Source organism: Schistocerca serialis, chromosome 3, assembly GCF_023864345.2.
Source record: "Schistocerca serialis cubense isolate TAMUIC-IGC-003099 chromosome 3, iqSchSeri2.2, whole genome shotgun sequence".
Classification (NCBI taxonomy): Eukaryota; Metazoa; Arthropoda; class Insecta; order Orthoptera; family Acrididae; genus Schistocerca; species Schistocerca serialis.
The window spans coordinates 44,059,725-44,203,903 of record NC_064640.1 but is presented as its reverse complement, the minus strand read 5'-3'; positions in this window follow the sequence as shown (position 1 = coordinate 44,203,903).

The window sequence follows — 144,179 nt, the reverse complement described above, 5'->3', positions numbered from 1 at the left end:
CCATATGAACCTTTTAGCACGCGCCAACCATATTTTCGTGCCCAGCAACTCGCTTCCGTACAAATGGGAAGTACTGTTGCTTTTCATTTTATACAATGCAAGTTCCTAGGTATCAACCAGCTTGTACGTAGCTGTAAACTAACGTATTTTAAAAAATCTTGATATTTAATTACATTAACATGTCAACACAAAAGCACCATAATCACATAACATTTTCCTTCAATTAATACAAAGAATTTAAATAGTAAAGAGAAAACATTTTAGACAACTTTTCACTTCATTACAATAGGTCAAAGACATTACATGGTGAAAAATACATACTTGACATTGAACAGAATGAATCAGTACAAAATATTTATAGTATTAATTACGGTGTTACAGGTTGACTAATAAGTAATAAAACTGTTAATATGTTATATAAAATAAAGTATTTCATTTGTGAACTTCACACCTGTTCTAATGCTGATATTTGGCTTTTTGGGTATCCTGAACATAGTTTAGAGAGTGCATTATGTTCGTTCTCATTTAAATGCTCTACTTTGAAAGTATTCAGATTTCCCTTTATTGCGACATTTGTCACGATGCAAATGAGAAAAAACCGGAGGCTTGTGTACTCTAGTTCCAGTACACCCGAAAAATTGGCTGTTATAGTGTTAAAGGTTATTCAGATAGCCCAATGTGGACGCAAGGGGTAAAGCTGTCTGGAACTACTCACGTTGCAACAGGCAACAAGTGTTTTTTTGATTTTTCTAGTGCTGACGCAAATGATCTTGCCGTGTTCTATACATAAACGCTTTGACATTAGGTTGCAAAAAATTCGTTCTTGAAGTATCGATGTTACATGCTCTTCTTCATCTTTAGACAGGTCCAAGTCTCTAATAAAATCACTTCCTTCAGTTTGGATAAACATCTGTGCCTAAATAGTTAGTTTATTTTCAGGCACAAAATCAGTATCCTCTGATGATGAACAATGAGATAATTTCTCCTTTCCGCAGTCTTTTTCTACGTCTGACTACTGAGTGAACTCTCCTGGAGAGAGTGGTTCAGGAAGACAGTCTCCTTGTGGTACTGGTCGATTGGCTGATGGGATTTTGGGGTGTTTTACAGTCTGTTTCTTTTTTTCTCTATATTTCATGCAGGACCGTGAGGGCGTGTAAGGGGGGGGGGGGGGGGGGCACATGCGCAAATAGCAATCGCGTATGTGGTTTGAAGGTTATTTCAAATTTTCAAATCATTAGCACTGCAAAAGGCACTGAACGAACTTTTTTGTTTAACCATCCTCGTAGGTTCACAGTACATGTATTACAGGCTGTATGGGATGCCCACTACTTATACAGATCTCCTAATTGTATCCCTAAATAGTGATGATATGCTCTCTTTATGAATGGAGTAATTCAAAGTTTCTGGAGAGCTAATGTCACCTCACCACACACATCACAAGAAGTATGAAGAGAGTTTTGATGTGGCAGCCTTGTTTCTATGTAACCTGAAATAAAAGCAAAAACGTGACTTCTACACTATGTTACGACTTCTGGCACCACTTTTAGCAGCAGACACAGTAGCTGCGCGAAAGGCTGAGACGGCGTGGAGTTTTACAATTATTTATTGAACTTACTTTACAATTTCTCCAGCTTCGTCGCTGCCCAGCCCCGTGGATCCCTCTGCCTGGCTGCTGCTGTGTAGATTCTCTGACAATGCGCGCAACGCGCGCCGCTGATCGCACTCGGGAGCCTCAGGCCACCAGTGCTCCACTGAAGCCAGGATGCTCTGTGATTGTGATGAACTCGTCGCCGCTCCGTGCCCCAATATGGGCACGCCCACGGAGCCGCATTGCCGTGAGGTCAGCTGCCGATGCCTGCTGCACCGGCGGCTGGGAAGCCGTCAGTCGCGATGTCCACGAGGTCCCGTCATGAACGGAACACGCGCCGTGGGGCCGGGTTGCCGTGAAGTCCGGGCGTCAGTCCCCGACAGCGCCTGTGACCAAGATCGCGCTGTGGCCGGTCCTGCTGGAAGTTCTCGCTGTAGTTAGTCAGCCATTATGCCGACCGAACTCGGGCCGACCTCCAGAGCTGAAGTTGACATCTGGCGGCGAAAGGATGACTCCTGCGAGCTGGTACAGACTTTCAGAATCGTCACCTACGCTGATTGAAAATTCAGACACGGACCACGTCCGTCCTCAGATCCGAACTGCTACCTAATGGCTTCTGTCTGTTGCTGCTTGCGCTCCACTATTTATATCCGGCAGGAGGACGTTTTTTACCCTCGGTGGTAGCTTTTTGTTATTACTCCCGCAGTATATTGCAGCGTAACTTCGCGTGCTGGCCTCACTTCCCCTTACTCAGCACTCTCCAGGTTTCGCTTGGCGCTCAGTCTGTGTGCATCTTTGCGTCAGTCTGTTGGTAGACTGCTGCTGTCAACAAGGCTATCTGTGCCTGCCTACTTCGCAACGCCTCGGTCGCCGGCGTGCCTCTGTTTTGCCATTCTCCACTGCATGAAGCACTGCTTACTACATGTGGCCGCAACAACTAAGTAAAAGAAACTAAATTCAATTCAATACCTGACACAAGCTATACAGAGCAAAATTCACAGAACATTAGCAAGAATGACAAATTTCACAAAACATTAGCAAGCACAATAGGTAATTCCTGCATTCAGTTTTGCTAATTTTATCTCTAGATTCTAAGTTTTCCTACCAGCTACAGGAACTGCTGCTAACCTATCACTGCTGTGTTCTGATGTGCCAACACAGTCTCCAGGCGTCAAATATTGTAAAAATTATCCCTATAACGTAAATGGGCCATATCTGAGAACCAATAGATGCTGGAAGGTTTAACCTCAGTAGTGCCAAGGCATTTGCCATAATGCCCATCACCGATGAAGGGGCAGGGGTACTTCATGCCTGCCCTAAGAAAAAATGTAAAGGAAACAAAATTCGTTAATTGTTTTGAATTATATTAACAACATACGTTTCAAAGACGCACTGATTTGTAAGTATGGTCCAGAAACCGAAAATACCTTTTAGCGTACTCTTAGCAATATCGACACACTTCAATTACGTGTACTGTCGATGAAAACTTTAACAATGTAAATTTTGTTCATTATGATTGATTTTTACCGTTAACATACTTCTTAAAGAGATTGTGATGTGTATGCAAGGTACTTAACCTGCAAATATTGACTACGACATCCCCTACTGACACTCAAATTTATGTGTTAAATGTAACTGAAAAATTTGAAATAGATATGGGATCTGGTAGAAGAATTTGTTAAATAAAACAATTCATAATTTCAGACTGTAAACTAACTAACTAGATTAAAATATCTTTAGAAATCAAAATACGACGACAGGTTTATATAAAGCCCCCCCCCCCCATCCCCCTTGATATGCATACTAGGGCGAAATGTCATTTTCGTTTTATGTATGATGAAATGAATAAAATACATTTATTTTCAAGTCGCAAATATTTTCACTGCTGACCAGTGTAGAGATCAGGCACGTTTTAATCTCTAGGATGTTGATGGTTGCCATTTGCGCAACAGCGTAGACTGTAGAGGAAGAACGCAGCCGCTATATTTGAAACAGCTTAAGAAAATCAGAGGTTTTGATTCTGGAAAGACGCTTTAACTATTCTCAGGTGCGAGGTTGTGGTACATAGTTCCACTTCTTGGTCTCAAGCAGCATAATGCTTCCTTCCATTGAACATATGGGACTTACAATTACAGATATATCCCTCAATTCACTGAAAAGATGATACCGCTATGTACTGATACTAAAATAATTACTTAATATGGCGGTTACGTCTTATATATCTTACGTTACAGTCGGTTTTCTAATATTTGGCATTCATATATTAAAAGGTTGTACCTGATACGTCCAGAGGAACCGAAAATGTACGCTGCCATTATTATTTGTTATTGATTGTGAATTTTATACTCCATAATTATTACACTAAAAGCATCGAGTGATAATCACTGATTGTAGCACGAATTTCTCTGTTATTTTATTGGCGAGATACGTCGGGCGAAATACGTTCCCCTCGTTCAAATGTAATCATAACTGAGCCGCCACTTTTCAGTAAATTTTAACCTCATATGGTTTAAGACAATAATAACTTAATTTTCACCTAGCTGCTGGAGCGATATCTTTGTTTCTGCGATGCTGTAGAGTACTTGTATATCAAATTAACACGAGTAAGATGGAACGACACATAGGACCTACTTATTGCGTAAATCGTATAGCATTTGGCGTAGCTTATTGCGTAAATCGTACAGCATTTGGCGTAGCGTTGAGATAAAACTTACCCTACTAAAATTCAATCCCCTATTCATTTCTAATCTGTGCTTACTACTGAAAAGAAATAATACAAAAGTCGGCGCATATTACATCTCTCCCCAACTTGTCCTCGTACGAAAGATGCTCATGAGCCTTTTACCCCATTCAGACATGGCCTATGCCACTATTCCTCTCCACTAGTTTGCAGCTAACGCTCAAAGCATCCGCGTATCAGAGAGTCAAAGCATACTACTTTGCATATATTACGGCACCGTAGATTACTCGTGCAGTACCAGCTATTAGTATATCATCATGCTCGATGTGCTGGCTCTGGCTGGATCTGTCATGAACTCTATCATAGAACTACCGAAACGGGCAAACGACCAGTACTTTGATTTTTTACAATGACAACTAGAATGACGGTCTTCAGCTTTTGCGGCCAGTTTATATTCATGTTTATTCTCACAGTTCCTTTAACTGTAGTTATCGCGCAATGACGTCAGTATTAGGCAGTATCCTGGTCCTTATTATTAGCGCTTCCGCTAGATGACTCTGCCATCGGCCCTACTGTCTCATGCTCCGTGATATACATGCAACATAAGATACAACAGCGACAAACATACATTTGAATATACAATCACAAAATTTACATACGTTGTCACAGGAAAATGTCTTTGATAAGCGGGTCGACATTTTGGTGGGTGGAAATGTGCAATAGATCGAAGTGGTATCCCACACGAAAATATCGCCTGTTCAGCACCAACACAGAACTGTCACCAGCAAAGCCTGTTGGAGAACTGAACTGTTGTATCAATACTGATTGCCATTTTTATTAGTTAACTCTGCCACATTAACTTACTGCCGAAACACTTACATTCATACGTAACATTTTTGAGTGGACCAGCAAACACTTTATACCTCTTCTACTACTATTTGCTAATTATAACGTCTGAGAAGTTCAGTTGCGTCTTTTAGCTTTGTTGTCTAATGGTCGTACCCGGAGCTTGATTTCATCTGAAATGCTGGAATAAGTAGCTTAAGTTTAACCGTTTTGGGGTGGCTGCCATTGTTTCGCCCCTCCCCTTCCGTCCCCCCCCCCCCCCTCAGTTGCAAACATGGAAAGGGAGTCGCAGAAAGCCTGTTACACGCTTCTCGCGGGTAGCGAGCAGTTTTCTACGTGCTAATAATTTACTGAGAGGTAGCGCCCTGCGGAAATTTATATGCACCGGCAGACTACAGTACAATACGCACATTCCTCCTGGTCAACAGCATTCTACATACGACAGCGACAGTGTTAAGTCATTGTATTAGCGCAAAATCATGAAGGAAGTCTGCTTGATAATCTGTAGTTTCGGTTTAAAGGAATGTACAGCTTTTCGTTCCTGATATTGTACATTCTTAGCATTGTCGCACCCTTCGTGTATTGCCTACGTAAGTTTTCGTTATTTGTTCCTCTATTTTTGTGTTGTTCTTTTTCTTTAGTTTTCGGGTCTGTTTTAGGAGTACAGGCCACGTCTGCATGCAGTGTGTTCCAAGGCTGTGTGACCACATTACTGTGATCGTATGGAATTAAAATACACTGAAATATATTCCTGACTCAAAATCTGTGTCCTTTTTAGAAGGAGAAGAAAAAACACTACATTAGGTACCATATTGTTAATTACTAGAACGGAAATCTCTTCTGCACAGGTCTCTATATAACGGCCGCAACCTGCATCCATTTGAATCTGGTTACTGTACTCGAACCTTGGTCTCCGTCTAATACTTTTATCCGCCGCTCTCCCCTCCGTTATCAATTAGATAATACCTTGACGGCCCAAAATGTCTCGTACAAACCGATCACACCTTACAGTCACTTTGTTCTATAAATTTCTTGTCAACCAGTTCGATTCAGTACCTCCTCACCAGCTAGTCTATCTGTCCATTTAATCTTTAGTACACTTCTTTAGAACCGTATTTAAAAAGCATCCAGTCGCTTCCTTTCTGAACTGCTTACCGTCCACGTTTCAGTTCCTTACATGTTTAGATAGCAGACAAATGAAACAAACAAACTAAGGCTGAACAGACCTTGAAGGCCCAACGCTATCGACCGACATCCGTGTCATCCTCTGCCCATAGGCATAATTGGATGCAGACACGAAGGGACATGTGGAGAGCACATCGCTCTCTCAGCCGTTGCTAGTTTTCATGACCGGAGTTGCTACTTCTCAATCAAGTAACTCCTCAATTGGCTTCACAAGGGCTGAGTACAATCCGTTTAACAACAGGGCTCGGCAGTTATCCATTCATCTTCTAGTGTGTTTGTTTTCTCTGCTTGAATAAATCATTGTCTACCCCTCCCTTTTTAAATCTCAAAAACCTTATGGTTCCCTAAACTTATCCAGGTTCAGTCACCTTAATTTCCTAACTTTCTTCTATATCTTCATTCTACATCTGAAGTTCATGTTCAGCGTCCACACCTGACCTTGGAAATATTTAGCAAATTAAAATCCTGTTTCTAAATTTCTGTCTTATGATTGAGTAAACTGTCTCAAACATTATGTCTCCAAGTCTCTTCCACGTATATAAAATTCATTAATCATTCCTAAAACAAGTATTTGCCTGTGTAAATTACTTTTTGTGCAGAAGTCTACCAGGTGGCTTCCCCTTAGATTCCTTTCCCTCAGACAACGTTCTGCTACTGTATTGCCTTCTCTTTCTTCTCTGTATCCAATTCCATTTCAAGCAGCCACTGCTAGCTGGTGCCACAGTCATAAAAAAAGTGGCACCTATGGGAAATTAAAAAAATGCAAGATGGTATTGGTGGGAAAATCTAAGAACGCAAGCTGGTACGAGTAGCCTCACTGTGCTAATAAGGAACACAAAACCTCCAATGTGATGAAACCATTCGACATGTGCTAGTGATCGTTATGGTGTCATATTCAAAAATATCATAACATTGTGAATTATTTATCAAAATATGTATAGAACTTGACATACAGCATTCCCACTTCAAAATTTCTTCAAGACACACACACACACACACACAAACTCTCTCTCTCTCTCTCTCTCTCTCTCTCTCTCACACACACACACACACACACACACACACACACTGGCGTACTGCCCTGTCTGTTAATTTGACCTCACAATAATAATAACTATTCTTGAACAATTATTTGATATGTGTAACTTTTTAATTGTTCATTTCTATTATTTATGAAAAATATGTAAGTTCCTAAAATATCAACGAATCAGTATCTCTGTTAAAATAACAGGCTAAGTATGCATGTCAAAAAATACACGAACAACACACATAACGTATATCAAGGTTCACAATGATATTTTCACATCAAAAATATATATGGAAATACATAAAGAGTGTCCATTTCAATCTTAGGCTTACTTGACACTATGCTACTGGTGGTAAATAGATCAAACTTTCGTCACCTGACCGTTTTAATAATTCTTCACCTCATCTACATGATTTACACATGTACGCTATTACTCTGCTATTCACAATAAAGTGTCTGGCAGCACCATGCTAGGGGGGAAGAAAATAAGGCACCATATTCTATATTAGAAAAATATAACTGACAACACTTATTGGCTAATATACGTTTTAATTATTCTTTTTATCTTACACCTACCCAGGGTTATACGCCACTGGTGTTCCGTACACTGACATCACATTTTCTGACACTGCATAAAATCATAATAATAGCATTATTTTACCAGCCATTAAAACAAAACAGCCAAACATGTTATAGCAGCCATCTGCGACTGCGACTTCATGTAGACAAGATCAGTGAGCCACACATGATGTCCCGATGATATCGCAGTAACGGGATCACTGTTTGTGATGTCCTGGACTGGATAGTGTTGTGGGGCACATGACATCACGAATCTGACTAACCATTTTGCTGGTTGGATCAAGTCTTGAATTGCTGGCACTTACAAGTCTAAAGTTGTTGACCAGTCACTTTTGCGTGTTGAAACAAGTTGCAGCTTCGATGAAACAATGTCAGCCTCCACAGTTGGCGATGTAAGGGAAAAACTGTTATAATTCTAACATCCTGATGTATGGGATACTTTGTTACAACTGCTTATAACAATGGTGATGCATGGGATAATTTGTTAAAATTTCTGATACGTGTGGTGAAACATTTTGCATTTTGCTATAAACTGACGATGAATAGTTCAGTTGTTTACTGTTTGATTCAAACATAGCGATTTACAGGGCAGTGAGTCACTATTTCTTTTGGGTTAGTTGTTTTCCAGTGCAGTAGAGGTGGGCTCCAATCACCTCATATGCTGCACCCTGATCTTTGGACCCTGATCCAAGTGTTGTACAGGGTGTGCATAAGTGCTGTGTCATACATTGAACGGATTCCAGTACAGGGAAGGAAGGCTGTGATCGTCAGATTCTGGTAGGTTCTAACACTTACCAGAATCGATTGTTGTAGTGAAGTTTCTCTTTTTCTTGATCCAAAAGCTCTGTTTACTCATATTGTGAATTACGTTTCTTCTACTATTAAATCACAAAAGTCAGCTTGATTCGATTTTGAGCATTATTTATTAATATAAATCAGTTCACCATTGTACAAACACTTCAGAATGCACAATTTTGCTAAGATTGTATGTCACAAATTAACTCTATAAACATGAATCTGTCTAGGTCCCAAAAGAGGTGGCGAGAGGTGGATGTGAAGACCTAGGGAAGAATTGTACCGGAACATGAGAACAATATCTGGGGAAATAAGGCTCAAAAGGGCAAGGTTTGCTGGAAATGTAGTTGGGATGATTATGGACAGAATGACGAAGAGAGTGTGGGAAACAACAGGGAGGACAAGGGGAAGACAGCAACCAAGTGGGTTGTTGAACTTCGGAAGGACTGGTTGGAATTGGGGATCAAGGTCGAAGGAAAGGAAAATTAGAGGAACAAATATACACCGACAAATATGCCAGAGATCAATGGCAGAGAAGAATACAGGAAAATATTAGAGTGTCACCAGAGGAGCCGACAGAAGAAACAGAAACTGAAGATCTCGGAAGAAGATCAGGAGAAAAGAAGGGAAAGAATAAAGAGGTTCTGGGAGAAGAAGAGGAAAATTCAGTCCATGAAGGGGTTACCCGTGGTCCTACAGAGGCCGTAACGCAAGAAGAAGAAGAATCTGTCTTTCCATCATAATTCACCATGATTCACACAAAAGTCTCTCACATACTGCCGAGCCTACGACACGTAATTTTTGGCATCAATGCTTATATTGCATTCATTACATGAAGGCACTGTTCCCTTACACAGCCTCACCAATATTAATTTCTTTTACACAAGTTGTATTATGATATGAAATTTGAATTGAATGTGAAAACAATAACACTCAGAAATGAAATATATTGGTTTTTTAATAATAATTTGCTATTAATTATTCATGTTTAATTAGTAACTGCTCTAGACACCAAATAATTACCATGAATGAGTGACATACTGATATCTAGTCACATATAAAATGTCAAAACTATGTGTGTGATGTAGTAATTATACATTAGCTGCACACATATACAATTTAGAAGCATTAAACATTAACATTTATTGCGCTATGTCTAAGAAAGTTTACTGAGACAAAATAATAAGTAATCTGATAAAAGTAATGTTAAATATTCTACAAGTTACATTAACACAGCAAGCAATGTCCAATTAAAAACAGATGCACAACACATAATTACTCTAAGTTACGTCACAGCTTGACACAGAGTACCTGAATGCACATAAATGTATCAGTAAAAGTGTCACATACAATTTGCAAAGAATATGTATATTTATAGTGAAGCACTTCCCTTAATCAAAAGTAGCAAACGATGCCAAATAAACTGTACAATGGCAGTCTACTATAGTGTATTTTTATTTATAAGTTTAATTACTCCCTCTACATTTCAGTAACCCATTAAAAGTGCAAAGTTGACAAAACACATAATCATGAAAATAAATCTGATAATGCAAATACAAATATTTACATAAATAAGACTGCTTTCATTTATATCAACTCATTTATATTCATCCCTAAAGTTAACAAATGACTGAAAATAGTGTAATGCTTAGACACAATAAAACTGAGATATGTATGTTGAACCAGTATCATCAGCATAATATTGCAAAAACCTCAAAGGTAAGTAGATAAGTTGTTTTTTAATTATATAAATGAAAATAATACATACATTGCATTTGTAATAAATGCAAGTATGTCAAAAAGGTAGGATTAAACAAAAACCATTTGTAACTGTGGTATTTTATGACTGTTAAATAAAATTTTACTTGGAAGAATATGTATGTCAATATATGCATCTCGCTATTGGAAAAGAATATCATGGCATTTTATATGTTTTAACAATTGAATGAATGTTACCATTTTAAAAAATTAACTAACAATTCACTTTCCACTCATAAAAGAATATACATATTCGTATACCTTGAATTGATCCACCCACATATGGATAGGGAAATAAATCGTTTATAATACATTATGAACGACTGGTTATCAATGGTATGCACTGTAATGTAGCACACATCATTAGTTATTATGCCTTTAACAACCTGCCTACATGTAGAACGACTCTCCACACATAATTACACAATTTCTTGAAGCAGGGAGCTGTGCCATATTGACGCTGGGAAATGCAAAAAATGTAAAAACCTCGCAAGCATATCTCTAACAGTTCTGCTTTTAATACTTTCCGTGTGGGTTGAGCCATGATTCACATGCCATTACATGATTTCTTGAAGCAATGTGCTGTGGCATTGACATCACTGGATACTACAGAAGGCACTCTGGTGAGCATGGTGGCTTAAGAAGTCTGGGACAGAAGTAGTGTCTTAACACCTCTTCTGTCTGTAGACAAGTGTAGTAACAGTGACATCAGCTTCTTGTGGCATACAAAATTATGGCAGAATTGTGAATAATACGTAATCGGACTAAACGCATGTCAACGCACATTGCTGTCTGTCCATATGGAAGTTGGCAAAAAACGCTCACGAGGTGCACTGTCAGTATCTTCTGCAGCAATGCTCGCTGAACTACAGTATCTGAAAGCGATGGTGTAGCAGTCAAATAGGCAACAAGCTCAATGGAGCTTACTACTAATTCACAGCAACTACATGTTAATATCAATTAGCCTAGGCTCACAATATTTACCAAAATTCAACCTGCTTTAGACAATAGTATTTTCCAGACTTTACTTACATGATTCCAACAGAATTTGGTTAAACGGTATATCTTATTTAAAAACTGTCAATTGTAATATTGATTAAACTTATTTACTTGTTTGTTCCTTCTGGAGTGTTTCACATGGACTTTCATTAATACACAGTCACAATCTTCGTAAGTAATTGGTTCCACAATTCTGACATGTGCACATTTCCTTTCTTCTGTTTATTTCGTTATCGACGCTAATGCTTTGAGTCGTTGTTCTTATATTAGCTTATTCCTCGGTGGAAAATTAATACACTCATCATAGTTGTGTTCCAGCTGAATCATGATATAAAATACTGATAACTATTCCAAAGTCGTCTAATTTTACAATCCACGTCTTGTGTCTTTTTCCACAGTGACCACATAACAAATGTTCCAAGTCATGCATTAGTCATTCTGATGGATGTGATGATGGTCTGCAGAAGAACAAAATGTACTGTATTTACTGTATTCTTGCATAAAACCTTTCCAGAAATTTGAGCGAAACAGAGATCCATTGTCTGACAAAGTGTGGCCTGGTGTTATGGTATTTACTAAGTATTCATCTTTAAATTTTTATCATAATTTTGACATTAGATTTTTGTAAGATACAGAGGTCTACAAATATGGAAACTTTGTCCAGAATGACCATAACTTGACTTATGATTCCCTTAGATCTCTGCAATGGGCTGTTAATATCAGCTGCAAAATTTTTTGCAGGGCTCTTTTATATGGTGCTCTACGTAAAACTTTTATGTTGAACTGCAGAAACTTCATCAGTTCGCCGATTGTCCTCAGAGGACGCCTTCCGCAGTCGAAGGCGAAACGTCAGGGGAGAGTCTTTTGTATGGACCACGGCATCTCAGCCCGAAAGTGTTAAGTGATGACAACACCTGCCGTGAAAGCCTTCACTCTGTGGCGCAGAAAATTCAGTTCTTTGACAGATGTCACAAGACTTTAACAATACTCTTACTTTCCCGGTAATGCTGTTGAAAACTGCACTTGCTTGCCTCTTCTAAATTTCTTTTATGTGGTCCGAAATGAGTGTAACTGACGTGGAAGTTGTCACGTCCTTCTGCCTGTGGACAGCAACATTAATAGCTTCATTTTCCTTTGATAGTCTTGAAAGAGTTGTTGTTGTTGTCTTCAGTCCTGAGACTGGTTTGATGCAGCTCTCCAGGCCACTCTATCCTTTCCAAGATTCTTCATCTCCCCGTACTTACTGCAACCTACATCCTTCTGAATCTGCTTAGTGTATTCATCTCTTGGTCTCCCTCTACGATTTTTACCCTCCACGCTGCCCGCCAATGCTAAATTTGTGATCCCTTGATGTCTCAGAACATGTCTTACCATCCGATCCCTTCTTCTAGTCAAGTTGTGCCACAAACTCCTCTTCTCCCCAATTCTAATCAATACCTCCGCATTAGTTATGTGATCTACCCATATAATCTTCAGCATTCTTCTGTAGCACCACATTTCAAAAGCTTCTATTCTCTTCTTGTCCAAACTATTTATCGTCCATGTTTCACTTCCATGCATGGCTACACTCCATACAAATACTTTCAGAAACATTCCTGACATTTAAATCTATACTCGATGTTAACAAATTTCTCTTCTTCAGAAACGCTTTTCTTGCCATTGCCAGCCTACATTTTTAATCCTCTCTACTTCGACCATCGTCAGTTATTTTGCTCCCTAAATAGCAAAACTCCTTTACTACTTTAAGTGTCTCATTTCCTAATCTAATTCCCTCATCATCACCCGACTTAATTCGACTACATTGCATTATCCTCGTATTGCTTTTGTTGATGTTCATCTTATATCCTCCTTTCAAGACACAGTCCATTCCGTCCAACAGCTCTTCCAAGTCCTTTGCTGTCTCTGACAGAATTACAATGTCATTAGCGAACCTCAACGTCTTTATTTCTTCTCCGTGGACTTTAATATCTACTCCGAATTTTTCTTTTGTTTCCTTTACTGCTTGCTCAATATACAGATTGAATAACATTGGGGAGACGCTAAAACCCTGTCTCACTCCCTTCCCAACCACTGCTTCCCTTTCGTGTCCCTCGACTCTTATAACTGCCATCTGGTTTCTGTACCAATTGTAAGTAGCCTTTCGCTCCCTGTATTTTACCCCTGACAACATTGTCAAAACCTTTCTCTAAGTCTACAAATGCTAGAAATGTAGGTTTGCCTTTCCTTAATCTATTTTCTAAGATAAGTCGTAGAGTCATTAGTACCTCACGTGTTCCAACATTTCTGCGGAATCCAAACTGATCTTCGCCGAGGTCGGCTTCTACCAGTTTTTCGATTCGTCTGTAAAGAATTAGCGTTAGTATTTTGCAGCTGTGACTTATAAAACTGATAGTTCGGTAATTTTCACATCTGTCAACACGTGCTTTCTTTGGGATTGGAATTATTATATTCTTCTTGAAGTCTGAGGGTATTTCGCCTATCTCATACATCTTGCTCAACACATGGTAGAGTTTAGTCAGGACTGGATCTCCCAAGGCCATCAATAGTTCTAATGAAATGTTGTCTACTCCCGGGGCCTTGTTTCGACTCAGATCTTTCAGTGCTCTGTCAAACTCTTCACGCAGTATCGTATCTCCCATTTCATCTTCATCTACATCCTCTTCCATTTCCATAATATTGTCCTCAAGTACATCACCCTTGTACAGACCCTCTATATACTCCTTCCACCTTTCTGCTTTCCCTTCTTTGCTTAGAACTGGGTTTCCATCTGAGCTCTTGATATTCATACAAGTGGCTCTCTTTTCTCCAAAGGTCTCTTTAATTTTCCTGTAGGCAGTATCTGTGTTACCCCTAGTGAGATAAGCCTCTACACCCTTACATTTGTCCTCTAGCCATCGCAGCTTAGCAATTTTGCACTTCCTGTCGATCTCATTTTTGAGACGTTTACTGCGCTTTCATATTTTCTCCTTTCATCAATTAAAATCAATATTTCTTCTGTTACCCAAGGATTTCTACTAGCCCTCGTCTTTTTACCTACTTGATCCTCTGCTGCCTTCACTATTTCATTCCTCAAAGCTACCCATTCTTCTTCTACTGTATTTCTTTCCCCCATTCCTGTCAATTATTCCCTTATGCTCTCCTGAAACTCTGTAAAACCGCTGTTTCTTTCAGTTTATCCAGATCCCATCTCCTTAAATTCCCACCTGTTTGCAGTTTCTTCAGTTTTCATCTACAGTTCATAACCAATAGATTGTGGTCAGAGTCCACATCTGCCCCTGGAAATGTCTTACAATTTAAAATCTAGTTCCTAAATCTCTGTCTTACAATTATATAATCTATCTGAAACCTTCTAGTATCTCCAGGGTTCTTCCATGTATACAACCTTCCTTCATGATTCTTGAACCAAGTGTTAGCTATGCTCAGTGCAAAATTCTACCATACGGCTTCCTCTTTCATTTCTTAGCGCCAATCCATATTCACCTACTACGTTTCCTTCTCTTCCTTTTCCTACTGTCTAATTCCAGTCACCGATGACTATTAAATGTTCGTCTCCCTTCACTACCTGAATAATTTCTTTTAACTCATCATACATTTCATCAATATCTCCATCATCTGCAGAGCTAGTTGGCATATAAACTTGTACTACTGTAGTAGGCATGGGCTTCGTGTCTGTCTTGGCCACAATAATGCGTTCACTATGCTGTTGGTAGTAACTTACCCGCACTCCTATTGTTTTATTCATTATTAAACCTACTCCTGCATTACCCCTATTTGATTTTGTATTTATAACCCTGTATTCACCTGACCAAAAGTCTTGTTCCTCCTGCCACCGAACTTCACTAATTCCTACTATATCTTACTTCAACCTATCGATTTCCCTTTTTAAATTTTCTAATCTACCTGCCCGATTAAGGGATCTGACATTCCACGCTCCGATCCGTAGAACGCCAGTTTTCTTTCTCCTGATAACGACGTCCTCTTGAGTAGTCCCCGCCCGGAGATCCGAATGGGGGACTATTTTACCTCCGGAATATTTTACTCAAGAGGATGCCATCATCATTTAACCATACAGTAAAGCTGCATGCCCTCGGGAAAAATTATAGCTGTAGTTTCCCCTTGCTTTCAGCCGTTCACAGTACCAGCACAGCAAGGCCGTTTTGGTTAGTGTTGCAAGGCCAGATCAGTCAATGATCGAGACTGTTCCCCTTGCAACTACTGAAAAGGCTGCTGCCACTCTTCAGGAACCACACGTTTGTCTGGCCTCTCAACAAATACTCCTCCATTGTGGTTGCACCTACGGTACGGCCATCTGTATCGCTGAGACACACAAGCCTCCCCACCAACCGGAAGGTCCATGTTTCATGGGGGTAGGTGAAGAGTAGGTGAAGAGTATACGATACAATATTTTGACATCTTCTACATCTAGATGTACATCTACAAAGACACTCCGCGAGCCACCGTACGGTGCGTGGCGGAGGGTACCCTGCACCACTGCTTGTCATTTCCTTTCCTGTTCCACTCACAAATAGAGCGAGGGAAAAACGACTATCTATACGACTTTGTATGAGGCCTAATTTCTCGTATCCTATCACCATGGCCTTTATGCGCAGTGTATGTTGGCAGCAGTAGAATCTTTCGGTAGTGAGCTATAAATTTTCTCAATAGCGTTTCTCGAAAAGAACGTCTCGTTTTCTCTAGGGTTTCCCATCTGAGTTCCCGAAGCATCTCAGTAACACGTGTTGTTCGAACCTACCAATAACAAATCTGGCAGTCCGGCTGTGACTTCCTTGAATGGCTTCCTTCAATACCACCTGGTACGGATCCCAAAGACTTGAGTAAAACGCAAGAATAGGTCGGACTAGAGGCCCATATGCGGTCTCCTTTACAGGTGAACCACTCTTACATAAAATTCTCCCAATAAACGTAAGTCGACCATTCGCCTTCGCTTCTACAGTTGTCCCATGCTCGTCCCTCCTCATATCGCTTTGCAATATTACGCCCAGATATTTAAACGACTTGACTGTGTCGAGCAGGACCCTAGTAATACTGTATCCGAACATTACGGGTTTCTTCTTCCTACCCATCCGCATTAACTTACTTTTTTACGCATTTACAGCTAGCTGCCATTCTTCAAGCCAACTAAAAATTTTTTTCTAAGTCGTCTTGTACCTTCGTACAGCCACTCAACTTCGACAATTTACAGTACACCACAGCATCATTAGCAGTCAACCGCAGATTGCTGCCCACCCTGTCCGCCGAATCATTAATGTATATAGAGAAGAGCAGTGGTCTTCTCTTCCTTGAGGAACTCCTGATGACACCCTTGTCTCCGATGAACACTCGCCACGAGAACAGCATAGTGGGTTCTATTATTTAAGATGTCTTCGAACCCCTCACATATCCATGAACTTCTTCCACCTGCTTATACCTTCGTTAACAACCTGGAATTAAGCACCGTCTCTGATGCTTTCCGGAAATCTAGGAATATGGAATCTGTATGTTGCCTTTAATCCACAGCTCTCAGTATAGCGTGTGATAAAAGGGAAAGCTGAATTTTGAACGACCGACACTTTTTCGTGGACATAAGCTTGTCAGTCTCAAGAAATCTTATTACATTCGAAATGAGAATATGTTCAAGGATTCTTGTGGATATTGGTATATAATGAATTTACAAATAATATTCGTGAAGTGCTAATGGCCACCGTGTTAGCATGTTGTGATTTAGTTACCAATTTCTAGTTACCAATTTATTAATAAAAGTGGCTTATGATCTCTAACAACAATAGAATGTCTGCTTAGCAATAAGAAACGGAACTTTTCAAAATCCCATAAAACAAAATGTATTTCTGTTTCTGTGACAGTGTATTTTTAATCCCAGTTAGTAAGAACACTGCTTGCAAATGTGTGAGAATGATACTTGATTACTCTGTTAACTTCAGTTAGTTGGTACAGTTCGGAATCAAGAGTATACTCGCTGCAGGATGTACTAAGTTAGAAATTTCCATATTTTCTAATTGATTCAAACACATCTTGATGTTCATTATGTCATTTCCACAATAATAATGTTTTAAAAGCTCCACGAGTACAGGCAATGAGGCACAGTATCCTGAAATGAATCGGCGACAGAAATTGTAAAATTCAAGATAAGGTTTGAGATTGGTAGGTTGGCTGGCTGATTTGGGGGAGGGAACCAAACAGCGAAGTCATTGGTCCCATCGGATTAGGGTAGGACGGGGAAGGAATTCGGCAGCGCCCTTTCAAAGGATCCCTCCTGGCATTTGCCTGAAGGGATTTAGGGAGATCATGGAAAACCTAAATCAGGATGGTCAGACGCTGGTTTGAACCGTCGTTCTCCCGAATGTGCCATCTTGTCGGCCTTTAGTGTGGAGAAATTTCACATTGATTCCGTTTTAATCGGATCAGATTCAATTCCACAGGGAGAAATTGTATACCTATAGAATTTTTTCTATGATATAGCGAATTCTGCTTTGTCCAAACTGATTATTATACCATATCTCGTAAAAGTTTGTAGTACTTGGCATGGAATTTCAAAGAGTTCTTCCCATGAAGTGGCGCTAAGTGGAATACTATCTATGTAAAGTGTTACATGTTTCAACAATTCTTCTTCCAGAAGTGTTCTCATTAAGTTAATATTTAAGAATGTTCAAGCCCTTTTTAGTAGAGAGATCCTTAAATATTAACAATGCATTTCTTAGCTGTGTCTGCCCTATAAACAAATAGCATGTTCTCATAAAGGTTGCTGATGACAGTGAATAACCATAAAACATCCTTGAAACTGATAGCATCTTCCGTTACGTAACAAGTTGATGTACTTTCTGTTATCGTCATCTAACAGTGGTTGCTGTTAACTGCTCGTTTGAACAAGATTCTTCATGTACCAAGTGTTTTCTCCTTTGAATTTTTGTAGGAGACATTCCATAGTTTCTTGTTGGTTACTTTGTGGCAAAATGGTGCGGTTCACTGAATGAGTGTCGATAACTGTTTGGACTATGCCGTCCTTCTGGTTGTGGTACGTATCAAGCTAGGATATCACCATTCAGTTTTATGATTGTTCAATATGCTCTTAATTTCCTTACTGACGGCTTCTCCCTTGGCGAAAGGTACCAGATAAGGTTCACAGTGTAATGGTTCATGATCATTGACCTTTAATTTGCAGGTGCATCCTTCGAACAAACTGAGTGTTTAGGAAAATAAATCGGCGTAGTACCGCAATAAGTCTCTCTTCCTGTTTAGCTTCAGGCAGGCCCACTAACGTTTGAATCTTATTTTGAATGCTAGTCAGAGGATATTTATCATCATTATTCTTTAACAGTTCTCTATTCTCCTCTGAGATATTTAAAACTAGAGTTCCCTCTCCTTCTCCAAAATACATTAGCCTCATATAGATACATACAACGACTGTATCATCCTCACTGACAATTCCCTTAAATCCAATTCTCTTGCCTCTATTATTATGCACCACACATAGACAGCTCTCTTCAAAAGCTATAGTACATTTAAACTGAGTCAACCAGTCAATACTGAGAACGGAACCGACGTTAAGAGATTCAACAATCAGCAATCTCTACTTGTACTGAACTTCATAAATTCTGAGCTTTAAGAGTGCCTGATTTGTGGTAGGTTTCCTTCGATTCCCTACAACACTGTCAAGACAGATAACATTAAGAGGAACTCTTGGGAATGCTGCCAGATTACTCAGTTACCAAAATAAATTTTCTAAGACAGCAGTCATCTTATTCATTGAATCCACTAAGGTGTTCGTACTTATCCCTCATATCGGAATTTCTAAGGAAGGCATTAAAATTTCTTTATCGATATCTTCTTTCTCTCGATATAAATGTTCCTTCATATTTGATGCAATTCATAGTAATTTCTTGCCCATTCATAGTAACGTTACTTCTGAATGGGGCCATTTCGGAAACTTTATTTACTGTACTGGACGTGAATGGTGGGAAGTGGCTACAGGGCAATGTTCTACGTTACTATGTTATAAATAGCGTATGTGAGTACTTTCTTGCTTCATTCAAAAAGCTGGCTATTTAAAAGTTTAATATACACCTCACAATTGGGGGATCGAATAGTTTATACGAACTCTTATTATATTATTTTTTGTACAGACTCACTGTGGATGCTCCGATAAGTGGTGCGAAACCGGTCGCAGATTTAATCAAAATCATTCATAAAGCCAGTGCGGAACTTTCTTTGAAAAAATGTCGAAGTTTGGCTGTTGTTGCCCGCCCTACAAAACAACTTTATTTAGTTTTTCAGTGCACAGTCTCATGGATTACGATACTTGCTTCTAGTACGTTCTGGCAATTAATTCTGCGCTGTGCGTATGGATTAAGTTGTCCGTTTGGTTTATGATTCGATTTAAATCCGTTCGAAATGCATTATTCGCCCCTTCTTTACATTCCGTTGTCTCGTCAGTCGAATTTACTAGGTTGCCAGTAATTCTGATATTCCCTTCACGCCAGGTCAGTGTAGCGATTTTGACGATTGTTGCTATTTCTTTCTTGTTGTTCTCCTTCTGCTGCTAGGATTTCAGTTCGATCAATCATTCATTATACCTGATCCATTTCAAGTGCAGCGTCAGTGCCAACTTTTCAAGTGCTTCCTCTGTACCCGGAATCTCGAGGTAGGTATTGTCAATCCAATATTTCTGCATATACTCACGCAAAGTGCCATGATGTCTTACGTAGTTTGCTGGTGTAGGAATATTTTATTTTATGTCCCATTGTTTTCTCGTGATCAAACATTATTTAAGAATAATTTTCGTATTTTTTGTATGTGGAATAATTTTCAGATACATTGATGCTCCAGATATGTGCACATTTGATGTAGCTGAAACTATTCTATTCTGTAAAACGGTTCGGAAATGCATGTTTAAACAGTTTGATAAAGCTGTGGCGTGGATACTTGTTGAGCTCAAATTCTTGAAAATTTCGTGTCATCATACCAAAGTCTACAATCACCTGAGGCACGTTGACAATATTACTATATATATTACACGTAACGCTACGTCAAACTCTTCCCTTTTAAACTTTTTATATATTTCGTTCGATCCATTTTCACAATGTAAAACTTTACAGCGAATTTAGTCTACTTCTGTTTCCAGCTCACTGTAATGTGGCTGAAAATCGCTGATTAACTAACAATCGTCTCCTTGTTGCTGTTGCAGTTGCACTATGTTGCTCATTAATTTTATCATCAGTCTCATTAATCAACGTTGTCGTTGGTTCCCATAGCTCGGCAGTCTATGTCCCAGCGTGCTGAATTTCGGTTTTGAGTCCATGTTTGACCTGAAATTCATTTCCGAGATCGTTATGCTTTTGATTAAATGTATTAGCAGGCTCCGCTTGAAAACTACCGATTGCATTCCATTACGTACTATTAAGTATCGTGAACTGCCCTGCTAAATACTTGACCATTGTCTGTAACTTCTTGATGAATGTCTCTAACTTCTAGATTCGTTACCTGAAAAATGTGGTAATATGTAGACCCATTTGCTGAGAAGGGGTTTTAATTTCTAACAGTATTCGGAACTTTAAATCGTTGCTAACAACTGTTTTTATCATATCCTGACTGGTAATGTCGAGTTCTGCAATCCAAATGGCAGATGCCACTATTCTCTCTTTCACAACTCGGGGAATTAGCAAACTCAAAGAACTTGAGAATTGCAAGGCCTTCCATAACCTGCCTCTTCTCATTTTTTTTTCTGTAACTATATGCAATCAATAATTCGACAAATCATGTTCAGATAGTGCGAATTTTTTTCTGATTTAGTCAGAGAGTAACATCTGGTATTGTAAGCTTAATCCCCTTCTTCTTCTCTATTTAACAATATGGTGTTACGTAGAAGTTGTATTTCGCTTTGAAACGCATTTTGATGGATCTGTAAGAGCGAAGCACAAATAGCGGGCCAGTAGACTATAGACGCATAGACGCACCGTAGGGAGGCCGTTCAGCTGAAAGGCGAGCCGACAAAGGACAGAGGTAGGCGCCCAGCAAATGTACTCAGGGAAGTCGACACTGTGCAGCCTGGACCAGCTTTTGCCAGCTAACTAACAGAGTGGCCCCCCATTGAAACGGCACCATAACAAATCATCCCAGCAGAGAAGTGACCTTCTGTGCGGTTTGGCCCTTCTACGAAAACATGGTCTGTCTTCTGAGCTATTGAGCGTTTGGCGAATTCGTGGAAGCAGGGAGTAGTGGAATACTTATCTACAGATTTCTACCTTTACCCCAGTCTGAAAACAAGTATTATATTCCAACAAACTAGGCGCTTCCGTCTGGAACCGCGCGACCGCTACGGTCGCAGGTTCGAATCCTGCCTCGGGCATGGATGTGTGTGATGTCCTTAGGTTAGTTAGGTTTAAGTAGTTCTAAGTTCTAGGCGACTGATGACCTCAGATGTTAAGTCCCATAGTGCTCAGAGCCATTTGAACAACAAACTATCTGTGTGTCGTTCTCATCACACAGAGCAGAGACTAACATCTGGCACCATGAAAGTGGGATGATAGAAAGACGCATCCTCAAAACTCATGATAAACAAAGTACCATTCTGCAGTTCTTCTTCATGCGAAACGACTGGGCACTGGCCGACCAAAGAACACGCTTTCGTGATGGAGGTTCAAGGCCTAGAATTCTTAGAACAGAATGGGCTAACAGACACCAAACTGGAAATTGTGTTTTGCGCAGTCCATGGTGTAAGTAAATCTGCAAACTAACAAAAATATTATTCGCAGAAGCTAGCAAAAATTCTGCCGTCTGTGGACACAGCTTTTCTTTTATCACGAAAACACACGTAGGGCCAACACTGGGAGCACGATGTTCATTCCACTTCACTCTTTGATACAGCATACACGACTTGAGATGCAGGCAGTGCACTGTTCACTTCACTTCACTGCCTATGCAGGACAGTCTGGAACTTAGAGATGGAGAGAGTCGAAGGCGATATCTGCAATCAGACTGGTAACATTATGAATTCTGGTGACCTCCACTTACAAGTCTGCAGTCAAATCATTATTATCACAATTATAGTAAGATCTTACAACAGATTTTACGGTTTAAGTCGAAATAAAGACTCAAGTAAACTCAGGCAGTTTCACCATGGCTGAGTTCAGAGACATAGTACACGTGTACTTCCTCCCCTTTCTCTCGATCATTCACTTACTGTATTCACACAGCTCTGTTATATATAATGAATCAGTAAGCAAGTGGTTTATTATTGTCATACATATCCATAACAGAATCGTTCCCAGACTCTCAGTGTTGTCTATCATGCAATCGATGTCATGTGTCAGTTAAACGTTCGGGAAGAGGGTAATTAAATGTTGCGATTTTTTCTATTAATCTGTATAGAAACAATTACTTGTAATAAAGGTGATTTTTAATCGTTTGCATAACCTCATTAGGTATTAGGATATGGCATGCTCAAATGAGGCATATTTCATAAATTTTCTGACCCTGGCCTGGGTAGTGTTTATTACTTGGATATTCTGTGATGCAGACACAAAATTTAGCAAGGTTGGGATTTATTAATAGGATATTAAGTGATGTAGTGAAGAACCGTTGATTTACAAGTAGATTGTGATTACATTTCTGTACAAGCACAAACATAGAATAAGTTCCTGGCACCAATACTTAACACATACTTTCTCTTCCAGTTTTCAGAGAGGGTTTACGGATTCTGCTCCACTTCACATTGATTTACCTGCTTTGATACCGGCATCGGTAATTTTGGAGAGGTTCTTTTCATATGTGTGACAATGAAAAATGCTGAAGTATGGGTGATGTGTCGACAGAAGTGCCGACACAGTGTGATTTGAGGGGACCGCAATGCACGCTATAAACACACGAAGGATGGCGTGAGGTCTGAAACAGGATACGTAATGAATGCTATAAAGAAAAGTACGTAGCTTTTGGAATACTTAACTTTAATCCATCCTTGTTGTATAAATCGTTCTTGATGAGACATGCTTTATACGATAAGTATCAATTGCTATGTAAGGCTAATGGCGCCTTGCTAGGTCGTAGCCATGGACTTAGCTGAAGGCTATTCTAACTATCTGCTCGGCAAAGGAGCGAGGCTTCGTCAGTGTAGTCGCTAGCAAAGTCGTCCGTACAACTGGGGCGAGTGCTAGTCCGTCTCTCGAGACCTGCCGTGTGGTGGCGCTCGGTCTGCGATCATTAACAGTGGCGACACGCGGGTCCGACATGTACTAATGGACCGCGGCCGATTTAAAGCTACCACCTAGCAAGTGTGGTGTCTGGCGGTGACACCACAGAGGGCTTTTTTTCCAAATGAGAACTAGAAGCCAGACAGATTACACAGAATACTAGTGGAAAATAATCATTCAGAAATCAAGGGAGCAGATGAGGGTAGAGGAGAAATTGTGACAGAGGATAGATGACGTTTCCAACTGAGCATTTAAACGTGATGAACTACATCAGATACCAAATAGAGTCTGGCCACTCCATTGCTAAGTAGATCACACAAGGGCTGTAAAGAAGAAATCAAACGAAGAAACATCTAGAAAATCTGGAGCAGTGAACAACAGAGGAAGCTAAAGAGGTGATAGAGGATATGAAAGAAACACACAAGGATCTAATGGGATGAAGTGTCTAGACGAAATAACGAGACAATTACAACAAATCCCTAGGTTACAGACAGACGTCAGCGAGGTACAAGAGAGCTAAGAAAAAAAGGACTGAAACGTCCCCTTTGAACAATTATACACGACTGTGCTTAACCTGACACACAATATTTTTAGCGCAACGCTACGCGCTGTTCACAGCCAGCTGCCGCTGCCCAACACTACAATGGCGAGTATTACAACAATGCAAAGCAGACACAGACTGCCCACAGCACAGCCAGTGATTTTCATACAGAGGTGGCGTTACCAATGAAAAAACCTAAACAGCCTACTTACATAGTCATTGGCGTTACCAATGAAAAAACCTAAACAGCCTACTTACATAGCCCCCATGCTCCCCACAAAAATTTTTACAAATAGGATTGGGCAGTGGCCAATACAGAATTGAAAAAAATTTTTCATAATTACAATAACAAAGATATCAAATGCACACACTTATTGATACAACGTTGGTCAAAAGCTCAAATTTTCTCACAGTCCATAAAGACAGTCCTAATCACACATAACAGTAGAATAGCAGTGTTTTTCTCAAAGTCTGAGCAGTAAAAGAAAACGCACACGGAAGTAGTGGACTTCCATGCAGTCCTGAAGAAGCAGTGTTGTCCCTCCAACGGAAAGACAGTGCCGACTCTCGGCATGCACACAGGCAATGGTCCACAGCAGAGCAAACCCACAGCAGAGTCATTCGAAGTTCTGACGAACATTGGTAGGTAGGTCATCACAGAGCAGACCCACTGTAGTCCTGGTAGAGATTACGGTATTGGTGGGCCACCAGAGGTGCAGACCCACTGCAGTCCTTGTAGAAATAATGGCATGGTGGGTCATCATAGATGCAGACCCACTGTAGTCCTTGTAGAGACAACGGTACCGGTGGGTCACCAAAGATGCAGACCCACTGCAGTCCCTGGAGAGATAGCCAGCAGCCACCTGCTGCGACTGTGCAGGCGCACAATCACCGTTGAAGAGTCTTGCGGATAATATAGCAAGTCCACAAACCACCACTTGTGCACTCACAAAGTTCCTGAAATTGTTCCTAGAACCAGCAATGCTGTCATCCAGTCCCTTGCCGAACCATTAACACACGTGCAAACACCAACAGTCCCCACCTCTCACACATCGTCCATACACCATGACCAACAGAAACGTGTGCAGTGAAATGTAACTTAATTTGAAGAACTGGTAACAATTACAATTTGGTAACATAAAAATACAATAACAAAGGTGCAGAATACATTATTAAAAACATAACAATACAGATAACATCTGTAGTACAGGCTTTACAAAAGAATCGAACTAACATATACATCAGTGGAATTATGACATGAGTACATACATAAAAGATCACAATAATTTTTGAAACATCAACTTCACACATGAGCATTAAACAGAATAAATAATGTGTAAGCATATCTATAAGGTAAATAACATATTATTAATGCCAATTATATTCGAGGATAACAGTATTCCTCATCATAGTGAATGTAGCTTAATATTAAAAGAGAAAAAAATTCTATGAAACTGTACACAGAGACAGGAAGAAAACAAATACTTAAGGGTACACAAACACATAGTAGGATAACACCAATAGGAAAGGACAGGGTTCGTTTTCAGTGTAACATTTGGTACTGCAGTCCAACCCAAAACTTCATATATCTTTCCTCTTATTTCATCCTTTGTTTCCACCAAAAAAAATTCTAACTAAGCATGCTTTCTGTATTTATATGTTCACACATTTCTTACCTCAACATTTATTTCCAAGAAAATCCTACCTAAACCTGTTTTCTCAATGCATTTCTTCCAATTCATCGCAACTCATTCTCTTAGAGGCTACCCCCTCTTAAGCTAACTTAAATCTACTGAGCTCAGATGCTAAACTAAGGGACGAGGCAATGCAGCAGCACCAAACAATTAACACAAGCAGCACTGACAAAAAATACAGATTGGCAAAGCTAGCAGCAGCAAATGTAATAACTTATATCAAAACATGACATAGCTCAAGCAGAAAAAATAGTACACTAAAGATAACCATGCAGATAAGGGAAATGTATAATCACATCTTAATGTCTAAGTAATTAAAGTGGTGCACCACAAGAAGTTATTCTACCAAAAAGTTACCAATTACTTGAAAAGAAAATTATGAATGCAGTTACTAGTTCCTTCTTATTGTTCTTTCCTTTCCAAGTGCTCCTTTTTTAAAGAATGTGGATCATAAAATAATTATTTAATAGATCTGTTGACAGAAAGTGTTCACATTAGCAAATGCATTTTATTTTATAAAAGCAAAGCTGCAACACAGCTGGAAAACAGATGTCAAATGAAATAAGCAACTATGAAAAGCAAAGCATAAAAATATCATTCAGTAGTCATGTGACATTTCATAAGTTAGTAGCTCTCAACTCTCGTAGAAAGACGCTTGTCGTAATCAGGTGTGCAAATGTACGAATATTTCCCATCAATTCATAAGCATTTCAGTAATTAGCACAAAGTGCGAGTAATCATATGTTTTCAAGTAACGAGGGTGTCGCATTAGCGATGAAAGGCACACCCTAATGGCTTGTTCTCCAGGTGTTTGACACGTCCCACGTCCCCTTTTTTTTTTCTACCTGTGCCGCTGAAAAGGGCTCGCAATAATGGCTTTTTCTCCAGGCGTCTGACACAGCTGGGTGCCCGCGACGCATTACGTGCAGGTGGTCACTTAACTTTCGTACGGAAATATTTACGACAGGAGATTCTGCTACTGTGGTAGTCTCATATAAAAATATTTCACAGGTCAAGAATTAGCGTTGCAAATCTGTAGAAACAAAACCCTATAAATATAACAGTGTCCAAAAAAATTTTCAGTGGCATTGTGATACATTCATGCATATACACACACATTTCATAACTCTTAAAGTACGATTCTTGGTTTCCAACAACCTTTTCATAAATCAGAGTCCCTAACCCCTACTCCTTATTCCTTACCTTATTACACATATACATATTCATATTCATCAACACGTCTTCAATATTTCATCATAATAGCTACATAGCATAATCAGATTCCTCATATAGCATCAGCTTATTTATCATAAACATACCTCAACAGCATAGTACACATCGTCGTCGTAATAATAACATCATAACACTTCAGTCAAATCTTAAAATCGTCGTAACTTCCTCCAATAATTTCAAAACGAAAAAAAAATTCTCTGCTCATTTCAATAGTGTCATCTACCTCAAACGTACTTTAAAATCATGCTCCCTTACCAAATATATCATTCAAATCTCTCATAGTATCACAATGGTTCCGAAAAAATATGAACAGTTTACAAAGTACAGACAAAATACAGTTTCATAAGTGTGAAGTTATCCAACTGTGCAATTACGTAAACATCTGTCACTGATATAGTAAAATAAATGTTTGTCTCTCTCAGTTACATGATCAGATAGCTGTGTAATTCTGTGTTAGAGAAATATGGTACCGAAGTGTAAAGTTGTATAAGCAAATACCATATTACCTAGGGTTCCTTGTGGTTGCCACACACATGGTACACAAAGTAAGCGTGTACCCCCCTGAGGATAAATGATTACACCCTCAGGTGTTACAAATTACAGCAATGGAATGAAATGTATCACGGAAAACTTTCTTTGTAATTAAAAAATCTTTAAAAATAAGTGTTTTAAGTATAAGATTAATCACTCAAATGCGTGTCCTGTAGCGCTAAATGTGCATATTGTTGTAAGATAATCTCTGTGAAAGTGTCGTAGTTATTTTCCTCCAAAAGCTAAGTTCTGCAGAAGCCAATGTACTTACCTCATGATAAACAAAAGTGAAATGCTTTGCGTATAGATATCGTAGTTATTATGCTTATTGGCGTGATGAAGAAAGTACTGTACAGTAACGTATTGTTGTGCTACGGAAAACCCTGTCTCATTGTAGCTATACTACAAAAGTTACTACTAAAACCTGTTTTACTTTCCAGAAGAATTCAGAAAAACTGTGCAGATATAAAACAGATACACCGCAAAAGCAACATTGTAAATTGTCACTCATTAGTAGCGTCGTGATAAAATCGTGTAGCTGTCACATAAACTAACCACTGTGCCATCTGGTATCTCACTGAAAGTACTCTAAATTCAGAATGTATTTTCAAATAAACCAAAATGTTGCATTAAAATCTCATTAGCAGTACTGGTAAATGTTCTAAGTATGTGAGCCTTGATAGTCGTTACGTAATCGTGCAACTAACAAGCAAGAATGTACAAATACAACACTGTGTCGTCTGTTCACTATAACAATGCATTCGTAATTTCTGTTTAAAAATGTTCCCTAGGTTCTAGACTGGATATTTAACTTCAAACATTGTTGCATGTTAACAGTTTCTTAAGTCTGACAAAGCATACTAGAAATGTGAAGTGAAAAATTTTATGGCAATGACAAAGTTAAAAAGCAGATTATCTTTCAATAAACGGTTTTACATGTGAAATGTGGTGTAAACCTTTACTCATCCTAGTACGCAGAGTTTCAACTTCAAAGCAATTATCATGTTGTATACGTCGGTAAGGAATGCTAAAATTTGCTCAAGGTTAGCGTCTATGTTATTTTTCCCTGAGCCAGCAGGCGCAGGTGGCTGCCTGCGGTGCGAGTCATTGTCTGTCTCTTTGTTGGCGCGCGTCGTTATTGGGATTAGGAGACCTAACTTCTACAAATTCGCCTTGCCGAGAGGGCCCTGCTCTGTTTGAATCCTGCCAGTTCTGATGCAATTGACGTCTGTCGTTATGATCATATCGTCTGTCGTCATTTCGGTAGAATCCGTAGTTTCTTCCTTGTCGGTCACGTGGTGGAGAATTTCTCCCTGAATCGTAACTCCGCGCTGGACCGTTGCGTCTGGAGTTATTCTGTCTCCCTTGATAATAATCGTTTTTGTTCCCATATTGTCTGTTTCTATGGTAATCTCTGTCATATTCATTACTACGGAAATGCGATCTTTCTCTGTAACTATTATTACTCTGCCAGTGGTTGTCATATGGGTGGTGTCTGTTTTGGTCACGATTTGCGTTGTAAGAATAGCCTTGTCGTGTCCACTTATTATTTCTTTCATCGCGGAATTGCGACGGATATGACCTGTAATTGCTGTGTTCCTGGTTTCGCGTTCCGCGATTGTCAGTGTCAATTTCTAATTCTTGTAAGAGTCCCTGAAATGCTTCAATGTCGTCTTTGCAACGTCCTGCCAAAATAATATGTCGTAAATGTTCAGGCAGTTTGATTAAGCAAATGCGGATGAGTTCTGAGGGGCTGTATGGGTTTGACAGGTACTGATTCTTGTGCAACATGTCTTCAAAATATTTCACAAGACTGGAGAATTCAGATTGTTCGAAATGTTTCATCATTATGATGCTATGTTTTACACGGTCTTGTGTGGCTTGAGACCAATATGCTGAGAGGAAGGCATGGTAAAATTCTCCTTCACTGTGGCAATCGTGGATTACCGATCGCATTCTTACAGCTGGTTCATTCTCTAAGTAGCCACACATAAATTCTAATCTGTGCTCCAATGACCAGTTGGGAGGAAAACAATGAGAGAATTGATGGAGCCACGCTTGTGGATGAATGTCGTTGGCAGAATTCTTAAACGTTTTGAATTTACGTGTAGTAATGAACAGCTTATAGTCAAAATCATCGTGTCGGCGAGTAGCATCTCGGTCATAGTTACGTCGTGTCGGCGGTTCCATCTCAAAATTCGGTGTACCTTGCCAATTTCTTTCATAATTACCGAAATGCCCTGTGTTATTATTTTGTGGCTTTTGCGTATTTCTAAGTTCCTCTTCCCGTGTTGGAGCGCGAGTGTCTTCTGAAATACGTAATTCTTGTACTACTTGTGCCAACTGATCTTGCACTTCCCGGATTTCTCTTTTGTACTGTGCATTGATTTGATTTTGATTTTGTTTGAATTTTCTAATTTGTTCATACTCTTCAGTGTCCATGAAAGCTACAGGTGTTGTGTCATTCAGATCATCATCTACCTTTGTAGATAAGTTAGTGAACTGATCTGAAAGTTCGGCTACTTTATCCGATAGTGAAATCATTTCCTCTCTATGTTTTTCTGAACCAAGTTTCAGAGTGTCCATTTGTGTTGCAATCGAATCTACTGTGTCCTTTAAGTTTTCCTGAGTTTTTGCAAGTTGCGTAACCGAATCGGTAGATGCAACTGAGTCAATTTTAGCCCACAAGGTCTCATGATTTTCATGAACAATGGTTTGCAGTTCTTTTATGGCTGCTTCGTGATTCTGTAATGCATTTTCATGACGCGAAAAAATAGGTTGGAAATGCTCACAAATTTGTGTTTTTACGTCATTACAGACTTTTTGACATTTCGATTCAATGTGATGTAACTCAACAGTTAAATCCTCACGTGTTCGTTCAAGAGTTTGCTCCAATGAGTCTAACTTTTTAAGATTTTGTTCCATTGTGTCTAACTTTTCAAGCTTTTGCTGTATTTGTCTCTGATTTTGTTCCATTTGTTGCATTAATTGCAATAATAATGTATTAGTGTCTGGAATCTGTTTCTCTACGCTTTTCGGCAGTGCATTTGCACCGACAACATTCACATTTTGACAAGCAGAAAATGTGTCTTGACTTATTTGAGAAAACGGTGATGACCCAAAACCTGAATCTACAGTATTTGCGAAATTGTGTCCTGTCATTTCGGATTCCTGAGGCGAGCTGTTGCCGACCGATCGATCGATAATGCTTCCCTCTTCACTAATTGTTTCACTGTCCGTGCCATTGTTTGCCGCCCGCTCCATTTCCCTATGCACGATTACCAAATTAGTACTTTGAACATCAGTTAATTCATTACTCTGCGGCGCTAACACACTGCCTTCGTCTTCACTGTCATTTCTCAGTTTACTTTGGAGCCTAGTATTACGTTTTTCACACGCCATTATTGTCACAGTATTTCACACGACAACACAGAAAAACACAATTTGAAGAGCAAAATAAAATAACGTAGCAATGGAAATAGTGTCTAGTTAATTGCAGCTGCGAAATACTTGGTGCAAATCTACATGCATGCCACAACTGTTTTACTCTACAACAATGAAAAACTACAACTACAAAGGAGATTCTCTCTACAATTACGCGCTAGCAATAAACAAAAGCTACACTAAATACACAAACTACAAGAAAAAATCAGAAGATTCCAGTGAGGTATCCTAGGCTAAGGGTCGACATATGAAACGTCCCCTTTGAACAATTCTACACGAGACTGTGCTTAACCTGACACACAATATTTTTAGCGCAACGCTACGCGCTGTTCACAGCCAGCTGCCGCTGCCCAACACTACAATGGCGAGTATTACAACAATGCAAAGCAGACACAGACTGCCCACAGCACAGCCACTGATTTTCATACAGAGGTGGCGTTACCAATGAAAAAACCTAAACAGCCTACTTACATAGTCATTGGCGTTACCAATGAAAAAACCTAAACAGCCTACTTACAGGACCAAAGGATAGAGCGCCAGCTGGGGTGGCCGAGCGGTTCTAGGCGCTACAGTCTGGAACCGCGCGACCGCTACGGTCGCAGGTTCGAATCCTGCCTCGGGCATGGATGTGTGTGATGTCCTTAGGTTAGTTAGGTTTAAGTAGTTCTAAGTTCTAGGGGACTGATGACCTTAGATGTTAAGTCCCATAGTGCTCAGAGCCATTTGAACCATTTGAAAGGATAGAGCAAGTAGAAAAACACGTTAATAGACTCTAAGATAGGCTCATTATCCAGCCAGACATCTTAGAAACACACCTACGTGAAACTACAAAGCTGCTAGCAATTGAAATCCGCAAAATTGTGGAATTCGAGGTTTGAATAGTACTTGGGAGTTCAGATGGAAAATGTCTTGCTTTGAATGCATAATCCGCAGAAGTACAAGAATTTTTTGCATTTAAGGAACACAAGAGGCACTAAATGGGCGCCAAGAGAAGGTTAATTAAATGTTTCTGCAAGAGTGTGGTGCAGTTAGGGTGAGAGTAGTGCAAATGTGTAGCTGGCAGGAAGCAGTGAATGTTGAAGTAATTTCATTCCTCTTAGTTGAAGTCATGTGCAGAAGGCAAGCAGTAGTAGTTCACGAGAGAGCCTGGGTCCAGAAAATAAGATCAATTCACGTAGCTTACGTGGAACTTATAATTCATCGTATGAAGCAATAAGAAGTGAACGAGAGGAACAAGAATATGATTATAAACACTTCCTTCCAGTTCGGATAACTGCCTATCTTGAAGCTCTGAAATTACTGATATCATTTCATTCATGTGCACTGTATTCCCTACTGCAGCTGATACTGTCAATAGGCGTTCTATGATTTCATTCAAGTCATCATAGTACGTATACTCAAGAGGCAGAGTGCTCAGTCTTTTATATTGAGAGTCAGTGCCTTCACTTGCAGTGTATATACTTTCTAAGGCAGGTTTCATAATATTATTACGTATTTATTACTTTTAGAATCTTTTATTCATCATTTTGGGTTGTTGTCTTCACTATGGGCATTAGTCTTTCGAAATATTTCAGGATATGCCTGCTTTCCATTCTACAGACACTTATCAGCACTTGAAGTTTTGAAGAATGTCAGTTTCAATAAACCCAGTCTTTTCTCATATTTAGTAGTCTCAAACTCTATTGCACCCTTAGCTAATTATATAGGGTTGATACTCAGCAGATATGGCTCATTCTTGGTGGCACCATTTATGGTTTAATTCTCTATCGTTGTGTACTGAGAGCGACTGTCCTTGTTGGAAATGTCCCAAGTTTAGCAATCGTAATTTCCATCGAATAGTTTTTCATGCTTTGATAACTTCATGCTTTGATGTCGACATGATGTCGAGATAACGTCTTTGTTATATATATTCAGAGAATACTGATGGTGATGGGAGTCATGTGTTTTAGCTATCACTTTGATATATCCATAAATATCTGTTAGTTTTGTTTTAACTTCTTCGTATTTCTCGATGATATACAGTTCAAATTGCATTCAACATCTAGCAGCACATCACCATTTCTATCCACCACCTCGATAGGCCTTCCCAGTTGCATTAACTTTGCACTGATTGGCTCGATTTCTCTGTCAAAATTTACATGCTTGTGCGTCATGTCTACGAAGAAGAGTATTACACATGTGTAAATTGGGGTATAGACTGTCGTGTACTGATATAGTTGCACGGTATTATACTACCTTTTAAGCAGACACTAACGAAAGCTTCGTCTGTATCGCCCTTCAATCAATTTCCTCTTTTTATCAATTACCAGAAACCTATATTGCCTGTGATTCCAGCAACCAGTGCATATGCTAACATTTTCATTGAACGCCATGTTGCACATGCATGCTTTCCTGCATGTGCATGCGAAATATGGTTTAAATTCGTGTTATCCTGTTTGAATCCGATAATAAGATTCACGTTGTCCTTCGCAAACTACTTTGAATCTTGGAATACATCTGTCTCAAGTACATGACATCTTTCATGTGATGACAAAAACAAAAATATTTGCATATGTGAACTTGGTCTTACACTACTACATGATCAAAAATGAACGTGCTTTATGGATTTCCTTTTTCGGGCCATGGAATATCATTGCTTTCACTAAATTTCTGCTAGGTTACTTAATCAATACCATGAAGTATCTCATGTAATAGCCCGTAACTGGATTAAAAAGAAACTTCCTGGTAGATTAAAACTGTGAGCCGGACCGAGACTCGAACTCGGGACCTTTGCCTTTCGCAGGCAAGTGCTCTACCAACTGTGCTACCCAAGCACGACTCACGCCCCGTCCTCACAGCTTTACTCCTGCGAGTACCTCGTCTCCTATCTTCCAAACTTTACAGAAGCTCTTCTGCGAACCTTGCAGAACTAGCACTCCTGAAAGAAAGGATATTGCGGAGACATAGCCACAGCCTGGGGTATGTTTCCAGAATGAGGTTTTCACTCTGCAGCGGAGTGTGCGCTGATACGAAACTTCCTGGCAGATTAAAACTGTGTGCCGGGCCGATACTCGAACTCGGGACCTTTGCCTTTCGCGGGCAAGTGCTCTACCATCCCCCAGGCTGTGGCTAAGCCATGTCTCGGCAATATCCTTTCTTTCAGGAGTGCTAGTTCTGCAAGGTTCGCAGGAGAGCTTCTGTAAAGTTTGGAAGGTAGGAGTCGAGGTACTGGCAGGTTCGAGTCTCGGTCCGGCACACAGATTTAATCTGCCAGGAAGTTTCATATCAGCGCACACTCCGCTGCAGAGTGAAAATCTCATTCTGGAAACATGCCCCCGGCTGTGGCTAAGCCATGTCTCCGCAATATCCTTTCTTTCAGGAGTGCTAGTTCTGCAAGTTTCGCAGGAGAGCTTCTGTAAAGTTTGTAAGGTAGGAGACGAGGTACTGGCAGGAGTAAAGCTGTGAGGACGGGGCGTGAGTCGTGCTTGGGTAGCACAGTTGGTAGAGCACTTGCCCGCGAAAGGCAAAGGTCCCGAGTTCGAGTATCGGCCCGGAACTCAGTTTTAGTCTGCCAGGAAGTTTCATATCAGCGCACACTCCGCTGCAGAGTGAGGATCTCATTCTGGATTAAAAAGCGTTTTTGAAAATATATATACATGCTCGAAGGGAATCCCCTCAGGGTTTGTTGACAGTGACAGAACAGGATTAACTTTCTCACAACCTGCAGGCCTGAAAATCGAAGTACGTATATTATCAGGCAGTAGTGAACCATTCCGCATCTCCTCCCAGTTTCCAGCATCACTGTATAGCCAGTCACTTACTGGAACGGTCTTGTGGTTGAGCAGCATCATCCACTTAGTAATGCTGATGACTATATATTTGCATTAACACGCAGGGGTTTTTATGGCTACACTTCTTTTGCTTTATAAACTCTCCCATACAGCAAAGTATGTAAAGGTACTTAAATTGAGATTGCAGTTATATGCCCATATTTAATTAATAGATTTCGTTTCTTCTTGCATCAATGTGGAACATGGGATGTAAAGTTGACCAGTGGTCCTTTCTCATGCACGAAGAGTTTTGAGCATAATCTCCAGTAGTTTGTCCAACAGTTTCATGTGTAATCGATAGACGTATGTCTGCCAACTTTGCTGACAGTCAAGAGGATGTTGAAATGCAGGAGTGGAATATATTAAATTCTTAAAATTGTGGTTCTGTAGATGAGTGCAGTCTCTCTCGTTAAATAGTTTAACTTTTAGTGGGATGTCTCCGACCGTGATACTGTGAACATGTAGTATCACTGAGGGGGACAACGTGTTTGCATGGAAAATGCTGCAATCTGCATTGAATCACAACATAGACGATTCCACGCATCTAGGGAGAATACTACTTCAGTGTCACTATACTGCGTATTTTCGAATACCGCCACCGGATGAAACCCACTATCCAACATCATACCACGCTGACACATTTAAAAGCGCTCTAGTTTAAGGTGTAACACATATGACACAACACATGTCTGCATGCACTGGCCTCATCTCATAGAGCTGCTTGCAATGCTACACTTGCAGAAAACCGTAATTCCTGTGTGTGCAAAGGGCAGAATTATCACGCACACAGCGCATCATCTCCATATGTTCGCAAAATTTCAAGCCAGTAGCGTGTCAGAGTAGCGCGGCATGACGCTACAGCTGCAGAAAAACCACAGCAAGCGTGTACACTAAGGCCAAGGGAATGTTACAATCGTGATACAGCACAGGTAACAGCGCATTATATCACTGACATAGGCATCACCAGCATAATGCTCGTGTGATGTCGGCAACGTGTCAGGGAGGCGATTGTTTCATGTAATTGGAATAATTTCTTGCAGCAATAAAGAAATTGATCAAAGGGCCTTCTCATTGCAGAGTACAGAACTCGAATGATTCTTGTTGGATGAGAGCAAAAGAAAGGATAGGAGGGAGCTCAGTTTCCATTTCAAGACCTCCCCTTCCCCACCACTCCTTCCGTATGGTTCGGTTCCATCCCCTCCTCTCCCCCACGTGACTTTGCCATGTGTCGCCAGTGACCTTCAATATGATATGCACAGATGTAATGTGACACTGGCCAAAATGAGCTGACAGATGGTGAGTGAGGGATTTGAGCCAGAAACCAGAGTGAACCCCTGCTCACAATGCACCATGACTGCTCGCTGATTGACACATCTTCTCTTTTCTTGTTCCTTCTACTATCCCATGTTGCAGGGTCACGTTGAGCTCACACCATGTGACCTTCTGATAACTTGCTCCTGCAAATAATTCATATGCACCAAGTAGGTAATTAGTTATGTTACTTAATCGAGGTCGTCCATGTTATGAGTCCCAGGGCCTTTGCAGCACGCTTATCACAGCATTAGAGGCATTTTTGGTATATCTTTCAGTACTTACCATAACAGTCTTATAACTTTATTTACAAACATTGGTACAAATTCTGGAGGTCGAAAGGTTCTTCTTTAATCTAACTACAAAATGAAGCACATTTATTACTAATTTGTTTATGATTTTATATAAATTTCAATAAATGTAAAATTTCTTTGTACATTCTTGTTACTAAAATTAACGACAATTTATCCTTATATGGCACAGTTTGAAACACTCTAGCATATCCCCTACTTTGCAAACTACTCACCTTATTGAAGAAGATATTTTGCCAAATGACAGCCCTTGCCCTTATTATTTCTCGTTTCGGCATACTTCTTAGTTTATACCTTGATGTGCTTTATTATTGATTTAGTGAGGAAAAATTGATAAAATGTCCAGAACACTGCCACACACCCAATTTCTGTTTCGAGCTCAGGCAATAACGGTTGCACGTCTAATGCGGTCCATTCTAATTCCGCATCTGACTGTTTTGCAACATTGGTACATCTTCTCTTACATGGTGGCTGTAAAGACGGCACTTCATACGAAGTACTGATTTGATTATTAGGAAGTATACCATATTATGGACACTCCTGGAAATGGAAAAAAGAACACATTGACACCGGTGTGTCAGACCCACCATACTTGCTCCGGACCCTGCGAGAGGGCTGTACAAGCAATGATCACACGCACGGCACAGCGGACACACCAGGAACCGCGGTGTTGGCCGTCGAATGGCGCTAGCTGCGCAGCATTTGTGCACCGCCGCCGTCAGTGTCAGCCAGTTTGCCGTGGCATACGGAGCTCCATCGCAGTCTTTAACACTGGTAGCATGCCGCGACAGCGTGGACGTGAACCGTATGTGCAGTTGACGGACTTTGAGCGAGGGCGTATAGTGGGCATGCGGGAGGCCGGGTGGACGTACCGCCGAATTGCTCAACACGTGGGGCGTGAGGTCTCCACAGTACATCGATGTTGTCGCCAGTGGTCGGCGGAAGGTGCACGTGCCCGTCGACCTGGGACCGGACCGCAGCGACGCACGGATGCACGCCAAGACCGTAGGATCCTACGCAGTGCCGTAGGGGACCGCACCGCCACTTCCCAGCAAATTAGGGACACTGTTGCTCCTGGGGTATCGGCGAGGACCATTCGCAACCGTCTCCATGAAGCTGGGCTACGGTCCCGCACACCGATAGGCCGTCTTCCGCTCACGCCCCAACATCGTGCAGCCCGCCTCCTGTGGTGTCGCGACAGGCGTGAATGGAGGGACGAATGGAGACGTGTCGTCTTCAGCGATGAGAGTCGCTTCTGCCTTGGTGCCAATGATGGTCGTATGCGTGTTTGGCGCCGTGCAGGTGAGCGCCACAATCAGGACTGCATACGACCGAGGCACACAGGGCCAACACCAGGCATCATGGTGTGGGGAGCGATCTCCTACACTGGCCGTACACCACTGGTGATCGTCGAGGGGACACTGAATAGTGCACGGTACATCCAAACCGTCATCGAACCCATCGTTCTACCATTCCTAGACCGGCAAGGGAACTTGCTGTTCCAACAGGACAATGCACGTCCGCATGTATCCCGTGCCACCCAACGTGCTCTAGAAGGTGTACGTCAACTACCCTGGCCAGCAAGATCTCCGGATCTGTCCCCCATTGAGCATGTTTGGGACTGGATGAAACGTCGTCTCACGCGGTCTGCACGTCCAGCACGAACGCTGGTCCAACTGAGGCGCCAGGTGGAAATGGCATGGCAAGCCGTTCCACAGGACTACATCCAGCATCTCTACGATCGTCTCCATGGGAGAATAGCAGCCTGCATTGCTGCGAAAGGTGGATATACACTGTACTAGTGCCGACATTGTGCACGCTCTGTTGCCTGTGTCTATGCGCCTGTGGTTCTGTCAGTGTGATCATGTGATGTATCTGACCCCAGGAATGTGTCAATAAAGTTTCCCCTTCCTGGGACAATAAATTCACGGTGTTCTTATTTCAATTTCCAGGAGTGAATTTTTTGGAGTAGAAATTCGTCTGAAAATGCGATTAAAAGGTAACTTACATGGTTGACTTATCAAACAAAATAATACAGGTAGATGGAACAGTAATACTGATATAATAATATTTTCGTATTCGAGTCTGATTCAGAAACATAATCTCTTTGCTTGCTTTCAAAGGCGACCACTTGGGAAACATAGTCTTCAAATAGTACGTTCAATAGTTTCTCGATCTCACAACTGGTCAAAAAGTTTCACATATTTATCGGAAAACGCACTGTTACCGCGACGAGAAACCACAGAAAACTAAGGCGCCACGCGTCAGTGCGTGTTTTTAAGCAAGTGAGGATTGTCCATCAGAATGCCAAAACAGTTACAGAAAATCCTCACGATGCCAGCATCATACACAGGTCAGTCCGCCCGAAAAGAAGCCATTGTTTCTCACCAGTGGTGCTTATTACTATGTCGTCGATACAGGAGTCTGTCCAATGGTCAAATGGTTGTGTTTGTACGATTGTCCCACGTGAACCACTTCCTGAACGTGAAACTTAAAACTTCGGGTTTCATTTTGCTATGTTCAACTGCCACAGCAGACAGGTCTACAAGGGACTGAATGGAAGCCTTTGACCCACTCAGTGATTTTACGTAAGACCAGAATTCCTTGGGTTCTCGGCAAGATCTTTTGCGCAGGTGTGACAGTGATTGTTGTTGTATGCTTCAGGCATAGATCTTTTCATAGATGCCCAAATTTCTACAAATCTTCGCTTGTCGTCATTTGTGCGTTCACTTTTAAACCGAGAGTTCAACAACCTCAGGTTCCTCAATATCCGCTGATATTCAATATTAGACCTTGGTGGGTTTTCGCATCCTTTATCCACTTACTAGGCAGACAAATCACCAGACCACGATTTATAGTCTACTTGAACTTTGCTCATAATTCCACTATATCCATCTTATTCGAACTATGTGAATCCAGTTCCTATCTAAGTGAGATACAAATTACTGCTTATCTGCTCTCTCTGGCAGAAACACTCTCCTAGTCTTCTTCACTGATTTATTAACTTTTGTAATCATAATTGCTATAATAACAACACGAGCACTAATTCTTGTTTCCATACTGACATTGTAGATTAACTGTGGCCTATATGTAGCTACAGGGTCTAAGATATTTCCACTGAATGTGGACATTTGAGCTAGCTATTCAAGACAGATTTCAGAAAATGCATTCAAAAGTATTTTGCGTGTCTGTCTACCTGTACCCCCCGCAATGAATTCATTGACATACCAGTCTATATTTGATAGGTTACAGTGGCCTCCATCTAGTATTGCATGATCTGGATATTTACATGCTATTCAGCCTAGACCTTCTTTGAAAGTCTAGGGTGCCTTGGAAGCAGAGCCCATTGTCAAATCAAATTGTAGGAAGAATCTCGTTTGTTTCTATTAATAAAAAATCGTTTAAATTTCTGTCTTCCGGAGTAGTAGGAAGTAGAATATTAAATTTAGAAAACTACATTATTACTTGTTTTATAAAATATTAATATTTTACAGATATTAACTATCTGTTGCTTCTTCAATCTAAATAAAATTCACTGGTAAAAGGTTAAAGTTAAAAGAAGATATTTCATAATTTATATTAATTTATTTCCTCTTCTTTATTATGTGGTAATTTTATTTGTATTATTATTAAATTTGATGTGTATAAATTCCATACTAAATATACTGTAAAATAGAATTAATATCAAACAAATGAATCTTTTGCAATATTCCATATTTATATATAGGAACAGAATAAAATTGTGTATAATTATTCTTAATTTCGTTTTTGTAATTTTATGCAATCATATATAGGTTTCAATTCTTTACTATTTTTTAAATTTTCACTAATATAATTATAAATCGTTGCTTCTAACTTCGTAATTCAATTATTTTAGCTGAATCAGAAAAAAAGTGTTTCTTTTAATCTTTTATCAAGACAGTTAGCAATATTTACAATATGATTAGCTAAGCTTTTATTTATTGCAGGAATTGTGATCTGACAAACAAATTCACTATAGATTTTTATTCTGTAACTATGAATTACCAATTTTAAACAATCTTTTCCAACAGTCTCATCATTATCTACAATAATTATACAAGCTTTTTGTATTCCATTTTGTTTGCAGAAGTTAAAATGTTTAACGAATGATAAGTCATTTCTACTATGTTAGGAACCTCAGAAAGATCTTATGGTATAACTAAATCAAGCATATTATAATATTCAGTAGCTAACTGTGCTAATATATCTGGCATTTCTTCTAATAATGTTAGTAGTGTTACATCTGCAAATTCAATTTTATGTGAAATTGCTAGTGGATTTTATATTTCTCGTATATTAATTCACTATTTTGCATATTAATTGTTTAATTATTTCCAACTTTGCATATAAATTGTTCAACTACATTTATTATATTAGCATTTCTGTTTTAAATTTGTGGCAATTTGGAATTAATATAACAGTTTGCTAATGATAATTTAGAAAATTTGCCTTTTAAGCTACTGTTAAATGATCTACAAGCATTTTTATAACAATTTTCCTTAAATCTGTAGAATTTGTTACTTTAACAGTCATAATATTATCGCAAAAAGATTGTGTTGTTTATTTCAATTTCATTAATCTTTTTTATTCATCTTTTGAAAAGTATATGTAATCAATATTTGCAATTAAATTGTCGCTATGTAAATTTTCAGTAACTATAAATCACTTTTTATATTTGCAGCTCTTATTTACACAGTAAAAATTGTAATTTGAATTTTATTATTGTGTAGTTTTTAGATATATCTATAATTTTCGAAATATAATAGAGATTTTTGATAGGAATAATCAATAAATTTAATAATTTCTAAATAAATATAGGCATCTTTAATTTATTTCAAAGGTTTTGGTTCTTATTAGAATTTAGAATATAAACCAATTTCATTAATAAAATCTGTATTTGTGTGTAAGAGTACAACTTCTTATACTTTAATTCTTTGTAGTCATCTCTATATTTAGTTAGGAGGGTGAATCAGTCATGGAGAATTATTTCGATTTATAGAATTGTGTAATGGAGCTAAGGTTTCTGTAATTCTGTTAGAATTATAAGATAGCTGAAATTTATTGACTTAATAAATTACATATTTTACTTATTTTTTGGAATTTTATTTGTTATTTTTGGAAATGTTTATTAATTTCATTAATATTCGCCAACAGCTACAGTTTTTAAAGTAACTGAAAAGTAGCATAGCAACCATCCTTTCTTATCCATTTGGAAAAAAAAATTATGGATATTGAAATGAATAAGAGAATCTTTTTTCCATAATATCATGAGATTCTACAGCTTTAGAAGGAAAATTATCGGAACAAGATCCTGAGGTCATTTAGCAGGTATATAAGAAGTCAATTTTCTAAATTTCTATTAGCAAAAAATTTCGTTAAACTAAATTGCTGCATATTTAGATAAAGAACTAATAAAATAAAGGGAATTGAACAAATAACATGCAAAGATAACGAAATAGTATACAAAGAGTATAAAAATTTAGTAGTGAATCCATATAAACTTGAGTTAAGTACTGATCATATCTAGCAACACTCTTTCCTTTCTGCATGACTTTTCTACTGATCTAGCCTTAACGTCGGTCCGACAACTATGGTGCACCCTATTAAGCTGAAAACATAGTTGAGGATCTTCTGCTGCATGTATTAAGTCGAATTGACTGCTTTGGAATCTTCTGAAATCTGATTTCTGGGGTTTACTGCTTTTGCCTATTAACGATCACCCTCTCCCAGCTGCCACTGTCTCTTTCTCAATTGAGCCCATGTAATTCAAAATATATCACTTTTTATTCTGTCTGGAGGGCGCAAATCTTTCTTCTCCATTCCACGATTTTCTTGTCTCGCCTGTATAATCTACAGCTCCATTGAATAGCCTCATCTGACATTTGTGTTTTCTTCGCTGTAGTCGCCACAGTGAAACTCCAACCCACATTCCTGACATGTTTCTCCCACACCAGCTAACCTACAGCATTATTCACATTTGTCACACATGATGGTACTCTTACAGTAAACTAAATAGCACTACCACATACTTAAACTGTAATAAAGTAATAACCAGCAAAAGCTTATCTTTAGTTGTACAGCTAACTTCTCAGGTACACATAGAATAACATGCTCGAAGTTCTTTGAACGTAGGTAGTAATTGTGGGATACAAATGGCGCATTGAACTGATCTGGACAATTCTGAGAATTTCTTACCTGAGAACAGGTCGATATATGCCTCATCACAGAGGCTCATTTAAGGGAAAGCGGAAAAAATGTTTGTTGTCAAAGTTAGCGTAGCAAATTATAGCTGTTACGCAAATTATCGTCCAACTAGAGGCAGTAAAACCGCTACTTACACAAAGTCACTATGTCTTGCAACTACCTGCCCTGGAGACAACAGAAGCGACTGGAGTAGGAATCATCTCAGGGCCGTTATAAACTAATACAGGCTCCAAGAAAATTCTCGATCCCGTTAACATTGCGATTCACTTAGCATTGCATGATCAGTGGAGATTTTAATGCAGAAACATCATTTTGAATTTCAGGTAAGAAAAACAAATGACCGCTGGCTTCGGAGAGTCGTGGAAATAAACGACGCCATCACCATCGACCCACATCATTCCACGTCTTATCCCACTAAATGGAGGAAGCCCAGAAGTCTTTAATATAGGCACTGCAAACTCACTATCATGTGATGTCATGTTGAGTATGTAGGACCATGTACCGATAATATTCGAATTGGAGGCCGATGCCGTGCCAACAAGACGCACGGTGCTTGATGCTTGACCGTACGATGGGAAACTAATCAACAAAGATCGAAGACGTTCCCAACCCTCATAAAGCCGGAGAAGATGCAGTTTTCAACATGTAATGCAAGGACACTCTCGGCCGCCCTTGACACCGCTCCAGCACAAGTAGATGAAGAAAACAGAAGGCATAGACAGCCTGTCCAACCCTCACATGCTAAACGCCATTAAAAAATGTTAACTGATCCGGACACCAAGCGATTACTGAACAGCATGACGAGGGAAATTAAAGCTGCAGTGGATGAAGACAGAATTCAATCAGGGACAGACAGTCTTATCAACCTGTCGCTTAAAAGTGGAATGGTTTGGAAACAGAAGCGTCCGTTCATAAAAGGCCAAGCAAAATCCTACCGCTTCTAGTTCACAACAATGTGGCCTGTAAACCTGATGCGAAAGCGAAAGTCCAAGCTGACATTTCCTTGTAATTTTACGCCGATTACAGACCTATTGCGTCCACAGCATGTCGAACGCGTATATAAACGACTTCCAATATTCCTAGATGAACGAGATGATATAGAACCAATAACACAGCAAAAAATCTAGAAACAGTAAAACTCCCTCGACGTCAAATAAGTAAGAGTCATGCACTTACTAATCTCCTACTAAGACACCTACCAACTATAGCAGCTGACCATTTAGTAATAACGTCCACTCGAGTATCCAACTCAGGAGAATACCTGATAGGCTGGAAACATGCTGAGATCGTCGAAGATCCGAAGGTGGAAAGTATGACCGATCTCCAAAAACATTCGAAGCTGGCAAAAATGACCGATCTCCAATAAGCTATTGACAACTAAGCTGTTTTAGATGCTATCACTGATATGTATCTATAGGGACAACAGCACAGAAAGGCTCCTCCCAGAATACCATTTCGGTTCCCGACATGGCCACACTATTGTTTTTTCCACATATCGAAGGTATTTGCTTGCTGTTACATATCCGTCTTCAGTATACATTTGTACATTGTTTATTTATTGTGCCATAACCATATTTTATGTATTTCTGTGAAGTAATATTATCAACTGACGTCTCAGTTTTGCAATGTTTACATATTTTGAGTTTTATACAGCTTGACACTTCCATTTAAGTAGGAAAATACTTATTAGAAAAGTGTAAAACATATGTACTAGTGAAGATAATGATGATGACTTACTGCCATTAATAGCAACTAAAGATATTTCAGATGTTCCGCCTCTAATTACCTTTTCTATGAATTCATTACATTGGTAGAATGTACTAGTCTGGGAAAATATAACATACCATTAGTGAATCTGACTGCAGAATTTATTCCTGTAGGCAGGATAGAAAATCGTATGTGTATATTGCCACAGATTTCATTCTTTATACTTCATTCATCCACCTCTGCATCGAAAAGATACATATATGTTCTGTATCAGTATGTGTTTACTAAACTATTTAATACAAAATCATTATGTAATCCTGTACTAGATAATGACTCTGGGTATTCTGGGATTAATTGTAACAAAAGTAAATTTGCCATGTGTATCATAACACAACTTTGTCACTTCATCTTTTGTATATTCCACGTATCGTTTGTGTATCTTGGGGAGTTGTTCACAAATCTAGCACAGTGTGAAGCTGGCCTTAGCAGTTGCTTCATCAAGAACAAGCTTACACACAATGGAAAGCAAGTATTTGTGATGACTGATAAAACGATTAATCTTTTATTTAGGTCTAAGAATGTTGCTGGAATTTTTGAAAATAAGAAGTGTCTAAATGCTATCCAGATACATGTAGATGGTGAACGTAAGGTATATCTTGCTGATTTTAAAGGGATTCCCGATCCAGCGATCCCTCACAATTCACAACCTCATACAATATTTACCAATTAATCTCTCTAAATTCTTTATTGCTTAGCCCTCATAGATCTGAATTTCTTCTGGAGGAAAGGAAATGTTTCTTTATGTGGTAACGCTCTTAGTTGATTTTCTAATCATTTTATATGCAATATTAACACAACAATAAGTACCAATTTTCAAAACATACTTGTACATCTGGATTAATTTTATTGACTGAAACAACTAATTACGAAATATTTTCTACTGTAATATATAATAAAATGAGTAATCAATAATTAAAATGCCAAATAACAATAACCATTTATGCAGGGGAATACGGGGAACCACCACATCCATGTATTCTGGTGGTCACAAGCTGCTATGCACCGCTACAGTGACTTGCCAATATTGTCATAGTAAGACCCAACAGTTAGAAGCACTAGCACGTGATGAAAAGGTTGAATATTCACAAATGTGTACTACAGGTTGCCACTGGGAAAAACTACTCTTGTTGCAGGTAACACAGAATAAATTTTAATACACATAATTGTAGCCAGTGGGTCTAAAAGGGTTAAATCACAAAACGAAGAAGCAAAATTATTTGAAAAAAGGGGTTGCTAGTGAATTTTTGCCTTAAATTACAAAATATTATGAATATACGATAAAGGAAGATGCAAGGTATTTCTATGGAGATGTAACATATAATAAAGAAAGAATAATGAAATTCATGTATATCACTTAAAAGATCTAAACAAAATTAAAGATAATTACATACAAAAATCGGAAGAGTATTTTAATAAATCTACATAAATATTAACAACAAGAAATAATATAATGGAAGAAAGGGATCAACATATTGTTTATCAAACAACTAATGAAGATTTAACCCTTTGACTGCTGAAGGCACGCCACCCGCTTGGCGCACTGAGGCACCGCGGCCTGCTGCGTAATCCGTCTACCTGGGCTACGTGCCTGTTTCACGGAGCCGCCGCCGGGCCAGAGAGGCCCGCGTTGCTCAACCCGCCCTTTGCTGAACATTTCTCGGCTGAATACGATTTGCGCGCTGCAGCGTGAACTTTTGACGATTTTGAGCTGTAATATCTCGGGCAGTAGTTTTTGTAAAGAAGTAAAATTTGGCCACCTTGTACAACTTTATGCGTTCTCTTAAGAATAATAATGAAAATAATTTTACGAGCCATATTCAGCCAGAAAATTGCAGGTAAATCGGCCAAAAAAATAGGCGCCCGAAACAATTTCGAAGTTTGCCTTCTTGCATCTCCTGAACTAATGCTGTCAAACGTGAAACTTGACATGTAGTAACCTAACAACGCAAGGTTCTTAAATATAAAGTTTCATTTCCATAGCACTTTTCAATACTGAATGAATTAAGCACAAAAACTGAAGAATTTGTAAAAACGGCAAAAATGCGATATTTTCGTTCCGAGTTTGCTAAAAAACTATGCTCCATAAAACATACCAAGCTGTAGAACTGGAATGAAAGTTGGGCGCGAAAATCAGGCCTGAAAACAATGTAAATTTCGGGTTAGCATGTCTAGTAGTGTGAGCGCATGACGAAATTTAGAGTGCAATAGATTGACTTCACAACGATAAGGAATAAAAATTTTTATCCCCCTACTATTTTCCAATAATCTACATACAAATTAATCGAAAACATGTTGATTTTTATGAAAAATTGAAAGCAGGGTGTATTCGATACTTCTTTTTCAAATACCATTTTCTATTAATGCTTCAAAGCCAGTCTCATTCGAACAACAAATTTTAAGCTCCCACGCTCCTAGAACCATGAGTTTAATTTTCAATATTGGATAACAACAGAGGCAAATTAGCAAGAAAAATCGCACTGAGAAAAGAGTTTTAACTTTGGCATGTTGTTTCTCGTTGATCAAAGACGTCTAAATCAGTTATGGAAAACATGCTTATTACAAGTAGACCCAGTGTGATCTACATTTGTACTACTAAGGATAAAAGAATATAACTGTCCATGTTACGTGTTAATAATTTAAATGTATCGTACGCAGATTAATGTATGGGTTTTGTTATACTGGCGCAATGTACTCGGCGTAATTACATTTGCCACAGTACAGATATTGCGCCATCTCAATCATCAAGTCCGTTCATTTGCCAGTAAACTGCTACAAATGAAGAAGTCAGGTTTCGTTTGAATAAGTTTACACCTGTTCCTTCTATTTCCCACCCTTCTTTTCGATTCGGGCTTTGGACCAGCAGTGGCGAACTCAAAAATAGATTTACTTTTCTTTTTTTTACATTTTTGCCTTTTTTTTAGTAATTCATTCAGAAGCGTCAATAAATTTTCTCAGATTTAGTTCCAAATGATTAGTAATGCTTCTTTGTATAAGTCTCAAAACAGGGTGCAATACGTAATGGAACTTTGCAAGTTTTGCATTGGTAACTAGTTTCCCGGCGCACTTTCTGTTTCGTGCAAACCACGCACCTGCGGATTATCGAACTTTCCTGCGAATGTTCACTCACGATAACAGCAGGAAAATGTCTTCCTGTGAATCGCAGAGGATTCTCGTCATCGTAGCGCCTTCCCCTACCAGGTTTTCTCTGTTTTGTAGGATATTTTTCTAAAATCTCCCTTACGAGAGAGAGGTGAAACTCCGGGAGTGCCGTTTTTCGCCCTGTTACCGAATGGTGGAGAGCATGAGCATTTAGAATGCACAAATCCAGAATGTGAAAAAAAATATTTCTTATACCATTTTACAGTCTTACGCACTGACCCCACTGAGCTCAGTAACATAGACAATGGTCAATTGCACCCATACTCGAACTGCCGTTTGTTTATTTTTTCGCCAGTATTTCTGTCAGTCATCTCTGTTTCAATCATTTCTTAACTTGCGCCATTAGAAGGCAAACAGCGAAAAAACAATACATTTCCTCACATCCAGTGCCTTTCCACTTTGACAGTCGAGAATTCACAGATTCTCTAGTATTTTCTCTGGTGTAAACGTAAAAATGATTTATTTCGTTTGCAATAAATTGCAACAGTTCTTGAAACATAATTCTCACAAAAAATGGAAGAATGATTGGGTCAGTATGTAACTGACATTTGTGTCCTGAACTCGAGTAATCAAAGTATTGGTTTAAAGGCTGGAGATCGGTTTCTTTCCAGTCAAATGTGCCGCTTAAGCGCGCTTTTTTTCTGAATCGTTTCACTGTCACTTCCTGATTCCTCGGATTCAGTGGAACTGCTGACTGTAATACTTGCTCTCCCCTCTGATGTAAAGGGCTGAGGACTACAGCTTCGAGATTCTGTTGAAGACTCATCACTGTTAGCAACATTAGATGATTCACACTGACTGTCGCTCTTAGTGACCATATCCAGGATTTCTTTATATGTGCAACCACGGCGACGTGACATTTCTCACGTAGAAAACAAGAAAACTGACGAAAATACAGGAATCTAAGTCGAATTCGGCAAAGAGCGAACACAGCAACAATGATATACGCACTCTCCAACAGTCAGACCACTGAACAGTAACTACAAGAGCAGGGCGGAAAGACAGCTCTGCGTGTATACACGTCCGTAGTGCTCAGGTAGCTGTGACAGCGCGTCTAAACTCGTCCCTAGCAATGAGAAGGCCGCTGGCGCGGGACGCGTTAACACATCCTTAGCGCTGTAGGGAAGACACGTAAGGTGCGCCAGGGGAACGGCGAGGCATGATGAGTTAACACGCCCGCAGCAGTCAAAGGGTTAAGACTAGCATTTGTTTCTCTAAAATTATTTGACAAAATTTGTGAATATAATTATTGTATCAGTAGTTCAAAAATTGACAACAGACATCCCAATTTTGAAGGAATGTTAAGACTTAGTTGTAATCCTAATTTGATAAATTTGTACCCAAGTACGAAAGAAAAGTTCCACATTGCTGTAGTAATTATTTTTATGTTTTGAGTGATTGCACGTTAGAATTACTGCTTAGTGATATATCAAATCTCTGATGCAGTCTAAGATTGCTTTAGCTTTCGTTTCACTAGACACAGAATTTTTAGCATTACATTCTTTTAATAACATTTCTACACACTGAACCAGAACAATAATCTTTTAATCATTTATCAACACATTTTATATTGAACATATGTTGAATTTCCTTTTCTCGAAATTGACGGTTTTCATCGAGTAAACGCATAGAACAAACGCTGCCTTAAGGCTAATGCATTATTTTGTGGGCTATATTACTTTTTGTGTGAATGATGCTGATAAATTTTGACATTCCAAAATGGCATCCCATAAAAGTTTATCTTTAAATTCTATTATAAAATCTTCAGACAATAATTGATCAGCTGACATATCTTCCCAATCTCATTTATCTTGAAATTCTTTCGCAAAATCAACAGATAAAATTTGCATTACTGATATAGTATTCCAATTTATTCTTTCTTGAAATTTTCTCAAAAAATTTTCTGAGAATTGTTACGCACTTGACATATTTTGCCAGTCTAATTTGTCCCAAAATTCTCTAATAGAATCTTGAGACAGTTTCTGTGTAGATGATATATTTTTCCAGTTTATTTTATTCTGAAATTCTGTTATAAATTATTCAGATAATTTTTTGTTTGGTATATATGTCCCATTTAATTTATCATGAAATTCACTTATCAGATTTTTAGTTAAGTTGCTTTGTGATATTGTACTCCAATTTATTCAGCCCTGAAATTTTCTCTTAAAATCTTCAAATATATTTTTAGTTATTAATGTAGTTTCAAAATTTGTTCTATCCTCAACTTCTCTCATAAAATCTTGACACAATGTGTAATGTCTTGGTATAAACTTTCATTCAGCTTTGTTCGACTTATTATTCTTTTTAATAGGATTGAGGAGTTTATTTCCATACTTTTCAGTTGTTGAATACAATTTATAATATTCCACGAAATAAAAATTTTCAAAATCGTAATTAATCAATGAAATAAGTTGTTCCCTTTTTGGTTCAGAGTATACTTGAATTCCTAGTTGCATTGCTTTAGATTTCAGTTCCGTTACAGTACAGCTGATAATTTCATTGTTGTTTTCTCAGTTCATAGTGTTGTTGATGAGATAAGTAAGGCGTTAATTCCTGATTTTGGAATATCTTCTATATCCAAGTAGTCTCACTCTAGCTATTAGGGCTTGTATGCTCTCCATTTATTAGATTTATATTTTAACAGGAAAATAAAAAAGAACAACTAAGGACGTTTTATGCTTAATTTATGAAGAGTTTCAGATGGGTAAAGATTTAGCCCAGAGCATTCAAAGGGATGCACTGAAAATATAGACATTATTAAAAGGAATTTCATTAACTCCTTAAAAATATGATGTAAAATGTACTGAAATAAAACACAACAGTTCATTATCTTTATAATACAAGTACATTCAAAATTCTTTTTGTATTACATTGGATTAACTTATAAATGGCATGATTTCCAAGCACATTTAATTTCTTCTTGCTGCTCAGAAGCACCTATGATTACCATTTTTGAATTTATTATCTATAATAACTGTTAACTAAATTTAGGTAGAAGTTTCAAGGACATTTTGGGTTCCATTGTTTGAGAAAAATATCGTGTTGATAAATAATGATACTTCATGTTTATTCAATATGGTATTTCCACCAATATGGTGCCATCAGGTGAAAATTGTTCCCATAACAATAGAAATGCAGTTCAGTCATTAATATAGACGATCTTGAACACACAGAAACAAAATATAATGATACTCCTGCTTCAGAACACACATAGAGTCAAAATAAATTTTCCTGTTAAATTTTATTTCTTTGTAAATGGAATCAACTCCAAACACACATAACGCTACTTACACTTCAATGAATATAGTTTTAATATATTCAGAAGAATAACCATCAACTAAATGTAGGCATGTAGTTTCAAGATATTTGGTTTCTATTCTTTGAAGAAAAAAAGTTTAACTCACAAATAATATTATGTGTTTTACTCATTACAGCTTAAACAATTACACAGGCCCTACTACCATAGGACCTGAAAAACTAATAAACTGAAGTCTAGTCTGAAACACAATTATCTAATTGCATTCGAATACGAATAATCTAAATGAAGCAAAAACATTAGAAGCAAACAATTTTTTTAAAAAAACATTGATTCTCTTAGGTGTGAAAAATTTCAAGACACTTCTAATAAGTTTAAAAACTAAAGTAGCTGATGAAATTAAAGCTTATTGTATAGCCCTTGATTGTATATTATTAGATTATCTGAAGTGTACTGCAGTCATTGAAAAAAAAATCTCAGAAATCTACTGAACATGCTGTACAATTTGAAAACAGAATAAAAATATGAGATGAACAAATTAAACAACTACAATGACAATTAAAAGATGACAATAATGAATGCTTACAACTGAAAATTACGATAACTGATGTTGTAGAGATAAGTAAAAGACAGGTTATTTACATTGCCACATCTAAGTATATGCTGAGAAAAACTAGTTTAAAGTTGGTGGTAAATTGTCTAAAAATAATTTTTTTAGGAAGATTAACAATTTATAGCAGTCGAAGGCCTAAAGAACATAAACATTTTGTGTCAGAATCTATGACTGCACAGAATATAAATTAATAAAATATATGCTTAAATCTCATATTTTAGTGTATACAGAGTAGGTAAAAGTAAATCACTTCAATAATCTGTCCAGCTTTCATGAGAAACTATCCACACAAACAAGCAACATTGTTGATGAAATACGCAAGAGGCGAAAAAGTAATTATGAAGAAATTTTGACTGAGCTTAATATAAAATTGGATCAAACTTTAATCAAAGAAGAAACCCAAAACCTATTCTGTTAGATAATTTGCATAGAGAGGAAATAATTCCAATTATTATTAAAATAGACAAAAAATATCCAGAAAAGCTTAATCTTGTTAGAAAGGCACTAGAAGATCCTCTTCAGTCTGAAGGATGGAAAATTTTTTAAAGATCTCTTGATTCCTTCAGCTGCCATTCTCTTTATTTCATGTATGATTGTCCAATTTCGGCCTTAGGAAATTTTCAAGTATTTAATGAATCATTTTTTAGTTGTAGATTATGTAATGTATTTTGTAGATCCTGTTTTGTAGATCATGTTATGCTCACAAAATAAATCCAAGATGTTCACGCTATTTTAGGAGCATATTGGTTACGAGCAGTTCTTGTAGAATTGCACGTGAAATAAAGAGAATGGCAAATGAAGGAATCAAGAGGTCTTCCAAAAAATTCATCACACCAGCACACCCTATCGCAATGAAAATTATAGGATACAAGTTTAATGTAGAGATAATGATATGGAATGTAGGAAGGAATATTGTAACAGTAGTTAATGTGCAATTAAACTTTAAGTAGCAGTAGTGTGTTCTTTAAAGTATTCATGAACAATACATATTCGCTCTTCATGTAGATTATATAAACAATTCACATTCTCAATGGTTAATTAATTTATGAATGTAGATATAGCTTCATCATAAGGATAAAATGCAGATAAGAATACCTGAGAGTGTTAATTATCTTATTTATAATGTAGGCATTTATACATACCACAATGTATGAAAATTGAATCAAGTATGTAAGTCCTTTTGAGTTATTTATAATTATATCACTGAATTTATTTGTTAACATTTGTATTATTCCTACTTCCTTATGATAATTTTTATTCCAGCTACTCTTTCACCATGAATTACCGCTAATCTAATGATTAATTCATCAAATATATTCAACCAGCTTTTCAGTATACTTTCTTATTCAATCATCCATTTATAGTCAACTGGTTTTTCAGTATACTTTCTTATTAACCTTACACCTCTTTCCGCATCCACATAATCTGAACACTCTGAAATTGATTGAAGTAGTCTTAATTGTGGGAACTAGATCCTCACAATATCTTTTGTCAAACATTTGTATTTTTCACCTTTACCTGATTTTCTTTTATTCAGATTGATATCAAAATATAATGTTCCTGAATTGCATGATATATCTCCAAAGTTGATAAATCAACACTAATAAACTTTGTACCCATACATCCACAGTAATTTGCCTTTTAGTTAACAGATTCAGCAGTCCATCTGTTCTTTCATATTATTTTTCACCAGTAGTTAATTTATCACTATTGAATTGTATTGACAAAGTACCAATAAATTTAAATATATCAATAGTTTTAATCTAAGAACTTTATCATTCCTATCCTTAATTCATTTTAACAGCATATCACTTAATCTTCTTTTTTAACATCACTCTCTCTATTCTCTTCAGTCTGTATTTTTTTACTTTTTTCTCTCCTCTTAGTATTTATTCAATGCATCCTCTTGCGTAAACAAACAGTGGACTTTCATAATGTTTAATTTCTAAGACATCTCAAAGATCTTCTGAAAGAGAAGGGGTATGATGGTGAACATATGGAATCTTTTTTTTTCAGCTTTTCTATTTTATTCAACAGCTTTCAGAACATTGTCACCTCAGCCTTCAACTGATTATTTTATCTGCTAGATTGCCTCAATAACAGGATAATATTTTTTATAATTTAAATATTGTCTTCTTGGCTGTTGTTCCCAAAGTTCCAATCCTTTTTTTCATTTCTTCAATTTTTTTCTAATTAATTTATTTTTTAACAACATCTGAGCTATATCCATTCTGTGTACTAAGCTTTTTAGGATGGTCATTTTTCATGAATATTACCAAAGCCAAAAAGAAACATTAATGAAATATATTTTATATTTTACATTTATGACTGTGATAATGTTGTAAATTTTTTTATTTTTCCTTTATTTGGTTTCATAGTCATATTTATCATGAAAAATCCAAACTAATCCCCACTCCAGCATTTACTACAATATTCTTTAAAACCATCAAACCTTAAAGCACCACCAACCAAAATATGGTAAATATGCCTTAAATGCGAACATTTTTAGGTTAGGCTTTACTGTGACTGTTACTGACATTGAATGAAACAAGTTCACTGTTACCAGTCACCATTGTAATTAAAGTCTGTAACATTTCACATAATTGTCATCAACAAGTATGAAGTTTAAGCCATTTTAACATTTCACCTTATTGTATAAACGAGTATGAATGTTTAGCTGTTTTAACTTGTCAGAATTGGATTTATATACCAGATGAAGTACACACACATATATTTGACACCTCAAAACAAACACCGCCAAATGCTTAAAGCAATTATTCTGTAATAATGTTGTTAAGATGTATATCCTTTGTACTTTGCGATTATGTCTTCTCATCTGCTATACGAACCTTGCACCCAGCTGATTCCAGACGCCATATTTGTTTACAAATGTGGCAGTATACATGTGATGTGTTATGACAGAAAAAGGAACCTGTGACCACTGAAGGTACTCTAGTTTACTTATTTAATGTTTACCATTAGATATCAGTTTAATTTTTTGTCAAAAGTAATCCTAAACCATATTCTGAAATAGTGTCTTGTTTCTCCACTAGGCAGTGCCACAAGTTCCTCCAAAAATCGTAACACAACACACACACAAATGTAATACTTACTAATGTAAATCCACACAATGATGGAGGTTTAAACCTTCAAAACGCATCATGGAAATAAATAAAATGGTGACTGGTAACAGTGAACTTGTTGTTTCATTTAATGGTAAATATGATTTACATTTGTATTTCATTGTCTAAATATATTTAAAAATTTGGAATATCCCACACAAATTGTTTTGGTATTTTTGAATATATTTGAACCAAACAAAAACAATCTATTCCTTTGATAAATCTCATGTAAGACATTGTCTGACCAAATCTTGATTATTGAGAATGAAATCATTGAATACTACATTTAAATTTTTTTGACATTGATCCACTGGTATGATCCCATAATTATTTCCAGTAAAATGTTAATTAACTTTGCATTATTTTTCTCTTCCACTTTTTACACTTTTTATAAACTGGTGATGTTCTGGTTAATATGAACCTTTAGAGCAAACATACAGATCAATCTCTTTACTCCAATTCAGCCATCCTGGACGTGGAATATAGTTGTCAATCGTTAATGTTTTTTTTCCCCTCATCTGCTTAAAGCTATCACTCTACATTGAAGAGAATTATGTAAAAGTTTGTCATTTTTATTTTTTTATTTCTGGCTCGAATTCTTATTTTTGGTTCCCAATCACTTTCCTTTTAAATAATAATACTTTCATTAATACTAAATGATTTGCCTATTGGAACTGAGTGATGCCTCATCTGTTCTCAAAACAAGAATTAACTGGACCTATAGGACACAGCTATACTATTGTTGAACTAGTCCATTTTTATTCAACATTTTTAATTCCAAGTATTACATCAAATATCAATAAGTTGTGTTGTGATGGAGAGACTAAATTAGATTCGTATTGGCAAGTGTACTGATGTTAAACTGTGTACGGATATAAATGACAGTATTGCAAGTGGGCTTGGATTTAGTAGATTAACTATTCTTTCTAATGAAAAGAGTATTGTTAACAATATTCCGAAAGTTTTATCTAGCTGATGGAATTTTAGGAAAGCATACTGATTACTTTCATTGAAAAGCTACTGTCATACCTTCATTCATACCTAATGCTGAATCTGGTGAACAACTAATTCATGAATCACGTCATCCTGTATTTATTAGAGTTGATGATAAAATTCAGGACTTCGAAATAACTTAAGTTGCTGATAATGGTAACTGGATTGACTTCATTGGTACTAGTGTCACAGTTGTTTTAGAGATGGGTTAATACAATTCATACTTATTAAATGAACAAGATAGAAAGCTATTAGTTTTATTCTTTCCCTCTGAATGAAAAACAAATAAAAGTAATCTAAATGTTCCTAACAAGGAGATAGGTTCACCCTAATCATGCTCAGTGCTACATGAGCTTTATTATTGTCAAAGCTGATGGATCAGATTACCAATTATATAACGGAAAATCCACTAAAAATTAATGGACGATTATATTACAAAGCTGTTTTATTTTACACTGAAGAGGCAAAGAAACTGATACACCTGCCTAATACTGTGTAGGGCACCACGAAAGCAAGCATAAGTGCCGCAATACGACGTGGCATGGACTCGAACAATATCCGAACTAGTGTTGGAGGGAATTCACATCATGAATCCTGCAGGGCTGTCCATAAATCCGTAAGAGTATGAGGGTGTGGAGATCTCTCCTGAACAGCACACTGCAAGGCATCCTAGATATGCTCAATAATGTTCATGTCTGGGGAGATAGGTGGCCAGCGAAAATGTTTAAAATAAGAAGAGTTCCTGGAGACACTCTGTAGCAGTTCTGGATGTGTGGGGTGTCGCATTGTCCTGCTGGAATTGCCCAAGTACGTCGGAATTCACAATGGACATGAATGGACGCAGGTTTGAAAATTTGTGGTAAGGTCTTACGGGACCAAACTGCTGAGGCCATCGGGCCATAAGCTTACACACTACTTAATCTAACTTAAAGTAACTTACGCTAAGGACAACACACACGCCCATGCCTGATGGAGGACTCGAACTTCCAACGAGGGAAGCCAGGAGGACCGTGACATGGCGATCAGGACCTCGCAGTTACCCCGCGCAGCCATGGATGCAGGTTATCAGACAGGATACTGTCTGGCTTAGCCACAGCCTGGGGGATGTTTTCCGAATGAGATTGTCACTCTGCAGCGAAGTGTGCGCTGATCTGAAACTTCCTGGCAGATTAAAACTGTGTGTCCGATCGAGACTCGAACTCGGGACCCTTGCCTTTCGCGGGCAAGTGCTCTACCATCTGAGCAACCGAAGCACGACTCACGCCTGGTCTCACAGCTTTACTTCTGCCAGTATCTCGTCTCCTACATTCCAAACTTTACAGAAGCTCTCCTGCGAACCTAGCAGAACTAGCACTCCTGAAAGAAAGGATATTGCGGAGACATGGCTTAGCCACAGCCTGGGGGATGTTTCCAGAATGAGATTTTCACTCTGCAGCGGAGTGTGCGCTGATATGACACGTCCTGGCAGATTAAAACTGTGTGTCCGATCGAGACTCGAACTCGGGACCTTTGCCTTTCTCGGGCAAGTGCAACATCCCCCAGGCTGTGGCTAAGCCATGTCTCCGCAATGTCCTTTCTTTCAGGAGTGCTAGTTCTGCTAGGTTCGCAGGAGAGCTTCTGTAAAGTTTGGAATGTAGGGGACGAGATACTGGCAGAAGTAAAGCTGTGAGACCGGGCGTGAGTCGTGCTTCGGTAGCTCAGATGGTAGAGCACTTGCCCGCGAAAGGCAAAGGTCCCGCGTTCGAGTCTCGATCGGACACACAGTTTTAATCTGCCAGGAAGTTTCATATCAGCGCACACTCCGCTGCAGAGTGAAAATCTCATTTTGGAAACATCCCCCAGGCTGTGGCTAAGCCATGTCTCCGCAATATGCTTTCTTTCAGGAGTGCTAGTTCTGCTAGATTCGCAGGAGAGCTTCTGTAAAGTTTGGAATGTAGGAGACGAGATACTGGCAGAAGTAAAGCTGTGAGACCGGGCGTGCGTCGTGCTTCGGTAGCTCAGATGGTAGAGCACTTGCCCGCGAAAGGCAAAGGTCCCGAGTTCGTGTCTCGATCGGACACACAGTTTTAATCTGCCAGGAAGTTTCATATCAGCGCACACTCCGCTGCAGAGTGAAAATCTCATTGAGGATAGTAACGTACTTGTCACCTGTCAGTGTCGTCTGTAGACGTAACAAGGGTCCCATATCACTTCAACTGCACACGCCGCAAACGATTACAGAGCCTCCACTTGGTTGAACAGTCCCCTGCTGACGTGTATGGTCTATACATTTATGAGATTATCTCTATATCTGTACACGTCCATGCACTCGATACAATTTGAAATGAGACTCGTCCAACCAGGCAACAGATTTCCAGTCATCAATAGTCCGGTGTCAGTGTTAGCGGGCTCAGGTGAGGCGTAAAGATTTGTGTCATGCAGTCATCATGGGTGCACGAGTGGACCTTCGGTTCCGAAAGCCCATATCGATGATGTTTCGTTGAAAGTTTCGCATGCTGACACTTGTTGATGGCCCAGCATTGAAATCTGCGGTAATTTGCGGAAGGGTTGTCCTTCAGCCACGTTGAAGGATTCTCTTCAATATTCATAGGTCCCGTTCTTGCATGATCTTTTTGAGGCCACAGCGATGTCGGAGATTTGATGTTTTACCGGATTCCTGATTTTCAGAGTACACTCGTGAAATCGTCGTACGGGAAAATCCCCACTTCATATCTACCTCGGAAATACTGTGTCCCATCGCTCGTGCGCCGACTGTAACACCGCTTTCAAACTTACTTAAATGTTGATAACCTTCCATTGTAGCAGCAGTAGCCGATCTAGCAACTGCGGCAGACCTTTGTTGTCTTTAATAGGCACTTCAGACCGCAGGCCCGTATTATGCCTGTTTACATATCCATGTATTTGAATACACATGCCTATACCAGTTTCCTTGGCGCTTCAGTGGATAACCATTAAGTAAAGAAAAAATGTTTTACTTAGAACTGAACACTCTTTTACTTCATCATCAGTTTTGTTGCATTCTATTTCATCTGTTGCTTTCAAAATGAGCACGGAATGTCGTATACTTAACAATGGAGATGAAAAGAGGAAGAAAAATGAGGTACATCATCCATCTGTTTTCAAAGATTGTGAAGAGGTCATGTGGTAAGGCAGCCTTTATGTAGTTTTTACTGGTCTTCAAGTGCTGGAGATTTTGTTCTTAGGAGAGATGATAGACATGATGCTGCAATTGAAATAAAGGATACTCATCCAAATGACGGTAGAACTGTTGTAGAACCTATGGAAATTCATATACCTATAGGTAAATGCCAACCTAGTTATGAGCTTGAACAATATGTTTCGAAAAGGCAAAATTCGGATATCTTATATGGACTACAAACTGTGGAAGTTGCTAAATTGTGTGGAAAGAAGAATATTGAGTTGTTGTTGTGGTCTTCATTCCAAAGACTGGTTTGATGCAGCTTTCCACGCTACTTCGTCCTGTGCAAGCCCCTTATCTCCAAATAACTGCTGCAACCTAGATCCTTCTGAATCTGCTTAGTGCATTCATCTCTTGGTCTCCCCCTACGACTTTTACCCTCCACGCTTCCCTCTGATACTAAATTGGTGAACCCTTGATGCTTCAGAACGTGCCCTACCAATTGATCCCTCCTTCTAGTCAAGTTGTGCCACAAATTCCTCATCTCCTCAATTATGTTCTGTCCCTCCTCATTAGTTACGTGATCTACCCATCTAATCTTCAGCATTCTTCTGTAGCACCACATTTCAAAGGCTTCTATGCTCTTCTTGCCTACACGGTTTATCGTCCATGTTTTACACCCTTACATGGCTAACTCGATACAAATACTTTCAGAAAATAATTCTTGTGATACTTAAATATATTCTCGATGGTAACAGATTTCTGTTTTCCAGAAACGGTTTCCTTCCCATCGGCAATCTACGTTTTATATTCTCTCTGCTTCGACCATCCTTAGTTATTTTGCAGCCCAAGTAGCAAAACTCATCTACTACTTTAAGTGTATCATTTCCTAATCTAATTACCCCAGCATTTTCTGATTTAATTCAGCTACATCCCACTAGCTTAGTTTTACTTTTTTTGATGTTTATCTAACAGCCTCTTTCCAAGATATTGTCCATTCCATTCAATGGCTCTTCCAAGTTCTTTGCTGTCTCCAAGAGAATTACACTGTCCTCGGCAAACCTTAAGGTTTTTATTTCATCTCCCTGGATTTTAATTCCTACCTCAAACTTTTCTCTGGTTTCCTTTACTATTTGCTCAGTGTACAGATTGAAAAACACTGGGGATAGGCTACAACCCTGTCCCACTTGCTACGAAACCATTACTTTCCTTTCATGCCCCTTGACTCTCGCAACTGTCTTCTGGTAAATGTTGAGTTAGATATTATGAATTTGTATAACTCAGCAGAATTTGGCATCTCTTGCCACGTATTTGTTACATTTCATGCAAATCGAAAAAATAATCAATTGTTTGATTCATCGTTATTTGGTCATGTTGAGCTATGCACACCTTATCTGAAGAATGGAAGAACATTTTTCTGCAAGAAAGGTGGTCCTAGGATCTGCCTAATAATTATGTGAAGGTTCAAGACTCATTTCTAGCTTTTAAACGATTTACACAACTGAAAAACATACGTCGATGTGAATCCATTAAACTTCATAACGAATTACCCAAATTACGCCATAAATATGATTTGTTGAAAAAATATTTTTACAGGTCACAAGATGATGAAACTGAGTGCAGCTTTTACTCGTAAAATTCCTGCAGACACCCTAGCATGTCTTATCAAGTATAAAGGAAAATTTAACATGTGATGCATAACACAAAACATTAACAGATAATTTTTGAGCATATGAAAATATGACTCCTTATGCTCCATTCTAATATTTTATTCATACTTTTTAAGTTGTCACAGAGCTTATGCCAGCAGAGATCTTTCCTTTACAGGCATCGTTAGTCAGCTGAATGAAACTGGAGCTGTATTTCTGCAAAGTGGAAGAGAAAATAAGATTCAGCCCAAAGGTTAATATTAGGCGTTCCAAAATAACGTCGAGCACTTGTGCTGCTTGAGATCTCTGTGTGGTTGGCTCAGCATTTAAGATGATTTTGTTTCCAATCATGAAGTATTTCCTGGAGACATTTCACAGTTCGAATCTTGCTCAAACACAGGGCATTTTTAAAAAATCCTGGGTTATGTAGCCCAGGGTTTTTTCACATGAGATGGGAGTTTTGCTGATGAAACTAAGTTCTGAGTAGTAAATTTTCAGCTAAGATTTACATCTACATCTACATGGATACTTTGCAAATCACATTTAGGTGCCTGGCAGAGGATTCATTGAACCACCTTCACAAGTCTCTATTATTCCAATTTCGTATAGCGCGCGGAAAGAACGAACACCTATATCTTTCCGTACGAGGTCTGATTTCCCTTATTTTATCTTGGTGATCATTTCTCCCTATGTAGGTGGGTGTCAACAAAATATTTTCGCATTCGGAGGAGAAAGTTGGTGATTGGAATTTCGTGAGAAGATTCCGTCGCAACGAAAAACGCCTTTCTTTTAATGATTTTCAGCCCAAATCCTGTATCATTTCTGTGACACTCTCTCCCATATTTCACGATAGTACAAAACGCGCTGCCTGTCTTTGAACTTTTTCGATGTACTCTGTCAGTCGTATCTGGTAAGGATCCCACACCGCGCAGCAGTATTCTAAAAGAGGACGGACAAGCGTAGTGTAGGCAGTCTCCTTAGTAGGTGTTACATTTTCTAAGTGTCCTGCCAATAAAACGCAGTCTTTGGTTAGACTTCCCCACAACATTTTCTGTGTGTTCCTTCCAATTTCAGTTGTTCGTAATTGTAATACCCAGGTATTTAGTTGAATTTACGGCTTTTAGATTAGACTGGTTTATCGTGTAACAGAAGTTTAACGAGTTCCTTTTAGCACTCATGAGGGTGACCTCACAATTTTCGTTATTTAGGGACAACTGCCATTTTTCGCACCATTCAGATATTTTTTTCTAAATATTTTTGCAGTTTTGTTTGATCTTCTGGTGACTTTATTAGTCGATAAACGACAGGGTCATCTGCAAACAACTTAAAACGCCTGCTCAACTTGTCTCCCAAATCGTTTATATAGATAATGAATAGCAAAGGGTCTATAACAGTACCTTGGGGATCGCCAGAAATCATTTCTGTTTTTCTCGATGACTTTCCGTCAATTACTACTAACTGACTTCTCTGACAGGAAATCACAAGTTGAGTCACATAACTGATATGATATTCCATAAGTACGCAATTTCACTACGAGCCGCTTGTGTGGTACGGTGTCAAAAGCCTTCCGAAAATCCAGAAATACGGAATCGATATGAAATCCGTTGTCTATAGCACTCAACACTTCGTGTGAATAAAGAGCTAGTTGTGTTTCACAGGAACGATGTTTTCTAAACCCATGTTGACTGTGTGTCAATAGACCGTTGTCTTCGAGCTAATTAAAATGTTCGAACGCAATAAATGTTCTAAAATCCTACTGCATATCGACGTTAACGATATGGGCCTGTAATTTAGTGGATTACTCCTACTAAACGAAGAAATAAAATTAAATGTGGTTACTAACGTCAGTGTGTTTGCAGATTGTCAAATTCTTGACAACATGGAAATCTTAGTAAATAAATGAATAACAAAATATATATTAAACCTAAAATTGATCAGTTCTCTGCTCATTTACTTATATATTTTTCTTAGGGTTGAAGTGAATGAGGGGAATGATTCGAAAGAAAGTAGTGTAGTTTTGTTGGTTCTGGGTTATATTTTCCAAAAAAAAATCATAAATTGCGAAATTCTACAACTACATCTACATGGATACTCTGCAAATCACATTTGCCTGGCAGAGAGTTCATCGAACCACCTTCACAATAATCCCTATTACTCAAATCTCGTACAGCGCACGGAAAAAAGGAACATCTACATCTTTCTGTGCGAGCTGTGATTTCCCTTACTTTATTATGATGATCGTTTCTTCCTATGTAGGTCGGCATCAGCAAAATATTTTCGTATTCAGAGGAGAAAATCAGTGATAGAAATTTCGTGAGAAGATTCTGCAGCAACAAAAAATTCCTTTGTGTTAATGATGTCCACCCCAAATGCTGTATCATTTCAGTAACACTCTCTCCCGTATTTCACGATAATACGAAACATACTGCCTTCTATGAACTTTCTCAATGTATTCTGTCAAACCTATCTGGTAAGGATCCCACAGTGCACAGCAGTTTTCTAAAAAAGGACGGACAAGCGTAGTGTTGGCAGCCTCCTTAGTAGATCTGTTACATTTTCTAAGTGTCCTGCCAATAAAACACAGTCTTTGGTTAGCCTTCCCCACAACATTTTCTACGTCTTCCTTCCAATTTAAGTGGTTCGTAATTGTAATTCCTAGCCATTTAGTTAAATTTATGGGCTTTAAATTTGACTGATTTATCGTTTAAGCGAGGTTTAATGGATTTCTTTTAGCACTCATGTGGATTACCTCACACTTTTCGTTATTTAGTGGTAATTGCCGATTTTTGTACCGTACAAATATCTTTTCTAAATTTCGTTAGAATTTGTTTTGATCTTCTGATGACTTTATTAGTCGGTAAACGACAGCATCATCTGCAGAAAACGTAAGACGGTTGCTCAGATTGTCTAGCAAATCGTTTATACAGAAAAGGAACAGCAAAGGGCCTATAACAGTACCCTTGGAAACGCCAAAAATCACATTTGTTTTACTTCATGGTTTTCCGTCAGTGACTACGAGCTGTGACATCTCTGCCAGGAAACGTCAAATCCAATCACAGAACTGAGAATATATTCCACAAGCACGCAATTTCACTACAAGCTGCTTGTGTGATATGGTATGAAAGCCTTCTGGAAATATGGAAATAAGGAATCAATTTGAAATCCCTTGTCAATAGCACTCAACCCTTCATGTGAGTAAAGAACTAGTTGTGTTCACAAAAACGACGTTTTCTAAATCCGTGTCAATAGACCATTCTCTTCAAGGTAATGTTCGAACACAATACATGTTCCAATATCCATATAGGATAAATTAATTATATGAGCTTGTAATTTAGTGGATTAGTCCTACTGCCTTTCATGAATATTTGTCTAACCTGTGCAACTTTCCGCTCTTTGGATACCGATCTTCCGTCAAGCGATTGTTAAGTATGGTGCTATTGATCAGGATACTGTGAAAGGAACGTAACTGGTGTACAGTCTGGACCGGAAGACATACTTTTGTTAAGTGATTTAACTTGCTTCACTACTCCGAGGATATCTCCATCTTCGTTACTCATGTTGGCAGCTATTATTGATTGGAATTATGGAGTATTTACATTGTCTTCTTTGGTGAAGGAATGAGGGACGGCTGTGTTTAGTAACTCTGTTTTGGCAGCACTGTCGTCTATAATATTTCCATTGCTCTCTCGCAGAGAAGGCATTGACTGTGTATTGCCGCTAGCATACTTCACTTGCGACAAGAATCTCTTTGGATTTTCTACCAGTTTCGAGACAAAGTTTCGTTGTGGAAACTTTTATAAGCACCTCTCATTGAAGTCCGCGCTTAATTTCGAGCTCCTGTAAAATATCATCTGTCTTGGAGATTTGCCTCCGTTTAAATTTGACATGTTTTTTCGTTGTTTCTGCAACAGTGTTTTGACCCGTTTTGTGTACCAAGGGGGATCAGCTGCGTTGTTTGTCAATTTATTTGGTATAAATCTCTCAATTGCTGCCGATACTATTTCTTTGAATTCAAGCCACATCTGCTATACACTTATATTGTTAATTTGGAAGGAGTGGAAATTATCTCCCAGGAAAGTATCAAGTGAATTGCATCTGCTTTTGTGAATAGGTATATTTTTCGTTTACGTTTGGAGTCGTTGGGGGTTACAATTTCCTACGGATTTAGACATGTATTTTCGCGAGAATATTGAGGGTAATTTAAAGTCACCACCAACTATTGTTATTGTATGAGTCAGGTTCGTGTTTGAAATTGAACTCAAGATTACGTTGAAACTTTCAACAACTGTATCATCCGAATCGGGAGGTAGGTAAAAGGATCCAATTATTATGTTATTTCAGTTGCTATGAACGACCTCTGCCCTCACTAATTCACAGGAACTATCTACTTAAATTTCACAACAAGCTAAACTACTTCTAACAGCAAGAAACACGCCACCGCCAACGGTGTTTAGCCTATCCTTCCGAAACACTGTTGGATTTTTCTGTGGAAATCAGAGGGTTTTGTGATTAATTGAGATTTTTGCTTCATTTTCTGTTCAATAAAGTCAATTCCCTTTTTCTCTTATAACGTCTCTCGGGAATATTAGAAAAAAATAAAATGAAAATTTTAAAAATTGATGAAAAGTTCTTAAAGGTCATTCTCCCAAAAAATCGGAAAAAAATCATGAAATTTCGAGGGAATCAGAGGAATTTTATGATTTTCCAACGATTTGGGCAATATGAGCATGAACCTACCAAATGTATCTACTTACGACCACCAAGGCAGAACTACATAGCGACGCGAGCACAACACTACACTAAAGTGTTCCAGAACACATTGCAGGCATCCACATGATACAGCTACACACTTTGCACTTCATGACACTCAGAGGGAAACAGTGACGACCCTGACCACTGTGACCTTGCAGTGAGTGATTATTGCGTCCATATATGGAAATTTTTCGAATACATTTCTAACGGTGAGATTAAGTGGATAAAGTGATGATTCAAAAAGTTTTGTCCACAAATGAATGTTTTGAGAATAGAGTAATTATTCCTCTCTCTGGACAAAAATAATCCTTATTTATTCATTGTTTGTAATTGTAGCTAATAAATAACATAGACTACTAAGGTATTTTCTTCTTTACTTCTCGATCAACCCTCTTTCTCGTATAGCGAGTCTGTTTGTCCTGTGACTCAGCATGGTTTCTGCTAGATAATTTTTTAATTCTTAGTATAGATGCGTGGTTCAGTGGGTCGTTACGTAAGTCTGGGTTGTTCGATTGTACTTTGGAAAACAGGACACCTTGTTTTTTAGCAGGGCTTTTGTTTGATGTCATCTAAAGTAGACGTTAAGCTTAAGTCCGGTTTGTTCCAATTCATTTCGTACAACAAGAAAAACCTTGCTCGTTTGTGGGACTTCAGTTTTCTGTTGTCGAAAGTAGAAGTTAAGTTAAAAGCTTTTGCAAACTTGCAGCGCTGATAAGCAAGTCCTCTGGTATTTCTTAAGGTAAAAGATACCGTAATTTAATAGAAAAACGTGAATCTGAGAATTGTAAATGAGAACCTATTCAAAGTAATGTTCTTAAATTGAAATCAAAATGTAGGTAATATTATATATAGAGAGGTGGTAGTCTTAGAACTGCAATGTTCTGCAATTTCGAAATCGTTTCATTGTTTTTCTGAGAAATGCAAATTTAAATTAAAAAAAATTATCCCATATTATTCAGCATTTGATTTACAAACTTTACGTGTCAATTTTTTTATAGTCTCTTCAGTGTAGAGCTACAGAAAAAATACAAAATAAGTAGAATGAGCGGCCATGGATCATGTTGAGACCATTGTTGATCACCTGCTGTTTGTATTTCACATCAGCCCTTTGTAAACTAAGTACACTGTGATCTTACGTATTTATTACTCAATTATTTTCTTCCACTTTTCAGACAAAGGTCTCCATAATAATAAAATTGAAGTCAATGTGTAATAGAAAGAGGGTCAAGTCTGTATAAGTTTAATCTTTTGTAAAAATTTTATTTATGTTTCATAAGTGAATAATATTTTTTAAAATGCGTATAATTTAGTATTGTAATATTTTTATATGTCTCCATAAATAACAGATATTCAGCTTCAAAATTAATCTTAGTTTACTGAGATCCGATATAAAGTTCTTGATGTACACGACAGATAAATTGTCCCGTTCGGAAAATAGCAAGAAATTTACATTCTAAAAATGGAAAGATATGGGTTGCGAGCCCCAGTAGACAACTTATTGCTTATTTCAGTCCTGGCATTCATTTGTTATTCTGCAAAATTCTAGCAGCACCATGGGTCAGCTTTAAACTACATGTTTCATGTAACTAGTTGTGTAAGTAACAGGGAGAGACTATCATACTATCTCCAGTGTAACTATATCTGGCACATCTCTACGTATTCAAATTTACCTTCAGGTGGAACACATGTGTACTTGTATTATAGCGTAACAAATTATACTTAAAGTGTTTTGTAGAAAAGTGGCCTTACCAGTTACGCTACAAGCGAGGTCCAATTCATCTGACACTACAGGTTCCAATACTTCTTCCTCTTCCTTTCCCTCCCCCCTGCCAACACAGATAGCACTGCTAATGGTAAAGGATGTGAATCCATTTCTTATAGTTACGCAATTCCCTGATTTTTGTATTTCTACAAAATGAATGAACACAGTAAGGACTCTGAAGATGATAAGACTCATCATCAAAAGAGTACAAATGAGAAGCTTCAACAACGACATGTTTAGATGATAGAAAACTTAATTTAATTTTTATGTTTTTAATTGTATTTTGGAAGTGAAATCGACATATAACTACAATAAGTTTTTCGCCAAAAAGTAGAGTATAATTTTTTAATGGACACTATATTCGCCATTAACTGTAGAAATTATTTATTCCACAATTGCAATTTCGACCAATGCGCCTTTTTCGAGTGGCACTGCATTTTTACGTGTAAACAGTGTGTTAGAACATTTATCTACATCTACATTTATATTCCGCAACCCACCCAACGGTGTGTGGCGGAGGGCACTTTACGTGCCACTGTCTTTACCTCCCTTTCCTGTTCCACTCGCGTATGGTTCGCGGGAAGAACGACTGCCGGAAAGCCTCCGTGCGCGCTCGAATCTCTCTAATTTTACATTCGTGATCTCCTCTGGAGGTATAAGTAGGGGGAAGCAATATATTCGATACCTCATCCAGAAACGCACCCTCTCGAAACCTGGACAGCAAGCTACACCGTGATGCAGAGCACCTCTCTTACAGAGTCTGCCACTTGAGTTTGCTAAACATCTCCGTAACGCTATCACGGTTACCAAATAACCCTGTGATGAAACGCGCCGCCCTTCATTGGATCTTCTCTATCTTCTCTGTCAACCCGACGTGATACGGCTCCCACACTGACGAGCAATACTCAAGTATAGGCCGAACGAGTGATTTGTAAGCCACCTCCTTTGCTGATGGACTACATTTTCTAAGGACTCTCCCAATGAATCTCAACCTGGCACCCGTCTTACCAACAATTAATTTTATATGATCATTCCACTTCAAATCGTTCCGTACGCATACTCAAAGATATTTTACAGAAGTAACTGCTACCAGTGTTTGTTCCGCTATCATATAATAATACAATAAAGGATCCTTCTTTCTATGTACTCGCAATACATTACATATGTCTATGTTAAGGGTCAGTTGCCACTCCGTGCACCATGTGCCTATCCGCTGCAGATCTTCCTGCATTTCGCTGCAATTTTCTAATGCTGCAACTTCTCTGTATACTACAGCATCATCCGCGAAAAGCTGCATGGAACTTCCGACACTATCTAGTAGGTCATTTATATATATTGTGAAAAGCAATGGTCCCATAACACTCCCCTGTGGCACGCCAGAGGTTACTTTAACGTCTGTAGACGTCTCTGCATTGAGAACAACAGGCTGTGTTCTGTTTGCTAAAAATTCTTCAATCCAGTCTCACAGCTGATATGATATTCCGTAGGCTCTTACTTTGTTTATCAGGCGACAGTGCGGAACTGTATCGAACGCCTTCCGGAAGTCAAGGAAAATGGCATCTACCTGGGAGCCTGTGTCTAATATTTTCTGGGTCTCATGAACAAATAAAGCGAGTTGGGTCTCACACGATTACTGTTTCCAGAATCCATGTTGATTCCTACAGAGTAGATTCTGGGTTTTCAGAAATGACATGATATGCGAGCAAAAAACATGTTCTAAAATTCTACAACAGATCGATGTCAGATATATAGGCCTCTAGTTTTGCGCATCTGCTCGACGACCCTTCTTGAAAACTGGGACTACCTGTGCTCTTTTCCAATCATTTGGAACCTTCCGTTCCCCTAGAGACTTGCGGCACACGGCTGTTAGAAGGGGAGCAAGTTCTTTCGCGTAGTCTATGTAGAATCGAGTTGGTATCCCGTCAAGTCCAGTGGACTTTCCTCTGTTGAGTGATTTCAGTTGCTTTTCTATTCCTTGGACACTTATTTCGATGTCTAACCTAACCTAACCTAACCTAACCTAACCATTTTTTCGTTTGTGCGAGGATTTAGAGAAGGAACTGCAGTGCGGTCTTCCTCTGTGAAACAGCTTTGGAAAAAGGTGTTTAATATTTCAGCTTTACGCCTGTAATCCTCTGTTTCAATGCCATCATCATTCCAGAGCGTCTGGATATGCTGTTTCGATCCACTTACTGATTTAACGTAAGACCAGAACTTGCTAGAATTTTCTGTCTAGTCGGTACATAGAATTTTACTTTCGAATTCACTGAACGCTTCACGCATAGCCCTCCTTACGCTAACTTTGACATCGTTTAGCTTCTGTTTGTCTGAGAGGTTCTGGCTGCGTTTAAACTTGCAGTGAAGCTCTCTTTGCTTTCGCAGTGGTTTCCTAACTTTGTTGTTGAAGCGATTTACGTGAAGGATGTTAACATTGGTAACAGCCCACGAAATTTACAACGCTCCACGATGTACAGAGCTTCGCATTCGTTTGGTGTTACCGTATTTCTATGGCGAAAAGTCGTATTTTAAAAGAAGACATATACATGTCGGCAGATTGTAATGTCTAACATGTGCTGAAGCAAAATCTTGTCCAATACCACTTGGAAGTAGCACAAAAGCCAAAATTGTAACTGCGAAATATGTAACATCTACTGTCAATGAAGAATATGATATCTTATAAAAAATTCTACCTGACGTTGAACCTCGACATTTGAAGATAATTAGAGTATAACTGACGACTGCTCATTCTTTTTGGCTGACTAAGATCGTAATGTGACGGTCTTAAGATATTTATCGTCAAATGAAGTTGATTTTCACAATTAACAACGATACGCTCATTGGCAACTGTGGAACATATTTTTTTTATATCTAAAAATGCCAAATCTTATAATAGATAAGAAATTCAGAGGTGGTATTTGAAAAAAGTTGTTCTGAAATCTAATCTAAATGTAATGAGGAGTAAGCTTATTTTGTAAATGTCAGTTAACTGCAGTAGTAAATTTTTTGGGTTTTAATTTTATCTGTGAATGGTATATTCTTTTATTCACGAATAACAAATAACTGTTTTTATTGATTTAAATTCATAATTTTTCGTTTAAATATTTTTATTTGCCATTCAGGAATAACAAATAATAATTTGTGCATTTGTTAGTCGTCTCTTCAATAAATGACACTTAACTCTGTATGAGCCTGTCCTCAACGTTCATTTCATGAGTATGGCGCCGAATATTTACTTGCATAAGACTTCGTTAACCATTGCACAAAAAGACGTGTACGACTCCATAAATACCATTGTCAATAGTTTCTCTTCGTAAAATTAAAGGCGGGCGCTTTGGTTGAGCGGTGCTTCAGTCCGGAACCGCGCAGCTGATACGGTCGCAGGTTCGAATCCTGCCTCGGGTACGGAAGTGTGTGATGTCCTTAGGTTAGTTAGTTTTAAGTAGTTCTTAGTCTAGGGGACTGATGAACTCAGATGTTAAGTCCCATAGTGCTTAGAGCCATTTGAAAATAAAAATATGAATGATAAATCTCATATCATCATTTCATATCTGAAAGTCTTCCTTATGGCAATCTTCTGATATTCTGTGCGGAAGTTACTCGGTTTAGTTTAAAATCTCTTGATTCATGTAGCACTCACCTTGTCACCAAGTTCATCCCACAGCTCATGACACAAGAGCAGAAACACCTTCACCTCGCAATCGGAGATGAGCTTTTGGATCGTGCAAATCGGAAGTAGATGGACCTTAAGAGAATCATAACTGGTGATGAAACGTGAGTCTACGGTTACGATGTTTACACCAAGGTTCAGTCTTTACAATGGATCGGAAAAGGCTCTTCAAGACCAAAAAAGCTTGACTACGCGACATTAAATTCTTAATTTATGTGGCCACATTGTCCGTAGTTGTTTTATAATTATTGAGGGTATTTTTGGTCTGTTGTTGCAAAAAAAAAAAAAAAAAGGAAAAAACCACAAACACCCAACCAGCTACCTCATGAAGAAACAGATGAAACCATAAAATTATCACCGTTAATAACACTAGAAAATTATTTTGAATTCAATCAAGAATACTACATACAAGAAGAAGGATAACCCATGGATTCACCTATCTCAGGAACATTAGCCTACATTTTCATGAATTACATAGAAAAATCAATATTTGAAGACATTATAACAAAGAAAAGCTACAATGTCATCTACTGGTTCAGACACATGGATGACATAATTTGCATGGTAGATGAACCTAAAAACAGAATACAGCAACTACACAAAGACTTAAATACTGTGCATAAAAACATAAAGTTCACAGTAGAAGAAGAACAAGATAACACACTCAACTTTTTAGACATAATCATAAGAAAAGACAATACTAAGCAAACATTTGACATATACAGAAAACCCACAACAAGCGACATTATCTTAAATGAAAGTTCAAACCAACCACAGAACCACAAATAAGCAGCTATCAGATACGTGTTAAACAGGTTGAACAGGATCCTCCTAAACAATTCTAATTACCAGAAAGAGTTAGCCATTATAAAACAAATAGCATTAAAAATGGACACAAAGAAACAGCGGTAGACAAACTAAACAAAAAGATAAAGAGACAAATAGTGAAAAAATTCTAACCAAATCACACAACTCATACAACTTGCACTACGCCAAAAATGGCATACATTGACCTACCACAATAAATTCACTCATAAAATAGGAAACATATTCAAAAAATAAGGCATAAACGTTGGTTACCAAACAAACAATTCCATACAAAAGCACAGCCCAAAACTAAAATCAAAGCCAGACAGATACTAACAATGTGGTACCTATCAGCTCAGTTGCTCAGATTGTGAGAAAATGTACATTGGAATGACTGGCAGGATATTTGACACAAGATATGAAGAAAACATCAGAGCATTCAAATATAATACAAATCATTCAACATTTGCGGATCATCTACAAGAAGAACACCATAGACCAAGAAATATTGAAAACGGTATGAAAATCATAAAAATCAGTAAAGACAAACACCTCCTCCCTTTCCAAGAAAATTTCCACATACAAAAAGCACTAACACAAAATAATCATTTGTTCAATGACCAGATAAATATTGGAAACCAGACTCTCTATAGAATAATCGATGAAATTACATGAAAAAGAGAAGGGCCATTTCCATCATTCACCCCCTCCCACTCTTCCACAAACCCCTCCGCCCCTCTCCGCTCAAAGCATCATTTCGCTTCTGGCTCCTCACCTTCTCCTCTAACTCACACTCCACCACACTGCTATATACTTATGTCCACTCATCATAGTTTCCCCCTCCCCTAAAAAAAGTAATAATAATAATAAAATCTCTACATCGTTATTGCTTCTCTACTCTAACACAGTGCATAAATATACAGAAAAATAATTACATAGGATTAGACGCATTCAACAATCTAATTTTAAAAAATGTTGTAGGACAAAGACAAAGTAGCGGGAAGTCAAGTTGGCAACATTACAAAACACAAACAACAACACTCGAAGTAGAAAAAGAAACAGAATACAGTGTTGTGCATGAAAGTGTGGTGTGAGAAATGCATAGTGCTGCAGAACATCTAAAATTTAGACGAAAATTATCAGTGTCAAAAACAGAAAACATCGATGTGCTAGCAGATCGCATTTCCCGTTGTAAACGAGAAATCAGCCGAAAAATCACCGTAAATACAAATCACCCTATTCTTAACGAACCGTTTTTGATCTAAAAAGCAAATCAAAAAGTAAATAACTTAATTACAGACCACTGATGATGCTTAACCTCAATGAAGCAAACACGTCTTGTGAAAAAATCACGTATTTTTGTAGTTACAACGACAGACGAAAAATACCCTCAAGAACAAAAAAAAAAAAGCTCATCAGATCATTTCAAATGTCAAAGCCATGCTGATACATTTCTTTTATTTTGAAGGATTAGTTCATCATGAATTCGTGTCACAGGGACAAAAAGTTCATTCATGATACTATCAAAACATTTTGTGACTCCTGCAAGAAAATGTGAGAAGGAAACGGCGTAAAATGTGGCGAGACAATTCATGGCGCTTGGATCACGATAACGTACCCGCTCATTCCTGTCGGTGCGTGACTGTTGCTCAAAAAACGAAATCACTGTGCTGCGTCACGCTCCGTACTCTCCAGACGTGACCCCTCCAGACTATATTTATCTCCAGAGTTGAAAACCCCATTGAATGGACGAATATTTGCAATGGTAGACGAGACAAAAGAAAATTCGCAGGCGGCGCCCCACGCGATCTAGTAAGAGACGTACAATGACTGCTTCAGGAAGTGGAAACGGCATTGGTAGCGGTGTATTAATTGTGGAGGAGAGTATTTCGAAGGAGATCATGAAAAATAAGTAAATGGTAAGTGCAGAAAAATTTTGTGGACGAAGTTCCGAAAGTTTTTTGAAAAGACCTCGTACTAAAATTTGGTACTGATATCACCTCTGATGGTCGCAGCAGATAAACAACTAATCATATTAATGTTGATGTGCAAAGATTTTCAAGAAGCCAATCTCTTGTGAATTATCAAACTAAGAATAAGTCAAATACCGTCACTGCAAGATCTTTTCAATAAATATGGAGAATTTACCACTCTATAAAACAATATTGGTCGCATGCAATCAGTAGGCAACACAAGGGGCGTGAACGTTCTTACGGGTTACGGAATTAAGCAGCATTGTCTCAGAAGCAAGTTCCAACACCATTTTTATCAGTTTATTTACTGGGCGTGGAATGCTTTTGGACTCATCCTTTCACTGTGACATTTTGTTTCCTCATAAAAAATATGTACGATTACTCCATTATATATTTTCCATTTACAAGCAGGTTAACTGGGAAAATAATACTTTACATGCATTTTACTTCAAGACAGTAATGAAACTTTTATGAAGACTAACAATTAAAACGAAAAAAAAACATAAACATATCTTTTTATTAGAGCTTTATAAATATAGATTACGAACCAGAAACTGGGGACAAAGTGTTCCATTGGAGGGAGCTTGATTCCAATGAGTCTGAAATGGCATCATCCACTACACGCCATTACATTTCATCTCGCCTATTTAATCAGTACGTCGCTGACAAGAGCTAGTCCAGATCGCACAGTACAACAAATTCATTCATTGATGATATGATGCAGCCCTTTCACTGCCATGCAAGATGTGGACGAGGCACAGAGCCGAGAGCTCTTCTTCAACACCATGTTGCAATATTTTATTTCTCTGCGAATTATGTGGGTTCCATGACGGAGAAGTTTTGGCCTATGCAGTTTTACAGAACACGAGAGAATAAAATTCAAACAAAAAGCCGTCGGAGCAGGGGACATTTACTGTAGTAGACGAATTATGAACCACAAACATTTCGTAAAATCGTTATCTGCTTCCTTTTGCTATAGCATTTGTTTCAGGTGGCTTCAGTCGTGGGATATCACTGTTGCCTGAAGAAGCGCCCACCGAGAGAGACGCTGTCCCGATCTACGACCTCCAGAAGATTGTTCTGTGGCGCCGCGGTTGGTTTGCCCATAACACGTTTTGCCCTCCCCTTCTACACATTTTCGCAGCGCTGCGAGACGGTCCTTGCATGCGGGATGGAAATCGATGGAAGAACATTTCCCAACTGTTCCTGAAAACACTCCAGCAAAATTTTCTAGTAGCTGAGTAAACCAGCAATTGCGAGAATCATCCATACTTTAACTCGTACGTGTTTCACAGGTTACTGAAATAATAACGGTTTCGTTTCCATTCACCAAGTGAAATATGTTAAATTACATTTACACGTTTAGTTTTCGTTGTAAAAATTTAGAAATAAGTACCTCTGACGCTGCAGTACAATTTATTTCACATCGTAAACGGACCTACATAAACTGCAATTGTACATCAGTATTCATAATGAAAATTCTTTTTTGTTTCTGTATACCTCAATAATAAGTTCATTTTAAAATGAGGCTAAAACTCTCAATAAAGAGCTCGATAACTGTATTTAATATTATTATTGTTAGCGAATGTCCCTATTGGATAACGATAAGGAGGTTTTTTTCAGCCTTTTTCAGAGTTTTTCGTATTTTCCTAATATTTCTTCATTTTCTCCAGAACACCTTCTTTCTTTCTTCGGTCCATTTTGGTCAGTATGGTTTTGGTCCCATCTCTGAAGTAAACTTCTACTTATAAATTTTGCTTCTGAATGTATGCCTGCCTGATGTGCTTGTTTCATAAACTTTTGCTTTTGCCAAATTCTTGTTAACTTCAGTTATGAATGGTATTGATAAGTGATGTCACGTGCTCCAATAGACGTTTAGTTAGTCTGTTTTCAGGTGTCCACAGAACTTCATTCGTCTTTTTCTGATGTAAATTTCGATGTTTAATACTTCGTATGTTGTCTCAATTATCTGCAGTCTGCATCCATCTTTTGTGTATCGTGGTCCCAGGATTTTTCTTATAATCTTTCTCTCTACTTTCTTAATTTTTTGGAAATCTAGTTTTGGATTCAGTGAGTGCTTCACTTGCATATGTGACGGTCGGTTTGGTTACTGTGTTTTAGCGTCTGATTTTAGAGTCTTTTGACAAGCATTTTTTGTTACACAAATCTGAAACAAGTCCGGGCGCTTTATTAATTTTCTGCAATCTGTTTTTGTGCTATTTTTTCAACACCTATTGGTTCAATTATTTCACCTAGATACTTAAATTGTTTGACTCTGTTGATTTGACCACAGTTTGTTCTAAGTTTAGGAATATCTAACTGGGAACACGTGAATTCAATGTTCTCAGATGAGCTATTCAGGCCAACCTTCTCCGCACATTCTTTGAGAGTCTCGATTTGTTTTACTGCTTTTTCTTCACTGTTGGTTAGAGTCGCTGAGTCATCTGCAAACGCTAAATACGAAACGTTAGATTTTCGTTTACCTCTTCCTAGTTCGATTGGCTTCCAAAAGTTTTGTTTTCTTAGTTCCATTTTCCATTCCTTCACTATTTTGTCTAGAACTATGTTCAACAATAGTGGCGAGATCACATTTCCTTGTCTTACTCCTGTTTTAACTAAGAATGTTTCCTAAATTACATCTATGAATTTAAGTTTTGATTTGGTTTCTGACTGTGTTTGTTCGATCAGTTTTCCAGTTTTTGTCTCCAGTCCGCGTTCTTCATAGAATAGTATGCTTTTTTAAAATTAACAAATGTGAGTATTATTGATTTCGACCTGATTTCGTTAATTTTTAAAATAGTTCTGAGGTTAAAGATCTATTCCGGGCACAATTGATTAGGTCGAAACCCTGCTTGATAATCTGAAATTGTATGTTCTAGTAGTTCTTGTGCCCTCTTTAGAAGAGATGCGGATAAAATTTTGTAAGTGACTGGCAAAAGGGAACTGCCTCTGTAGTTGTTTGCAACTGATTTCTGTCATTCTTTTTGCAATGGATGAATTAGTGCACATTTCCAATCCTCTGGAATATTTTATGTCTGCCTAATTTCTTGGATGATTTGAATGATCTCTTTTAAGGAATTTGGACCAAGCTTCTTCAGTAGTTCAGCTACAGTTCCATCTTCCCCCGATGAGTTATTATTTTTGAGCGTTTTAATGTGGCTACAAATGTCTTCTCGAGTTGATGGAAGTGAAATTTCATTTGTGTATTATGGTAGTAATCTGAGGAATCTCTTACTTCGTTATGAGCAGTTTGGAACTTTTGAGAAATATTTGGCTATTCCGGACAATTTTCTCCGTTAGCTAATACCAGTTTTCCATGTTGTTTCCTAAAACAGAGATTTAGTGGAGTGTGTCACTTGATACGATTTGCAAACGTTTTGTAAAAGTGGTGTGTTTTGTGGTTCCTAAGGTCTTCTTCAGTTGACTTTAGTTCCTCATTAAGATACTTTCTCTTAGTCTGTCTAAGTATTTTGCCTGTTCCTTTTATGACTTCGAGAAATTTCTCTTGTTACGTTTATGATTCGTCACAACTGTGGTTTAAGAAGGGTCGCTGTCTCTCTTCCATTGCATTATCATAATTTGAATTTCTCCATGGATATTTGGATTTTTTATTTAATGGGATCATTTCTCTGGCTTTCTGTATAATTTACGCTTTGAAATCTCTCCAGTTACTTGTAGGCTTTTTTCCCCATACTTCAGTAATTTTCGATTCTTGGATTTTCTTCAAATAAAATTTGTGAATTAGTAGCGTTTTCCTTCAGCATTTCCTTTTTGGTGTGCATCTAATTCGGACTCTGGTAAGATACTGGTCAGAATCTATATTTGCCCCTGTGCGTGTATTTCTTTTTTGAAATCATACGAGATTGCAACATGGTCTAGTTGAAATTCACCTAGCTGAAGGATCGGAGATCGCTATATCTTTTGTTTTTTATGGTTCTTTCGAAGTGATGTCGACATGATTTTAGACTGTTTTGTTGGGGCAGTTCGATGAGCTGGACGCCATTCTTGTTCCTGAATTTGTGAGCAGGTTAATTGCCGGCGGTTTTCTTATGTTTCCTTTCTCTGCCAATTTGTGCCATGAATTCACCGAGAAGAATTTTTACGTCTTCTTTCGGGGTTTTGGACATTTAAATTTCAAGTTTTTCCCAAAATTTTTCTGTCTTCTCAGGTTCTTTTTGGTTGTCAATGTTAGTAGGTGCGTGATCATTAATAACTATCTTTCGTTTGTGTGCTTAAATCTAATGGTTATTAGTCTGTCGCTGATTTGATTTATATCAGTAACAGAGTCAAGGATGTCCTTATTCACAATAAAGGCCATGCCAAATAATGTAGCTTCTTTGTATATTCTCTTGTCTGTTTCGCTTTTAAAGATACGGTAGTAGTGGTAGTCTGTTGTTTCCGAATCGGTGAATCTAGTCTCTTGAAGTGCAAGGACTTGAATTTTCTGTCTGTTGACTTCTGTAGTACGATTCTATAATTTTTCAGTCTGAAAAGTGTTCGGATGTTATTAATGGCAATATATGAGTGAGATTTCCCTGGAAATTTAGCAGAGAACTCTGACTTTCTCCGTCGTACCAGCCCAATTTCCCCAGAATCCGATGGCTTGGTTGTCGCCACAGGGCGAGTGGATTGATCACCTGGGTAATGTTAATATTAGGTGTACGAATCATTCTGCTTGTAATTAGTTTCCAGCTAATGATGGTTTGATAGAACCATGGACTGTTAGTTCCTGGAGCCCGGGGTCCAGCCGCACCTCACATGGTGGACAGACGCTGGCCAGCGTAGCGGTGGTTAACACACAGACATGCCTGGGTTTTTAAATATGCTTTATCTTCTTTATAAAGCTTACCTCTTCCACCAGTTCAACCCTTTCGATGATTTGCATTTCTTCTTTCACTGCCGTTGAGGTCTTCGCCGTTATCCTGGCAAGGAATCCTTACAGTTACTGTCACCCGGGTCAGGTGCACGAAGGTTTTTCAATGAGGTGTTACTCCTCCCCTTCCTCCTTTTTCAACCTGGCTTCGGAAAGCTTTGGCCAAGTTAACTGCATTTAATAATAATATCGTTGTAATTAATTTGGTTGTTGTGGTCGTCAATACGAAGACTAATCCGTCCCCTACTGTACAATTTTCAGCCCCTAAACTACCTTCCACTACAAACTGACGAATCCTTGATGCCGCAGGGTCTGCCCTATCAAGTGATCCCTTCTCTTTGCAAAGTTGAGCCACAAATTTCTTTTCTCCTCTATCCGATTCATTACCTCGTCATTAGTTATTCAGCCTATTCATACCTGTAGCGTCACATTTCAAACCTTCGCATATTATTTAAAATTCTCTGGGCCATATTTCTTTTCCGTAACGTTTACGCCCTAGACAAATACTTTTAGAAAACAGCTCCAACATATAATTCTATATAGAGTGATAACAAATTTCTCTTTAACAGAAAAGCATTTCTTACTGTTGCCAGTACGGATTTTGCACCCCATCTACCTCCACCACGTTCTGTTACTTATCATCCTGAACAACAAATCCCATCTATTAGTTGTAGCGCAACGTTTCCTAATTCTATTGCCATCAACACTGCGTGATTTTATTCAAATATACTGCATCGACCTTGTTTTATTCCTGTAGATGTTTTCCTGACATTAGATGTCTCTGAAATAATGACAATGTCTTTGACAAAACTCGAAGTTTTAACTTCTTATCTTTGAACTATAACTCCTGTAGTAAATTTCTCTTTAATTTCCTTCACTGGTACTTCAACGTATACACTGAATCCTTCCGGACAGGCCTTGGAAGGCCCAACGGTAACGATCGGCTGCGGTGTCATCCTCAACCCTCAGGCGTCACTGGATGCGAATATGGAGGGGCATGTGGTTAGCACACCGCTCTCCCGGACGTATGTCAGTTTACGAGAACTGAGCCACTACGTCTATATCAAGTAGCTCCTCAGTTGACCTCACAAGGGCTGAGTGCACCCCGCTTGCCAAGAGCGCTTGGCAGACCGCAGAGTCACCCATCCACGTGCTAGCCCAGCTCGACAGCCCTTAACTTCGGTGATCTGACGGGAACCGGTGTCAGCACTGCGGCAAGGCCGTTGGCTATACATTGAATAATGTCTAGTATATGCTACAACCCTGTCCCACTCCATTCTCAAGCACTGCTCCCCTATCATTCCCTTAGACTCCACAAAATGCAGTCAAGTTGTAGACAACCTTTCGGTCCCGGTAGCATATCCATGCTACCTTTAAAATTTCAAAGAGTACTTCGGAGCCATTATTGTCACGGCTTTTCGTAATTCTAAAACTGCTGTTATGGCTCATTTGCCTTTCTTCAAACTGTCACCTAAGATAAGTCGTAGAGACACTATGCCCCCACGTTCATTTACGTCTCTGGAACTCAGCATGGTCTTCCGCAAAGTCATCTTTTACCAGTTTCTCTATTCATCCGCAAACAAAACGTTTCACTATTTTGTAACAATTACTTATTAAGATGGTGGCTCGGTAATATTCACAGCTGTATTCTTTAGAATTAGAAGTAAGACCCTCTTCTTGAGGTGTGAGGATATTTCGCCTCTCTCAAACAACATGCACGCCATGTGAAATAGTTGTTTCATGGCTGGCTTCCACATGGATCTCAGTAATACTGAGGGAATATCTGCATTTCGACTTAAGTCATACAGAGCTCTGTCGAATTCTTCTCGCTGTATAATATGCCTCTTCTCATCTTCAACTGCTTTTTCTTCCCTTTTTGCAATATCGTCTTCAAGTTCTCTTGTCTTGGCATGAAATAATAAAAATGGTGGTGTACTGCGTTATGGTATGTTAAGTGTGCAGTGTTGGAACACGTGAAGTAAACTTACGATATAAAGTAACTGAGACAGGAATATAAACTTAATAGTGATATTACAGTACTATGGAAAACATCTTATGAGAATTTCATTACAGTTCAGTAAATGTAGAATCAGAATTGATCATAATAGCGAAGGAAGGAACCATGTGGGTTATATAGTAGCATTCTGTCACCACCGAAGTCACTGTATAGCTTCAGCATAGTGGACAAGAATTTGAGGGAGGGAACGCAAATCATCCATGGCCCTATAAAAGCAACCATTGGCCTGAAGTGATTCAGGGAAGTTACTAAAAACCAAACACTGGGTGGGCGCTTTTCCCGAATGCAACTCCAGTGTCCTGTAGATGAACTATTAAGGAGGACGAGATTGGTGTTTAACGTCCTGTCGAAAGCGAGGTCACCAGAGACGGAGCACAAACTCGGATTAGGGAAGCATAGGGGACAAAATCGGTCGTTCCTTTTCAAAGGAACCATCCCAATATTTGCCAGAAGCGATTTAGGGAAATCACGGAAAACCTAGATCAGGATGGCCCAAACTATTAAAACACTGAATTTAAAAAAAGTGTGCTGGCTATGACGGCTTCGTAATTACAAATGTGTACATACTATGTATATAAGTAGTAGATGTAGATACTTATGTAACTTAGTTTTGAGGTGAGCCATCTCACACACAAACTCAACTGCCTAGTAAGAGGAGAAAGGAAAAGATGCAAACTGTTATCAGTAACATCAAAAATTTCGAAAGAAGAATCATATAAAACGATTATTTACTTCTGTAATAAAACTTGCCAATCGATTAACATTGTAATGTTCAGAATGGCTCTCCAGTTGACAAGGCTATTTATTCAGTCTTGTGTGAAATAACTGAAAGTAAATGCTCAGTGGCGGTTGGATATCCTCGGAGACTTAAAAAAATTCTGTGTTCGCAGATTCAGTTCAGGTCATAGGTTTTTCTTGAAAACGTCGGAATAAAATCGAAACAAGTGTTTCACATTAATGCGTAATTTAATTATCAATATCCTTTTTAATACACTGGTTACATAGAGAAGTATAATGACTACACAGTAGTTAAATCACAAGTTTGTCGTACGTAACAGGGGTCTGTGGGCTCATGACGTCAACAAGGGTATTGAGGGATGTTTAATGTATGCGTACTACAGGACAGTTGTAATTAAACTTTTGATACTTGAGAGAACCCTCACGAAAAACGAGTGACGGAGTGGCTCAATGTGACGACCACCTGCATCCAAGACAGCTTGGACCCCACTAGATATTCCATATTACAAATGTTCGCAACACTTTTCGAAGAATGAATCATGGAACGTTCAGCTGTCATGACACAGCTCAGACACTGCTTGAAGATCGCACATTGAATCCAGCATTATTGGCACTGGCTCAAGTAGGAAGTTTTAATTCTAACCGGCCTATAAAATCGTTGATATCGTTGCAAACTGTAGCTCTACGTTCACAGGTGGCGTCGTTTCAGTCACTTGGTATTAGCCTAGGACAGCACCCCCAAATTTCGTCTTCCCTTTCTCAATGTGTGGATTCGATAGCATCACCCACTGGCCCACCTTGTACTGAGGCAAAGTTCCCGGACACTTTACTGCCTCCTCATGCCTTACACTTTTTACACCCTCTTCTACACTTCTCTCACAGGTCTCTCAAACTTACGAACTGATTCCCATTCCTACTTCCTTTCTGCTTAATCACATTGAATAGCGATGGTATTATTTTATTATACACCACCTCCAATGAAGGCAACCCTATGATGGTATATACTTTCGAATTATATGCGCTTACCATAAAAGGTAGATATGTGTCCCAGACTTACGGCAGGTGTTAATGCAATGACTATGCCTGCTCTCTATCATCCACTGAACCTGCTCTGACCTACCGTTTGAGTGAGGATAAAGAGACTAGCTCTTAATTTTTCCACTATCAACAACTGACACAACTGCTTTATCAGGTTTGACGTGAAGTTCGTCCCTTGATATGTATCATTGTCTCTAGCACCGCAAACTTCACCACCCATCTACTCACTAAAGTTTACGTGACTGTAACTGCCAGATGGTCCAGCATCATCATCATCTCAATATAACGTGAAACATGGTCTGTTATTGTCAACACAAAACGATTTCCTGCTGAAGTCTGTTTAAATGGGGCTAACACATCCAGTCCAATAAAACCAAATAGTTGCCAGAAGCAATCGCACCTGTCTTCATTCTTCATTTGCACCTTGGGCAAATTGCACATATTTACTGACGTACTGATCTACATCACCTTACCTTTATTTCGACCTGCACCCCTCTGCCATGATCCAATTTTTTTCTCTGCACCCTCCATGGCCAGACATAGCATATTCCCTTAGTTGCTTCCTTGATTATTGAATATCAGTTGAGAAAACAATTATGTTATCAAAATACACTAAACGTTGACGAAGCTTCAATCCTTTCAGCACTCTATTTAACATATGCAGTAATGTTGCTGGTACATTCTTTGAACCAAATCGTACTCTTCTATACAGATAATGTGCCCCAAGTTAATGAGAACATAGTCTTTGATCTATCCTCTGGAGCCATCTTAAACTCATGTTACCCACTCCTCAAGTCCATCATCGAGAAATACTTGCACTCTTCAAAATTATTCATGGTTTCCGTGACATTGGGAATATGATAAGCATCTGTTGTTTTACTGTTAAATGGAAGTAGTCACAGCAATATCGATACTTCTTTTAACCCTCCATTGACTTTTATGGTGCAGCTTCCCTCCATGGGATCCTTGCTACACATATCAGAAAAAGTTTTGAATAACTCCGGTTCTCAGAACTCCTGAGGTAGACGTTGACTGTGGACATTGTATCACAGACACAGTCCATTAGACTGTTCACAGATGTTACTAAACTCGCCCAAAGATGTAAACAACCATGCATGAGCAGAGCCTGTTAGACGGAGGGGGTCAGACAGCCGATCAGTTCCAGTCATTCCACCAGGAAGGAGGTACATGGCTCGTGTTGTCTGTAGTTCAACCGTGCCTAGACTGTCAATACCGCGGTTCAATCGCGTCCGCATTGTTACTTTGTGCCACGAAGGGCTCTCAACAAGAGAAGTGTCCTGACGCCTCGGAGTGAACCAAAGCGATGTTGTTCGGACGTAGAGGGAGATACAGAGAAACAGGAACTGTCGATGACGTGCCCCACTTAGGCCGCCCAAGGGCAACTACTGAGTGGATGACCTCTACCTACGGATTAAGGCTCGGAGGAACCCTGACAGCAACGCCACTATGTTGAATAATGCTTTTCGTATAGCCACCAGACGTCGTGTTACGACGCAAACTGTGCGCAATGGGCTGCATGATGCGCAACTTCACTCCCGCTGTCCACGGCAAGGTCCATCTTTGCAACCACGACACGATGCAGCACGGTACTGATGGACCAAACAACATGCCGAATGTTCTTTTCACCGATGAGTGTCGCATATGCCTTCATCCAGACAATCATCGGATACGTGTTTGGAGGACACCCGGTCAAGCTGAACGCATTAGACGCACTGTCCAACGAGTGAAGCAAGGTGGAGGTTTCCTGCTGTTATGGGGTGGCATTATGTGGGTCCGACGTTCGCCGCTGGTGGTCATGGAAGGCGCCGTAACGGCTGTACAATGTGTGAATGCCATCGTCCGACCGATAGTGCAACCATATCGGCAGCATATTTTCGAGGCATTCGTCTTTATGGACGACAATTCGCGTCCCCATCGTGCACATCTTGTGTATGACTTCCTTCAGGATAACGACATCGCTCGACAAGAGTGGCCAGCATGTTCTCCAGACATGAACCCTATCTAACATGCCTAGGATAGATTGAAAAGGGCTGTTTATGGACGACGTGATTTACTAACCTCTCTGAGGGATCTACGCTGAATCGCCGTGGAGGAGTGGTACAATCTGGACCAACAGTGCCTTGATGAACTTGTGGATAGTATGCCACGACGAATACAGGCATGCATCAGTGCAAGAGGACGTGATACTGGGTATTAGAGGTACCGGTGTGTACAGCAATCTGGACCACCACCTCCGAAGGTCTTGCTGTGTGATGGTACAACATGCAATGTGTGTTTATCATGAGTAATATAAAGGGCGGAAATGATGTTTGTGTTGGTCTCCATCCCAATTTTCTGTACAGGTACCAGAACTCTCAAAATCTAGGTGATGCAAAACTTTTTTTGATGTGTGTATTATGCCATCAGTTAACTGTTCGGTGATAAACTGTTCTAAAATTGGCTGCGGAGACAATGGTATTCTGTACAGCCTCTTGTACACAGTCATGTACCGCAAGTCTCTAGAGGAACGGAAGGTTCCAAATGATTGGAGAAGAGCACAGGTACTTCCAGTTTTCAAGAAGGGTAGTCGAGCAGATGCGCAAAACTATAGGCCTATATCTCTGACATCGATCTGTTGTAGAATTTTAGACGTGTTTTCTGCTTGCGTATCAAGTCATTTCTGGAAACCCAGAATCTACTCTGTAGGAATCAACATGGATTCTGCATACAGCGATCGTGTGAGACCCAACTCGCTTTATTTGTTCATGAGACCCAGAAAATATTAGACACAGGCTCCCAGGTAGATGCCATTTTCCTTGACTTCCGGAAGGCGTTCGATACAGTTCCGCATGTCGCCTGTTAGACAAAGTAAGAGCCTACGGAATATCAGACCAGCTGTGTGACTGGATTGAAGAGTTTTTAGCAAACAGAACACAGCATGTTGTACACAACTGAGAGACGTCTACAGACGTTAAAGTAACCTCTGGCGTGCCACAGGGGAGTGCTATGGGACCATTGCTTTTCACAATATATATAAATGACCTAGAAGTTTGTGTTGGAAGTTACATGCGGCTTTTCACGGATGATGCTGTAGTACACAGAGAAGTTGCAGCATTAGAAAATTGCAGCGAAATGCAGGAAGATCTGCAGCGGATAAGCAGTTGGTGCAGGGAGTGGCAACTGACCCTTAACATAGACTAATGTAATGTATTGCGAATACATAGAAAGAAGGATCCTTTATTGTATGATTATATGACAGCGGAACAAACACTGGTAGCAGTTACTTCTGTAAAATATCTTGGAGTATGCGTACGGAACGATTTGAAGTGGAATGATCATATAAAATTAATTGTTGGTAAGGCGGGTGCGAGGTTGAGATTCACTGGGAGAGTGTGTAGTTTGCATCGCGGTGTAGTTTGCTGTCCAGGTTTCGAGAGAGTGCGTTTCTGGATGAGGTATCGAATATATTGCTTCCCCCTACTTATACCTCCCGAGGAAATCACGAATGTAAAATTAGAGAGATTCGAGCGCGCACGGAGGCTTTCCAGCAGTCGTTCTTCCCGCGAACCATGCGCGACTGGAACAGGAAAGGGAGGTAATGATACTGGCACGTAAAGTGCCCTCCGCCACACACCGTTAGGTGACTTGCGGAGTATACATGTAGATGTAGATGTAGATGAACACTTTCATTGCGTTCCCCCTAGGAATCCTGTGTTCTCTCATGGGAATTGCTGGTATGGACCTTGTGACCTTGTGGTAAGAACAAGTCTTGAAGATCTAACAACCGTTCTTCCCACTATCCCCTGTCTATCCCCCTCAAATGCTTAACCTTCTCACGCAATGAAATGTTAGCAACATGCTGTGCCTGTTGAGAGCTCACACCTCCTGTGCAGCAATATTTCTCTTGTGAAATTTCTAACGTTCCCACTAACATTCCCTTCATCAGCTTAACCTCCTCAGCACCAAAATGATCTAAACTGACAGGAATTGCCTAGCCCCTGTGTTTTTCCTGTAAATGTACAGTATGTTGTCTTACTGAACAACGCACTGAATCTAATACATCATTAACCTCCGGTGTTTCTACTATACACAACTCACCAACTGGTACGGTGGGCACCACAACTCACTCACAGCAACAACCGAATGACTCTCAACACACAGTCATGTCAATTAAGTCTTAATATCATTGCTCGCATTTTAACTGGATTGCTTTGTACAACAGATGCTCCTTTCAACACTTCAATATTGTCGACAGCTTCCCCTAGCCGAGATATCTTCCCACAAAGCTCCAACACGTCGCCATAGTCAATTATGGCATGATGCTGATGCAGGAAGTCTAACCCTAGGATCACGTTGTAGTCCTCGCTCGCATGAGACACCACTTCTCGTCCAGATGAGACACCACTTCTACACTCAGTCTAAACTTGGTTTCCTCCAATTGAAAATGCAATATTACCGATTCCAGTGGCTGTGTATCTTTATCCACCACCCTACGCAATTTATGACGTGGTTGGTCTCATTGCCTCCTACACCTAAATCTCTTGAGGCCACCGACACATGTGACCCTGTGCCTAGCAAAATCTCATACTTTTTACCATGTATTACAACCACTATGGTACATTAACTTTTATAGCAATTTTTCTTACTGGGAATGCCTTACAGCGGTTCTTGGGTTCCCTTTTGAGTTAAACGGGTGCTTATGATCAACCTGACCACCCCTATAGTTCTGCAGCTTGCAACACTCCCACTGCACATTCTCTGTATGCCCACTATTGAAGCGTCTTGTATTTGATGAAACACATTTCGTTGATGCTTACCCTTGTTGCAACACCAGTTTCTTCAAAATCTGTTCCTAGCTCAACTACTGCAAGGATTCCTTAGTCCACCACTGTGCATGCTGCTAGACATGGATGATGTCAAACCCCTCAGGAAAGCATCGAGTGCCCTTTTCTCAGCTTCTTGTAACAACATCATATTTGCCTCATCACTCTGCATCAACTGATACGGCCTCTTAGCAATTGCATTTTACTGCTCCCCGATAAACACTATAGTATTCTGCTTCTGACATCTTTGCACTAATCCTTGCATGAGCTGTTCAAAAGCTTCTGCCTTGTCTGTTGCCTCTATTCGTCATTATCGAGTGCCTTCATTCGTCATTCGGAGGACATCACTTCACCCAAAAGGATCATTCTTGCTATCTGTTTGTCTCACCAACCCCCTACCTCACCCAGTGACAAGCTATGCTCCTCAATTGTTGACACATCCTCAGATGGCCTACTGGAAAAGGGAGGAACAAGGTACGCAACAGCTGGATCTACCCTAGTCTCTGTTATTTCAACAACCCCAACTTCTCATTTTACTCTGGTGGCTTGTTATTTGCAAATGTTTTCTCTGCTCTCAGCCACACTATATCATTAACTAATGACTGCATAGTTTTCTGGCCCATGACACCTTGTGTCTCTGATTGTTCCATTGGAATACCATTACTCATATTAACGAATCCCGCAAATTCAATGCAACAATGAAAAGAACAGAACACTCCTTAGTTAGTAACACTAACACACTTAGTTCTTACGTTTAATCATGACACTCCTGTACTCCCTACATTGCCTCGTCATATGACCAAAACGATGACATGGAAAACAAAAAACTGCCACATATTCGGTACAAGGGACAGGTTACCCAAGTAAATTAGACTGTGCATCTCACAAGGGCTCTACCCACTGACCTTTACAATTACTGTGAAGCTGGGAGGTATCCACGGGTTCCTCTGGCCTCACAAAAGAAACTTTGCAATTGTGATGACCTTCAGCTCTTGAACCCATGACAGTTTCCAAAACAAAGACAATAGTTGGATTCATCCCACAACAAAGATGCCATAGTCTGCGATTTGGAAGTTGTGCTGTGGGAATGGTCAGCCCTCCACTGGGCGGCGGCGGTGGCGTCAGTTCATCTGAAACCACTCCATAGGGTGAGCAGTGGAGTGATGGGCTGGTGCGGCCCACTGTAAGACTGGTGGTCGAGAGATATACTTTATTATACTTCAATTAAACATCTCCCTGATGTCAAAGTGAGGCAGACATGCTCCTTTCCAGGGCGGTGGGTCGGCTATGACCAGTGATTGGCTGGATTCTGCCATGACAATGAGGTACATACGCCTGTACCTCGTGATGCTGATATCAGGATGGTAGCAAACCAGTGGCTCGTCAATCGACCTAGGCCGTATGTCAGTGGCACTCTCCTTCTTGTGCTGCAATGGTGTTCGTGTGTAGATCACCTGTGACCAGGTGACTCAGACCTGACTCACATGCACAGTGGTGTCGAGGTAAGGCAGTCATGGATGGGACATAGGGTACTTCCCCCCTGGTAGATGTCTGGCAGCGGCAGTCGTGGACGGAAGGTGATCTCGAGCATCGCACCAAGTCCCACAGGGTAGACCTAGTGCAAGAGGTGACTACTCTGATCCACTGTGGATCAGTTGGCAGTCCTTGAAACCTGGTAGTACTGAGCGAGGTGCCGCAATAGTTAGCACGCTGTACTCTAATTCAGGAGGATGGTAGGTCAAAATCCGCATCCTGCCATTCAGACTTAGGTTTCCTGTAATTTCACTAAACAGCTCCAGGCAAATGCCGGAAAGATTCCTCCGAAAGGTCATGGCCTATTTCCTTCCCCTTACGTGACGCTATATAGGCTAATGGTCTGTCTCTAATGACCTCGATGTTTATGGGATGTTAAACCCAATCTTCCTTTCCTTTTTCTCATACCTAGTAACCACTTCAAAGCACCATGATCACTCACTACCTCAAATTTTCTCCCATAAGGATAACACCAGAAATATGCAGCTCCATACGTAAAGCAAAACATCTCCCTCTCTGTAGTAGAATAATTTATCTCGGCTCTATTTAGTTGTCTCCATTGACATCTCTGCTCAAAATGCACCCGAGAGCATACTTTGACACAGCCCACGATAATATAAATTTCTTCTCAAAATCCGCAAACATCAACAGTGAACTCAGTGTCAATATTTTATTTAACCTGTCAAATTCTTTATGATACTCCAAAGAAAACGCAAACTTCATACCCTGTCTCGGAATTGTGTAAACGAACGTGCTATCTCCATGAACCCTCTCAAAAATTTCCTATTATAGTTCACGGGGCCAGGTAAGATTATAATGCTTTGCTTGTCCCTGGTAGTGGAAAATCTTGTACTGTCTGTATCAATCATGGATCGGGCACCACACAGTCCTTAATAATTACATGTTCCAAGTATTCACTTCTTCCAATGCAAAACTACATTTTTCGGTACTCAACGTTAAATGTGCAGCCTGTAACCTCCTGAACACTTCACTCAGTGACAGCCTATGTGAAAATACAGTTATGTCGCCTAAATACACTAAACATTGAGGAGGCTTTAATACCTTCAGCACTCTGTCTAACAAACACTGAAATGTTTCAGTGCATTATTCAAAGAAAACAGAATTCTTTTACTTCCATAATTTCTAACAGTGCCACTGAAACTCCTCAGCGCCAAAAGTGCCCACATTGACAGGTGTTACCTTACGTCAATGTCCCCAATGTAATGAAAACGCAGTCTTTGGTCTGTCTTCTGGAAACACCTCCAAGTGATCATACTCATTTCTCAAATCCGTCATCGAGAAATACCAGCATTGGCTAAGATTATCAGTTATTTCGTGATGTTTAGAATGTGTTAAGCTTCTCATGCCATCTCAACGTTCAAATGGCATCAGTCGCAGTGGAATCGATACATCCTTCAATTGCCAACAGATGTTTTTTAAGTACAGCTACAATCGCTGCCCTCTACGGGACACTAACTCTCCTCTGTTCGGCTGCTGGTTATGTGTACAGATTTCTGTACACTAGACCTCCATTCCTGTACACTAGACCTCCATTCCTGTGGGAATCATGTGTTGAATCACATACATAACAGGCAATGGCCTTCTTACGTAATAAAATTTCAGTGGCATCTTGTGCTGCTTTTATTTATTTATTTACACATCAAGTTCCGTAGGACCAAATTGAAGAGCAAATCTGCAAGGTCATGGAACGTGTCAGTACATGAAATTGCAACATAAAAGTAATAAACAGATGAAAAAAGCATGTTTATGAACCCGAAAAAAGTCAAGTCACAAGTTTATGTAAACGCAATCAACAATACAACAAGAACCACCTTAATTTTTCAAGGAAATCCTCGACAGAATAGAAGGAGTGACCTATGAGGAAACTCTTCAGTTTCGATTTGAAAGCGCGTGGGTTACTTCTAAGGTTTTTGAATTCTTGTGGTAGCTTATTTAAAATGGATCCAGCAGTATACTACACACCTTTCTGCACATCTTATGTGCAGCAATCAGCCTCTTCCATAGTTTCTAACATTGCCACTGAAACTCCTCAGCGCCAAAAGTGTCCACATTGACAGATGTTACCTTACGTCAATGCTTTTCCTGCACACGTACACTTCGTCTCACTAAACGGCATTCAACATCCAATAAATCACTACCTACAGTGGTTCCACTATACATAAAATACCAACTGGCAAGGCAGGTTCCACATTCACTCACAGAAACTTCCCAGTGTCACTCAACACACAGTTATGCGAATTAAGCCCTATTGTCATTGCCAGCAGTTAAACTGAAGTGCCTACTATGACAGATGCTCCTTGCAACAGATCAACATTGACAGCAATTACCCCCAGCCATAATGTCTTCCCATTAACTTCCACCACATGTCATCGAAGGCCAATTATGACATGATGCTAATGCAGAATGTCTAATACTAGGATCATGTTATAGGGTTACATGAGATACCAATTCTGCACACTGACTAAACTCTGTAACCCCCCCTCCCCCACTTAAAATTCGCCGTTATTGACTCCAGTGGCCATATATCGTTATCTCCCACCCCATAACGTAGTAGTACCCACTGCCTCCTACCCAGTAAATCTCTCAAGGTTGACGACACGTGCCTGTATGTCCAATGGAAATTTATACTTTTAACGGCTATTACATCCACTATGACACATACCGGCTCTGGATTCGTATTTGCTGCATTTGGTTGTATTGGGAACTCCTTATGGCGGATCTTGGCTTCCCTTGTGAGTTCGGCGAGTGCTTATTACCACCCAGACCACCTCTATTGTTTTCCACATAACACTGCTGATGGTTCATAACAGTCCTGTTCTTCCAAGGATGGTGGCACTGTCTCTGCACATACCACATACAACCATAATTGAAGCATTTTACATTCGCTGTAAACACTCTTTGTCTATCTCATACCACTAGTGAAACATCAGTTTCTTCAAATTTTGTTTGCTAGTTTCACTACTGAATAGAGATCCCTATGTGTAACACTGAAAATACTCATTCCTGGTGCTAGAACCCCACAGGAGAGCATCGAGTGCTCTTTGTGCAGGTTTCTGTAACAACACTTTGTTCACCTCACCGTTCTATATTAAATTGTATGTACACGCATTAATTTCCCAAGCGTGATTCAAACATCCTTTATGACCTGGTGTCTCTCACAAAACATAAATAACAGTTTCACTCACCCCACAATGCAGATAGATTGTGGCTTGGACGTCGCATTGTGGGGGTCACGTCCTCTGCTGTCCACTGGCAGTGACGTCAGCGGTCCTGACACCATTCTATACCGTGGCACTCACTGGTACTACTCAGAAGGGACGGGAACTCTGTGAGCTGACCCAGCTGGCCGATGGTGGGGCTGAGTGGTGGGCCAGCGGGGCTTAGTGATTCACTTGTGGTAGGTAAAAACGGTTTCATACTTTACAGTTACGCGTTTCTCTGTCATCAATGAGAGGCAAGCACGCCCCATATTGTGTGGCAGGTTGACAATGGGTGGACGGATGACCTCCGTGGGACGGTGCCCGCGCGGCCAGGACAGCAAGCCACTGGTCCATCAGTAGGCCAAGACCTGACATCAGTAACACGCTTCCTCTTCTTGTTCCATCTGACTTCTGCTATTGAACGCCGACACCCAGACGACTCAGGCATGACTGGCACCTTCCGCAGCGATAAGTGAAGACTGGAGGTGGTAGGGGGAGATGGCAGGTCTATGGCACTGTGGCGCCAAGTCCCACAGGGTGAACTTAGTGCGAGAGGCGGCTGCCAAAACCCGGTTTTGAATTCATGGCAGCAGCTAGCGATGCTAGTTTAGCGTAGACCTGGGTCATAGTACTCGTGGACTCTTGTCAAAATTCACCGTTATTTACAAGGCTCCATTTGTTGCAGTAATGCCCGGCACCTGCTCATGTAGTTCATAAAATGATTCTTGCTCTAATATGGTTACACCGTCCTACCCATTCTGGCTCTTACCGCTGCACAGTGCAAATTTCACAGATCATGGCTACCCAACTTTGCGATTCTTTTGCATATGTGTTGGTACGAGCTGCACTTGGCTTACCGGCCAATGTTAGCTAACGCAGTACCTCACAGTGGATTCTTACAAAGATTTACAAGTTTCACCCAAGACTAGATAGCGACGCTACACTGCTATGATAAACTTTTCGTAAAATTAAGAGGCTAAAACGTTATAGATACTCAAGTACCAAATAATTTTATAACCCTCTCTATATGATTACAGGTTTTAAATATGCTCGTGTGCAAAACTCAAGGACGAAAGCAGCATGTTGTATCGCTGCCAAGTTACATAGCTGGATGAAATTTGTACAGTGCAATGAAAGAATTGACGGAGTATAATTCAGAAGGTAACTGAAAGAAATACGGAATGAGATGAACAGAAACCACAGTTTTATTCAAAGATAACACTAACAGTGAAGTCGCTGTGTTTTATGATGAATCCCTCGACATAAAAAAGTCGAGACATGATAGGGTGTGTGATAAACAGAGACAGCAAAGTGTGGTCTGTAACGTGCTCCCATGCTGGCCTCAAGGCTGACGAGAAGTTCTCGTTGTCTGACGTTGCACTGCTCCACCAGCGCTGCTGACTACTGCCGGGTGATTGTTGTTGCACGTGGAGTGCTGCGATAAGTCTACCCACAGCATCCCACAGTACTCGATATGATTTAAGTCAAGGGAACCAGCAGGACAATCGATTCACCTAATATCCTCTCGTTTCAAGAGCTCCTACACATGGGTTCTTCGAAACAATCGTATATTGTCACCGACACGATATAAATAAAAGGTACTTGGAAAGTCGGTGTAGTCAGGTTCACTTTCTCTGACGTTTCGGCAGTTCATTGTTTACGTGGTGTGTTTGACTTTTGTGAATGGTTATTCCTCATTATATCGACTTTTATGTTAATTTAAGTGTTTTTGCTAGCGGCTCCGATCTCTTCGTTGTCAACGTGTCGTCCAAATTAATCCCACGGAAAGGTACTCTTAGCGTTGCATTTGACAAGTCCTCCCGTAATGTGCAGCCAAGTTCCCTCGAAATTCATGATCGGTTTGTGCAAACGTTTAGTATTACTTCAGGTCAGGTTCACACCGCTTATCTTGACACGAAACTTCATGTCCTCTTTGCAAAATTCAGGAACCCCCTCCAAGTAGAGAGATTGTTACATCAACACGGCAACCACGTTTCTTTCCGCCATTGAGATGGGTCAGTTAGTGTTTGGCTCCTTGCCAATGGTGATGTTTAATACACCAATGTGTGGGTTTTCTACTTACCGCCGGAAGTATATGATCAATATCTTAAGGGTGTTGGTCACATTTCGTGATTTTTAGGGCATTCACTGGGAACGCTAGTCAACACCGCTTTCAGTGCTGTAGTGATATACCTTTGAGGCACAAAACAGTCACTGCATTTCAGGTGGAAATTGATTAAATAAAATCAAATACACAATAAAGAAATAAAAATGACAATTTATTAATTTTTTGGTACATTTGCATACAAGTTATGGGGTGGCTTTATGTGAAGCCACTGTGGTAAATCTTAGCGACATACACAATACATGAAAAAGACACACAACATACTCTGAATAAACCCAAAATAACTAATTATGGTAAGGAATGAAAAAATTCCTGTCAAATGACAAGCATACGCCTACATCACATGTTTTACAGTTCCATCTGGATCTGTGAGGGTTCCATTTCGTTCTACAATACCTACAACTTTTCGGAGGCCCATGCTGCAGCATGAAGACACATCGTCATCACTGCTAAAACTATTATCATAATCACTTTCACTCTCAGAAATTATTATGGCTCCCGGGATTTTGAGTGGTGGTACCTCGATATTACTTTCTTCGGCAGTGACGTCCAGAACAGGATCAGGATTGGCATTATGGTCACATTCGTCACTTGTTAATTCGGGTTCAGATGTAACTTGGCCCAAAATTCTAATATTTCTTTCTCAGACAGCGTTGTCCCAGACATTATGTTCTGGGGAGACAAAATATAGGTTAGGTTTTGGACCCATATGGTCAAGTACAGTGGTCCCACATGAAGCCACCATACTATTGTGCATACTGTGTTAACTATATACAGGGTGATTCAAAAAGAATACCACAACTTTAAAAATGTGTATTTAATGAAAGAAACATAATATAACCTTCTGTTATACATCATTACAAAGAGTATTTAAAAAGGTTTTTTTTTTCACTCAAAAACAAGTTCAGAGATGTTCAATATGGCCCCCTCCAGACACACGAGCAATATCAACCCGATACTCCAACTCGTTCCACACTCTCTGTAGCATATCAGGCGTAACGGTTTTGATAGCTGCTGTTATTTCTCGTTTCAAATCATCAATGGTGGCTGGGAGAGGTGGCCGAAACACCATATCCTTAACATACCCCCATAAGAAAAAATCGCAGGGGGTAAGATCAGGGCTTCTTGGAGGCCAGTGATGAAGTGCTCTGTCACGGGCTGCCTGGCGGCCGATCCATCGCCTCGGGTAGTTGACGTTCAGGTAGTTACGGACAGATAAGTGCCAACGTGGTGGCGCTCCATCCTGCTGAAATATGAATTGTTGTGCTTCTTGTTCGAGCTGAGGGAACAGCCAATTCTCTAACATCTCCAGATACTGTAGTCCAGTTACAGTAGCACCTTCGAAGGAAAAGGGACCAAAAACTTTATTGGCTGAAATGGCACAAACACCCATTCTCTGTAAACTGTTTATACCAACGTTTAATACACCACCTATCAGGAGGTTTAACACCATACTTCGTTCGAAATGCACGCTGAACAACTGTCGTTGATTCACTTCTGCCGTACTCAATAACACAAAAGCTTTCTGTTGAGCGGTCGCCATCTTAGCATCAACTGACGCTGACGCCTAGTCAACAGCGCCTCAAGCGAACAAATGTACAACTAAATGAAACTTTATAGCTCCCTTAATTCGCCGACAGATAGTGCTTAGCTCTGCCTTTTGTCGTTGCAGAGTTTTAAATTCCTAAAGTTGTGGTATTCTTTTTGAATCACCCTGTATTTTGCTTCGTGTATTAACATATTACATATTACATGTACAACTTTTTCGAACATAAATATCTAGGAACATACCGTACATATGCACAAGCACTGTTTGCTTGAGTAAACTGAACAGCAACCACCATAACTGAATTGCAGACTATTATTAGAAACTTTCTTAAGACAACAAAACAGACTACTTCTATTTACAAAACTTCACGCAGGTGACAGAATGGCATAGGACTGGGAGCAGGTGGATTCAGTTGAAGTACTATGTCAGTCTGCTGAGAAAAAATGAAACTCTGATTTACGTTTCGCTGTTTTCCGTCGGTTTGTTTATGATTCAGGTGGAGATATTTTGTTCTTGAAGGAAGAGCTTTTTTAATGTAGCACCTGGAGATTCAACAATAACAGTTCTATTTTGTCATGAGGGTATTCCTGTCACTAAGACTGAAGTTTTCGGTTCTGGTAGCGGAATTAGTTGTCGGTTTTTTGACCTACCCCTGGCTGTTCTTTATGTACAGTCTGGGACAGGTAAAACGATGACCTGCTCGAAATTTTACGGAGAGGAGCTTCCTTACCCTTTGCTTATGAACCCTCGGAACCTTTTACTGAGTGATGACTTTAACTGCGTGTTGCGTCCCACTGACCAGTCTCCTCATTTTAGTTGTAGACGTGATCTCCATGAATTCATCCGTACGATGCATTTGAGAGATATTTGAACATAAATTTCCGACGTTAGTGAAATTCACATTTTTCACTCCGACGTCTAGTAGCAGACTTGACAGTTTTTAGTAGCCCAATGTTTTGTGTCATCAGATTCTCGCATTCGACATATTTCCTGCGCTTTTCAGTGATCACTGTGCTGTTGCAGCGACTGTCAACTTTGCATGACAACCCATGAAATGGTATCGTGCTCAGTGGACGCTCAGCGTTTCCTATCTTGCTGATGAACCCGTTGATGCTGTGATTTGTGCTGACTGAGAATTTTGCCTCCTTTCGGTAGAGCGTTACCCATCCTTAGTGGGATGGTATCTGAGTATGCAAAACCACAAATCCGAAGAACGCTGTTATGTTATTGCGCTGCAAGGGCGAGAGACTTTCGGAAACCGTATGAGTTTTATTATATCGTTCTTCGTGAATTATATGCTAGAGCAGGTGGTGTTCCTCTGAGGATCACTAAAGTTCGGCAGATCAACGCTAATTTGCTGCTGATTAAGGAGCAACATATGGAAGGGTTGAGGGAGAAATCCAAGCCACGTCCTCTCGTTAACAAGGGACTGACGTCATCGTATCACCTGCTTCACCATCACACTCTTCGACTCTTCGTCGTCATTCTCTTATTACCTCCCTCTCCGCACATGATGGTCGTCAGTTGACCACTGAAGGTGAGGTGACAAGCCTTACATCAGTACTATGCACGCTGTATGTAGCGGATAACACCAGGGGCGCCCTTCCAATGCTAAATTTGGGACTCTCCGTGAGATGATTAAGTCTGATTAAAATTTCGATTTGTTGGCGGATTTTCAGGTGAATGAAGTCTTTGATTTTATTACTAATTCTCCCTCCCATAAATCCCCCATTCCGGACGACCTTCCTACACTAAGTTATTTACAGTTTTGGCATCTCTTCGGTTCTACTTTTACTTCCGTTTTAAAGGAGATTTTGGGGGCAGAGCTGTGTCTGAGAGCTTCAAGATGGGAAAAATTACTCGCATTCCGAAGCATCGTCGCCATTTAACAGTGGCTTAATTTCGCTCTCTAGTGCTACTCAGTTTTGAGCACAAAACTGTTGTATGGTATGTGATCAGCAGATGGTCCTTATTGCTTGGTCGTGTGATTGGTAAACATCAATGTTGCCTCCCTGGCGCACGGTTTTGACTCTGGAGGCAGAATGTGGGGATGTTGTTTCGGTAGCGGCTGTTACAACTATTCATTGTGCTGTCGTCTTCTTAGATTTGTTTAAGGCAATTGATCGCGCTAGTGACGCGTATCTCGATCGTTCGTTTTAAATTATTGGCTTTACCGCTTTTACATGTGTCATTCTTTCTAACTTCTACAAGAACACTGCAGCAACTCCGCCGGTTTTTGTCTTGTAGGGGAGTGCCTCAGGGCAGTCCACTCTCTATGTCTTTGTGTGTCCAGTCTCTTGAACCGTTGTTGCGGGAAGTTGCCGATCGGTCGTTAGGTTTAAAACTCTCAGGAAGAAACCCAACACTTAGGGCGAATGCCGATGACGTCGAAATGAGTAAATGCTCTTGCTAAAAGTAATAACTGATGTTTTGTTTCGTACTTCAGTGTGCGCACTTACATGAAGACCGATCCAAATTCCTCAACCTACACAGTTTCGAGGACGCTGCCCTTTCTTGAGCACGTTTTGTGGATCGGCATACGTCTTTTGGGGACGGGGGTGGGGATGGCATTGCATATTGAAGATGGTGGCTTTGAACTTGAAATTTCTTACTGATAAAATTCCGGGTGCCTAACTGGAACATGAACAACGCTCGCTTACTATTTTGCAGAAGGTACGAATACTGGTTACCTATGCTTTGTGTAAGACATGTTACATTGCCTAGGTGTTTCCTCTTCCAAAGCTGGTAGCGAAGAAATTACGGTAACTGTCTTGCCGATTTATATAGAAAGGCAACATATCTAAACTGTGTTTACGAAATTCTGACGTGGCACACAAGGAGGCTTGTCTCTCTCAGGTATCACACACAAGGCGTCTGCATTGCATGTCCGACGCATGATACTGATTGTTGCCCTTGCACTGCATACTATCACGCTACGATTCCTCACTCTTGTACAACCAGTGAGTTTTGCTTCTGCTGTTGACGTAGGTCGCATTTGTTTGCAATTGCGCCATGTTCGAGAATTTTATAATGCGCTGAGCTATCTCGGGGACAACACGTTGATGCGACAAGTGGTCACGACACAATTACTGCTTGCTCAAGGGGACCGGGTTGCCTATGGCAACCCACTCTCCCATATTTACCGGGATCTCCCACATTAAAGGGATTTTTTACCCACCCCTCTCTCTTATTGATCGCCTGTTTCTGTTGTATATTTAGTCAGTGATTGCTTTTATAAATTTTCGTCCCGCAAAGTACTGTCGATAATTCAAGTTCCTTGACCCACAGACTTCGAAAAGTTTTCGGATGGAAGTCGATAGTATTCTCGGTTAGTGTTCGTGTTTCTGCGCAAAGAAGGGAAAGCGCGGAGCAGACGATGAATGACAAGCGTCTACGGGCGTCTTGATGGGGGAATGTTTACCTCTTTCTTTGCCCTTATTGGCAACCCACGGATGCTCTCGCCTCGTACCGATCAGCAGCTGTGATAGAAATAACACAATAAAGTAACAAGGACTCGCGAAAGAGGAATGTAGAAACTTTCGTGTTCAAACACACTCGTTTCATTATTTTTCGCTCACACAACATGTAGGGAAGCAGCCTACTCACGCTGTAGTAAATTCACATCAGTTTCCATTGTGTGCCAGCCAGTCTGCTGTAACTAGCTCTGACGTCATAAATGTTGCGCAATACTTTAAAAATCAAGCAAATGACCTAAAACTTTTCTATCATGTCAGGAATAATACTAAATTAATGTGTGTTGAATATCAGTTCGATAACTTAAGTCATTTTCGAAATTTGGACGTTTTTCTGAAAAAATCATTGGCGCAACAGAAAAGAGCTAGAGACTTCAAAATTTATATTTAGATTCATCCTTCATAATGATTTAATAAAAACAGTACTTTGGATTTCACAAATTAAGATTTTAGTGGAAATTCATGATTTTGTGGTTTTCGTCTCAAAACTGAAGGAAGCAAGATAGATTAAGTAGGCTAATAAATAAGGCTAGGATGTTTAGATTTAAATAGGTTGGAGGTCCGCTATGACTATGAAGATGTGTAAAGTTTCTTTTGAATACCTATAAAATTATAGCGATAGCGGATCTCAAAAGGGCCAGTTCAGAGCTCATCTACTGCGTACAGTGTAATTTAATTAATTCTCTCGCCCAAAATATTTAACTTAGCCACGTCAAAATTTTATTATCAATACTTACCTGCGTGCTGAATGCACGTTTAAATTAAGAGCTTCATCGGCCATCAGCAAAAGAAGCTATAAATTATTATGTAACTTGAAGTGGTGCGTTACTAGCCCAGCGGCTAGGCGAGAGAACCGATTTGATCAGGCGTTCCCTTAGCCGTCCGCACCGCGGGTTTATATATAAGGACGCTGCGCAAGGAAGGAAGGCCCCAGTTCTCTCCAGACGCTGAATGACACGCCATCTGTGTCGGGAGCCGCGTCGCATCAGTGTCACTGCTACAAACAGCCTCGGGTGCCCTATTAAGTTACTAGAGATACGCGGAACCATGAAAACATTTTATGTGAAGTGTTAATTCTGGAATGATTTTCATTATCTAGCTTCAGTTTGCGTATTGTCGTATTTTCACGTGCTGTCGCGGGACAGACATTCTACCAAATATTTAGCGTGGCGTTTGATGAAATATTTTCATCAAATTATGGTGAGCATTCTTTTCAACATTTAATTCGGACATTTATAGTTGCATCAGCGCATTAGACTCTGAACTGCTCTGTTAGTTAGGTTGTAGGGATACTTGTGTTTTTTATCAGTGAATTTCAGAATATACTCAACTATTTTGGAAAACCGTTTTTGATTAGAAATCCCGGACAATCTCCTAATTCCTCAGAGCTATAAGCTGCAGCTATAATGGTATCTCAAATGAAGTGGGCACTAGGATCTCTAATTACTGGTTCCATGTTTTATTAAATCACTTTCTGGGTGCCAAAAAGTAAATAGAGAGCCAGTGTTGAAAACGGCGAAAGACAGCATTAACAACATTCTAAAAGCCAGAAACTGATTCTACATGCAAGCATTTATACAGCAATCAGATTTTAGTTTATTTTTCTACAAACTCATCCGCCGCCCCACATATGGTGCATCGGCCGGGAAATGTTACAACATTCAAACAAGGATACAACAGTAGATCTTTTTACAAAACGTATCCGCCGCCCCACATATGGTGCATCGGCCGGGAAATGTTACAACATTCAAACAAGGATACAACAGTAGATCTTTTTACAAAACGTATCCGCCGCCCCACAAACACAACATTCGACAACGCTACGAAAGAGCGAGTACTAGTGTAGTCTTCTTTGTCTTTCCGTAATCGTACCTTCTGCTCAGCGTTAATGTGTGTTTTTGTATGGTTTTAAAGCGACTTCGTTTCCATCACGTGTTCTCGCAGTGAAATGAAAACCTAAAAATCCCATGAAGTAAGGAGACCAAATACTCGTGTGTTTATTCGAAGAAGTGCGAGGAAAGATAACCTCGGTTAAAGCTCATGGCCTCCAACGTTATCCGAGCTTACTTTGTGCCATGTAAGCGTCACTTTAGCATCGCTTATGGGGGTAATGCTGACAGCACCAACATTCTTGTACAGAATTTCGTAAGCGGAACGAAAGAGAAACGAAGGCAGACTCAGATTTACTCAGGTATTTTGGTAATTTCAGCGAGGACATGAAAAACGTGGCAGGTCAGCTACCAATAGTTTTTAATACTGTCAAACATAATAACAGCTACAGGAGTATGCATAGTGGAAATTAATTAGCGAAGGATATTTTTCATGACTGTAATTTGGCTAATATGATGTCATAAGGAAGAACTAAGGCAGAAACAATTGTGAAAAAGGTTTTCGTTGCAAGAAGTGTTACTAATTTCACTTCTGGTTGTAAGATACTTCGATTCTGAAAACGGAGTGAGAAATAGACTTCTGGTCTTAATTGAGCAGGCTGGTGGGGCAGCTAATGCTGTTCACAGCCTAATCGAGTCTTCACTGAAAATAATTTGGATGTAAAGACCCTCACTGCATACTGTGCAAGTAATGCAGATGTAAATTACGTGAAGCGTAATTCTGTGTTTAACTATTGTGCATTAGATGTAGATATTGTAATTCTTGTCTTGAAAATATATGGGTATCTATCTTTATCTGAAAAAATAAGAGAAGAGTTGCTGTCATTCTACGATTTTGTTGATACTGAGTGGCTGGAGATTGTTCGTCATGTCTCTATCCGTTCGCTTTCTTAAACATCTGCTGTGAACAAACTAATTTAGAGCTGGTTACCCATTAAAAGTTACTTTGATGATGTACATGTCTGTCCGGAAGTATCAACAAAAATGTTTAGTGAGGAAGATCCATAAAAGGAATGTGTTACTGAGGTACACCAATATTTTTTAGTAATATAGATACTTTACTTGTCTTGCCTGGGAAAACCCTTCAAGCTTCAAAAGTTTGCCACATGGAATGCTATGGAGTGATGAAAAATCTATGTAATAAGATTCCACAGGGAACTGAACAAAATACTTTTTCTCTTTGGTACTATCACTGAAAAATTATTGATCCACCCATGGAATAGTGTATCAGAAATGATTTTTTGCCTATTACTACTGTTTAAATAATTATATAACTATAAATACTGATATGTATCAGAGATGATTTTATTAACTACTGCCGTTGTTTAAATAATTATATAACCACAAATATTGAAATAGCAAACGCAAATCCAGTTCACTGTCTTTTATCATTCAAGTTGATCTCTGAACTTGCTTTCAGGCAGTTAGAATTCATAATCAAAGAATTTGCTCTTGATTTTGTGAATGAGGATACTCTATACGAAGAAATTTCTAGTGCAAAATGTGCGCTGAGTATGGCGAAAAACGCACAACAGAAAATTGAGTTATAATTTTTAAAGATTTAAAACCCGATGAAATTGATGTTACAAATCTTAGTAAAATCAGAAGATTTGTATTAAGTATCCCAGGAACAAATACTCAAACAGAATGAGATTCTTCTCTTACGAACAGTATACGGACTGATTTGACAAACAGCTGCAGCTTGGAACTGATTAAACCAACGCTTTTGATTGAAATAAATTTTGATTATAATTGCAGAAAGATTTTTTTAAATTTGCGAAGGCAGATAAAAAGTTGCAGAGTCCTGCAGCTTCTGTAAATAAGTACTTGGAAGGTACACATGATGTATGTGTAAGTTTGTTACGTTTTATTGTGAGTATATTTTCGCATTGCGTGCCATAAACAATAGTTTACTTTAGATTAGATTCATTTTTCTTTCCATAGCTCAAAAATGAGGGGTGTAATACTTGTGGCCTTACAAACAGCATATTCAGCTGCAAGAAGCTTTTCACAGAGCAGCTGAGAAAGCAGCACTGGGAAGATGACGTAATGTGTGAGGTACCGGTGACAGATGGTTTATTCGGTACGTGTGTTGTGAGAAAGACCGCCTAAATTGTGGTTCTTCGCGAATTTGTGCTGTGTTCGGACGCAGTGCGCCAACATGATAAACTTCTATTATTAATACTGCAAAAACAAAACAGTGAATTAACTTGCGTTTTATATAAAAGCATCTCTCGATAGCAGGCTACCATCCCATTATTTCGAAAGTGTTAATTACTAATAGAATAATAAACAATAGCTAAACGAAAATGCAGACCAAGCACTTGGGATATCTTCGTATTGTGCCTTGGATTGCTGGGGAGGTGGTTCGGCTGTAAGATCAGAGCTGGACCGGCAGTGTCGGATGACAGACATGGGGTCTACCGCCCTCGTTATCAGTTAAGCCACTTCTGATTTTCGAATGTAACAGCTCGATCGGTAGTTTCAGAGGACAGACATGTTGTCTGATCAGGTCGGTATTGGTTAAGAATTTAATTAGGAATCACTAGTTTATTTGACATATAATTGAGAACTAGGATAATAGTAATCACACAAACACGCAAGTCATTATTTCGTTTATTTTCTGTGAAAGTGTGAAGAATGGAAATTATTTGTGATTTATGAAATGGACTATAATTGTGCATTTCCTTTGTATCTTTTAATAAAAAGTGAGTGGCATCCCATATAAGCAAACCACTTCAAAATTTAATTATTTTTACAGTACCAGTTCCTCGATAATAGTTTATTGGTGCCTCAAGATTACGAACTCACGACGTACGTCCTGTTTTCCGTGCAGGGGACAACAACTATAGAAAACTGAAGGTTGGTGAACAGTATTCAGAACTCACGCATTCCACTCAGGGCTATGGAAGCAACTAGGCACCTCGCGTGTACTGCAATCTTAGTACAAATGAGATACGTGACATGTCACTTGTGGGAGCACAGAGGAGATACGAAGGGAGGAAATTTTCGAGGGAAGGGATTTATCATACACACGTAAATCCGTCTTGCTATCTCTATCTGTCTCATTCTCTCTTTCACTTGCCATACTGGATCCTCGTAGGGATGGAACACGTCAGAAAACGTAACAAACGTATATCGAACGCATGAGTATAGTACATATTTCAGTGATCTTTATTTAGGAAGATGTCAAGATACGTAAGAAGGTTAAAATAAATTGGAACTTCTGATGTTCACAGACTGAATACAACGCCAGAAGGAAGCATAAACATGCGCCGTTAATATATTGATTATATTGATCATACACAAAAGTACCTCGCTGCTTGACGATTGCCTCCAAATATTGTAAAAAAATTTAATGGAAATTTTTACTTAAATTTGTCTAACACTTTCTAATAAATGATTTAGTATCGAGTAGAAGATGTTGGCCACCAAACAATCTTTCAAACTCTTTCTAAACTGTGCTTTGTCTGAAGCTAAGCTCTTAATGGCTACTGGCAACGTACTGAAAATATTTGTTCCCGAGTCATTGACCTCTTTTCGCACCAAGTTGAGTCATTTCAAGTCTTTCTGTATATTGTTTTTACTGCTAGTTTTGATGTTGTGTACATACCTGTTGGCTGTAAAAAGAAATACATTACTCAAAAAAAAACTTTATTAAGGAATAAATACACTCCTGGAAATTGAAATAAGAACACCATGAATTCATTGTCCCAGGAAGGGGAAACTTTATTGACACATTCCTGGGGTCAGATACATCACATGATCACACTGACAGAACCACAGGCACATAGACACAGGCAACAGAGCATGCACAATGTCGGCACTAGTACAGTGTATATCCACCTTTCGCAGCAATGCAGGCTGCTATTCTCCCATGGAGACGATCGTAGAGATGCTGGATGTAGTCCTGTGGAACGGCTTGCCATGCCATTTCCACCTGGCGCCTCAGTTGGACCAGCGTTCGTGCTGGACGTGCAGACCGCGTGAGACGACGTTTCATCCAGTCCCAAACATGCTCAATGGGGGACAGATCCGGAGATCTTGCTGGCCAGGGTAGTTGACTTACACCTAATAGAGCACGTTGGGTGGCACGGGATACATGCGGACGTGCATTGTCCTGTTGGAACAGCAAGTTCCCTTGCCGGTCTAGGAATGGTAGAACGATGGGTTCGATGACGGTTTGGATGTACCGTGCACTATTCAGTGTCCCCTCGACGATCACCAGTGGTGTACGGCCAGTGTAGGAGATCGCTCCCCACACCATGATGCCGGGTGTTGGCCCTGTGTGCCTCGGTCGTATGCAGTCCTGATTGTGGCGCTCACCTGCACGGCGCCAAACACGCATACGACCATCATTGGCACCAAGGCAGAAGCGACTCTCATCGCTGAAGACGACACGTCTCCATTCGTCCCTCCATTCACGCCTGTCGCGACACCACTGGAGGCGGGCTGCACGATGTTGGGGCGTGAGCGGAAGACGGCCTAACGGTGTGCGGGACCGTAGCCCAGCTTCATGGAGACGGTTGCGAATGGTCCTCGCCGATACCCCAGGAGCAACAGTGTCCCTAATTTGCTGGGAAGTGGCGGTGCGGTCCCCTACGGCACTGCGTAGGATCCTACATTCTTGGCGTGCATCCGTGCGTCGCTGCGGTCCGGTCCCAGGTCGACGGGCACGTGCACCTTCCGCCGACCACTGGCGACAACATCGATGTACTGTGGAGACCTCACGCCCTACGTGTTGAGCAATTCGGCGGTACGTCCACCCGGCCTCCCGCATGCCCACTATACGCCCTCGCTCAAAGTCCGTCAACTGCACATTCGGTTCACGTCCACGCTGTCGCGGCATACTACCAGTGTTACAGACTGCGATGGAGCTCCGTATGCCAAGGCAAACTTGCTGACACTGACGGCGGCGGTGCACAAATGCTGCACAGCTAGCGCCATTCGACGGCCAACACCGCGGTTCCTGGTGTGTCCGCTGTGCCGTGCGTGTGATCATTGCTTGTACAGCCCTCTCGCAGTGTCCGGAGCAAGTATGGGGGTCTGACACACCGGTGTCAATGTGTTCTTTTTTCCATTTCCAGGAGTGTATACTGAAAAGTAGTAATTTGAATATCGTTTTCTTTGAATAGCTTTAAGGTTGCTGTTCTTGAATTTACACCACAAATGTCTTACTAACACTTCTCCACTCTTAAAAACATTCTCTCAGTTTGTAGACGATATCGCATGACACAATGGATTAGAAGTAAGCAAAGTATGCTAATTTTTTTTATTTCTATATCCCTATTCACCCATTCCTCTTAAATGCAAATAGTTGTTCAAATGGTTCAAATGGCTCTGAGCACTATGGGACTTAACTGCTGAGGTCATCAGTCCCCTAGAACTTAGAACTACTTAAACCTAACTAACCTAGGGACATCACACACATCCATGCCCGAGGCAGGATTCGAACCTGCGACCGTAGCGGTCGCGCGGTTCCGGACTGTAGCGCCTAGAATCGCTTGGCCACCCCGGCCGGCGCAAATAGCTGTGCAGTTGAAATTTATTGCTAATAAATCACCATTAAACGTCCCTTAAAACCATGCCCAGATGTTGGTCATCTCCCTTAAATCCGTGATCCAAAGATGGTCGCCCCGTTGGTCTGGCCCAATCCCGTAAAACTGTTATCACCGTATGTTCGTTGGAAGGTTTTATGGACCAACATGAGTCTCCAGATTCACACGATGAAATAGGCATTCTATTCCTACACCGTCGTTAATAACGTATTACCTACTAGAGAACGTCTACACCAGTTTGGACTTAGTGACACGGCTACATGTTGTCGATGAGGTTCCTTGCACACGAATCTGTATAGATTTACTTGCTGTGGTCATCTCTCGAACTGGTTCTAAATGCGGAATCAACTTGCTTTCGTCAACAGGACCACTGTCGCTGCTCACAGCACCGACATTATCCTGCGGCAAGATTTCTCCTTCTTTCCAAAGTCGAAGTATAATTCCAAATGTTCAAATGTGTGTGAAATCTTATGGGACTTAACTGCTAAGTTCATCAGTCCCTAAGTTTACACACTACTTAACCTCAACTATCCTAAGGACAAACACATACACCCATGCCCGAGGGAGGACTCGAACCTCCGCTGGGACCAGCCGCACAGTCCATGACTGCAGCGCCCTAGACCGCTCGGCTAATCCTGCGCGGCGTATAATTCCATGATATGGTTAATTGCTCATTTTGTACAGTTTTTGTTGCTGGTGTGTATATGGGTACGTCTTTTTGATGTTTCAGCAGCACATGCTTACTGCATATTATAACGCTTCGCAGTGCCCATGTAGGCACAATTTTTCTAACACGCTAAATCTCATCTTTACCAGACAGGTTGTTGGTTAAAGTGGTCAGCGGGTGTGGCCATGTGACAGAGATCTCGAGGGGCAGATGACCTTTATTATTTCTCGCTTCTATCTCTGCAAACTGTTTCGCCGGTTGTGTTCTATGTCATATATATGAGGAAAAACACGTTTAGAGAGGTGCTTTTTCTTTTAGCTGATTTTTTCTGCAGCTGCTGTTTACGCAAAGAAAGAACTTTGCGATCAGGCTCATTTTTGTGTTTTTATACACATATTTTTTCAACATTGGTGGCACCGTTTCGTATATACTGCATTTGAGGGCTATTGTGGTGAAGAGACGCGTGTGCTCGCATGGAATTTTGTTTGATTTCAGAAGTTATTCAAAGAAAAGTAGAGAAGTGGTCAGCATGACTGACTGCTACGCGGTAAAAAAAAAAACAGCGGTCGAGACGTTACATTACCTCACCGTTGGTCCGTGTTCGATTCTTAGACGTGCCTCATCTCATATTCGACACTTTTTTCGGTGCATCTGGTAATATTCCGCTCTGTACTGGCAAGAGGAAAGAGTGGCAAAGCGTGTGCCTGGAAACCGATCGAATTTCGGTTGGACCAGGAGTTTTTCAGTCTTCGTTTTATCAAAGCGTTATGTGTCAATGATTTGAGGAGTCTCTAGAAACGACACGTGGTAAAAGCTTTCACGTTAAACTGTAGGTCCGCTTTCCGTAATTGGATAACTGGTGCATGTTAGGACCGTGCAAGTCGCTTAAGTGGAAAGACTTGCACCAAGCCACTGAGCCACAAGAAATGGTTATTATATATATGAAGATAGTAACTCTTCTCGAAAGAACAGATACCATTGACGACCGTGCAGCTTCTCTAGAATAAATGATAATTAATTGAAACCCTCAGCTGCCGACAGCTGTTGTTGATTTACCTCGATGGGAACAGCTGAAAATGTGTGCTCCGACCGGGGTACCAGCCGATTTGCCACTATAGTCTCCCTGCACTCATGCCAAGTGTCGTCCTGCTTCGTGTATGCGACTGGGAGGCCTCTGGAAACGTAGGCCCGCACTTTTATTCGTTTCGACTTGTGGGTAACATGTTATGTTACTTTCGCTATGCCACCCTTAAGTTTTGCACATCAGTGTACGAGTGTGGTAGACTTCCCGCGACCTGTGAATTCCACAGTCAATTAATCGTTTTATTGCGACGAGTAAAAGGGATAATCACAGAAATGAACATTGCGTAGTCTCGACCGTCCATGAATCTCAATACAGCAGCGCAGCTAAATGAAAACACGTACATTTGAATGTATTGAGTACTGAGTGAAGTATACTGGCGCGTTGAATGTCGTCAGCATATCTGAACCTTACATTCATTCTTTATCCTTCCCTCTTCAGATATTCCTGACACTAAAACTCTTAAATGAGTTACTAATTGTGTTTCAGAGTCCGATACGCACAAGATTCTTCCAATTTTTCTTAGGGTCGGGCGGTGCCAAATTAAAGACCCCTTGTCTTTCTTAAGATTGAACCAGATTTCCCGGTGTAATTCCTGAAGGATATCGTAGGGCACAGCAGAATGGAGGTAACATTTTCTCTCCCGGATATACTGTAGATGCTCCAAGGTGATGGGCATAAAACATCTGGCTTCTGTTAGCTCACTACAGTTAATGAATTAATGGCAAATGTCTGGCGTATTAAATATCTTCATAAGCTAAACTACAAGAAATTACATTAGAGGAGGAATAGTATACATCAAAATGAAGTAATAAGTTTCAGTAGAAACAAATAAATTTCAACATGTTTGCACTAATCATACAAATAGGCGTCGCAGCAATGTGCAGAATTTATCCTGTATTTATCCGCTAAGGCAACCTCACGGTAATACAACAGTTCGCAGGTTGGCTGCTGCAATTTATCGTAATGTACTTCATTAGTGTGCGCCTAGATTCTCACTGTGCCGCACACGACGCAGCCAGGCGGTTGTAGCAAAACACCACCTTTGGTGTTTGTGGGACGGCAATAAGGTTTCTGTGAAACGTATTTTGATCCCGATTGCCGTCCAGTACCTGTACGCAGGTTTGCGTGGTTCCCAAAATTCCTTACATCAAAGGGTCAGTATTCTGATAGTGTTCTGCAGGACGGTGTTTCATTTCGTTTTCAGATTCTATTTACCTGGGGGTCTAACACATCAGAATTTTTCTCTGTTTCTGAAAGAAAAAGAGATCGGTGTCATGCGACGAGGAGTAGCCTACATTTGAAGAAGTTGTAGATAGTGAACCGGAGCTCCATCGACAGAATTTCAGAGGTTGTTCAGGGATACCTCATAAGCATTTTGGTATAAGGAACCCACGGTCTCCACGGGTCGTTACGGAGTTGTGACGATTTGTTAGGTCTGTTACCGATTTTTACAGCAGTTTGACTTTCTATCCTTTTTATGTCAACCATGCATTTGTAAAGAAAATGAAGGTCGCTGTTCATTTAAACTCAAAAAAGGTAATTTTGACTGCATCAACAATTCCAAAATCTTGTCTCAAATTTCCACCCTCTCATGTTTCAACTTATAGACTCCCTTCAGTAAATAGCCATTAACAAGCTGGACTACTCTGAAGTCATGAGTAACAAATGAAAACTGTCCCGCTGTTCTCTATCAGTTAAAAAGGTAGGTAGCATCAACCAGAAGAGAATTCTCCTAGATGCTCTTATTTCCTACAATTCTTCAAAAATAACCTGAAAATATATTTTCACTGCGCTACCAGATAGTTTACTTTTCAGGTATAATTCCTTGAAGCATGCAAGTTATGATTTTTTTTTTTTTTGCTTTCAGAGTAATGATACAATAAAACACACAAAATCACGCATTAATAATATTTCTGCAGAAGATGAAATAAATCTGGCCTCTTGTGTTATCTTCAGTTCGGAACTGCGCTGCTGCTACGATCGCAGGTTCGAATCCTGCCTCGGGCATGGATGTGTGTGATGTCCTTGGGTTAGTTAGGTTTAAGTAATTCTAAGTGTAGGGGACTAATGACCTCAGATATTAAGTCCCATAGTGTTCAGAGCCATTTGAACCATCTCATGTTTTCTGTACAAATAATGGCACATTGTAATAAACTGTCTGTACAACTCATAACTGCTTCAGTGAAAACGAAGTTACTGCCAGACAAAAGAAGATCCTCATATACACTGATAATACTACTAATTAAATAAATAAATGGTATCTCTTTAAAAAACAGAGATAAAACTAATTCCATATTGATTATTAAGTTGGGGTCGCCTAGATATAATCTACATGTTGTTACGAAATGAACTGAGTGTACGTCGAAATCCCAACTGAAACGTGCCCAGCACAATCTGATTTACAGAACAATCCAACACTGGTAAATTTACCTAATGCAACTGTAATTGTTGGACATCTGATTTTATTTTTTGATTAATAGTGCACAAATTCTCTATGAAGAAACATTTTATAAAATTGTCAGTATAATCTCATATTCAAAAACCTGAGACTGTGTTCATACGTCACTCTCCTTTCTTCTCAGCCTTAACCAAAGCAACTCATGAGCCTCCAACCTCTGCTTATATTACACATCATAGGGAAAGCTAGTGGAAGGAGCAGGTCGATTCTTGCTTGTAATAAGGGACACACTTTTATAAGTAAGATGATAACACAAGATTTCTACAAAAATTAAATGGAACATGGCACTATCACTGCAGATACGGAATTCTCGCCGTAAACTTACCTTTTGCACATTTCGCTCTAAAAAAAATATAAAAAAATTTATAAAAAGCTATATGCTGTGAAATAATTGTTCTGAAAATATCAGTCATGCTGACTGTACTACATCGCAATTTAATTGTCTTACCTGCACTATATAAGTGCTCTAGCTTCGTGTATATTAAAGACAAACTTTAAAAGAAATGCAACTTTGTCCTTAATTTGATCATGGAGTAACGTGTAAACAGATGCAACAGATTTGATAATATCAATTGTTTATTAAAATTGACAAGGTGCAAATACTTTTACAAACGACCTCATGGTTACTATCATGAAAACCACGTGCTACACAAGGCAACACTGAGACAGAGACTTCATCTATAGAGTAGTTATGAAACCAACAAAATGCAAGACGCCCTTCCTGAATGAAATACATGTTGGTTCAACTCGTTTAGGAATCAAATACACCATACGAAGAGAACGGAAACTGCCCCAAATTAACTGCAACCGCTGGACCCACTCTACTGTTCATGTGGATTCAGTACCCAACGGATATGGCGCCCCAAGTTCGTAGTTATAGGAAAAACTTACCTAGTCTTCCAGAGCAGACGCATGAAGAAACTTTTTACAAAATTTTCAGTATAATTTCATGTACCAAAACCTGAGGCTGTGCTCATACATCACTCTCCTTTCTTCTCATCGTAAATCAAAGCAGCTAGACTAATTACCACACCGTAAGACATACAAGCAAATACAGAGCACCATCCGCTAGTACAGAGTTGAACAGAATAGGCTGCAGAAAGCTTGTCCCTCTTGAACTTGCAAGCCATATAGACAATAACCTCAGATTCAGTTCACTTTGGCCGAGCCTTCACTCGCCTCGAAGATCTCAGTTAAGGCAAACCAGCGCAGCTGAAACATGATTGACTGCATTGACAATTGATCACTGGGAGTAGATATTAGAGCAAAGAGTGCTCTCGAGTAACAGATGTGTAAAACGTGATACATGCAAGTTAGCAAATCATAACAGACAATTTTCAATCTACACGGTATATTCTCCAAGTTGGCCTCTGCGGCGCATGATGTCTAGGTAAAACTACCATTTCTCTTACAGTAGAATGATATTGGCACTGGCAGAGGAACATTGTCAAAAATGTGCAAGAAAGCGATGGACGCCGTTTAGACGAAATATAAAATTTCCGAGGATATCCCGTATAAAGTGGTTTTGGCTGACAGTAAAATGACTGTACTAAACAATCAGCTGCCTGGGCCGTTGCAGCAGCTTTGCGTAGAACTGTGTTACTTTCTGTACTTTGATGTACTGCAAGGTCTTTTTGGGATTTTTAACAAAATGGAGATGAGTGATTGCCTAACATCAAACAACGGTATCTTTGTACAAGAAGACTATCAAGGAAACAGCATTGTGGCTGTGAAGAACAATAAGATAGATGGAACTGCTGTTTAACATGCATGAGCTCTAATTGAAGAATAAAGACATATAACAAACTTATATCGCAAATCACAAGCCCAAGAGTAAATAAAGAGATCAGCAACCATTTTATCGATTTTATAAAGAGCCCTGATATGCATCTACTAGAAAATTTCATGTTTTCTTTCTCTAAGGAATATATTACCAGATCTCCCCGATCAATGACTATAGACTGGATGGTGTGTTCGACCCTGCGGAATATTACTCACGTGTATTAAATGCCAACAGACGGTATTTACAATGTACTCCACAGTACTTTGTGCCAATCGCTTCTGTGCCCTTACAGAACACTTGCTGTGTTGTGTTTAACAACAGTGTTTTACAATTTGTCTACTAGGATAACACAGAAAGTTGCCTGATATACAAGTAAACTTTCCAATAATAAATAAGGATATGGTCTGTCTGTTTATAGTTTCTGAAAGTTGTTCACACAGACTCCTATTAGAAATTGTGCATCCAGTAACAGAAAACACATCTCCACGATTTAAATCTGAAAGGGTAACTACTTTTAACACTAATTCGTTACAGAAGTTGTAAACGTAAAGTTCTAAAAGAATTGCTCTAGAATATATGGAAGAGTTAGAAACGCATACCAAAGAGAACGTGGAATGCCTCAACAACATAAAAAATTAAAATACATGAACGCTCTCCGTTAGAAGAATTATTGTACAGAGCATTTCACGTACAATACAAGTGGTCTGTTTGATATTGTACTACACCTGGAAGTGATTGGCGACGAAGTATTTTAATTATATGGTGTATTTTCTCAGGGCGTTCGATCTCACACAGAGAGAGAGATTGATTCTGAAAGGTACTGAGAACAAGATGGCAGAGCTTTAATCATAAATTAATGTAAGAGAACAAGATGGCAGATCACGTGTCAGAGATCGGACTAGCAGAGCAAAATGGTAGATCTGTGGTACATAGAACGAACTTAGAGAACAGCATGGTGGAACTGGGGTTGCAGAACGAACTAGCAAATGAAAATGATAGAGCACGGATCAGAGACCGAACTACGACAATAGGGTGGTGGACGAGGGGCTAGGGATTGACCTACAGGCCAAGATGAAGGAGGAAGAGCACGGGTGTTACAACGAATTGTCGCACCTTATGACATGCTGTGCACGAACACGTGTGTGTGTGTGTCTAGGTGTATGCAGCAATATACATCCCGCTGTCAACGTCAAAGGTACGGCTGGAGTGTATGATTTATGTATTTTCCAGGAGAGCTTGATCTCACAGAAAGATGGAGAGCGTTTATGAGAGATAGTGGTGGGATAGTGTAGTTACGGTCTAGGCATTAACAATAAACGCTGCAGACGTTTGTCCTCCTACTTACGAAGATGAAAAGTCTAACAGGGCCGCTGCCTACTTTATTCATAGGGAGAATTCTAAATTAATGTGTTATGTCGTTAATATATGGGACAGTCACATGAAAACAAGACAGTTGGAAAAAAGTAATTATATTGTTCATTATTTCAAAACTATCGCTACAACTGTTGATACATATATGCAACTGTGAGATAAGACAGTCAACGCCTTCACGGAAAACTGTTTGTGGTTGCCTACGGAATCATGATTGTACCCGGGAATGGACGACCACGAATGTCTGTCTTCAGGACTCTAAAAATATGGAAATCACATGGTAAGAGATCGGTATCGTATGGAGGACGTGTAACGGCTTCCTATCGAAACTTCTGGAGAGTACTCGAAGCAGATGTGGCAACATATGGGTGGGAATTATCTTGCAACATAATGATGTTGGCCGTCAAAACTGTACTTGATGGTGCCCTTCAATTTTTGTAAAGTGACCACGAACCACTGTGCGTTAATTGTGGCTCCCTGCTCCTGAAAGACAATGAGAAGCGAGTCAAATAAGCAGTCAAATAAAGATCATCTTGACTCTCCCAGAGCTGATGTGCCTGTTGCTTCGGCTGGACGGCAGAAGTTTTACTTGGAAGTGCTTACACTTTCTCTATAGAGAGCCCCAACCTCTCCTCACGCGATTTCCATGTTTTAGGGGCACAAGGAAGACGTTCGCGGCTGTCAACTTGTTTCGGACGAAGGGATGAAACGCCTTGTTGCAATCGTGATTCCATAGGTAACGGCACACATTTTTCCATGAAATCAACTATCGTCTTGTCTCACAGTCGCATAAATATTTCAACAGTTATTGCGAATCCTTTTGTAATAATATGACGTTTGCTTACGTTTCTCCACCTCTCTCTTTTTCATTTGCTGACTCTCGTATTTATGCAGGTAAGTAAATATAATGCAACAAACTCAGTTTTACTTATTTCTCTTCCCCAAATTCTCTCCCTCCACTTCTCTTGCTGAGTTGTTTGGTGTCATTAATGGTCTTTTAAGCACCATATAAAGAGGAAATTCATTAATGCTAGACACATTTAGAATAGTAAATTTTCCGTTTGTTTCTTCATCGCACACACACTAACAAAATCATCAGTTGATTCTAGATAGAAATCCCTTCCCTCGACTACGTGGTAATCATACCCTTGGTCTTACAAATACGTAAAGAGAGTAATGCCATCTTTCAGTAATTTATACCCAAAAGTATCTGGGTTACGTTCCGTCCGATTTGCATTAATCCCACATAACGTAAGCTGTCTTTCGGTCCCTCTAACGTCATTGTGGTAGTATGGTTTGACTATACAAAACGTTTCCTACAAGAGACAATTAGAAAACGCTACACTCTATGGCAATCAATCCAAGTGTACATTAATATCACGATATTGCAGACACTAGGAAACGGTCTCTAACGATTATAAACTCAGCTTTATTACAATGATTGACATTTCAGGAATATTACCAAAGTCATATACAGGGTGGTCCACTGATCGTGACCGGGCCAAATATCTCACGAAATAAGCGTCAAACGAATAAACTACAAAGAACGAAACTTGTGTAACTTGAAGGGGGAAAATAGATGGCGCTATGGTTGGCCGGCTAGATGGCGCTGCCATAGGTCAAACGGTTATCAACTGTGTTTTTTTAAATAGGAGCCCCCATTTTTATTACATATTTGTGTAGTATGTAAAGAAATATGAATGCTTTAGTTGGATACATGACGCTGTAATAGTCACGAACATATGGCTCACAACTTTAGATGAACAGTTGGTAACAGGTAGGTTTTTTAAATTAATATACAGAACGTAGGTACGTTTAAACATTTTATTTCGGTTGTTCCAATGTGATACATGTACCTTTGTGGAGTTATCATTTCTGAGAACGCATGCCGTTACAGCGTGATTACCTGTAAATACCACATTAATGCAATAAATGCTCAAAATGATGTCCGTCAACCTCAATGCATGTGGCAATACGTGCAACGACATTCCTCTCAACAGCGAGTAGTTCGCCTACCGTAATGTTCGCACATGCATTGACAATGCGCTGATGCATTTTGTCAGGCGTTGTCGGTAGATCACGATAGCTAATGTCCTTTAACTTTCTCCACAGAAAGAAATCCGACGACGTCAGATCCGGTGAACTTGCGGGCCGTGGTATGGTGCTTCGACGACAAATCCACCTGTCATGAAATACGCTATTCAATACCGCTTCAACCGCACGCGAGCTATGTGCCGGACATCCATCATGTTGGAAGTACATCGCCATTCTGTCATGCAGTGAAACATCTTGTAATAATATACGTAGGAAATCAGCATACATTGCACCATTTAGATTGCCATCGATAAAATGGGGGCCAATTATCCTCCCTCCCATAATGCCGCACCATACATTAACCCGCCAAGGTCGCTGATGTTCCACGCGTGCAAAAAATCTGTCATCGTCCCGTAATTTCTCTTGTGCTCAGTGGCAGAACTGTACACGACGTTCAAAGTCGTCGGCATGCAATTCCTGGTGCATAGAAATATGGTACGGGTGCAATCGATGTTGATGTAGCATTCTCAACACCGACGTTTTTGAGATTCACGATTCTCGCGCAATTTGTCTGCCACTGATGTGCGGATTAGCTGTGACAGCAGCTAAAACACCTACTTGGGCATCATCATTTGTTGCAGGTCATGGTTGACGTTACACATGTGTCTGAACACTTCCTGTTTCCTTGAATAACGTAACTATCCGGCTAACGGTCCGGACGCTTGGATGATGTCGTCCAGGATACCGAGCAGCATACATAGCACACGCCCGTTGGGCATTTTGATCACAATAGCCATACATCAACACGATATCGACCTTTTCCGCAATTGGTAAACGGTCCATTTTAACAAGGGTAATGTATCACGAAGCAAATACCGCCCGCACTGGCGGAATGTTACGTGATACCACGTATTTATACGTTTGTCACTATTACAGCGCCATCTATCACAAAGCGAAAAAAGTGGTCCAACTAAAACATTCATATTTCTTTACTACACGAATATGTAATAAAAAATGGGGATTCCCATTTTAAAAAAACCGCAGTTGATATCCGTTTGACCTATGGCAGCGTCATCTAGCGGCCAACCATAGCGCCATCTGGTTTCCCCCTTCAAGCTAGGCGAGTTTCGTTCTTTGTAGTGTTACGTTTGATGCTTATTTCGTGAGATATTTTGCCCGCTCACTATCAATGGACCACCCTGTATATATAACAAGATCGGTGCTGTCACACATCCCAGGGCCACTCCTGACGATATCCTTGTGTCTGATGAACATCCGCCGCCGAGGACAGCACACTGGGTTCTATTACTTAAGATGTCTTCGTGCCAGTTTCATATCTGTGAACTTATTCCATAAGCTGGTACTTTCGTTAACAACCAGCCATGGGGCACAGTATCAAATGCTTTCTGGAAATCTAGAAATATGGAATCTTCCTGTTACCCTTCAAGCATAACTCGCAGTATATCATTTTAGAAATCGGGAATCTGAGTTTCGCAGGAGCCATTATTTCTGAAACCATGCTGATTCGTGCACATAAGCTTGTAAGTCTCAAGAAAATTTATTATATTCGAACTGAGAATATGTTAAAGGATTCTGCAGCAAACGGAAGTTAGGGATATTGGTCTATAATTTTGCAAAAATGGTTCAAATGGCTCTGAGCACTATGGGACTTAACTTCTAAGGTCATCAGTCCCCTAGAACTTAGAACTACTTAAGCCTAACTAACCTGAGGACATCACACACATCCATGCCCGAGGCAGGATTCGAACCTGCGACCGTGGCGGTCACGCGCTTCCAGACTGTAGCGCCTAGAACCGCTCGGCCACCCAGGCCGGCTGTAATTTTGCGGGTCCGTTCTTTTACTCTTCTTATATACGAGAGTCACCTGCGCTTTTTTCTAATTGCTTGAGACTTTGTACTGAGCGAGAGATTCCTGATAAATTCTAGCTAGGTAAGAGACCAACGCCTTAGAGAACCCATTGCAAATTCGAATTGGGATTCCATCTGGAACTGGACACTTATTTGCCTTCAAATCTTTCAGTTATTTCTCTGCGCCAAAAATGCATATTTCTATGTCATCGATATGGGAAGCTGTCCAACGGTGTGTTTGTACGCCTATCCTGCGTGAATGATTTCTTGAACGCGCACTTTAAAGCTTCAGCTTTCGTTCTGTTGTTTTCGGCTGCCACAGCAGACTGGCCAACAACGGACTGACAGGAAGCATTAGACCCACTTACCGAGTTTACATAGGACCAGAATTTTCTCGGGTTATCTACCATATCTTTTGATAAGGTACGACGGTTGTATTGTTGTATGACTCGCGCATAGAACTTTCTACAAAGGAAAGAATCTCTACTAAACTTTTCTTGTCGTCATTTGTGCGTTCCCTTTCGAGAAGAGAGTGCAACAGCCTCTGCCTCCTCAGCATCTTCCGAATTTTGTTATTAGAGCATTGTAGGTCTTTTCCATCCTTAATTCACTTACTATGCTTTCTAGAAACATAACCTTTGTGGGTCTTTTCCATCCTTAATTCAATCACTAGTAGACACATAACTCTTCAGCTTGAACTTTGTCCATAAACCCTCCACGTCCATCGTACTGAATTTAAGTGACGTCAGTCCATTCTCCCGTCGGAGGTTCGAGTCCTCCCTCGGGCATAGGTGTGTGTGTTGTCTTTAGCGTAAGTTAGTTTAAGTTAGATTAGGGATCGATGACCTCAGCAGTTTGCTCCCATAAGACCTTAACATAAATTTCCGAAATTCAGTTCACTCTGTAAGTAAGGGGCTAACAATTGCTTATCTGCTCTGTCTCGTAGAAACACTCTCATATCTATCTCGACTGATTCATTAACTTCAGTACCCATAGTTGATATAGCGACATCATGACCGCTAATCCCGTTTCCATCTTCATATCGTCTATAAAATCCGGACTATTTGTAGCTACAAGCTCTAAGGTATTTCCACTGCATATGGGCTGCCTAGATAAATGCTCAAGGCAGTATTCAGAAAACGAATTCAAAAGTATTTCTCAGGACTGTCGATCTGTACCCCCAGCAATGAATCCATAGACATCCCAGTCTATGCTTTGTAGGTTAAAGTCATCTCCAACTAGTATTGCATGATCTGAATATTTACGTGCTACTGACAGCAGAATTTCTTTGAATGGCTTAAGAACTGTCACAGCAGAATCGTGTGGTCGATAAAAGCGTTCAACAGTTAACTAGATTTCATCTGCACATGTTATACGCTACCAGATAACTTCACTATTGCACTCCACTTCGACCTCTACAGAGACAATACTTTTGTCAACTGCAGTGGCCTGTAATCTGTCTCTCCGTTACACGTTCCATGACTCGCTAAATATCTCAGAACTTTCCACTTTGGGTTTCAGCCAGCTCTCGGTCCCAAGAATAATTTGAATGGGAGAGGTTTAACTAGTTCTAAGTTCTAGGGGACTAATGACCTCAGAAGTTGAGTCCCATAGTGCTCAGAGCCATTTGAACCATGAGCTGCGGCCTCGTTAAAAACACGTTTCCAAGCGAGCCTCTAAAGCACGCTCTTCTTTCTTCGCTTCATATTATGTGTTTGTGTCTCATGACTTGCCGTACTCTGTTTAGTTTGATATGGCGTAGAACTGAAACTACAGTTTGATTCGAAGCAGCATGGATAGCATAAGATCTCCAGTCCCAAAATCTTTCTGTGTCATATGTAGTACCACCATCATTCGTACCCTCCATTATCTTTCAGAGACAACTTCTGTCTTAAAAGTTGTCAAGTAATCTGAAATATTCCTTTGTTTATTAGGTCGCGCCCCTGTCTGTCTGCTGTTCGGTACAAATTTTGTGACTGATTTTAAATTAACTTTCCAGTGACCTGGAGATTTTGAAGTTTAAACGTAACTCAGAAATGAATGAGAATGCATTTTTAATTCGCTTTCATGTCAGTCTGCTTTGTATGTTTGGAGGTTGGAAAGGTTGGGAACTCCTTACATCTAGCGCTCTCTGAACGTCCAGCGTGTTGGGTGTGTAATATTGAAATCCGATTCAAGAAGTGTACGTGCAGATGGCACGGCTAAGCAGTGAGACGGAGGAGGGGGCGGGAGGAGGAGTTGGCCAGAGATAGGCGGGGAAAGTGATGTACAAATGAGACAGGGTGTTAAAATGATGAGAGATTGTGTGGGGAGGGGGAGGATACCGGCAGAGAAACGCGGCAGGAGGAGATGTGTGCGTCATACGTGACCTATGAGTACAAGTGCGAAAACACTGTTCATGCGATAGGTATAAAAGTAAAGTTGATATAATCATCTTATAAGAAGCATATAAAATTAATTTTCCTTGTTTCTTTATTTTAGTTTCTAGGGAAATAGCAGTTCAACAGACTGATGTATTATTAGTTATCAGTACCTAACTATAACGCCATTCCGTTCAAGATCCGAGGCTTAGACATAAATATGGAAACATCGCGAGAAATGCATGTTTTGAACATAAGCGCAGATGCTAGCCCAGACCACAGGTTACTCCATTGTATCTGACCACCAACGGCACCGGTGAAATGTCCTCCATACAATGCAAGTGTTAGTCGTGGGAATATCACTATTCTATGTAGTTCCGAGGGCATTTTGTGGGAGCAAGTGAATTGGAACGTGTGCAAGTTGTTGGTACGCGTATGCTAAGTGCTTCCGTGAACAAGGAAACCGAAGAGCCATCATAAGGAATATTTACACTGCGTACAGGGAAACCGGGAAAACTCCCGGCGAAGGTTCGAGTCCTCCTTCGGGCATGGGTGAGTGTGTTTATCCTTAGGATAATTTAGGTTAAGTAGTGTGTAAGCATAGGGACTGGTAACCTTAGCAGTTAAGTCCCATAAGATTTCACACACACACATTTTTGAAACTGGGAAAACATCAGCAGCTAAGTCACAACGCGAATGAAATTGTGTGCTGAGTGATAGTGAAGAGGATTGTGACGAAAAATAAGGCGACGACGGCTGCTAAAGTCAGTGCAGAACTGAATGTTACAATCGCTAACCAAGTCAGCACCAAAACAACAGGAAGTGACCTCCATAAGCAAGGAACTGCACGGGGAGCTGGAATTCCAAAACTACTCATCACTGATGTAGATGCTCATAACAAACGTGGTGCCAAAGCTTTAGGACCTCGTCTGTCGAGCAATGAAAGAATGTAATTTGGTTGGATTGGTCTTGTTTTAAACAGTTTCCAACTTTTGGCCAATTTTACGCCTCAGGAGTGAAACACGGCGGGGTTCGATCATGATTTTGACAGACATATCGTGGTACTCCATAGGCCGCATGCTTACTCTGCGTGGTTGCATTACTGCCAAGGAATAACATAAGTGACTGTTTTGGCTGATCAGATCCATCCGATGGCACAACTTTTGTTCCCAAATGGTGACACTGTGTTCGCCCCGATTCATACAGATCGTCCAAAACTGGTTCTGTAGGCATGAGGATGAATTGTCGCATTTCCCCTGACCGTCACAGTCACTAGATATCAATATTATTGAGCCTTAGTGGTCTGCTTTGGAGTGAAGAGTATGTGACCGCCATCCACCTCCATCGTCGTTAGCCGAACTTGCCAGTATTTTGTAGGAAGAATGGTACAAGGTTCCCTTTAAAACCACATAGTGCCTGTATTTAGCCATTTCGAGATGATTGGAAGCTGTTTTGAAAGCTAAAAGTTTTCCTACACCGTACTAGGCATGATAATATGCTGTGATTCTGGTGTTCCCATGTTATACGAAATAAACCTGAAACTTAACACGTCTTCCTTATAACCTCATAAATTTTGTTTAAAATCCATTGAAATATTCTTTCCCGCATAAGACTAAAAAGCAGAAAAGATTATTTAAATAATAATAAAATTTTTATGTATCATGTTTCTCAACCGGACTCAAAAGTATAAAATAAGATCTCCTAGCCCCATAGAGATTCCTAATATCATGAGGATAGCCCTGAAAATTTGTGATTGTGAATTTTAATAAGTATGAAAACGCTTGTCTTTTATCTTGATCGATTTTTCCTATTCCTCATGTGATTGCTTTGCCTTATTATTTATTTAAAACTACAAGCGTGGTGTTCATGCAATATATACTAGTAAGGAGGCGACCTATTCGTGCACCAATAATTATGTAATGCATGTGCTCCGCGTTTCTCGTTTTCAGCCTTACAACTATTAGCATTGCTATTAAAAATTCATGATCATATTTTTTGGGACTATCTGTACAGCCCATCCCTCAGCCCCAGAAACCATGTACTACAGCAATACAATGCCATACTCCAAACGTATGTTTTCAGAAACCTTTTTCCAAATCTGTAGAATTTTACTTGTTTTGTTTAATATTTCCGTATTTTAATCGAAGACACATTTTGCTTAAGTAGTTTTGCCTTTTACTTTTTCTCTTCTATCCTCCATTTCTAGTGATTTTGCTTAGTAAATAAATAAATGAGTCAACCTGTTGCAATAGCTTGTCACGTACGTATACTCCGTCTTCGGCTTACCCACGATTGTCACAGACCACCACTTTTATGACTCTTTTATTTTGATACTATGTGGTATTCTCATAACTTTGATCTTCCCACTTAACATGGCTTCAACACCTTTTTTCAGCTAAAACACCTATGTCACCATGGTATCTATTATTTTTCCGTGTATTACTGCACATACCTCTATTCATTCTGAAACGTCCCCTTTGAACAATTTACACAGGGCTGTGCTTAACCTGACACACAATATTTTTTAGCGCAACGCAATCTGACTTTCAAAGATCCCTGCAAAAGAATGGCCCTGAGTAACATTAAACTATACCTTTCAGAAATCACTTACCTCACAAAAATCTTCATTACTGGAACTACTGCAATACAGCGAGCGCCACTACTGCCAGCTAAATAAAAGATTCAAACTACGGAAGGCACTAACTACTGATAGGGATAGTTAGCAAATGAAAGATATTAATAGAGAACAAACAATGTATTTACCTTAATAGTCATAATATATATAGTCGTTCATGACAAATTACAAAACTTCAAACTCCGCCATCTCTCTCCCCACATCCATCACTGCTGGCGGCTCACCTCCAACTGCGCAACGCTATGCGCTGTTCACATCCAGCTGCCGCTGCCCAACACTACAATGGCAGACAACAATGCAAACTAGACACAGACTGCACACAGCACAGCCAGTGATTTTTATACAGATGTGGCGTTACCAATAAAAAAACCTAAACAGCCTACTTACATAGCCCCCATGCTCCCCACAAAAATTTTTACAAATTGTTTTGGGCAGTGGTCAATAATGATTTGATAAAATTTTTCATAATTACAATAACAAAGATATCAAATGCACACACTTATTGATACAATGTTGGTCAAAAGCTAAAAGTTTCTCACAGTCTATAAAGACAGTCCTGATTCATCACAGTAAAATTACAGTGTTTTTCTTTTTTTTTCAAAGTCTGAACAGTAAAAGAAAATGCACACGGAAGTAGTGGATTTCCATGCAGTCTTGCCTTGAAGAAGTAGTGTTGTCCTTCCAACGGAAAAACAGTGCTGACTCTTGACATGCAGACAGGTAATGGGCCACAACAGAGCAAACCCACAGCAGAGTCAGTCGAAATTTTGAAGAGTATTGGTAGGTAGGTCATCACAGAGCAGACCCACTGTAGTCCTGGTAGAGATTACGGTATTGGTGGGCCACCAGAGGTGCAGACCCACTGCAGTCCTTGTAGAGATAATGGTATTGGTGGGCCATGAAAGATGCAGCCCCAATGTAGTCCTTGTAGAGATTACGGTACTGGTGGGTCATCAAAGGTGCAGACCCACTGTAGTCCATGTAGAGACGGCCAGCAGCCATCTGTTGCGACTGTGCAGGTGCACATTCACCATCGAAGAGTCCTGCGGAGAATATAGCAAGTCCATAAACCACCATTTGTGCACTCACAAAGTTTTTCTTTAATTGTCCTTAGAACCAGCAATGCTGTTATCCAGTCCCTTGCTGAATTATTAACACACGTGCAAACACTAACAGTCCCTACTTCTCACATATTGTCCATATACTATGACCAACAGAAACGTGTGCAGTGAAATGTAACTTACAAGTTACTTAATTTGATGAACTGGTGTCAATTACAATTTTATAACAAAAGAATACAATTACAAAGATACAAAATACATCATTAAAGACATAATAATACAGATAACATTTGTAGTAATACAGGCTTTACAAAAGAATAGAAATACACATATACATCAGTGTTACAGGAATTATGACATAAGTAAATACATAAAAGATCAGAATAACTTTTGAAACATCAACTTCACACATGAGCATTAAAACAAAACAGAACAAATAATGTCTAAGCATATTTACAAGGTAAATAACATATTATTAATGCCAATTATATTTGAGGATAACAGTAATCCTCATCATAGTGAATGTAGCTTAGTACTAGAAAAATTCTACAACATAAGTCTTATCAGATAAACACATAAAGACAGGAAAAACACAAATACACAAGGGTACACAAACATATAGAGGGATGACACAAAAGGAAAGGACAGGGTTTGTTTTACTGCAGTATTTTGCATGGAGATCTCTCTTTGTTCATCATTATTCCCAAAAGTACTATCTAAGCCTGCTGTCTGTATTCTGTTCACATCCTCTTTCAAAATAGTTTTTCTCCACTGTACAATACTCATTTTGGCCCAAATCTTTTTCATATAACTTCTCAATGCATTTTTTTCCTATTCTCCATAGTCAGTTTCTTATATAGTCTACCCCCTCTTAAGCTAACTTAAATCTACTGAGCTCAGATGCTAAACTAAGGGACGAGGCAATGCAGCAGCATAAAACAATTAATACAACCAGCAATAAAAAAATGGAAATTTGCAAAGCAAGCTACAGTAAATCTAAATTACCAAGCAATTCAACATTACAACTAATATGAGGCAATGCGCAGCAAACAAGAAAAATAAATCTGGCTTAGCAGAGTAACACAAATTAAAATTCAGTAGCACGAAAATGGAATAACTTATATCTAAACATGATATAGCTCAAGCAGAAAAAATAGTACACTAAAGATAACAATGCAGACAAGGGAAATGTATAATCACATCTTAATGTCTATGTAATTAAAGTGGTGCACCACAACAACTTATTGTAAAAAAAAATTACCATGTACTTGAAAAGAATATTATGTATGCAGTTACTGTTACTAGTCCCTTCTTATTGTTCTTTCCTTTCCAAGTGCTCCTTTTTTGAAGAATGTGGATCACAAAATTATTATTTAATAGATCTTAATAGTCATAATATATATAGCAGTTCATGACAAATTACAAAACTTCAAACTCCGCATCTCTCTCCCCACATCCATCACTGCTGGCGGCTCACCTCCAACTGCGCAACGCTACGCTCTGTTCACATCCAGCTGCCACTGCCAAACACTACAATGGCAGACAACAATGCAAACTAGACACAGACTGCACACAGCACAGCCAGTGATTTTTATACAGAGGTGGCGTTACCAATAAAAAAACCTAAACAGCCTACTTACAATTCTCCGGATTACTAAGAGCTTCATCTATACATTTAAAATAATTCGTGATTTGTGTTTTATGGACATTGCATGGTTAGGCGGCCATCGAATTTACACCCATTTCCATAGAATCAGTTTTCGTGGCACAGTCCTTCATTACTTGCTTTACCCATTAATGTCTGTATTTCAAAGATGTTATAACATGAGACACATTCATGTTGAACATACTGCATCGTTCTTTAAAGTAGAGGAGGACTATTTTTCGTTAAGCTTTTTTTTTTTCATTAAGGATATTTTACGCGTATTCCACTATTGCTGATAGTACTTCAACTATATATAAATTTCTATAAATAATTGCGGAAAGAGGAAAATTGAGCAGCCGTATATTTGCGAGAAAAGTACTGGCCTCTATTGCAATTTGCTGCTATACTCGTACATCAACGAGCGTTTAAAGAAATGACTTGAAAAGAACGGCACAGAAGTTGGAGAAGTTTGCGAAAAGCTTTTGGGCCCGAGGCGGCAAAAGTTTGCGCGTTTTTGGGGGGCCGGCTCCACAGTCCTGTAAGTCGACGAGGAGACAACTAATTAAGCGGCCGCCACTCGAGCCTACGCGTGTCGTCGCAAGTCAAACAAAGCCGGCGGAAATCCCGCCGATGGAATCGATACGCCGTACCGGGAGGCGCCGCCGCCGGTTCTCAGCATTCACGGCCAACTGGCGCATCCGAGGCGGAGGGGTGACGCTTCAAACCCACGTCCGTCCATCCTCACTGACATTTTCCGTAATTTCCCGAAAACGATGGAACAGATCCCGGTATGCTTACTTTTGGAAGACGGATGTATGGTCATATGCCTAAACGATGCGACTCTTGAAGTGAGCAGTAATCTTCGACTGTTTGTTGATGGCATGTAGTGCCCGGCAAAGCGTCGGCGTTAAGTGGCTGTAGGAGGATACAGGATGACTTGGATAGATTTTCTGCGTGGTGTGATGAATGGCAGACTGCTCTTAATGTGGAAAAAGCATATTAACAAAGAGAAGAAGGAAAAACAATCTTCTAATCCTTAAATACAATATTTGTGGTGTGCTTACCCTTAATTCACAGTCAAATTACATACAAAACTTGCAAGATGAAATCGAAAGAAAAGGGAAGTGTAGCTCATCTATAATGCAGATCGCGTATAAAACCCCAATGTGACCCAGTCTTGAGTACTGTCGGTACTGCTCGAGCGATTCGGATCCCCTCAAGGTCGGATTAGAGGAAGATATCGCAACAGTAATTTAGAGGCATGCTGCTAGATTTTTTACTGGTAGGTTTGACCAACAAGTTGCGTGAGCTCGCCGGCCGGAGTAGCCGAGCGGTTCTAGGCGCTACAGTCTGGAACCGCGCGACCGCTACGGTCGCAGGTTCGAATCCTGCCTTGGGCATGGATGTGTGTGATGTCCTTAGATTAGTTAGGTTTAAGTAGTTCTAAGTTCTAGGGGACTGATGACTTCAGCAGTTAAGTCCCATAGTGCTCAGAGCCATTTGAACCATTTTTTTGCGTGAGCTCAAATAAGAATCCGTTGAGGGAAGAAGACGTTCTTTACGCTGAACACTATTCTGAAGTACTCTAAGCGGCATCTGCGACAGAGCGCAGAACAATTCTACACCCACCAACATACAACTCGCGTAAGGACTGCAAAATCAAGAGAAGAGAAATCAGGGTTCCTACGGAAGAATATAGTCAGCCATTTTTCACTCGTCCCGTATGCGGTCGAACAGGAAAGGAAATGGGTATCAATGGTACTAGGTACCCTCAAAATGGTTCAAATGGCTCTGAGCACTATGGGACTTAACATCTGTGGTCATCAGTCCCCTAGAACTTAGAACTACTTAAACCTAACTAACCTAAGGACATCACACACATCCATGCCCGAGGCAGGATTCGAACCTGCGACCGTAGCAGTCGCGCGGTTCCGGACTGAGCGTCTGAACCGCGAGACCACCGCGGCCGGCTAGGTACCCTCCTCCATGCACCGTATGGTGGATTGCGGTGTATGTATGTAGACGTGGATGCAGAGGATGTTTCCGATTTCCTTTTCCATTTTTCCTATATCTGGACTAGTGCTCCGTCTCTAATGACCCCTTCGTCGAAAGTACGTAAAATCCTAATCTTCCTTTCGAATACACTTCTCGGGTTGCAGAACTGCACTCGTTTTAATGTCTCATTTTTCTGCTTCTGTGACCTATGTTGATTTAATTATGACATTCAATGATTTGTTAACAGTATTTCGCTATGTATCTACCCCTACTGCTACGTAGCATACTTTTGTAATAGCCCTTCCTTAACACTATTTCAATATGACCGTGGATTAAATGTAGATATAGGCCGCTTCGAAGCCGAAATTGCTTATTCTCCTGCTAATACGTGACAATTTGGGGTACTTTGTTGTATGAAAAAATTCATTTGCATAAATACAGTGCATCTTGGTTTCTTACATTTATTGAACACAACAATTAAATATAAGAGATAAATTAACCTGCAGCACTATAATCTCCCACATCGTCTAAAACATGGATACATGTCTGAAGGAACAGAAACTGTTGAAGATCTAGAGCCTTATTAAGTTATGAAATGCGTGCATGTCTGAAGGACATTTGCATCGAACTATACAGACACTGTCAAATACAGACACTGCACTAACTTTATTTCAAGCCAAAGCAAGGAACCCTGACAAGAAAAACATTCTCTTTCCTAAGCGGGAATCACGCGAATGATGTACGAGCATTGTTTGCAAGTGTGTTCCGAGAAAACATACAGTAACACTTAGTTTTAGCAAATCCATGCGTTACGTGCACCTCGGATTTTTGGAGATTCATAACTGGCATTCTCCGAAATGAAAGGGACCACTTTATATCTAATTTAGAAGATTCACGTTAGCTGATCTCGTTTCTCCTACTCACGAAATTCGTGCCACGTCTTCCCCAGGTGAGATGGATCAACTACGGGAAGCACAGCTTACTGCTATTGAATTCTCCCCATTACCCTCGCAGCACGGTCCTGAAATTGGTGTTGCTGAGGCAGCAGTGTCTGCGGTGCAATATAAGAGACTTCGTACGCAGGATGGTGAAGAGTTGGATGTGTCTTCTCCTCACCTACCCCTTCCTGAAATAAGTTTGTCAGTTGATGTATCTTGTACTGCTGAGTCCTGCGTTCTTGATGGCGTCGGTGGTGCGAAATCAGCTGCTGAGTCTCTACTGTTACTATCTGTGTTCATCCTGCAGTTCAGATAACTTCTCTGGAGCCTCCCGTGGGTGAGGAAGTCGATGGGCCTTCTTAGGTATCATTGATTCAATAGCAACAATCTGAGACCCCTCTAAAGCCACTTGTTTCTTTGTTGTCACCCATGCGAGTGAGCCCAGAACGGCCTACCGTTGCTACTCCCTTGCAGGCGATTAGTAGCCATGAAATACTACCTATCGACCCAGAGGTTATGTTGCCTGACTCCTCTCCTGTGCGTCCATATAAATTGAAAGGATTCCATCCTACCGAGTGGCCCCTTGGGGCTCCTTGTTTGTCACCTATTCTGGATAACTTTCAAGAACCACCTATGTCCCAGACTGCAGTTGTATTGTCTCAACGCATGCAACCTGAGCGTGCGTGGCCCTTAAAAAGAAGAAACATAAAGATTCCACAGCGTGCAAGCTTACTAGCGAGCTCCACAGCTTCGGACACTTCAATGGACTCGGCAATGGATGATGACGCAGTTAAATAGTTCAGAGCTAAAGTATGCTTGTTGCTCAAGTATGCAGGCTTATACATTTATTTCCTTTAATGTTAACCCGATGGAATCGGAACTGCGGCTCGCTTCGTTGGGCAAATTATCTGTGATTGCTGTGACGATGTCGTATTCCTAAAAGAGGTTTATATGTCTCGTTTTCCTCTTCCTGGTGTTTACATTGTTTAATGTGGCTCCCGAATGTCCTAAGGGGACTCTGTTGTTTTTTTAGGGAGGTCATTCCCATTGAAATGGTTAAAGTTTTAGATAACCTTAGAGCTGGAGGATATACTTTTCTTCACCTGACCTTGGTTTTCCGTTGTGCACTGTCTCTTTTTTTCTTTTTCTTCGTGGCATGTTGTGTCCAAAGAGTGATCACCTTTGGTGATTTTTTCTTCTGGAGTGGCAAGGTGTGAGAAATAGTTTCACTTTATTGTGTATAAGCTCGCAAAGGGACTTCGGCTCTCTGTGGGTCCTTGAGTCCTTTGAGGGTGTTGGTTAGGTAGTCGTACGAGTGATGGACAGTAATTATATACATGTAAAACGCAGAATAACTGAAGATTGCATCATCTTTGATGGTCCTGTGGGGGTACAATAAAGGCTCGAGGAACCTTGTATTTGTGCCAATGTTGTGGTAGGGCCTGGCCTACATTCGCAAGTTGGCGGACATTTCCTCGATACTCGTATAATTTGTGAAGAAAACGAGTTGCCGGGTCTTTTATCTTCTCAGCGACGTATTTTCCTCCAGTCAGCTCGTGTATTTCTCTCGTCCTGGACCACCGTGGGGCGCCTACACTCCACTTCAAACACCTGTTTTGTAGTGGTTGCAAACTGCGTATATTACAGTCATATGTTGTTTCCCAAGACGTCGAGACGTACAGCAGGGAGGGTTGTGCCGTTGCTCTATAAAGTTTTAATTTCGTTGACGGGTTTAGATTACTGCTCGTGAAAAACGGCGTCAGTGCCCGCATCATCTTCATAGCATTCACTTTTCTATCTTGTATTTGTGGGTTACAAGTCATCCCTTTATCCAGTATCACTCCCAGGTATTTCGTCGTCGTAGTCCAGGGTATTGGGTGTCGATTGATGGCAAGTCGCCTCCTCAGTTCCGGCCGTTTCTTCGTAAACAGTGTTGCTGCAGTTTTCGTAGGGTTTAGGGTGATTTTATTTCTCTTTGCCCATTGTTCTGTGACGAAAGTTGTCGCTGCATCGTGTTGACGAGTTGTTCGATGTTTCTTCCAGAGGTTAGGAAGGCCGTGTCATCGGCGTACAGACTAGCGGTGACGTGCTGAATGGTGCGAATGTCGTTAATATACAAATTAAACAGGCATGACGATATCACCGCTCACTGTGGGATACCTGCTGAGACAGTTTTCAGTGATGATTTCTTCCCACCTATTTGTACAAACAGACGCCTGTCCTGCAGAAAACTATCAATTAGCTTGATGTAACAGTCGGGGAGACGGGTTTGGTTTGACTATAAGCTTGTCACACCACACCCGATCATATGCCTTTTCCATATCTAGGAAAACAACTGTGGAGTTCCGTCCATTCAGGTAGAGTTGTATGGAATCTTTGTTTCGAAGCAGCTGAAGCTTCGCCGATAACCGTGGCTGGAAGCCAAACTGTTCGTGGCGGATGCTGTTAATTTCTTCAAGATAGTCTCAGAGACGCTGTAGTAGCACCCGTTCCAGTATTTTGCCGAGTATGGACAAGAGACTAATCGGGCGGTAGGTGTCTGGCAACTTTGGATTTTTTCCTCCTTTGGGAATAGGAATCGTCTTCACCGTCTTACAGTCTGCTTGGAAGTAGCCACTGAGTAAGCAGCTGTTGATAATTCTAGTTAAGAGAACGATGGCCTTTCTCGGAAGATGCTTAATATCGGCGTTAGTCACAGAGTCCTTGCCAGGCGCCGAGTTGTTCCTCTTCCTGATGAGTTTTCTAACGTCTGCGGGAGTGCTAAGATCAGGCCTCTGTTGTATAGGGAGTTGGTTTAAGTCGGCGACTCGCTGTCGGATACGGTCCTCTTTCCTTGCGTCCTCTGCATCCTGTGGGAGCGGAGCTATCGTGTGGTGTCCATACACGTCGGCATACAATTCAGCTTGACCAAGAGAGTCGTATAAGAGGCCATCGGAGCCTCGTATTGCTCTCTTTGGTGGTCTCGGTTGGCGTAGTGCCCTGTCAAGTTGCCACTCTTCCCTAGTCTGGAGAAACATTTAGTCCATCTTTGTTTCCGAGAAGTCTTGCAGCCATTCTTCAGCTCGGCGACGTAGCTCCGGGGACAAACTACGCATCAGCTGTCTATCTTCTCGATTTCTGTATCGTTGCCATCGTTTTCTGTGAGTATACCGGCGATGTTTGATGTCGGTGAGATGAGGACGGAATGTTTCAAATTGATGCTCATGACGAAAGATATCAGTCGCTGCACGTCTTGTTGCCCATTGGATTTAAGCTGTCAGAGTAGCCACAGCGATGTCAATCTCCAAAATTGTAGAGATTGCTTGGGTCGGTCGGACGTTATTCTTAAGGTACGTCGCAAAGAGATCCCAGTTAATAGCTCTGGAGCTAGGAGGAGGTATTTGGAGGCCGCCACCCTCGAGAAGTCTGAGAATTAGTAGATGATCAGATGACAGGTCATGGATGATCTTGAGCTGTAGATTTGCAGCGATATTTTTAACAATAGCTATATCAAGAACGTTAGCCTCCTGGACGGCGAACTCAGCGTTGCATGTTGGCTCCCATGGCCCATAGATGAAGATCGTTCTCTAGATTATAGAGTTGCTGTCCCTTTCAGTTGGCCCTCCTTGAATGCCAAGCCCCATGTTTGGAGTTAAGGTCTCCTCCCAGCAAGACCTTATTGAATCGGTTGAAGACAGCATGAAGATCTCTTGCACCAACTGTTTCTTGGGGCTAGGATACGTCGCTAAGAGTTTTATGTTTCCTATTGCCGAGAAGATTGTAACCGCTGTGGCTTACAATGATTCCAGGGGCGGCAGGTCCACCTGATGATGTCGTATGGTGTTTTTGACGAACACTGCAGTACCGCCACCTCGTTGTCCAACCCGGTCCGTCCTATAGCCATGCATGTGGCGTAATTTGAAACTAGCCATCTCCGTCACGTGCGTTTCCGATATCAGAACCATGACCGACCTGCGCCGACTAACAAATTCTTTCAGTTTAATTTGTTTACGTGTTGCTCCTTTGGCATTCCATATGCAGAGTCGGAGCTGTCTTGTTCTGCGGCCGTTATCCATTCCTTAAGAAGCGATAAGTGCCTTTATTATTCTGTCCGCCAGCGTGAGGATTCCTGTCAGTTTTTGTTGAAGTTGTACAAGTAGGGTTGCGATGTCCGATATGGCTGGTGTGAAGATGCCTAGGGTGGCTGTAGTGGAAGCAGATGTTGCAGGTTGGTCTCTCCTAGGCGACAGTGTGTCTGCATAGGATCGTGAAATTTGTCGTCCTGGAGTCTTCTGTAGGGTAACTGATATTAGGCGCTGTCCGGATGGCTGTTGTTCTGGTACCTCACAGTCCATCTTGCTGGTCGTCGCTGGCGTTGTCGATTGTTGATAGATCTTCACTGTTGGTTTCTAGGCCTGCTGTTGCGACTGGACTTTATATTTCCGTAGGAGTGGTTGGTATCTTTCGCAGCCGCGCCATGAGCCTCAGTGGTCTTTGTCACAATTAGCACATTTTGCTTTGGAGGTGCAGGGCAGGCTGCAGTCTTTGGTTCGATGGTCTCCAGCGCACTTCACGCAGCGGCAATAATTTACCGTATGCTCGAAGCGTGGACAGTTTTTGCAGTGTGTCGGCCAATTCTTGGACCGATAAACTTCAATGCGCACCCTCCTATAGAGAAGGTACCGGATGTCGTACATTTTATGGTTGTCTTTTTCCTTAGGAAGGCTGACGCAGTACGTGGGCAGCCTAACTAATTCACCAATGACTTGATCGCCCTCTCTTCTTTTATATTGATGTACCCTGGCGTGGGGGAATCCTTTTTCATTTCATTCCTCCTGGAGTTGACGTTCTGTGACCTGTGCAGGCAGTCCTTTTCCTCCAAAGGTTGATGTGTGAAGTGTGGCAAGTCGTAGGTCTCAAAAATTTCAGAGCCTTTCTTTGATCCTCAAAGTACTCGAAATGGTACTTAATCCGGTCCTTCTGGAAGATAGCCTTCAGGGTTCCGGAGAGTTGTTGTTGTAGCGCATTATTCAGTTCCACATACTGGCCAATATAATACATCGTCACTGGTGAAACCTGTTTTTGGTTTTCTGCGGAAAATGCAGCAGCGGCTTGTTGTTCCGACGTTTCTAGTTCGAGGTGCTGTGTCTGCGTGGAGTCCCTTGTGGTCATCTCTGGGGGTAATAGGTGTGAACCTATTGGCAGTCTCAATCGTCTCAGCTCGTCGCGTCTGAGGGTTCACGTCTTCCTTCGAGTTTCTCCGATAGTGCAGTTTGTGTTGCACTAGCTACAAATCATCCGTTTCTGGCAAAGCTGTTGTCTCTTTCCAGTGGTTCTTGGTCCATCAATTCGACGTTCTCACCGAATTCCAGCGTTGTTGTCCTATCCTGTTCCACATCAGGTTCGTCGTTAAGGATGCTACCGCGCGGAGGGTACGGGTTTTCTTCGTCCGTGAAGGTTACAATATTGAGCGGCGCCGCCGGCTTCCACGAACGCTCTTGTTTACCGATAGAAGCGGCTGTTGGTGTCAAAAAAATGGTTCAAATGGCTCTGAGCACTATGGGACTTAACATCTGAGATCATCAGTCCCCTAGACTTAGAACTACTTAAACCTAACTAACCTAAGGACATCACACACATCCATGCCCGAGGCAGGATTCGAACCTGCGACCGTAGCGGTCGCACGATTCCAGACTGAAGCGCCTAGAACCGCTCGGACACGCTGGCCGGCGCTGTTGGTGTCAGTTCGGCGAGTTGTTCTCTTGTCGCCGCGGCGCCAGGCAGTAGCACAGCTCCGCCCGAGTGAAACGTTGAACTCTCATAAACCAATTCCATAGCATGTGTCATCTTCCTGCGACGTCCATCTGTCGGTGCCGATGTCGTCATAACTGGAGTGGCCGATGGGGTCTGAGGCGGGGCAGAACCCGCCGACCGGCGATCGACCCTTCCTGTGTGCGCGCTGCACGGTTTGCTCGATTCGACATCGCGCTCTCGACGGGCACCTTTCTGTTCAGAACGCACATACCGATCCCGATGTTATAAGGAAGAGATAGTTTATTTGTTACAGAAAAGCCCGCAGAGTATTTTGATAGGTGGTGATTTCAACTGTACTTTGCGTCCTGTGGATCAGTCACCCTGTTTTAATTTCTGTCGGGAATTGCAATGTCTAGTTCGTTCCATGGAACTACAAAGACGTTTGGGTCTGTAAATATCCGACCCTTGTCAAATTTAATTATTTTACTTGTCCTTCTAGCAGTAGGCTTAACAGATTTTATTTATCTCATTAGATGCATCATAGGATATTGGCTGTTGATGTCATCTGCGCCAGCTTCATAGACCACTGCGCAGTGACTAATACTTTCAGTCATGCGCTACAGTCGGTGCACTTGTTTCGATCGCCTTGGATGCTGTATGTGGTTCAGTGGGAGGATCTCTCGCTAAATGAGGTGAACGGAGAAGTGCGGGGCAATAGTCTCTGTTCAACTGCGCAATACACTTCCATTTTGGAATGACGCATTCAATTGGAAAAGCCAACGCTCCGACAAAAATTGATACGATTCTGTGCTGATAGAGCGTGAGAATTTCGGATTACCCAAGAATTTTTAACGCTAATTAGGCTCCCTTTCGTATTTCGGACGTTAGGCGTGTGAAGACGCAGTTATTACAGTTGAAGCAGCCCCAAGTGGAAGGGTTACGCATAGTATCAGAATCATGTTCCTTGGTAGCGGGTGAACTGACGTGTCTATATCATATGATTGGACATCAGGCTTGTCGTATACGTGCGTGTAAGTGTTGGGCTGTATGGGGTACCTGTTCCTGTCAATGTGTCACTCGATTAGCCTGTTCGGTCTATGGATCATAGATTTACACCTGCACATAAAGCTGCGTATTTAGATCTTTTTCAATTTGAAAATGTTTATGACCTTATTGTCAGATCGCCTTCTCGTAAACCGTCGCGGTTGGATTGTCTGCGAGAACAGTTTTATGTGCGTTTTTGGCCTTTATTGGGTAGTAATCTCACGTTACTTTTGAACGAAATGTTGAAAAGGGGATTTGTGTCTATGTCTTTTAAGGTTCGAAAAATTGCGTTAGTCCCTAATTTCGCCCAGTTACCTTATTAAATTCTGATTAGAAGACTATGGTGAGTTTGAGGAATAGCCGGCTGTTTGCGTTGCTGGAAAAAGTTGTTGTTGACCATGAAAGTTGTATTCTGTTCGTACTATTCTGACCCCGGAAGCTGAATATCGTGAGGTTGTATCGGTGGCCGCTATTAGTTCTGTTCCTTATGCTCCGGCATTTTTGATTTTTAACAAGGCGTTCGACCATGTCGGCCATGGTTTCCTATTGCAGATCCTGGGAGCTGTTGTATTCATTACTGACACGAAAAGTGTCTTCTATAATTTGTTTACGGGTATCCAACCGGCGGTGGCTGTCGGTGGACAAATGACACCCTCGATTAACGCCCGTCTGGGTATTCCTCACGGAAGTCGACTTTCAGCATCGTTGGTCGTTCTATCACTTGAGCCCCTTCTTCAAAGTATCTCTGCTCATTTACACAGATGGACAGTCCTGGACGAGACGAGCTCGGTGCACGCATAATGCAGACCACGTGATGCTGTTACTCCGTTCTCCTGCTAAGATTCCGTTGGTCAACGCTACAGTGGACGCCTTTTGCCTTGTATCTGGAGTCCACATGAACGAAGGCAAATGTCGAGTGATGAAATTACGGGGTTATGTTAATGCTGTCATTTCGTGGGCAACAGAGGTTGATCGACATAAGTCTTTGATAGAATAATTGACTGTTCTCCAATTAACATGGCTAGACTTAATCCAAAGTCATTTGCGCGCAAGGTACAAGGTGCAGTCCTGGGACATAAACGGCGTTCCTTAACCTGCTTCAGAAAATTCGGAACCTGGATATCTATGTCTTGTGCAAAGCATACAACATCGGTCATGTCTTTCACCTTCCTGAGATGATGGCTAGGAAACGGAAACAGCTGTCATCTTTTTTTACGAAAGAGTTCTATTTTTCAATTACGATACCAGGTAAAGCACATACGCGTCCCCCCGGGGGTTTGGAAATCTCTTGCGGTGGGGCGGGTTAAAATATCGTTCGTAGTTCTGTTCAAAATAAACGTCCACCTACCTCAATACGGCTTCTGATCGACGTCCCTTCACTCTGTAAGCGTAGATACTTACTAGACGGCGAAAGAGCCGCGTTGAAGAAAACGCTGCCTAATATCTGTCCTGCAAAGTCCGCATAAGCTCTAGTAGTATTTCAGTTCCTGCAATCTCACATATATCAAGATTTCGGGTAGTGACATGATGCATTTTTTCTCACAGTAAATGTTCAACAAATTTGTAGATAAGCCTTTTTATTGCTTCTAGCACACATGAAAATGGGCTATCAAGCCTGCATTGACCTAACTAACGTATCTATAGTTCTCTGTTCACAGTTCATACAACCAATTTCACACACAAAGCAGCCAGAAATTTACACAAGTCCGACCCGATTGATGACGCGATCTCACAGTCACAGGTCCGCTATTATAAATAAGTTTCACATTCGGTCCTTCTCAGTGTGTTTCTTTAAAAGAAACTGCTCACCAAATACTCCATAACTGAATACAGAGTATGCCACACGGAATTTTCATAAAGGCCGAAAGTTTACATGCGACTAACTTTCCAACAAAACACTCCCGAAACTCTAAACTTTCTTCAAACTGTTCTAACTACATCAGCGTTAGTCACGACATGTATTGAACGAGAGGAACTCAATATTCCTTCATTTTACACATAATGAGAATCATCACATTTAACATGTCCTTTCGCATCCGAAGAAGGCGAGCGACTTCCCCAATGCTACCTCACTCTCGGCATATCTAAATAGCTGTGCGCGGGAACTACTTAATTCTGATTGGCTGATCAGTCTGACGGACCAATCAGAATGATCCTTCGAGATCATTCTCGCGGCAAAACTCGCCTAGGCCAATCACTGTTCAGAAAGTAATTTACGTCATCCCAAAATTCAAATACTAACACAATGTTTAATAAAACAAAGCGTAATAAAATTAATCTTGAAAATAATTTAGAAAACGATTGGACTTTAAACTGATATTTTGGCTGCCTTCTTATAAAAGCAATCACTCCTAGACATTTGTCTCAGCAATGTGGGTAAATTACATCTTTCTACGCTCCAATTACGTAATGTTATATATAATATAGTATTGAATTTTTTCGTATGTCCTACATACACCATCTCACCCATTCTCATTTATTCACACAACAACATAATAAACAGACACAAATTTTTTCTCAATCTTTATACTACGAAATGAAGAATAATTAAAGTTTTGAAAATAAAAATCCAAACTAATTGATTTGATGTATTGAGAACTCTGTGAATAAATTCAAATGGTAACAAAAGACAAACTGTAATCGTTCCTAACTGAATTTTTCACCCTGAGTGTCGGTTTGGTGGGTTTTAGGTAATTTTCTGAATCTCTGAAACTATTACATGTACAGCTTTGAAATTTGGAGATCTTCTTCTGAATAGCAAAAATTAGTATACCAAGTTTTAAAACAATCGGTTAATATTTAATATGTTTTATTTAGATTCGTAGGGGGGATGCATATACGGTCGTTCTAAGTGACACAGAAGCCCGTTCTCACGCTGACTAGTAGCGACAGATGTGCTATGAGTCATCGCTAAGACACATGTTTGTAGCCTCCTGTACGTTCACCGGGTTCCACGTCTAGGTATCTTCCCACAATAAATGTTATCTCATAATATCTTGCGACGTCAGACTCTGATATTCAATGGAAAGCATCTGTGTTATTTGTTCAGGGCACCCTGTTGACTACCTCTCACGCAATCCACACTTTCAGGTCTTATTTGTTTTACTGTCTGCCGCCAGGCAGCCTTGATCGGCCTGTCGATGTCAGTCAGTTCAGTTTTCAGTTAAAACATGTCCGTGAATTCTATGTTGCTGTCAGTTACCTTGGGTCCGATTTTCTAAACAGGTCACATCTCACTACCAAATTTTTGATAATGCACGAGCGAGGGTTTGGTTGTACGGCACCTGTTGAAAGAGCGTCACCGAAGACTTCTTGGAGGGTGGTGTGGTATCACCTTAGCCTTCCTGTTCTACCAATGGTGGTGGCGCCATCGTGGTATGAGTGAGCGCCTATTTCGTATTGGACTTAGTGTCACGGTTCAATGCAGTCGCTGTCCCACCATAAACACCTACAACGTAGAATTACGTGTCATTGTCACAAAGCAAACCAGCACTGGCTTGAAAGACAAGTAGCGTTTATAACTTAATCGCTTGCGACTGCCCTTTCGGCTGATAAGTTGTGTCCAGACTCCTCGTAAGCTCCAAGGACAACCTAAAAAACTTATTACCGGAAGCAGTTGGCTTTTTTGGCATTACCAGACGCTATTAACGTTATGAATACTTAACATTCATTTCAATATTATATAACTGAAAACAGGTTTCCTCAATAACCCTATCAGTGGCACCACCTCTAACACATAATAATACGAGTGAAAAGACGAAGTTACAATGGTTAGAAAATGCAGATATCCACAATGGAATTTCATAAGTTGCGAATAACATATAGTTTCAAATCAAAAAAGCATACCATACAAAGTATCTTTCGTAATTAGCGAAAAATAGAACTCACAAGCCACGAAGAAAATTAAACAATTGGGTGGCTGTACTACAAGTACGATGCCAACTTCTGATAACTTGAAAGAAGAATGAATTGTGATGAGAATGTGAAACAAGAAACAAAATGTGCTGACAGTAATTTCTATAATATGTATTCTTAAGCAAAGATGTTACTCATTATATAAAAAACGGAAGGAACCAGAAGTATCCTCTATGCGTAACATTACGATATAATCTCTGATGATGCCTTGTCAATAAAGCGAAAAGCGCCTAGTAATGAGGTTTTCAATTCTCATACAAGTCAAGATGAAGTGGAACGAAAATACCAAGAAGAAATTATCCTAGGTGCCCGCGGTATGGGATTTTTCTGCAGTATCTCGCAGCTGGTGCTGTTTGCTCATAGTTTATTTTCCAGTTCTTTCTCACTAACGAATCCTCTAGACTGTCACAACAGTCATGTGAGAATTATTGAAGTGTATTGTTAGAACAGGGTCTATTTTAAAAGTTATGGAACTTGTAGTCGAATCTGACTCAGTGCACAACGCCAGTTTTAGTTTCGTTTTGGAGAGTACTGGAAAGGCTCCTGATACAATTGCTCATCATCTCTTGCTTAACTAAAAAGTTGTGGGTCACATAAAAAGGGCAAAAGCAGAAGCACAGACAGACGCTGAGACTGGACACCCCACTCTTTAAATCACTATGGAATAACTTCAAAAAACAAAATTGACAAGGCATAAGGTACCGAATTTAGATGAAATGAGATTGATGAAATAAATTAAGCATTTCGAGATCAAACCTAAATCAGTTTTTCCGTAATTATTCCCGTTTTTGCCGCTACACAGCTAAAAGGCGCCAAATATGTGTCATTGAAGATATCTTCGAGTCGTTTTAGACATTTATTTTATTAACTTCAGGTTGCGGTGGGAAGTTACCGCCACCTGATACTGTTCTGAAGGTAGTCCCAGTATGATGCAGCATGCAATCTCCTTACATTACGTTTTCTTCGTGCTAACGAAATGGTTTACATAAGGCTCAGCAGCCTAGCCTTGGCCCGAGAGGCGAGGTTAATGAAGCCCTCACTTCTGTACTACCGTCATGTCTGTAACAGCAGGATTACCTTCATATAGGTTCCAAATTCGTATTACTGAAGCGGAAAGATGCACCGCTTCCAGTCTCTACATAACGGCCAAGTAGCATCTTGCAGTTTCATGAGAAAGCACGGTTAAAAAGGGCAACAAAGGGATATAGCCGAATCTTCGCTTGGTGAAAGAAGCGTAAAAATAAAGGGACACCTACTATGTCTTAGGCGGCTGCACTTAATATTTTCCGAGAAAATTGCAGTAAAAATTTTAGTGCTATTACATCAGCTCGTGAGTGTGGTGTTAAATCAAATGAGTCGGTAGTGTAGTGTTTAAGAGCTCAGTTTCGATTTTTTGTGCCCTGTATTCAAATCCAATAGTATGTTGTTAAGTATATGGCATCAACGAAGTCAATATTTTTTGTGAAATCAAGAAATGCAATGGTATTATTGACAAAAGAGAGAAGCATTTCAAATCTTATTAAGAATTAATTTTATCATCACAAATATTATAAAGCCGTATATAATTCAAAGTAACTGAAAATGAAAGATGTGTAAATTCTAGTATATCAGTTTTTGCTTTAATCGCTTTTTTATTTTCTTATTGTTTATTTTTATTTATTTTTTCTTACTTTTATACACCGACAGAACCTATGCGTTCACCGGAGTGATACGTATCATTTCAGAAAGCATAAAATTTCACATCACCACAAACAACGTGTAAAGGCATGTAAGCCTCAGTCGCTGATATCTTATTTAAATCATTTTGCAACTCATTTTGATAATATGATGACTGTAGAATACGGTAAATGACAGAATCATCTGCAAACAACCTAAGACGGCTACTCAGATTGTCTCTTATGCCGATAAAATAGATCAGGAACAATAGAGGGCCTATAACACTTCCTTGGGGAACGCCGGATATTACTTCTGTTTCACTCGACGACTTTCCGTCTATTACTACGAACTGTGACCTTTCTGACAGGAAATCACGAATCCAGTCGCACAACTGAGGCGATACCCCGGAGGCACGCATTTTGGTTAGAAGACGCTTGTGTGGAACGGTGTCGAAAGCCTTCTGGAAATCTAAAAGTATGGATCACTTTGACATCCCCTGTCGATAGCAGTTATTACTTCATGACTATAAAGAGCTAGTTGTGTTTTACAAGAACGATATTTTCTGAAACCGTGCTGACTATCTGTCAATAAATCATTTTCTTCGAGGTACTTCATAATGTTCGGATACAGTATATGTCCCAAAACCCTACTGCAAATCGACGTTAGTGATATAGGCCTGTAATTCAGCGGATTACTCCTACTTCCCTTTTTGGGTATTGGTGTGACTTGAGCAATTTTCCAGTCTTTAGGTACGGATCTTTCTGTGAACGAGTGGTTGTATATAATTGCTAAATGTGGAGCTATTTTATCAGCATACTCTGAGAGGAACCTGACTGGTATACAATCTGGACCGGAGGCCTTGCCTTTATTAAGTGATTTAAGCTGCTTCGTTACACCTAGGATATCTATTTCTATGATTCTCATCTTGGCAGTTGTTCTTGATTGGAATTAAAGAATATTTACTTCGTCTTCTTTGGTGAAGGAGTTTCGAAAAACCTTGTTTAATAACTCTGCTTTAGTGGCACTGTCATCCGTGACTTCACCGTTGTTATCGCGCAGTGAAGGTATTGATTGCGTCTTGCCACTGGTGTGCTTTAGGTATGACCAGCATCTCGTTGGGTTTTCTGCCAGATTTCGAGATAGGATTTCGTTGTGGAAATTATTAAAAGCATCTCGCATTGAAGTACGCGCCATATTTCGAACTTCTGTAAAACTTTGCCAACCTTGGGGATTTTGCGTTCTTTTAAATTTGGCATGCTTTTTTCGTTGCTTCTGCAACAACGATCTGACCCGTTTTGTATACCATGGGGGTCAGTACTATCACTTATTAATTTATGTGGTATATGTCTCTCAATTTCTGTCGATACTATCTCTTCGAAAACATTCCACAACTTTTGTACACTTACATGATTAGATCGGAAGGGGTGAAGACTGTCTCTTAAGAAGGCGTTAAGAGCATTTTTATCAGCTTTTTCAAATAGGTACACTTTACGTTTCTTTTTTATGGTTGTAGGTGTTAACGGCAATCAGCCTAGCAGCAACTGCCTTGTGGTCGCTTATCCCTGTATTCGTCACAATTCTCACTATTTGTTCAGGATTATTTGTTTCTAAGAGGTCAAGTATGCTTTCACAACCATTCACGCTTCGAGTGGGCTCATGAACTAATTGCTCAAAATAATTTTCTGTGAAAGCATTCAGTACAATTTCGGATGACGTTTTATGCCTGCCACCGGCTTTAAACGTATAATTTTTCCAGCATATCGAGGGTAGATTGAAGTCACCACCGACTGTAATTGTATGAGCGGGGTACTTATTTGAGATGAGACTCAAGTTTTCTTTGAACTGTTCAGCTACTATATCTTCTGAGTCGGGGGGTCAGTAAAACGATCCAATTAACAGTTTAGTCCGATTGTCAGGTATAACCTCTACCCATACTATTTCACACTAACTATCTACTTCAATTTCGCTACAAGGCAAGCTACCTCTGACAGCAATAAATACTCCACCACCAACTGTATGTAATCTATCCTTTCTGAGCACTGTTAGAGCGTTTGAAAAAATTTTGGGTGAACTTATTTCCGGCTTTAGTGAGCTCTCTGTACTCACCGCTATTTGAGCTTCACTGAATTCTATTAGGGCTTGGAGCTCTGGTTCTTTCCCAACATAGCTACGACTATTTACAACTACGATACCAATCATTTCTACAACTACCGTACTATGTTTTACCTGACCACTTTTAGACGGACGTCCCCTCTGTGGTTCCCTGAGACCATTTGACCTAAAAAACCGCCCAGTCCCTTCCACACAGCCCCGCTACCTGCGTAGCCTCCTCCTGTGTGTAGTGGACTCTTGACCTATTAAGCAAAACCCGGAAACCCACCACCCGATGACGCAAGTCAAGGAATCTGCAGAAGACGTTTCTAGGATTTGGGCAATGGCCGATGAACACAGACTCCTAACCGAACAGGAAATACAGACAACGGTGGAAAATATATGGAAAAAGTGGCAACGCAAATATTCAAAAGCGCCAACGCAAATACTCAAAATTGGTGACCTGGTGGACGCAATATACCAAACAACAAGTCATAAAACGCTTCACTCAGTTTGCGAAAGAAAGAGTCTACTGCCGGAATAAAACACTATAACATTCTTTCATGCTTCTACTGAGTTATATAACAATACAGCACGTTTAACAGACAACCAACTAGAATGAAACACATTGAGGCAAAAGTTACTGCCTTTACGAGACATCCTAGGCAATACGTAAGACACACAAAAGTCGATCAAAGACTACATCGTAAAACTTTTCACGGGTATATACGTCGAAACCAAAACAAACATATAAACATCGAAGAAATTTTCTTATAAATATCATAATCAACATCAATAGGAAAGGCGACGAAACTTTATTAGAAGGGATAAAGCCATTTGAACTGCAAACAGTAATTAGGGAGTGACCGAAAAAGAAAGTAGCAGGTTTGGATGGGATACCTGTCAAATTTTACTTACATTTCTAGTACTTGATCAGCCCGCAACTAAAAAGACTGTAGACCAACATAATGTCTGCTGATCATGTACCTTCATCCTTTATAGAAGAGCTGTTGGTGTTAGTACCAAAACGACCCAACACCATCAAACTCCAAAATTACCGGCTGATAACATTACTCAATACCGATTTTAAAATATGGACAACACTGTTAAAAAATAGGGTAAATGGATTTCTCTCAACGATACTCGGTCAATATCAAACAAGAGCGAGAAAAAGAAGCTCCGAATCGAATATTTTAGATGATATAGGCCAGCATAGCGAAATTAGAATTAGCTTTTGTTGATTTTGAGAAAGCACTCGACAGATTTCATCACCACTTTTTAATCAGACTAATCGCAGATTAGGATTTAAGTAGTAGGAAGCACCGGATTGTATATATGGGGCTAAATATCTAAGACCCCATCCCACAAGGCACAACGACACCTTCAAAAAGAAGGACTTGCAATACGGAACATACAAAGTAATACAATGCATCATTCAATAACAGAACATAAAAAATAATTGAAAGCTGTCCGAATTTGATAAGGAGCAAATTATTCACCTACCTCGAACAAGAAGAAAAAAATCCCTGTAAATACGGATCATATAAATACAGATACAGATAACGTGAGAATGTATTACATTGAACTC